Source organism: Rutidosis leptorrhynchoides, chromosome 2, assembly GCF_046630445.1.
Source record: "Rutidosis leptorrhynchoides isolate AG116_Rl617_1_P2 chromosome 2, CSIRO_AGI_Rlap_v1, whole genome shotgun sequence".
In the NCBI taxonomy this organism is placed as follows: Eukaryota; Viridiplantae; Streptophyta; class Magnoliopsida; order Asterales; family Asteraceae; genus Rutidosis; species Rutidosis leptorrhynchoides.
In genome coordinates this window covers 427,859,920-428,004,098 of record NC_092334.1, presented here as the reverse complement: position 1 = coordinate 428,004,098, position 144,179 = coordinate 427,859,920, and the positions used below count along the sequence as shown (strand labels likewise).

At 34.0% G+C, this 144,179-nt stretch overlaps 1 protein-coding gene across 1 annotated transcript; it reads right to left on the bottom strand.

Annotated features, from left to right (window-relative positions):
• Positions 1-48,068: 48,068 nt before the first annotated feature.
• Positions 48,069-49,109, bottom strand: LOC139889211 (uncharacterized). The gene is made up of 3 exons (XM_071872175.1): positions 48,890-49,109; positions 48,434-48,769; positions 48,069-48,130 (listed from the first exon to the last, which is right to left on the bottom strand). Exons 1-3 carry the CDS (start codon positions 49,107-49,109, stop codon positions 48,069-48,071), a joined length of 618 nt encoding a protein of 205 aa, XP_071728276.1.
• Positions 49,110-144,179: the final 95,070 nt, after the last annotated feature.

Below are 144,179 nucleotides of genomic sequence, written 5' to 3'. Positions count from 1 at the left end.
TAATAAGATTAAAGTATTGATTATGTTTATGATTAAAAGGTTAAAGATAAAAGTTATGATTTTATGTGGTGTAATAATGTTAAGTAGGGTTAATAAAAGTCGGTTAGTAAAGCAATAACGGTTATGATCAAAGTAAAAGTATAATTAAAAGATGATAACGAGTATGATTATGATTGTTATGATTAAGGGTTAATGAATGAACTAGTAATTATGAAGAAAAGATATGATTTTATGTGAGAAGTTATTATACTAGTTAGTAAAGATAAAGATTATGGATTGATAAAAAGGTTACAAGTTAGTATGTTAAAAACTTATGATTTTATGTTTAGTAAAGAGTAATGATAATAAAGGATGTACATGCATGCATGCATGCATACGTACGTATGTGCATGTATACACTGTATGTATATGTGTGTGTGTATATGTAAATATATGTATACGTGTATATGTATGTGTATATGTGTATGTATATGTACTTGTGTATGTATGTAAGAATGTTCATTATGTAAGATACATAAGTTAGTAAACAAAATAATGAAAAGTAATAAGTATATATATATGTATCATCTTACACCTATCTATATGTAACATCTAATGTATATATAAATATATTGTATAGTTATGAACACATACATGAATAATAATGAATAAAGAATATATGTATGTATCACATAGATATAATTATACACGTAACATATTATGATAAGATACATAGTAATTAATTAAAGTAATTAATAATACTATTATTAGTATAACTTATACACTTAATTATATAGTAACACTTAATAACACTAAGTATATTATCATTTATATTAATACAACTTTTCTCAAAAAACAGTCACTGTTAATATAGTTTGCTATATTAATAAACAAACTTTATGTCTATTAGACATTAACTAATCAAACATAATATCTCTAGGTTGAGATCTCCGTGTTCAATACTCCGATCATATAACTTGCGTGGAAAATCTATCTGCTATTAAGGTGAACTTCATAGCCCCTCTTTTTACTATTTCTTAACTGTTTTACAAACTTTGGGGTGAGACACATGCTTGTTTTTAAACTGTTTTTATGATTAGACACAAGTACTCAAATTTTATCCATTACATGTTGTTTGTTAACAATAACGGTCACTGCTAATATAATTCATTATATTAGTAAACATACTTTGTCTGTTGACAATATCGGTCACTGTTAATATATTCGTTATATTAATAAACAAACTTTATCGTCACTGTTAATATATTCGTTATATTAATAAACAAACTTTATCGTCACTGTTAATATATTCGTTATATTAATAAACAAACTTTATCGTCACTGTTAATATATTCGTTATATTAATAAACAAACTTTATCGTCACTGTTAATATATTCGTTATATTAATAAACAAACTTTATCGGTCACTGTTAATATATTCATTATATTAATAAATAAACTTTATCGGTCACTGTTAATATATTCATTATGTTAATAAACACACTTCATTCTATTGATTGATTTTATATCAGTCAACCCTAACTAAATCTTGTGGTCTAAAACTTGTTATAACTATTAAACCTATGTTGTTCACTCACCCATTTTGGTTGACACTTTTAAGAATGTTTTGTCTCAGGTACTTAGATATATTGCTTCCGCTGTAGAACTCTGCTATTACTTAGAGTCAAGCCGAGCACTGGGACCTGAGTTAACATCCGCGTCAATGGCGATTTTGGCGGGGTGTTACAGTTGGTATCAGAGCTCTGGTTATAGGGAACTAGGTTACATTAGTGTGACTAACATGAATAGTTAGGATGCATTAGTGAGTCTAGTCTATAACCGAGTTGTTTATTTGCATTGATTATTTGCATTACATTCTAGATTATGTGCATTAAGTTCACTTATATTTGTTATGCCTAGAACTCCTATACCATTCAAATCTTTAGAAACACTTTGCTATATTTACACGTCTGACTCTTAGAATAAGAGCCATGACTTACTTGTATTCCAACAATAGAATGCCACCATACCTATCTCATTATGTAATTTAGGAGAGCCAAGGCTTTTTATAAAGAACCAGGATTGCATTCTATGTGTGCCTTATGTGGGTTCCTTAGCAATCTTTAGGTCTATAACCTTTCCTGCCTTAGTTTTAAGTGCTTTCCCATAATCTTTATACTACCAATCCATCTTATTACATGTTTTTACCTCTTCTGACATTATGTATCCTTTCCTAAGGTTGTCAAGCCAAAACCCTATCATCTTGCCTGATCCCGACTCTAAAGAATCGGTTAGTATGTGATTGTTATCATATCCATACATATCCTATGACCTAACTTCGCCATTGTGATTCAAAGTATTCTTTGACTCACGCGAAGGGATGTCACTCATGACCCAACATTCACATGTTAACTATCTAAGTTTGATCACGTGTCCAGACCTTTTGGAGTGACCTTGGAATGGAAATATGAATTAGTGAAATATAATGACGCTTGGCCGACGTGATTATATTACGGTAATTCATATAGAAATTCCAATATCGTGACATATGGAATAGAAAGTGAAACAAATAAAAATTTCTTATACATCTCAATGTTATTACATGAAGGGTAATTATCATCTGATTTATATACATACGAAGAGATCGTTACGATCAAACTATCTATATCATACCTATGAGTAGATTAACAAATTCTCCTATGCCATAAAAGTTGTAAAGCTTGGCATTCTTTCTTTCTTAAACAACCTATCTCTAACGCTTAATTATCCCATCCCCGCTGGAAGGAAGGACGCATGTTCTTAAGTGACCTGAAGTGACACCCCCGAAACTTCTTCGAAGCATGCCTCCTGTTATCTGCAATTACGCTCCTGGTATAGATCTTCATAAACCCATTAGGAAACCCGTCGAAGATAAGCAACAACCACTCGCAAGATTTTTATTTGAATATTTAAACGAAGATAAACACCACATTCACTATCACGTTCTCATACTCACCATTCATATCTCACTTGTCAGCAACAGCTTCACACATAAACATTTTGAATTCCGAGAACATATGTCCTAATAATAGTCAACAGCCATATTTAAATACAATAGATTTCGTTACCTCTGCATTAATAATAAAATGCACTACATAGAAGAACCTGTATAAGCTATGGGTCATAAGATTCAAACGCTTAATATAGGGCAATATTCTTATTGTTAAAGTCCGTTGGAATTCGCGTAGAGGCCCCGAGTATACCTGGGAACGTGAAGACCAAATGAAGCGAAAATATCCACATCTATTCTCAACCGTTGATACATCCTAGAAGTCTTCCTGAAACTTCGGGACGAAGTTTAAATTAACGGGGAGGTACTATAACAACCCTCATTTTTCCATTCTGGAATGACTAAAATGCCCTTAGGGTTTCACCATGTTGTTTTGTGTATTTGAGTTAGGGTTGTTATCCGTTTATAATTAATGATCTTAATTAATACTTGAATTATTTAACCTTAAACCCTAACCCTAACACTAATTTAATAAAATAAGCTATATGTGACATTATTTAAACTTTAAAAACTAATCAGGACCAAATTAAAGATTTATAAAAGTTAGAGGCAAGTAAATAAATAAAATGTATTTAAATAAAATGTACCCTTAATAATAATAATAATAATAATAATAATAATAATAATAATAATAATAATAATAATAATAATAATAATAATAATAATAATAATAATAATAATAATAATAATAATAATAATAATAATAATAATAATATAAATAATAATAAAAAAATATATAAATACATGAATGATTAAGTAATGCCGTAAAAAAAATAAGAATACATGTAAAATACAAATCGGCTGTTTATGAAACTTGAACTCCAAGCTTGCATTAATCCTAATCTAATACAAATTGTGTCCTTGATCTACAAGTATTTGAGTGCAACTTGGAAACCAAACTAACCTATAAATACCCTCAAGATTTCCCATACGTACACCACAAAAATAAACCCTACAACCTTGCAATTTAGTCGACTAAAACTACCTGCAGTTTTCCCTCGGTTAGTCGACACATAAATCCCTCCAAAACTACCCTTGCAGTCGACCAAAACAACCCTCAAACACATCCTGTAACTCGCCATATTCCTGCTGTTCCCTGCTGCTGTGTTGTTCAACATTTATACAGCCCATAGTCGACCCTTTTTGCTGCTGCAATTACGCCATCAAACAACCCTTTTAATCGATAACCTGTTTCTATTTTCTTGCTGCAAATCACCACCAAAACAGCCTATTTTTTTCTGCTGCTACAGCCTTCTGTTCAGCCCCGTAAACAGCCCAAGAATCGGGTAAGTATTTTTCTGTTTTATGCTGTTAATTCGATACCCAAACAGCTTTGTTTCTGTTTGTTGTGCTGCTAAACCTGCTGTACTTTCTGTCTTTCTAACGTGATCAAAACAGTCCAAGAAACCATCTGTTTTGGTTCGTCCTTGCTGCTGCTGGCTGCCTGTTTATCTGTCGATCAAACAGACCCAAACAGACCCCTTATTGGGTCGTACTGCTGCTGCTTGTTTTCTGTTTTTTTGTACGTACCAGGCTCATCACCAATCCTTGTCTCAATCTTGCATGAGGTAGTCTATAAACCCTAGTAATCTTGTCCTTGATTCAATTATTTAAAAGTATCATATTAAGTATTATGAAGTAATATGAATAATAAGAAGGTTATGACTTTTCTATGTTAAAAGGTTGTTAATGAATATGAATTATGAAGTGTGATCTTGATTAGTTTATATTGGTATGAAATAAGTATTATTATAGTAATTAAGAGGTATTAAAGGATTATTAATAAGATTAAAGTATTGATTATGTTTATGATTAAAAGGTTAAAGATAAAAGTTATGATTTTATGTGGTGTAATAATGTTAAGTAGGGTTAATAAAAGTCGGTTAGTAAAGCAATAACGGTTATGATCAAAGTAAAAGTATAATTAAAAGATGATAACGAGTATGATTATGATTGTTATGATTAAGGGTTAATGAATGAACTAGTAATTATGAAGAAAAGATATGATTTTATGTGAGAAGTTATTATACTAGTTAGTAAAGATAAAGACTATGGATTGATAAAAAGGTTACAAGTTAGTATGTTAAAAACTTATGATTTTATGTTTAGTAAAGAGTAATGATAATAAAGGATGTACATGCATGCATGCATGCATATGTACGTATGTGCATGTATACACTGTATGTATATGTGTGTGTGTATATGTGTATGCATATGTACTTGTGTATGTATGTAAGAATGTTCATTATGTAAGATACATAAGTTAGGAAACAAAATAATGAAAAGTAATAAGTATATATATATGTATCATCTTACACCTATCTATATGTAACATCTAATGTATATATAAATATATTGTATAGTTATGAACACATACATGAAAAATAATGAATAAAGAATATATGTATGTATCACATAGATATAATTATACACGTAACATATTATGATAAGATACATAGTAATTAATTAAAGTAATTAATAATACTATTATTAGTATAACTTATACACTTAATTATATAGTAACACTTAATAACACTAAGTATATTATCATTTATATTAATACAACTTTTCTCGAAAACAGTCACTGTTAATATAGTTTGCTATATTAATAAACAAACTTTATGTCTATTAGACATTAACTAATCAAACATAATATCTCTAGGTTGAGATCTCCGTGTTCAATACACCGATCATATAACTTGCGTGGAAAATCTATCTGCTATTAAGGTGAACTTCATGGCCCCTCTTTTTACTATTTCTTAACAGTTTTATAAACTTTGGGGTGAGACACATGCTTGTTTTTAAACTGTTTTTATGATTAGACACAAGTACTCAAATTTTATCCATTACATGTTGTTTGTTAACAATAACGGTCACTGCTAATATAATTTATTATATTAGTAAACATACTTTGTCTGTTGACAATATCGGTCACTGTTAATATATTCGTTATATTAATAAACAAACTTTATCGTCACTGTTAATATATTCGTTATATTAATAAACAAACTTTATCGTCACTGTTAATATATTCGTTATATTAATAAACAAACTTTATCGTCACTGTTAATATATTCGTTATATTAATAAACAAACTTTATCGGTCACTGTTAATATATTCATTATATTAATAAACAAACTTTATCGGTCACTGTTAATATATTCATTATGTTAATAAACACACTTCATTCTATTGATTGATTTTATATCAGTCAACCCTAACTAAATCTTGTGGTCTAAAACTTGTTATAACTATTAAACCTATGTTGTTCACTCACCCATTTTGGTTGACACTTTTAAGAATGTTTTGTCTCAGGTACTTAGATATATTGCTTCCGCTGTAGAACTCTGCTATTACTTAGAGTCAAGCCGAGCACTGGGACCTGAGTTAACATCCGCGTCAATGGCGATTTTGGTGGGGTGTTACAAGTTGAGGGTGAAGGAAAGTGACGTGATGAAAACTGCATTCAGAACCCGTTATGGTCATTATGAGTTTCTCGTGATGCCATTCGGATTAACCAACGCACCTGCCGTGTTCATGAATCTTATGAATCGTGTCTGCAAACCGTACTTGGATAAGTTTGTTATCGTCTTCATAGATGATATCCTCATCTACTCTAAGAGCGAAGAAGAGCATGAGCAATACCTCCGACTAGTACTTGAACTCTTGAGACAAGAGCAACTTTACGCCAAATTCTCCAAGTGTGAATTTTGGTTGAAGGAAGTCCAGTTTCTGGGTCATGTTGTGAGCGACCAGGGTATCAAAGTTGATCCCGCCAAGATTGAAGCTATCAGCAAGTGGGAGACCCCCACTACTCCAACTCACATCCGCCAATTCCTAGGTCTCACCGGTTATTACTGAAGGTTTATCGAAGGTTTCTCTCTGGTTGCGCGTCCTTTGACCGCACTGACTCACAAGTGCAAGAAGTTTATTTGGGAACCGGCGCACGAATTAGCATTTCAGACTTTGAAGAAGAAGTTAACCACTGTACCTATCTTATCTCTTCCTGAAGGCAGTGACGATTTCGTTGTTTATTGCGATGCTTCGAAAAGTGGTTTTGGTTGCGTGTTGATGCAACGATCAACGGTTATCGCTTATACCTCCCAACAACTGAAGATCCACGAGCAGAACTACACTACTCACGATCTTGAACTTGGAGCCGTTGTCTTTGCGCTCAAATTGTGGAGTCATTATTTGTACGGAACTAAGAGCACTATTTTCACCGATCACAAGAGTCTCCAGCACATCTTCGATTAGAAACAACTGAATATGAGACAGTGTCGATGGATCAAGATGCTCAACGACTACGATTGTGAACTTCGTTATCATCCTGGCAAGGCCAATGTTGTAGCTGACGCTTTAAGCTAAAAGGAGAGGACGGCACCTCTTCGTGTTAGGGCTCTGAACATCACCATTCATTCGAACCTCAACAGCCAGATCAGAGTAGCCCAGGATGAGGCTCTCAAGGAGGAGAATATATCTCATGAACATTTGAACATACTTGTCTCTCGATTCGAGGTTAGGGAGTCTGGACTCCGATGTTATGCCGGAAGAATTTGGTGGCCGAATCTTAAGAAGGACGTTGCGACTTATGTTGGTAAGTGTTTGACTTGCTCGAAGGTTAAAGCCAAGCATCAGAGACCTTCTGGGTTACTTCAGCAACCGAAGATCCCATAATGGAAGTGGGAAAGGATAACGATGGATTTTATCACCAAGCTACAAAAGACGGTGGGCGGATACGATACCATCTGGGTTATCGTTGACCGTCTTACCAAATCTGCACACTTTCTAGCGATGAAGGAAACGGATACAATGGAGAGACTTGCTCAATTATACATCAAAGAGGTTGTATCTCGTCATGGTGTACCTTTATCGATCATCTCGGATCGTAATCCTCGTTTTGCTTCTAGATTCTGGCGTTCTTTGCAAGAAGCCATGGGAACCCGTCTCGACATGAATACTGCATATCACCCACAGACCGATGGGCAAAGTGAACGAACGATTCAGACCTTGGAAGACATGTTGCGTGCATGTGTCATCGATTTTGGAAAGGCCTGGGAAAGGCATTTGCCACTCGCCGAATTTTCTTACAACAACAGTTATCACTCGAGCATTAATACTGCAGCTTTTGAAGCATTGTATGGCCATAAGTGCCGATCTCCTATTTGTTGGGCCGAAGTAGGCGAAAAGCAAATCACCGGACCCGAGGTAGTCCACGAAACAACGGAAAAGATTGCTCAGATTCAAGCTAGACATAAGACTGCCCGTGATTGCCAAAAGAGTTACGCTGATCTTAAATGTAAAGACTTTGAATTCAACATTGGTGACCGTGTAATGTTGAAGGTTGCACCTTGGAAGGGTGTGATTCGCTTTGGAATACGCAGAAAGTTAAACCCTCGATACATTGGTCCTTTTGAAATCTTGGAACGTGTTGGACCCGTTGCATACCGTTTGGATCTACCAGCACAATTGAGCTCAGTTCATCCTACCTTCCACGTGTCAAACTTAAAGAAGTGTCTTGCTGCACCCGAACTTATCATACCACTGGAAGAACTTACAATTGATGACAAACTCCACTTTGTGGAAGAACCAGTTGAGATTATGGACCGTGAGGTCAAGACTTTGAAACGCAACAAGATTTCGATCGTCCGAGTACGATGGAATGCCAAACGAGGACCTGAGTTTACTTGGGAACGAGAGGATCAAATGATGCGGAAGTATCCTCACCTTTTCCCGACTCCTCCATCTACCTCAGCTTAAATTTCGGGACGAAATTTTCTTTAACAGGTGGGTAATGTAACGACCCTGGATTTTCCAACGTTATTTTATTAATAATTTTTATTATTAAAGCGTGTGATTAAACGAATGTATGTTATTACATTTACTTGTTGCCATGATTGCCCGTACTTGACTTTAATTGCCCGAAACGTCTTTGTGACACACGAAACTTTCACGAATAATATTTTTAGAATATTATTTACATTCATGATTAAGTTTTATTAATCATTTTGATTAACTATGGTTACTAGTTAATTACTTGGGCTTTATTGGACTTAACTTGTTAATTACTTGAAATTGGGCCTTTATTAGTATTAATGGACCTATGAAGCCCACCCTACTTCTTTAGTGGACTTATTAGCCCATACTTACATGTAAGTAACCCATTTAATTGTAACTAGTTAGTTTAAGAGCAATTGGAATCTAGTTGCACATCATTCCCATAAACAACCACCTAATAACCAACTTTTATGAACCTTTACATGCATGAAACTAGTGGGCAAATCTCTTCCCCCTTTTCTATCCTAAACCGTCGGCCAAGAGTACACAAGGGGAGGGTTTTTCATTTTTTTTTGACTACTTGTTCACTAGTATCTTTCACTTATTTCTCATTCTCAAAACACACACTTCAAACTCACTTTCAAATCTCTCTCAAACTTTTCTCTCTTTTCTCTCTAAACTTTGTAAGTTACAAGACTTCTTTTCTCTTCTTTTTCTCCCTAAAAACCGAAACATAAGGCACCCATATCATCATCATTGCTTGTTGTTTACTTATTCTTTGTTGTTGTTTAAGTTACTTGAAGTTTATTGTTACTTACTTGTTGTTGCTCTTCACTAATTTCAAGAATCAAACTTACTAGTTTCATTCTTCATTTTATCTTGTAATTTCAAGAACACACAAGAACTAAACTTACTAGTTTATGTTCTACATATGTTGTTTCAAAAGATTGTAAGTTCATGGTTGTAAATCATACTTGAAGTTCATGAAGTAAACTTTAAAGTTTACTTTCTAAAGATCAAGACTTAGGCTTGAATCTTTAAAGTATGAACAACCTTGAACTAACTACTTGTTTACTTAGTTATTTTCTTTATATTATGCACTTTAAATTCATGTTTGCTGGTTAAAATTGGTCAAGTGTTACTAGTTAACTTTGATCTCATTTATCTTGAACAAAAGTTAACTTTGAAAGTTCAAGAACACATAAGTAAGCTTTCTTTAATTATAACTTTGTACACTTATGTTAGATCTAGACTTTTGAGTCTTGGATCTTTAAGATCTAACTAAGAACTATGTTCTACAACTTAAGATCTTGATTTCATAAGTTCACTTTCAAGTTTGTAACTTATTATTAGTTTTAAAGTTCATGTATATGTTAGATCTAAGACTTTGATGTAACTTTGGTTCATCAAAACACTTGCAACACTTAAGTGAGTTGTGCTTCATGTCTTAGACTTACACTTGGGTTATGATGGTAAAAACTTGGTTAAAATGATGCAAACACATCAACGAGTTGTACACTTGAAGCTATATGCATCAAGGATGATAACCATGATAAGCATCGAGCACCAAGAACCACTACTGACCCTACTGATTTACTGTTTCTGTGTCTGACCCGTACGACCTGGGCTACTGTAATTATGATTTTCAGATTTCTATGTTCTAGTAGATAACTTTTCATATAGGACTCGTCTTAATCCGAGTTACAGTTTAGGATTTATGGCCCTCCGATCGTCACTATGTCGTTTTAACGTTGTGCTGAAAATTCTGACCTACTCGCACTTAGACCGTCGCCACGGTCAAACGAAGATGAGTTTGCTTCTGGGATTTTTACCACAACTAAAGGACTCATATACGGAGCCATGGCCACTGGTCTCACCTTATTTCAGTAGGTATAGTGGCCGTGGTGACTGACCGAACTCAGCCTTTGTTTTAAACTACTTTCATAAACGAAACCTACTTTACACCTTTTGTTTGATGATGAATGATGATGACCTTTAAGACCTTATTTACATAATTTTAAACCTTTTCGGACGATTTACTGAATTAGTACTATTTTACTTAGGTTGAGGACCCGTTTGGACAACCTTCATTACTTGCTTACTTTCCGAGTCATACTTTACCGCTACATTATCATTGTGAGTTATAGCATTCCCTTTTTACTTTAACTTATTTTGGGAACTGAGAATACATGCGGATTTTATGTTTTACATACTAGGCACGAGTACTTAAACTTATATATGTGTGGGTTATACAACGGCAGAAACATTCTCTTTAGCTCGGTAACGTTTAATCATTGGTTTTTGAACCATGAACGCGAATCTTAGATATAGATCCATAGGGTTTGGCATCCCCACTTGGGCTAGTCGCGCTAGCATTTAACGAGTGTTTAATACTTTGTAAACATACGCACTTGCCAAGTGTACTTTCAGAGGTTATAAACGTTAAGTTAGTTACCAAGTGCCCACGGTTAACATATACTTTATCATACTGTTTTGAAACGCTCTTTGTAGCACTGAAATCTCGTGGCCTACCTTACATACTATTATACTTAAACTATAGCTCACCAACCTTTGTGTTGATGTTTTTAAGCATGTTTTTCTCAGGTGCTTAAGGTTATTTGCTTCCGCTGTCGTGCTAGTCTTGTCGTAGACACCCGCTGCTCTAGTGTTATCACCACATGAACTGTTTATCTTGCATTCAAACTTTAATACATTTGAAACTATATTTTGTAACGACCTAAGGGTCATATACATTTATTCATGCTTGCTATTCGTAGAAGCATACTGTTGGTGTAAAATATTTGATGTCGATTATGACGTCACCTTTCTATCGTGAATGCAACTTCTTTTATTACAGCATATAGTACTTAACCTTGTAATGATCCTGTTGTTGATGATTCGTACACGATGGTTTTGTACGGGGCATCACAAGTTAAATTGTATTAAGTCATGCATGACATATTAAATTAATTAGGTCATGGATGACATATTACACAAATAATTGCATATTTCTATTGGTATATACCAATAGTAAATACTTCTAGAAGTTGTGTATAATACGGGTAAAAATATCGTATGAATGCGAGTAGAATTCTTGAGGAAATTGAACGAAAATACGAGTATAGCTATCCTTTATATGTATTGGTATATTATAAAGTGTATTCAATATTTGTAAGGATGTATTTACACTCGTAATACATTATATGTAAATACATTTTAACATAAGTTAATTACGTCGTTTAAATAGTAACATATATATTGTTTGAAAACTCTTTAAATTAGTAGTATAAAAATATATATATAATACTTTGTTAATATACTTAATGAGATATTTAATTATCATATTTCCAAGTTAAATATATATAAATCCATATATATACACAATAATTAAAAAATTAAACAATTAAATCAAGTTATGACGTTCGTGAATTGACGGAATAAAAGGGTGACCAAAAGCTTGTGTAAAACTCTTTCTGAAGGTTCAAGATTTATTAAAATTCATTGCTTATCAAGTCGGAATTATATAAATATTAAGTTTAAATTTGGTCGGAAATTTACGGGTCGTCACAGTAACCAAAAGACTTATCCGTATCGGCCGCTTGGGCTTAATAACAGAAATCAGAAAGTACCACCTAGGAACTATCAGCAACCTATGCAACCAGTTCAGCAGCCAGTCGATAAGATGCATCCATTGGAAGAATTGTTAAGGGGTTCAATTATGAAAACGGACGAGAGTATTTTTTTTCTTTGAGACATGATGGTGAATCTACAAAGCAGCAAGTTAGAAGTCAGCAGGCCTCAATTCAGAATTTGGAACGAGATGTGGGTCGTGTTGCTCAATATTTATCGAAGAGACCACCGGGTACTCTCCCATCTAATACGCAGTCCAATCCGAACAACAAAGGACCAGTTAGAAATGAGCACGTGAAGGCCATAACCACCCGAAGTGGTTTGGTTATTAATGCGGAGACACCAAAGTCTCCACATGTTGTTTATCCTAATGTTTTGCAGGTACCTACTAATGAGGAGTCAAAGAAGGATGAGCTTAAGGTTGAGGAGCCAAAGGTTCAAGAGCAAAAGAAAGATGATCCACCGAAGATCACAACTAAATCACCGCCGTTGAAGGTGTACAAAGCACCAGTTCCATATCCTAAAGCCTTGAAAAAAGATAAGCTAGCAACTAAATATCAAAGGTTCTTGTATATGATCAATCAAATCAGCGTGAACATGCCATTGACGGAAGTGATAAAAGGAATGCCCAACTACGGGAAGTTTTTAAAGGACCTGATCTCTTTGAAAGGTAAATATCAAGAGGTTTCGGTCACGTTCCTCAATGAGGCATGTTCGGCCATTTTGCAAAAGCAAAAGTTACCTCCTAAATTAGGAGACCCGGGTAGCTTTATCATCCCTTGTTTATTGGGTGATTCAGTAGTGTATGATGTACTAGCCGATTTAGGGGTAAGTGTTAATTTGATGCCCTATTCGCTGTATTTGAAACTTGGCCTAGGAGACCTAAAATCGACTAGGATGGGGATCCGTTTGGCTAACCATTCTTTTGATACTCTCATAGGTATTGTCGAAGACTTGATAATAAAAGTGAACCACCCTTATCCGAATAGGGAACCATTAGTCTTTCCGGACGACTTTGTGATCCTTGAAATGAAAGAGGACACTAAAGTACCAATCATTCTAGGTTGACCTTTCCTAAACACCGCGGATGCTATCATCCATGTCCAACAAAATACTTTAAGCATACGTGTAGGTGACGAAAGAGTGATTTGCCATGTACACGAAGCCATGAAATAACCCAAGTCCACTGATGATACTTGTTTTCAACTTGATGTTATAGACTTGTGTGTTAAGAATGATTTGCAGGAATTGTTGGAGGTTGATACTGCAGGTTTTGTTCCCATGGATAGTAGTGACGATTTTGATTTAGATGTTGAATTCGAGAAATTGTTGGAAGTTAGCACCAAGGGTAATGATGGTAAATAAAATTCCAATGAGGTTAAAACGGTTCATTTTGAGCAAACGGTTCATCAGCTTATGACAATTCGGGTCAATGAACAACATCAGCTTATGACAATTCGGGTCAACGAACAAAAGAAGTGTGAAATTAAGGGGAGCGTTAATGAATGGCTTGATAACAATGTTACTATTAGTCATGTAACTGATCATGAAACTTGGGGTTATGATTGGCGATTTTAATATGCGCCTGATGATGCGGAATCCGAGGTCATTTCGGATTATTATTTTGATGAATTTCACGGAGAGCCGTCTGTGGAAGAAAATGTGAGTGGAAGACCGGTGATTCTTCATCAAGAAGCAGATCTGGGTGAGGTCTTGTTTGAGTTAAGTGTTATCAGGGTCTTGCCTCATTTTGGTAATGATCATCGTGAATTCAAGGTAATAGCCGACTCGGGATCTTCAATTAACATCATGTCCTATGAGAAGTATAAGAGTTTGTTACATGAAGAGTGTTCTTTATGTTCTTTGGGTGAATCTAATTCGGTAATTACATTAGGCAATAACACGGAGTGTAAGGCAGATGGGTTGCTTAGTAATATGATGGTAAGTGTCAAGGGAGTTTTTCTTGAAGTACTATTTACTATCTTCGACATTCCGACGGATGAAGAGGTCTCCTTGTTAGTAGGACGTTGTTTTATCGTGACTGCGGGTGGTAAAATTGACCCTGCGGTGGGGGATATCACATTTGAAGGAGGTAAGGACACTTTCAGATTTTTTAATTCGGAAAATATGTGGTTCCCTTAGGCATATATAGTTGAGAGGGAATTCGAGGATGATTGTTGTGAAAGTGAGGAGGAAGCAAGCAAAGTTGTAACTATTTGTATGAACACGGTAAAAGAGACACCTAAAGTAGAAGAAGAACCGGATGTAGATGTGGAGGAGATTCGAGAAACGCTTGAAAATATGTAGGGTAAGGAACACACGGAAAATTTCATGAAAAACACCAAAACTTCGTTTGTCGATGAAGAAGGATGGACAATCGAAGAGGTTAAATACATTAAGCCCACACCACAATGTAAATAAAAGCCTCGTAGAAGACTTAGAGATCCGGGGGAATTTTTGGTCATATGTTGGTTTCAAAATGAGAAGCTTTACTCAGCGTTACTAGATTCAGGTGCGAGTGTTAATATGATGTCGGTTAAAATTGCAAAGTCGTTTGGTATTCGAGAGTTGGTCCGCACTAATACGAGTATCCGTTTTGGGAATCAAACCGTTGATAACCCAATAGGAATTGCGGTAGATGTTCCTATTGATATTCACAGTGTTAACTATGAGGAAGATTTTTTCATAATGGATTTTGCACCCGACGAGAAAACACGGATAGGGTTAGCTCGGGGGTTCTTGGCAACTGCAAGAATGACATTGGATTTCGACACGGGAACATTGGTGATTCGGGATGAAGACATGATGACTACTCTCAAAGACCGATTTGGGTATGGATTTGACTCTAGCAACATCAGAGTCGAGGATCCCGACGATTGCTAAGTATGGAAGAGGAGTCGAGTGCGCGACTCCGGATTAAACATCGCACAACTGTGTAAAGTTTGTAAGCATGTTCCTTTTATTGCATTTTTAAAACTAAAACCCACAAAAAGTATAAAACCTTAAAAAAAAAAAAATTCAAGTCAGCCTAGTAAAAATCTCGCGACCGTAATTCATTCACAGAAATTGGGCAACGAAAAATCCAAGAAATCGCGGTCGTGATTATGGATAATGCAGCCGTGAGATGCATGATTTTTACCGGGTCCATATTTTTAAAATATAATAGCGGTCACGATTTTGGCCAATGCGGCCGCGATCGGGGCCCGGCCGGGCTGTTTTCTTTTTATTTATTTATTTTTCTTTTTCATAAACCACATACACAAACACTAGCGGCCGCGTTTTTGGCTCTCAAACCAAAACCCTAATCGATTTTTAACCTCTTCTAATCAACACATCTTGCAAGTATTATGGCTCCTAAACTCAAAGTGGTAATCAATTCATCATACTTTCTTCTATTTTCTTTTAATTTTGTTTTTCAAATTGAATGTTCATATGGGTATTTGATGAAGATAAGTGTGGGGGATTAATTACTTGTTTAGGAGCCAATTTTGTTGTTGATTATGTGTTCTTAACATGATTATTGCTTGATGTTCATGCTTTTATGCTTAAAAATTCATTTTTTGATTCTAGGGTTCATAAGCATTGTAGTGACCCGAACTTTTCCATGTTTATATATATTAATTGAGATTGATATTTACATGATTAAATGTTTCAAACATGTTAAGCAATCAAACTTGTTAAGACTTGATTAATTGAAATATGCTTCATATAGACAATTGACCACCCAAGTTGACCGGCGATTCACGAACGTTAAAACTTGTAAAAACGACATGACAATATATATATGGATATACATATGGTTAACATGAGATTATGATAAGTAAGTATCTCCATAAGTATATTAATAATGAGTTATATACATATAAACAAGACTACTAACTTAAGGATTTCGAAACGAGACATATATGTAACGATTATCGTTGTAACGACATTTAAATGTATATATATCATATTAAGATATATTAATATATCATAATATCATGATAATATAATAATTTAACATATCATTAGATATAATAAACAATGGGTTAACAACATTTAACAAGATCGTTAACCTAAAGGTTTCAAAACAACACTTACATGTAACGACTAACGATGACTTAACGACTCAGTTAAAATGTATATACATGTAGTGTTTTAATATGTATTTATACACTTTTGAAAGACTTCAATACACTTATCAAAATACTTCTACTTAACAAAAATGCTTACAATTACATCCTCGTTCAGTTTCATCAACAATTCTACTCGTATGCACCCGTATTCGTACTCGTACAATACACAGCTTTTAGATGTATGTACTATTGGTATATATACTCCAATGATCAGCTCTTAGCAGCCCATGTGAGTCACCTAACACATGTGGGAACCATCATTTGGCAACTAGCATGAAATATCTCATAAAATTACAAAAATATGAGTAATCATTCATGACTTATTTACATGAAAACAAAATTACATATCCTTTATATCTAATCCATACACCAACGACCAAAAACACCTACAAACAATTTCATTCTTCAATTTTCTTCATCTAATTGATCTCTCTCAAGTTCTATCTTTAAGTTCTAAGTGTTCTTCATAAATTCTAAAAGTTCTAGTTTCATAAAATCAAGAATACTTTCAAGTTTGCTAGCTCACTTCCAATCTTGTAAGGTGATCATCCAACCTCAAGAAATCTTTGTTTCTTATAGTAGGTTATCATTCTAATACAAGGTAATAATCATATTCAAACTTTGGTTCAATTTCTATAACTATAACAATCTTATTTCAAGTGATGATCTTACTTGAACTTGTTTTCGTGTCATGATTCTGCTTCAAGAACTTCGAGCCATCCAAGGATCCATTGAAGCTAGATCCATTTTTCTCTTTTCCAGTAGGTTTATCCAAGGAACTTAAGGTAGTAATGATGTTCATAACATCATTCGATTCATACATATAAAGCTATCTTATTCGAAGGTTTAAACTTGTAATCACTAGAACATAGTTTAGTTAATTCTAAACTTGTTCGCAAACAAAAGTTAATCCTTCTAACTTGACTTTTAAAATAAACTAAACACATGTTCTATATCTATATGATATGCTAACTTAATGATTTAAAACCTGAAAACACGAAAAACACCGTAAAACCGGATTTACGCCGTCGTAGTAACACCGCGGGCTGTTTTGGGTTAGTTAATTAAAAACTATGATAAACTTTGATTTAAAAGTTGTTATTCTGAGAAAATGATTTTTATTATGAACATGAAACTATATCCAAAAATTATGGTTAAACTCAAAGTGGAAGTATGTTTTCTAAAATGGTCATCTAGACGTCGTTCTTTCGACTTAAATGACTACCTTTACAAAAACGACTTGTAACTTATTTTTCCGACTATAAACCTATACTTTTTCTGTTTAGATTCATAAAATAGGGTTCAATATGAAATCATAGCAATTTGATTCACTCAAAACGGATTTAAAATGAAGAAGTTATGGGTAAAACAAGATTGGATAATTTTTCTCATTTTAGCTACGTGAAAATTGGTAACAAATCTATTCCAACCATAACTTAATCAACTTGTATTGTATATTATGTAATCTTGAGATACCATAGACACGTACACAATGTTTCGACCTATCATGTCGACACATCTATATATATTTCGGAACAACCATAGACACTCTATATGTGAATGTTGGAGTTAGCTATACAGGGTTGAGGTTGATTCCAAAATATATATAGTTTGAGTTGTGATCAATACTGAGATACGTATACACTGGGTCGTGGATTGATTCAAGATAATATTTATCGATTTATTTCTGTACATCTAACTGTGGACAACTAGTTGTAGGTTACTAACGAGGACAGCTGACTTAATAAACTTAAAACATCAAAATATATTAAAAGTGTTGTAAATATATTTTGAACATACTTTGATATATATGTATATATTGTTATAGGTTCGTGAATCAACCAGTGGCCAAGTCTTACTTCCCGACGAAGTAAAAATCTGTGAAAGTGAGTTATAGTCCCACTTTTAAAATCTAATATTTTTGGGATGAGAATACATGCAGGTTTTATAAATGATTTACAAAATAGACACAAGTACGTGAAACTACATTCTATGGTTGAATTATCGAAATCGAATATGCCCCTTTTTATTAAGTCTGGTAATCTAAGAATTAGGGAACAGACACCCTAATTGACGCGAATCCTAAAGATAGATCTATCGGGCCTAACAAGCCCCATCCAAAGTACCGGATGCTTTAGTACTTCGAAATTTATATCATATTCGAAGGGTGTCCCGGAAGGATGGGGATATTCTTATATATGCATCTTGTTAATGTCGGTTACCAGGTGTTCACCATATGAATGATTTTTATCTCTATGTAGGGGATGTGTATTGAAATATGAAATCTTGTGGTCTATTATTATGATTTGATATTTATAGGTTAAACCTATAACTCACCAACATTTTTGTTGATGTTTTAAGCATGTTTATTCTCAGGTGATTATTAAGAGCTTCCGCTGTCGCATACTTAAATAAGGACGAGATTTGGAGTCCATGCTTGTATGATATTGTGTAAAAACTGCATTCAAGAAACTTATTTTGTTGTAACATATTTGTATTGTAAACCATTATGTAATGGTCGTGTGTAAACAGGATATTTTAGATTATCATTATTTGATAATCTACGTAAAGTTTTTTTAACCTTTATTGATGAAATAAAGGTTATGGTTTGTTTTAAAATAAATGCAGTCTTTGAAAAACGTCTCATATAGAGGTCAAAACCTCGCAACGAAATCAATTAATATGGAACGTTTTTAATCAATAAGAACGGGACATTTCAGTTGGTATCCGAGCGTTGGTCTTAGAGAACCAGAATTTTGCATTAGTGTGTCTTATCTAGTTTGTAAGGATGTATTAGTGAGTCTGGACTTCGACCGTGTTTACTTGAAAAATGATTGCTTAACAAATTTTGTTGGAAACTATATATTTTTAACATGTGAATATTATGTGATATATTAATCTCTTAACGCGTTTGATATTATTTGATAGATGTCTACCTCTAGAACAAGTCCCATTGACTCACCTAATAATAATGAAGAGTCAAATGTAAATTGGAATGATTCGTGGACTGATTCACAAGTTCCCGAAGAGGAACCGGAAGAAGAGTCGGAAACAGAAGAAGAATCGGAACCGGAAGAAGAATCGGAACCGGATGAAGAAATAGAACCGGTGGGGGAAATAATAAAACGGTTAAGTAAAAGAAAATCCTCAACCAACCGACCAAGGTTAATTATGGTCAATGGTGTTTCCGCCAAGGAAGCAAAATATTGGGAGGATTACCAATTCTCCGATGAATCGGATTCCGACGAGAATTCCAATGATGTTATAGAAATTACCCCAACTGAATTTAAAAAAGCAAAAGAAAATAATAAGGGAAAGGGCATAAAAATAGAGAAATCTAATTCCAACCCCGATGAACTTTATATGTATCATCAACCCCCGAAGTCCTTAAGTTGTAACAATGACCCGGGAACCTCTAAACCACCAGGTTTTTCTAAACCAATGTGGATAACGACGGCTCGTATTAGGGGAACATCATATATCCCTAGAAACTTGGCAAAACGAACCAAAACCGAAGAAGAAGAAACAAGCGAGTCGGAATAAGATAGTTGTATTCGTGTGGTGTAATATAAGTAATATAGTGTGCTTATGCTTTATGATATATGTAAAAATTGCTTGTATTAATAAGTATTTTTTTTTATTATGAATCTAACTCTGGTCTATTTTACAGTATAAAAACACAAAATGGATAGACAACCCAATATTTTAAGAGACCTACCTGGAGACATGATTGATGAAATCTTGTCTAGAGTCGGTCAGAATTCTTCGGCACAACTATTTAAGGCGAGATCAGTTTGTAAGACATTCGAAGAACGTTCCAAGAATGTCTTAGTTTATAAGAGACTTTCGTTTGAAAGATGGGGGATATCACATTGGGAAACCCATAAGTTACGATGTGTTTACTTTGACGCATATATTGCGGGGAACCCAAATGCTATTTTACGCAATGGGTTAAGAAATTATTTTGACTCAATATATCCGAATATTGGACTTCGTGATTTAGAAAAAGCGGCTAACATGCAACATAAAGAAGCATGTTATGCTTACGGATTAGTAATGTTCGCTTCTCACCAAAGTGAGAACAAGAACATCGGGCTACAACTATTAAACAAAACGTTCCCACAAGTGACGGAGTCGGTAATTGGGGTAAGAAATGAGGTTTTTAGATTGTTACGGGACTGTTGGACATTACGTAACCCTCGTCCCTTTGACGACGTTACAACACGCTGTCTTATCAACGGCCATAATGGTTATGTTCCACAAGACCAAGGATGGGAAGTAATCCTAGTAAAACCAGAATGCATGACTTGTTTCTGGACGTATGAATTACGTGTCTTTATTGCCTTTGCTGAACGACTTGTGTACTAGCTAGAATTATCTTCACAACCATCTTGTATCAAATTTATTGTGTGCTATATTTCATGCTATATGTAAAATAAGCGGTATTGTAAGTTTGTAAAATATTGTGTAAAAGTTTGAACGTGAAATATTATTATAATCAGTTTTTCATATAGAATTGTAGTAGTTGAATTGTATATTAGCTACTAAGTATGAACTTAACGGGTAGGTACTACCCGAATTTAAACTTATAAAACGCTAATATGAAGAAAAAGCTTTTATAAATGAGTTCATATTATGCTACGAAATACTATTAACTACTCTTAATATTCTGTATGATTAACTTGTTCCATTGGACTATTTTGAAGGAAATGGCACCGACTACTCGACACACCGTGAATATGAATGAAGAGGAATTCCGTACTTTTCTAGCTTCAAACATAGCCGCAGTACAGGCTGCGCTACATACCAACAATAACCTTGGATCTAGCAGTACAGGAAATCGTGTAGGATGCACCTACAAAGAATTCACTGCCTGCAAACCTTTGGAATTTGATGGAACCGAAGGACCGATCGGATTGAAACGGTGGACCGAGAAGGTCGAATCGGTGTTTGCCATAAGTAAGTGTACTGAAGAGGACAAAGTAAAGTACACTACGCATACCTTCACAGGTTCTGCGTTAACATGGTGGAATACCTATCTAGAGCAAGTGGGACAAGACGATGCGTACGCACTACCGTGGTCAGCATTCAAGCACTTGATGAACGAGAAGTACCGTCCCAGAACCGAGGTCAATAAGCTCAAGACAGAACTTAGAGGGTTACGAACCCAAGGATTTGATATTACCACGTACGAAAGACGATTCACAGAATTGTGCCTATTGTGTCCGGGCGCATTCGAAGATGAGGAAGAGAAGATTGACGCGTTTGTGAAAGGATTACCGGAAAGAATCCAAGAAGATATAAGTTCACACGAGCCCGCCTCCATACAACAGGCATGTAGAATGGCTCACAAACTAGTGAACCAGATTGAAGAAAGAATTAAAGAACAGACTGCTGAAGAGGCCAATGTGAAGCAAGTCAAAAAAAAGTGGGAGGAAAACGGTGATAAGAATCACCAATACAACAACAACAGCAATTACAACAATAAGCGCAACAATTATCCCAACAATCGCAACATCAATCGCAACTACAACAAACGGCCCAACAACAACAACAACAACAACAGCAACTACAACAATCATCCCAACAACAATAATAACCGCAACAACAACAACAATCAGAAGCAGCTATGCCAAAGGTGTGAAAAGTATCACTCGGGGTTCTGCACCAAATTTTGCAACAAGTGTAAAAGAAATGGTCATAGCGCGGCGAAGTGTGAAGTCTATGGACCAGGAGTTAATAGAACGAAAGGAACAAATGGTATCGGAACGAGTAATGGCGAAGCAAGTAGTGTCGGAGCAAGTTATGCCAATGTAGTTTGTTATAAATGTGGAAAACCGGGCCACATTATTAGAAATTGCCCGAACCAGGAGAACACGAATGGACAAGGCCGCGGAAGAGTTTTCAATATTAATGCGGCAGAGGCACAGGAAGACCCGGAGCTTGTTACGGGTACGTTTCTTATTGACAATAAATCTGCTTACGTTTTATTTGATTCGGGTGCGGATAGAAGCTATATGAGTAGAGATTTTTGTGCTAAATTAAGTTGTCCATTGACGCCTTTGGATAGTAAATTTTTACTCGAATTAGCAAATGGTAAATTAATTTCAGCAGATAATATATGTCGGAATCGAGAAATTAAACTGGTTAACGAAACATTTAAGATTGACTTGATACCAGTAGAGTTAGGGAGTTTTGATGTGATAATCGGTATGGACTGGTTGAAAGAAGTGAAAGCAGAGATCGTTTGTTACAAAAATGCAATTCGCATTATACGAGAAAAAGGAAAACCCTTAATGGTGTACGGAGAAAAGGGCAACATGAAGCTACATCTTATTAGTAATTTGAAGGCATAAAAACTAATAAGAAAAGGTTGCTATGCTGTTCTAGCACACGTCGAGAAAGTACAAACTGAAGAAAAGAGCATCAATGATGTTCCCGTCGCAAAAGAATTTCCCGATGTATTTCCGAAAGAATTACCGGGATTACCCCCACATCGATCCGTTGAATTTCAAATAGATCTTGTACCAGGAGCTACACCAATAGCTCGTGCTCCTTACAGACTCGCACCCAGTGAGATGAAAGAACTGCAATGCCAATTACAAGAACTTTTAGAGCGTGGTTTCATTCGACCAAGCACATCACCGTGGGGAGCTCCTGTTTTGTTTGTCAAGAAGAAAGATGGTACATTCAGGTTGTGTATCGACTACCGAGAGTTGAACAAACTTACCATCAAGAACCTCTACCCACTACCGAGAATCGACGACTTATTTGATCAACTACAAGGCTCGTCTGTTATTTCAAAGATTGACTTACGTTCCGGGTATCATCAAATGCGGGTGAAAGAAGATGATATTCCAAAGACTGCTTTCAGAACACGTTACGGTCATTACGAGTTTATGGTCATGCCATTTGGTTTAACTAATGCACCAGCTGTGTTCATGGACCTTATGAACCGAGTGTGTGGACCATACCTTGACAAGTTTGTCATTGTTTTCATTGATGACATACTTATTTACTCAAAGAATGACCAAGAACACGGTGAACATTTGAGAAAGGTGTTAGAAGTATTGAGGAATGAAGAATTGTACGCTAAGTTTTCAAAGTGTGCATTTTGGTTGGAAGAAGTTCAATTCCTCGGTCACATAGTGAACAAAGAAGGTATTAAGGTGGATCCGGCAAAGATAGAAACTGTTGAAAAGTGGGAAACCCCGAAAACTCCGAAACACGTACGCCAGTTTTAAGGACTAGCTGGTTACTACAGAAGGTTCATCCAAGACTTTTCCAGAATAGCAAAACCCTTGACTGCATTAACGCATAAAGGGAAGAAATTTGAATGGAATGATGAACAAGAGAAAGCGTTTCAGTTATTGAACAAAAAGCTAACTACGGCACCTATATTGTCATTGCCTGAAGGGAATGATGATTTTGTGATTTATTGTGACGCATCAAAGCAAGGTCTTGGTTGTGTATTAATGCAATGAACGAAGGTGATTGCTTATGCGTCTAGACAATTGAAGATTCACGAACAAAATTATACGACGCATGATTTGGAATTAGGCGCGGTTGTTTTTGCATTAAAGACTTGGAGGCACTACTTATATGGGGTCAAAAGTATTATATATACCGACCACAAAAGTCTTCAACACATATTTAATCAGAAACAACTGAATATGAGGCAGCGTAGGTGGATTGAATTATTGAATGATTACGACTTTGAGATGCGTTACCACCCGGGGAAGGCAAATGTGGTAGCCGATGCCTTGAGCAGGAAGGACAGAGAACCCATTCGAGAAAAATCTATGAATATAATGATTCATAATAACCTTACTACTCAAATAAAGGAGGCGCAACAAGGAGTTTTAAAAGAGGGAAATTTAAAGGATGAAATACCCAAAGGATCGGAGAAGCATCTTAATATTCGGGAAGACGGAACCCGGTATAGGGCTGAAAGGATTTGGGTACCAAAATTTGGAGATATGAGAGAAATGGTACTTAGAGAAGCTCATAAAACCAGATACTCAATACATCCTGGAACGGGGAAGATGTACAAGGATCTCAAGAAATATTTTTGGTGGCCGGGTATCAAAGCCGATGTTGCTAAATACGTAGGAGAATGTTTGACGTGTTCTAAGGTCAAAGCTGAGCATCAGAAACCATCAGGTCTACTTCAACAACCCGAAATCCCGGAATGGAAATGGGAAAACATTACCATGGATTTCATCACTAAATTGCCAAGGACTGCAAGTGGTTTTGATACTATTTGGGTAATAGTTGATCGTCTCACCAAATCAGCACACTTCCTGCCAATAAGAGAAGATGACAAGATGGAGAAGTTAGCACGACTGTATTTGAAGGAAGTCATCTCCAGACATGGAATACCAATCTCTATTATCTCTGATAGGGATGGCAGATTTATTTCAAGATTCTAGCAGACATTACAGCAAGCATTAGGAACTCGTCTATACATGAGTACTGCCTATCATCCACAAACTGATGGGCAGAGCGAAAGGACGATACAAACGCTTGAAGACATGCTACAAGCATGTGTTATTGATTTCGGAAACAGTTGGGATCGACATCTACCGTTAGCAGAATTTTCCTACAACAACAGCTACCATTCAAGCATTGAAATGGCGCCGTTTGAAGCACTTTATGGTAGAAAGTTCAGGTCTCCGATTTGTTGGAGTGAAGTGGGGGATAGACATATTACGGGTCCGGAGATTATACAAGAAACTACCGAGAAGATCATCCAAATTCAACAACGGTTGAAAACCGCCCAAAGTCGACAAAAGAGCTACGCTGACATTAAAAGAAAAGATATAGAATTTGAAATTGGAGAGATTGTCATGCTTAAAGTTGCACCTTGGAAAGGCGTTGTTCGATTTGGTAAACGAGGGAAATTAAATCCAAGGTATATTGGACCATTCAAGATTATTGATCGTGTCGGACCAGTAGCTTACCGACTTGAGTTACCTCAACAACTCGCGGCTGTACATAACACTTTCCACGTCTCGAATTTGAAGAAATGTTTTGCTAAAGAAGATCTCACTATTCCGTTAGATGAAATCCAAATCAACGAAAAACTCCAATTCATCGAAGAACCCGTCGAAATAATGGATCGTGAGGTTAAAAGACTTAAGCAAAACAAGATACCAATTGTTAAGGTTCGATGGAATGCTCGTAGAGGACCCGAGTTCACCTGGGAGCGTGAAGATCAGATGAAGAAGAAATACCCGCATCTATTTCCAGAAGATTCGTCAACACCTTCAACAGATTAAAATTTCGGGACGAAATTTATTTAACGGGTAGGTACTGTAGTGACCCGAACTTTTCCATGTTTATATATATTAATTGAGATTGATATTTACATGATTAAATGTTTCAAACATGTTAAGCAATCAAACTTGTTAAGACTTGATTAATTGAAATATGCTTCATATAGACAATTGACCACCCAAGTTGACCGGCGATTCACGAACGTTAAAACTTGTAAAAACGACATGACAATATATATATGGATATACATATGGTTAACATGAGATTATGATATGTAAGTATCTCCATAAGTATATTAATAATGAGTTATATACATATAAACAAGACTACTAACTTAAGGATTTCGAAACGAGACATATATGTAACGATTATCGTTGTAACGACATTTAAATGTATATATATCATATTAAGATATATTAATATATCATAATATCATGATAATATAATAATTTAACATATCATTAGATATAATAAACAATGGGTTAACAACATTTAACAAGATCGTTAACCTAAAGGTTTCAAAACAACACTTACATGTAACGACTAACGATGACTTAACGACTCAGTTAAAATGTATATACATGTAGTGTTTTAATATGTATTTATACACTTTTGAAAGACTTCAATACACTTATCAAAATACTTCTACTTAACAAAAATACTTACAATTACATCCTTGTTCAGTTTCATCAACAATTCTACTCGTATGCACCCGTATTCGTACTCGTACAATACACAGCTTTTAGATGTATGTACTATTTGTATATACACTCCAATGATCAGCTCTTAGCAGCCCATGTGAGTCACCTAACACATGTGGGAACCATCATTTGGCAACTAGCATGAAATATCTCATAAAATTACAAAAATATGAGTAATCATTCATGACTTATTTACATGAAAACAAAATTACATATCCTTTATATCTAATCCATACACCAACGACCAAAAACACCTACAAACACTTTAATTCTTCAATTTTATTCATCTAATTGATCTCTCTCAAGTTCTATCTTCAAGTTCTAAGTGTTCTTCATAAATTCCAAAAGTTCTAGTTTCATAAAATCAAGAATACTTTCAAGTTTGCTAGCTCACTTCCAATCTTGTAAGGTGATCATCCAACCTCAAGAAATCTTTGTTTCTTACAGTAGGTTATCATTCTAATACAAGGTAATAATCATATTCAAACTTTGGTTCAATTTCTATAACTATAACAATCTTATTTCAAGTGATGATCTTACTTGAACTTGTTTTCGTGTCATGATTCTGCTTCAAGAACTTCGAGCCATCCAAGGATCCATTGAAGCTAGATCCATTTTTCTTTTTTCCAGTAGGTTTATCCAAGGAACTTAAGGTAGTAATGATGTTCATAACATCATTCAATTCATACATATAAAGCTATCTTATTCGAAGGTTTAAACTTGTAATCACTAGAACATAGTTTAGTTAATTCTAAACTTGTTCGCAAACAAAAGTTAATCCTTCTAACTTGACTTTTAAAATAAACTAAACACATGTTCTATATCTATATGATATGCTAACTTAATGATTTAAAACCTGGAAACACGAAAAACACCGTAAAACCGGATTTACGCCGTCGTAGTAACACCGCGGGCTGTTTTGGGTTAGTTAATTAAAAACTATGATAAACTTTGATTTAAAAGTTGTTATTCTGAGAAAATGATTTTTATTATGAACATGAAACTATATCCAAAAATTATGGTTAAACTCAAAGTGGAAGTATGTTTTCTAAAATGGTCATCTAGACGTCGTTCTTTCGACTGAAATGACTACCTTTACAAAAACGACTTGTAACTTATTTGTCCGACAATAAACCTATACTTTTTCTGTTTAGATTCATAAAATAGGGTTCAATATGAAACCATAGCAATTTGATTCACTCAAAACGGATTTAAAATGAAGAAGTTATGGGTAAAACAAGATTGGATAATTTTTCTCATTTTAGCTACGTGAAAATTGGTAACAAATCTATTCCAACCATAACTTAATCAACTTGTATTGTATATTATGTAATCTTGAGATACCATAGACACGTATACAATGTTTCGACCTATCATGTCGACACATCTATATATATTTCGGAACAACCATAGACACTCTATATGTGAATGTTGGAGTTAGCTATACAGGGTTGAGGTTGATTCCAAAATATATATAGTTTGAGTTGTGATCAATACTGAGATACGTATACATTGGGTCGTGGATTGATTCAAGATAATATTTATCTATTTATTTCTGTACATCTAACTGTGGACAACTAGTTGTAGGTTACTAACGAGGACAGCTGACTTAATAAACTTAAAACATCAAAATATATTAAAAGTGTTGTAAATATATTTTGAACATACTTTGATATATATGTATATATTGTTATAGGTTCGTGAATCAACCAGTGGCCAAGTCTTACTTCCCGACGAAGTAAAAATCTGTGAAAGTGAGTTATAGTCCCACTTTTAAAATCTAATATTTTTGGGATGAGAATACATGCAGGTTTTATAAATGATTTACAAAATAGACACAAGTACGTGAAACTACATTCTATGGTTGAATTATCGAAATCGAATATGCCCCTTTTTATTAAGTCTGGTAATCTAAGAATTAGGGAACAGACACCCTAATTGACGCGAATCCTAAAGATAGATCTATCGGGCCTAACAAGCCCCATCCAAAGTACCGGATGCTTTAGTACTTCAAAATTTATATCATATCCGAAGGGTGTCCCGGAATGATGGGGATATTCTTATATATGCATCTTGTTAATGTCGGTTACCAGGTGTTCACCATATGAATGATTTTTATCTCTATGTATGGGATGTGTATTGAAATATGAAATCTTGTGGTCTATTATTATGATTTGATATTTATAGGTTAAACCTATAACTCACCAACATTTTTGTTGACGTTTTAAGCATGTTTATTCTCAGGTGATTATTAAGAGCTTCCGCTGTCGCATACTTAAATAAGGACGAGATTTGGAGTCCATGCTTGTATGATATTGTGTAAAAACTGCATTCAAGAAACTTATTTTGTTGTAACATATTTGTATTGTAAACCATTATGTAATGGTCGTGTGTAAACAGGATATTTTAGATTATCATTATTTGATAATCTACGTAAAGTTTTTTTAAACCTTTATTGATGAAATAAAGGTTATGGTTTATTTTAAAATGAATGCAGTCTTTGAAAAACGTCTCATATAGAGGTCAAAATCTCGCAACAAAATCAATTAATATGGAACATTTTTAATCAATAAGAACGGGACATTTCAAGCATGATTTGGGTTTTGATGTTTGATTGATGGAATTGATGTGATAATAGTGATTGTATGCTTTTTTAGGTTGTAGAAATTACCATGAATTAATGAATTGCTTAATTTTTAATTTTAGGGTTAATGAGAAATTTAGGGTTTTTGATGTGTTGACTGAGTTTGACTTCTTGTTTATGATTGATGATGGTGATGAGTGCATATGCTGTGATATCATGCTCGATTTGTTTTCTCATATGATTGACATGTATGATGTTTTTAGAAAATGTTAAGTATCTCTTATGCGATTTTGTTGAAGATTATTCATGCAAGCTAGAGTTACTTTTTTACTTTGATGATTAAGTTTGTTATTTTGGATTGAATCTTTGTTTGAAATTAATTGGTTAGTGAAGGTGTGAATTGTTTGAAGGTCACTTGTATGCTAAAGTTCATGACTAATTGTTTTGCATACTTAGTGATAGTTTAAGTTGGAGGAAGTTGCCATAGAGTTTATAAGTTTCACTAACGCTAATGGTTTTTGTGCAACTTTGTTTTGTGATTGATTATTGTATTATAGGGATCGAAAAGAAGCAAGCCTTCCGCTTCTAATGCAGTGGATGAAAATGTACAACTCCCTCCTCATCCATTCGAGTGCCAAATCACCGACCGAATGCACCCATTATTAAGATGGAAACGCCGGGTGCCTAATTATCATCATCGAATGAACCTCTTACAAATGCTTCATGAGCATGAGTGTATTGCACCCCGATATCCTGATTGGGCCCCTGTTGAAACATCCCAACCCGTATTTAACACGACAATTTTTTTTTAAATAATAAATCATTAACACGTCCCTTCGTTTAGTTATAAGATGTAAACCATTCCATACAACCCGTTTAAACCAATACAACAAGTTTAATGTTTACAAAGAAGGCACGAAGGCCCTTAATCAAATGTAATACAAGTTCGACCCGTTAAAATGATAGTTTTAATCCAAACAACACTTGAGCATGGTTTGGGGCTAAACTACCCAAAACACTAGGCCGACTTCCAAAAGCTTCAACTAGCAATCATCACGGGAAATCTAATGCCCAAGAACCCCTTTCCCCTTCTCCGCACCTGCATCTAAAAAGTAAACAACGAGAGGGGTAAGCTAACGCTTAGTGAGTGCAAAAATTATACATATACATATATAATCTATCTACTTGCAATCACTTACACAATACCGCATACAAGCTAGCAATTCAATTCGCACACCAATCACAAGTATAACGCCACTAACCTCCTACCACACAAGCTAGCATAACAATGGCATATAACACGAACGATATAATATGCTACACTACAACACACACCTATGGTTAACCAATCGTACGAAGGAATGGTACTCGAATTTCCCATCGGTGTTCATAACAACCGTTAGTGTACAACAACATATATCACTAACCCTTTGGCGAAACGACAACACATATCCGTTCACAAAACAGTTAGTGCACAACAACATATATCACTAACTTGGACAACACATATCCGTTCATAAACCCATTAGTGTACAACAACATATATCACTAACTCGGACAACACATATCCATTCCTAAAAACCGTTAGTGTACAACGACATATATCACTAACTCGGACAACACATATCCGTTCATATAAATAAATACATTATATATATGCATGTATACTTATCTCACTCACCTTATCACGCCGGTGGTGATTAAACACTTCCGTGAGCTTCATGCGAAGTACCTAACACATTAAGTACCCAAATCAACATACAAACTAGTGGAACTTAACCACCAATACTTAACTCTTGAGTATTTAATGACCCAAATGCATTAAATGACTCACTTACACCAAAACCTCTCATTAATGGCCAAGACTCATCACACATCACTAAAAGCTAGTGATTAAAGTCTACTAACACCAACTAACATAATTTATGGGTATTTCATGCCCATCTTACCCAATTAGGTCAACCATTAACCATTTGACCCATTTTAGCACTTAGACTTACAATTTTGGTCAAACTTAAATCCATTCACAATCTTTCATCATTTTACAAGTGTAATAGTGACTAACAACACAATTTACACTTACAACCTCAATTTACATGACCAAACCCTAGATTTCAACCATTAGGGTTTCCTTACATCAATTTAACCCAATTTCACCCATTTAACTCCCAAATGGGTCTTACAAGTCTCAAATGAACAAACCCTAACCATAAATCAACTAAAACTCAAAACACGGAGTTAAGACTTGCCAACACTATCAAGTCGTAGCTAAGAACGAGGAGAACAAATTTAATTCTTGCTCCAAGGACCGAATCACAATTCTTCACCTTCAAATCTCAATTTATATCTAAGTGGGTTTTGTGTTTTGGAAGAGAAAATGGAAAGAAAAAGAAAAAAAATGAAATGAGAGGATAAGGTTTAGGGTATAAAAGCTGGTCACATGAAAAATTACCAAACTACCCCTAAAACCCCTTAAAATAAGCTAAAAATCAGATCAGGCCCGCAGGCAGGTCGCGGCGCGACCTCAATTTCCGCGGCACGGCAATACACTAGTTTTTCGAGCTATTTTAATCCACTCCTGATCTTGGTTTGCGTTCAATGTCGCGGCACGGAGGTGCCCGTAGTGGCTCGACCCCACGTCCACTTTTGTCCAGTTTTTGGTTTACAAACCCATGGGTCATAACCCAACTCGTACACCCCATTCTTGCTTCGTATATACACTTAGACTACGTCACAAAGTCTCACACGACTTAATACCTTCCTAACCCAAACGTATATACTTATACATGCATACATTCTCGTGTATATATATATATATAGATATATCTCGTGTGCGTAAAACTAAAACTTAAACTCATTTAAGCACATATACAATGAAATATAAACGTTCTAACGACTAAATGTGTACCTTAAATCATATACGATGAAAACGAGATGTTACACCTTTTGTCGAAGTTGGTGTGGAAGATGAAGTAAGAGCTAAGTTGGTGCAAACTTATGTAGATGATTAGGGGAATGAGTTTCAGTACAATGATTAGGTGAAGTTTTTCCATTTGGATCGTCCGATTTACAAAGTTTGGTGCTTGGAGTTCTTTATCACTTGTTCTTACATTGAAGGAAACTGTGATATTGATATTAAAGATTTCTTTACTTTTCAACTTGTTAAAAGTTTCATTCTATGACTTTGCGTGAGGTTGCTGCGGCTTTGGGTATTTACACTGATCTTGAGATGAGAGCTCCTCATTTCAAAAGTTATTTGGAATCGGGTGAAATTTATACAGGTAAAGGTGAAAAGAATGCTGATTAGAAGTTGATTTCAAACAAAGATAGGTTGGTGGCAAGTGTTAGCTCGTACACTCAAATCAAAGATTTTTTTCTTCGTGTTATTCAGCGGTTCATCTCTCATACCATTTCTCAGCGTGGACATAATACTGAGAAAGTCAGCATTCCGGATCTCTTCTACCTTATGTGTATTCGTGACCCAGAGCGTTATGTCTACATTCCCTACTGTGTCATAAAGTTTCTTTGCATGCAGAGTTCGGGTCTTCGTCCGAACAGTCCGATGTATGGGGGTGTTTACGTTACTTTGTTGGCTGAGCATTTGGGTGTATCTCCTACAGCTAAGAGGACAAGGAGAGTATATCCGAAGGACATCACCACAAATATTAAGAAGAGGACAGTTGGTGCACAGTTGTACGAAGGGTGTAAGGTATTGGTCCGAGAGCGTAACAGGTGTGTTAGGTATATGGGAACTCACGAGCAGGAGGAGGGTGATTTGACATATCCGAAAGCGGAAGACCTCCTGCGGCAGATGTGGAGATGCCTCAAGCTGAGTGTTTTAATGCTGCTGGTTTAACTTGTGACTTCAATACAAACTAGTTTAGTGGGTTGCGAGTTTATCATGATGAACAATACGGGGATATGCGGAGTTATATTGATGATCGTAGTCGGGAAGATCGAGCTTATTATGATGAGCAAAACCGTTTACTTCGTTAGCATGTTGATGAGGGTAATGATCAGACTTGGTACAACCAGGCAGGTATTCGGGCGAATATGCAGTGGTATAAGCATTCTTTTGATCTCTACCGTCAGGATCCGCAGAACTTCATATGCCCGGTTGGTCCTGGTTGGACTGATTGGGTTCGTCCAGGGATGCCTCAGCCTTCTTATGACTATGATTCAGCTCTTGCCCAACCCCAACCCGCTCACCAGCTGCGATGCAGCAATAGTCCCAGTATCCACAGCAACAGAACCAGGATCAGCAAAACCCCGGACCAAGTGATGGGTCCTTCTGGGGTTCTTTTGAGCAGCATTTATAATGGTGGCTAGTGTGTATGTGTGTGTGTGTTTGGTTTAAGACTATTTCCTTTGTTTGTTTGTATTTTGGATGACTGTATTAGATATTTTTAAAACCTTGTACTTGGATAATTTGTGATGGGGCACTTTGGTACCTCGATGGTACCACCTCATCCCTTGCATGCCTATTTTGTATAATATTTGCAGGTTATGATGATTGGCATGCTGTTTATTTTCAAAGACTTACGTTAAGTTCAGCAACTTATATTGCATTTGATGATTATTGTGTGATTGATGTTCGAGTGGATGCCGATGTTCTTATGCTGGCAGTAAGTTCAGCGGCATCGTGCACCGTCTCCATGATCTCCGAATCTAAAAATTCGGATTTTCTTTTTCTTTTTACCTTTTCACTATTGTCCTCTCGAATTTATCTTTAATTATAAGATTTCATGTAAATGAAGGCATTACATGATCTTAAGTGTGTGTGTGGGGGGGATAAATCCTCACGAACATTTGTTACCAATTTGAAAATTTTTATAAACTTTTTGAATGATTTTTGTTAAAAATAAGGAAGCAAAGTCTTCCAGGATTTTCAAAAATCCAAATTGTAGGATGATTCAACTGCATCCACAAAGGAAGTCAAGTCTTCCGAATGCCCGTTTTACTTGGTGTAGGATGAAATGTCCCGTTCTTATTGATTAAAAACGTTCCATATTAATTGATTTCGTTGCGAGGTTTTGACCTCTATATGAGACATTTTTCAAAGACTGCATTCATTTTAAAACAAACCATAACCTTTATTTCATCAATAAAGGTTTAAAAAGCTTTACGTAGATTATCAAATAATGATAATCTAAAATATCCTGTTTACACACGACCATTACATAATGGTTTACAATACAAATATGTTACAACAAAATAAGTTTCTTGAATGCAGTTTTTACACAATATCATACAAGCATGGACTCCAAATCTCGTCCTTATTTAAGTATGCGATAGCGGAAGCTCTTAATAATCACCTGAGAATAAACATGCTTAAAACGTCAACAAAAATGTTGGTGAGTTATAGGTTTAACCTATATATCAAATCATAATAATAGACCACAAGATTTCATATTTCAATACACATCCCATACATAGAGATAAAAGTCATTCATATGGTGAACACCTGGTAACCGACATTAACAAGATGCATATATAAGAATATCCCCATCATTCCGGGACACCCTTCGGATATGATATAAATTTCGAAGTACTAAAGCATCCGGTACTTTGGATGGGGTTTGTTAGGCCCAATAGATCTATCTTTAGGATTCGCGTCAATTAGGGTGTCTGTTCCCTAATTCTTAGATTACCAGACTTAATAAAAAGGGGCATATTCGATTTCGATAATTCAACCATAGAATGTAGTTTCACATACTTGTGTCTATTTTGTAAATCATTTATAAAACCTGCATGTATTCTCATCCCAAAAATATTAGATTTTAAAAGTGGGACTATAACTCACTTTCACAGATTTTTACTTCGTCGAGAAGTAAGACTTGGCCACTGGTTGATTCACGAACCTATAACAATATATACATATATATCAAAGTATGTTCAAAATATATTTACAACACTTTTAATATATTTTGATGTTTTAAGTTTATTAAGTCAGCTGTCCTCGTTAGTAACCTACAACTAGTTGTCCACAGTTAGATGTACAGAAATAAATCGATAAATATTATCTTGAATCAATCCACGACCCAGTGTATACGTATCTCAGTATTGATCACAACTCAAACTATATATAATTTGGAATCAACCTCAACCCTGTATAGCTAGCTCCAACATTCACATATAGAGTGTCTATGGTTGTTCCGAAATATATATAGATGTGTCGACATGATAGGTCGAAACATTGTATACGTGTCTATGGTATCTCAAGATTACATAATATACAATACAAGTTGATTAAGTTATGGTTGGAATAGATTTGTTACCAATTTTCACGTAGCTAAAATGAGAAAAATTATCCAATCTTGTTTTACCCATAACTTCTTCATTTTAAATCCGTTTTGAGTGAATCAAATTGCTATGGTTTTATATTGAACTCTATTTTATGAATCTAAACAGAAAAAGTATAGGTTTATAGTCGAAAAAATAAGTTACAAGTCGTTTTTGTAAAGGTAGTCATTTCAGTCGAAAGAACGACGTCTAGATGACCATTTTAGAAAACATACTTCCACTTTGAGTTTAACCATAATTTTTGGATATAGTTTCATGTTCATAATAAAAATCATTTTCTCAGAATAACAACTTTTAAATCAAAGTTTATCATAGTTTTTAATTAACTAACCTAAAACAGTCCGCGGTGTTACTACGACGGCGTAAATCCGGTTTTACGGTGTTTTTCGTGTTTCCAGGTTTTAAATCATTAAGTTAGCATATCATATAGATATAGAACATGTGTTTAGTTGATTTTAAAAGTTAAGTTAGAAGGATTAACTTTTGTTTGCGAACAAGTTTAGAATTAACTAAACTATGTTCTAGTGATTACAAGTTTAAACCTTCGAATAAGATAGCTTTATATGTATGAATTGAATGATGTTATGAATATCATTACTACCTTAAGTTCCTTGGATAAACCTACTGGAAAAGAGAAAAATGGATCTAGCTTCAACGGATCCTTGGATGGCTCGAAGTTCTTGAAGCAGAATCATGACACGAAAACAAGTTCAAGTAAGATCATCACTTGAAATAAGATTGTTATAGTTATAGAAATTGAACCAAAGTTTGAATATGATTATTACCTTGTATTAGAATGATAACCTACTGTAAGAAACAAAGATTTCTTGAGGTTGGATGATCACCTTACAAGATTGGAAGTGAGCTAGCAAACTTGAAAGTATTCTTGATTTTTATGTAACTAGAACTTGTAGAATTTATGAAGAATACTTAGAACTTGAAGATAGAACTTGAGAGAGATCAATTAGATGAAGAAAATTGAAGAATGAAAGTGTTTGTAGGTGTTTTTGGTCGTTGGTGTATGGATTAGATATAAAGGATATGTAATTTTGTTTTCATGTAAATAAGTCATGAATGATTACTTATATTTTTGTAATTTTATGAGATATTTCATGCTAGTTACCAAATGATGGTTCCCACATGTGTTAGGTGACTCACATGAGCTGCTAAGAGCTGATCATTGGAGTGTATATACCAATAGTACATACATCTAAAAGCTGTGTATTGTACGAGTACGAATACGGGTGCATACGAGTAGAATTGTTGATGAAACTGAACGAGGATGTAATTGTAAGCATTTTTGTTAAGTAGAAGTATTTTGATAAGTGTCTTGAAGTCTTTCAAAAGTTTATAAATACATATTAAAACACTACATGTATATACATTTTAACTGAGTCGTTAAGTCATCGTTAGTCGTTACATGTAAGTGTTGTTTTGAAACCTTTAGGTTAACGATCTTGTTAAATGTTGTTAACCCAATGTTTATAATATCAAATGAGATTTTAAATTATTATATTATCATGATATTATCATGTATGAATATCTCTTAATATGATATATATACATTAAATGTCTTTACAACGATAATCGTTACATATATGTCTCGTTTAAAAATTATTAAGTTAGTAGTCTTGTTTTTACATATGTAGTTCATTGTTAATATACTTAATGATATGTTTACTTATCATAGTATCATGTTAACTATATATATATCCATATATATGTCATCATATAGTTTTTACAAGTTTTAACGTTCGTGAATCACCGGTCAACTTGGGTGGTCAATTGTCTATATGAAACATAATTCAATTAATCAAGTCTTAATAAGTTTGATTGCTTAACATGTTGGAAACATTTAATCATGTAAATATCAATCTCAATTAATATATATAAACATGGAAAAGTTCGGGTCACTACATAGGAGACTTCCTAATCTACATCATTTTATACTGATATTGGTTAATACTTCATTTCACGATGTGTTACACCGATGTATCGTACTATGGAAAGAGGAGCCTTGAGCTTCAACCTGTGTTGTCTTCTTAATAAAGAGCAATGGCTTCGTGCTAGTATTGCTAGACAACACACGCCATGCTCAAAAGCCATGGTACCCCTTTTAAAATACGAAAATGTAGTATTTGTTTCCTACATTTTCTCAAAACTAGCATAAAAGCTAGATACGTGAGAAGTGGGGTCCAAGGACCTTAAATAACTCAAACAAGTGTTTAAACACTTCCGGGAGAATCGAGTCCTCCCATCTTGTTTTTAGGAATTAAAGTCTTCCGAAACTTGTAAGTAAAGTCTTGCAAGTTACGTGAGTTTCAAAAGACCATTGCTTGAAAGTAAAGTCTTTCGGGTTTTGTGTACTAGACCCCCTGAAGTAATTACACCCAAGGTAGTTGCTTTCTCATCGCCTTCGAACCGGGAGGTAGTTCACTTCGGTGATATACCGGGTTGGCAACTACCCGTGCGGCTGTCCCACAACCGGGAAGGCATGTATGCACACCGCCTTTTGATCCCAAGACAATTGTTATCTCATCGCTTTCGAACCAGGAAGTAGTTTATCCTAGATAATATACCAGGGTAACGATTGTCCGTGCGGCTGTCTCAAAACCGGGATGGCTTCGAAAGCGCATAACCTTAAAACCCCAAAATTTCTGGAAAATTGGTTTGGTGTAAAAACTCAACTAGTTTTCTCGTTCTTAAAAAGCAAAATGGTTTTCTTAAGGTCTTGTTTTCCCTAAGGCCAAATTTTTCTTGGTTCCGCACAAAGTGTTCTTGATTCGGGGTGATGAAGCTTTTGAGTGATCATGAGTTCGATTTTGAAGATTATATTTGATTGAAGGCTTAAACCTTGCACTTGTTTTGTTGAAGACTACACGATATGGATTTAATGATTTTGAAGACGATATCGGAATCAAATCGGAATGTTTTGATTCTATTATTATTGAAGAATTGTTCGAGTATTTTTATCTTTGGTAGAGTTGATATTATTTGAAGATAGACTTGCTTGAGGACAAGCAAGGTTCAAGCGTGGGGGATTTTGATATTGCCTCATTTATACAAATTTTTACTCGCAATATCAGTTCGTTTCTACTTGGTTTTTGGATATAAGTTGAAGAAATGGTGAAGAAATTATCGAAGTTTGAGTTTTTACGTTCCTAGGAGGTGGTTTGAAGAGTTATATTGTTTTGGAAGATATTTTGGTGAAAGTTTCACTGTTTTCAAGAAGGAAATCGAAAGTCGAAGCAAAGCAGCAAAGTATAAAAATGAAACAGAAAAATACTGTTCGAAATAGAACATCTCGCGACCGCAATACCACTTGATGCGGTCACAATTTTGTTATTTGCCCGTGATTAAATTCTCGCAGTCGCATTGCATTAACAGAAATTCGGAAACAAAGATCAAGTGAAATCGCGGTCGCGATTCTAAGCAATGCGGGCGCGATTCTTGTGAAGACTCGCGGTCGCGATTTCCTTAATGCGGCCGCGAGATTTGCCAGCCGACTTCAGTTTTGTTTAACTATAAATACGCGTTTTTACACCCTTTTTAGGGTAATCGGTTTTCTAAGACGAATTTTGGTGCTCCAGCAGCTAGGTTATGAATTTTATAGCTTTTCTTCATACTTTTCATTGGTTTTACATTATTGCAACAATTTTGGTTAGTATTAATCTTGCAATTACTTTTATTTACATTCAGTTTAATGATTTCAATGATTTATCTTTTATTTTCTTGTGTTCTTTGCTTTAATATGAGTAGCTAAATTAATTGTATCTACTTAGATGATTGAACTAAGGTGAAGGATTGCTATCTTTATGATTTAAACGATTAGATCTTATTATTCATATATTGTTTGGCTAAGAACGATTGTTATTAAGGTTAATCAATTAGTTAAAGTTGCGGAGATTATTAACTAGTCAACGAGAGTTGAATAAGTGGTGATCTTTACTAGGTTATTGAACATGAATAACTTAGGCTTTTGGTTAATTATATAAGGGAGACCGGTATAACTAATTGATTAGTAATTAAACTGTGAGAAACCTGGATAATTGTGGAATTATTAGGGAGACTTAAACAATCCAAGCTAGATTAATATATTGATTAATACCTTGGTAACTAGATTAGAGAATTAGGATCAACGAGAGTTGAGCTAAGGATTTAGTCAATAATATGTGAGAATCGAGAGATAATCATAGTGTTACCACCATTATAATTGTTTAAAGTGAACTTAACAGCAATCCTGATCCGAGGGAATTGATTCTAAGTGGATACCTTTGTCTTTATTGATTCAATTTAATTTTATTACGCAATTGTTTTCTAAACAAAACATCCCCATTTTTACTAGAATAATTACAAGTTAAAGTTTCTGATAAAACTGCTCTCTGTGGACGAACTGGTCAACATTACTTATAAATTACTGCACGATCGGAATTAGTTGCATGTATTGTGTGATAATGATTGGGTAGTATTTGCTAGTATTTTTAGAGTATAAAATTTCACATCACTTCCTGATTGTCATGGGGTTTAGATTGTGAGGAAGCAATCCAATTTAAGTGGGGGAGAGTTGTAAGACCCTGAGTTCAGTTTCAGTGTATCTGCATGTCGCGCAAATACATGTGCACCGCACATAACGAGCTAGCAGATTGGTTAATTATTTTGGTGTTTTAAAAGGGGTATATGGGTCTTTTTACTAGGGTGCCGATTTTTAGGCCACAAAACCGTCCCAACATTATCCCTTACCTCATCTTATCCTCATTTCTTCATCTTTACATCTTATCACTTAGAGAGAGAGAGAAAGGGTTCTTGAGAGAGAAAGCTTGAAAGCTTGAAGAAGAAGCTTGATTCTCAACAAAGTCCAAGCATTAAAGTTGTTCATCTCGTCCCTAGCTACATTTTGGTAGTGGTGGTAAGTCCTAACCCCGAATTTCATATATTTTAATGTTAGGGTTTGAACTTGCATGTTCTTGAGAAACCTCATCTAGCTCACAAATGGGTGTTTGAAGCTAGTTGTGGGAGTTGTTGACCCTTGTTGGTGGGTTTTGGGTTGGAAGACTACTTGGCCATGTTAGGGCTTGTAATTTGGGACTAACGTGTGTTGCTTTAGAAGACTTTATTTTTGGATTTGACTTAGGATTGGGCAGTGCAATCCCAATCGCCATGCTCGGTCTTTTGTTGGAGTTAAAGGAAATGGGTCGAAATTCTCACGTCCTTGTATTTAAGGGTCGTTGGAGTCCCGAGGGTCGTAATACTCTTTTTGTCGCTTAAAACCCGTTTACTTATTGTTTGAAACTGGTTAAATTTGTTTTGGGCTAATGAAACTTGGTTTGCTTGAAAATGGGTTGCCTTGTGATAAAAATGGATTGATCTTATTTCATGTTATAGAGCGCGACGCGCTGTGCCTTGCACTCCGCGTTGTGCCTTGCGCGCCTCGAAAATGCTCGAGAACTGGGGGTCGGGTCTGGGTCTTGAGTTCTGTTTTGAAATCATGTTATAAGCCGCGCCACGCAGCCATTTGCGCGTAAATGGGTCAGGTCTGTAACTGTTTTTTAAATAGAGAATTTAACTTTTATACCCCTGAAGAGACCGTGTTTTCTCGTAAAGTGTTTTGGGTCGTTACAAAAACCTAGTGTATATATATATATATATATATATATATATATATATATATATATATATATATATATATATATATATATATATACGACATTCCTTTTTATTTTTATTTTTTTGTCTTTTTCTTTAAATATACAATTAATCCCCTTCACACTTGGGTACTAATTATAATTTATTACGTGTATAAAAGATAACTTCAGGGGTATAAAAGTTGAATTCTCTATTTAATATGAATCCACCAAACAAAACCCACCAAATTTTTTTAACGAATTTATCTTTGTGTTCGCCGCGGTTAGGTTCCACCACCATCATATTTCAACTCGAAATAATTTTACGAACAAAACGCAATAAATTGTTTTCGAAACGGAGTTTCGATGCACTACCAACGGAGCATTTCTTTTTTATCAATAAATATGAAAGTGATTTGAATTTACAGTTTAAGTCTTTAAAATATTTATGAACACACAAATATAATTATTATAATATTAATTATATACATGACGACTTCCCAAGTACCATTATTTTGCTGAGATGACTAACAAGTTTTCTAAAATTAAACTATCGGGTTACATTTTTATTCAAAAAATAATTGTATATAATAATTCTAAAATAATATAACTTATACTTTACTAATGTTACGTTCCATGACAAATTTTTAATGTACTATAAATATTACGTAGTATATAATTTATATATTAAAAAGATATTAATGGTTTAAAAAAAATTATAGACATTTAGTTACTAACACCACACAAAACCACTTTTAAAATGTGTCAACACCACGGGCTCTTAAACTCAAAAGAACTTTTAAAATTCGTCAACACCAAGGGCTCAGAAACTCAAAAAGAATTTTAAAATTTGTCAATAGCACGGGCTCTTAAACTCAAAAGAATTTTTAAAATTTGTTAACACTACGGGATCTTAAATAATACTTATACTTTTTCTGTTTTTTAATATCGTTATTTACATATCAATATGAACTGTAAGTTACATTTTTTGCACGGTTTTTTACACACGCGTGCAATGCACAGACTCAAAAACCTAGTGTATATATATATATATATATATATATATATATATATATATATATATATATATATATATATATATATATACCTCTTAAATTATAAAATGTTAATTTTTCATACTATAATCTACTTTTCATACTTAAATATAGAAGTCCAAGTTACTAATAAGAATAATAAGTTTTATCTAAAATATTTTTAAAATTAGAAGGCTTAATCATTACCCTAAAACACTATAGTTATCATTTATTTTAATTATATTACTCCATTCTACCTAGTATAAATTTTAATTAATTTAAGATGTGTATTATAAAAGTCAACCTTGCTTTATATTTATCGAGTGATTGTCCTTTAAAAAAGTCAATTTTTCTTTTATTTAAAGTAATTTTAACTGAAATTTTTTAAATATGAGTAACTAAGAATAATAAACAAAGATAAATTGACAAGTTTAATGATGTTTGATACTCATTTCGTCTGAAAATAACTGTTTTAATTTGTCTTTAGAAAGTTTATTGATTGTGTAATATAATATTATTCGAAAGTTGTACAAATGAAGACACATAAACATCAAGGTGTTGGTGAATTGGTATGACATGATTTCCTATAAGAAAGGTCGAGGGATTCGATCCCCATTAACTACAAAATATTTTCCTTTAAATTTCATTTCTGGTTCTCGGAAGTTGCGGACGTCTTGTAACCGAGCCTCACTCTAGGGGGTATTTGCATTAAAGTTTCAAAATTTGAATTGGTTTTCAATTCCTCAGTTTTACTTTTGCGAATTTGGTTTAACCGAAAATCGAATTTAAAATTGAATTCAATTAATAATATATTAATAGTTAATAATATATTATTAATAAATAATTAATATATGAAGACGAAAAATTTGATTTTACAATCAAAAGTCGCATTATTATTTTTTGGCTTATCGGATTTAATCGAAACCGAACCGAATTCAATTTTGATTTTCATTTCAGGTTTTAGTTTTGAAATTGAACTCAATTTCAGTTTTAAAACTAAATTTGGTTTCCATTTAGAGTTTTTCCTTCAACATCTTCATAAGCTACTAAAATGGACCGAATAAACGGGAAAAAATTAAAACCGAAGTGACTAATATCTATAGCATGCCATTTGAATTAATTATACTACATTAATGCCATTAATTTAATTTTGTTTATAATATCAATCAATCACATCAGTCGGTTGATAGTTTTGATTGGTTCTTGTAGTTCTTTTTTTCGTTGGACAAAATTGCATGGTATACCCTTTTCTTTTTTTTCGACCTAGATGACTCTCAACTATCAACTTTCGACAAGGATGACCCAATCACTAACACCCGTTAATTTATGAACGCTAAGTACGCTCACGCAGTTTCGTCTACACACTTTAATAAATATAAATATATAAGTATATAAATATATAAATATAAATAAACGTTTTATTATCTTGATGCTAACAAGTGTATGAATATCATCAAAGATATTGAAGTTTTTTGCTGTGCAATTAATTTAATCCTATCAACGATACATAATCGTTAATCAAGTGATGAACAATAATTATGATGCAGTAATAATTTTTCGGACATGATACACAGTCCACAAAACTAAAATTAACAACTAAAACCATTTACTTTTACAATTAATTGATTCAATAACCATTGATCTTTAATATACAAACATAGATAACTAAGTTTTAAAGTAAAAACTTGTGATTCACAGTTTTAAACTAACTGATGCACATTGAGAACTAATTGGTACACACCCATCCCTTGATACACAAATACAATACAAATTTAAAGACCCATGAAGCAACATCGATGTATTGATCAACATTATTAACATCATTGATGATCTATTCTTTACTCAATAAATCACCAAATGAATCTTGTAAGCATCCACCATAACCCACAAGTGTTACAAATTTCAATACCCATCACCGTAACCGTCGCCGGCCTGAGCTCGATGCATCGAAAAACTCCGTCGTAGCAGGAAAAACCCTCCTGCCGCAAGCCGTCTTTATCGAAAAACCTCTTCGCCGCCTATGGATCATACAAACGACATGTCATATTTTGCAGATATGAGGGCGAGGATGTCGAAATTGTCTTTGCGATTTTGATTTGGGTGTGAGAGATGAGGTTCTTGTTGCTTAAAATGTTGATATTGAAGATGGTAATAAACCAATAATATGAAAGTATCCAGGTTTATGAATATGATAATAAACTGAAAATAAAATCACTTGTGGATTTGTATATATGATTTTGAATTTATGGTTACTGTTTCCAATCCTCTTTGATGTGGGGATTTCACGAAGATTGAACTGACTTTTGATTTTAGTAAATATTTGGATATTTGGTTTCGTTGGAAAAATTATTGATATTGTTTGTTGTGAAGTAGGCCCCATATAAAATTATCTTTTTCGTCACAAATTTGTTGTTTTATGTAGATAACAGAACGGTTGGATCAAACTTATGCATTTGGTTTAAAATAACAATGGAAAGAAGTCTCCAATATGCTCGAACAAAATGGTGTCAGGGAAAGAATGAAGTTCGTTTGGAGTTTTCTTTTAATTTGATTAGGGTTTATAAATTTGGGATAGAGATGAAGATGAGGAAAGATTATGGAAAATGAAAAGAAAAAGTGTGTGAACGAAACTGCCCCCACGTGCTTGGCATGTGAGCGTACTTAACGTCCAAAAACTAACGGATGTTAGTGGTAGGGTCATCCGTGTCAAAAGTTGATAGTTGAGGGTCATCTAGGTCGGAAAAAAAAAGGCTTACCATGCAATTTAATACAAACATGAAGGACCATCGACGCAATTTTCTCGTTTCGTTGCTTCTCAATTGAACTTTTCAATATATTAAGTGGTCGTGAAAACACTGAGCTACAAATACTTTTTAGGGTTTTAGGTTGACAAGCACATGATAAAAGCCCAACCTAGTGCATAAAAAAAAACCTCAACCTTATGCACCTTATTATAACGCTTCTTTCTTCTCTCATTTAACACAACTGTCAACATCTGTGATTAATTCTTGGACTTTAAGAAGCAACTAGTTTTAATTGGTGATATTAATAACTGGTCCTTTCAACGTATTTAAGAATTTAGAGGAATAATTATAATTTTAGTTGATGGTATCAATTGATTATACGGAGTATTAATTTTAATTGATGATATGAATTAATTTTAGTTGACATTGTGTGTATCTACGGATACTGATGACAAAAAATATCCGTACTCGATGATTTTTGATCCGGATACGAATCAGGTCTATGGGTTAGGTCCGAGTATTTGGATGATTTCAATTTTTTATGAGGGTGCGGATCTTTGGACGATTTTAGATGTAGACTCGATTAACCAACTCATATAGTCATATATTCAAAAAAAGACAGAATTCATATACCCTATATGTTAAATTATAGATAACATACGTATAGTGGACAAAATTGCTTAAATCATTTTTGTGTTATTCTTTTTTTGCTTTTTCCATCCCTCACAATTTATAACTCCATTAGTAATTCATAAAAACATTATTTATTCTCATTTACATTCTGGTTCTAACGAAAGTTAACTGCCCCGTTAAATTTAACTTATGTGCATATCAACAATTTAAGAGATATAGCAGACGAGACCAGTCATCCTCTTAGTAACTTGTTGCGCTTATATCGAGATTGTAATATATGTATGAATATATATGTATGAATATATATGTATACGTGTTTATGTGCATATTCTGTTGACTTATATGTTCTTGCTCTTACATTATCATGTGTACTTAATTTCACTCTGAATCCATCAATTAAGACCGTTATAAATTTGTGAGGGATGAAAAGGCAAAAAAAAAAAAAAATAACACAAAGATGATTTAAGCAATTTTGTCGATAATAATATACGTATGTTATCTATAATTTAACATGTAGGGTATATGGATTCGGTCTTTTTCGAGCATACAAGTTGGGTAATCGAGTCTACATCTAAAATCATCCTCAGACCCGAACCTGCATAAAAATTTGAAATCATCCATTTTATACCGTCAATTATCCATCAATCAAGATCGTCAATACCGATTCAAGGACTAGTCTTCTCTCCATCGTGGTAGCAACTTTGTGGATGTTATGGTGATTATGGATTGTTCGTTGTTCAATGAAAATTCTATTAAAAAATCTTGTATTTTTTATTCTATTAGATTTTCTCCGTTTGTATGGATTAAATGTAGAGGAAGACATGTTTCTAATTGGAACAATTGACTTCTTCATCCTTTGTAATGCTCTTCTAGTGCCTTTCTTGAGAGTTCCTTTAATAAAAAAATTTCGTTCCAAAAAAAGTGTTCTTGTAAAAAGTAAAACAGAGTAATACTTAACGGAATACTGTAAGTTGATTTTTATATATGTTTATACACTTTCTGGCGAGCCCCATCGAAGAGACAAAGCTAGGTAATCCTAATCACGAAGGTGGATGAGAAAGGTGAATGTAAAAGAGTTTACACTTTTGTTGGCGGTTCCCCGAAGGTAGTAAGGTCAGTCCTTACTTTACACCACCAATACATAAAAGAGAGTATATGTGTGCATCATGTATGTAGATGAGAGCATGTCATTTCTAGAGTTTATGCCTCTCTATTTGTAGTAGGGCAATGGCTCCTTTTAGGGTTTAGCTATTTCTCAATGCAACTTTAGAAGGATTAGTTGACTTTTCTAAAATGCCTACTTACACCTTTGAATGCAAAGTTTTCCCTCATTAGTTAGATATATGGCCGGTAAATTTGAGAGAGGTTTTCCTGCCTTTGACTTTTATTTGACCGAGGTCTGTGAGGCACTAGGTTTAATGTTATTGGGATTTTTGAGGTATGATCTCTTCATTACCCAATGTTCAATATTTTCCTCGTAAGTGATTGTTCATGAAGTGGTGATTATGTCTTTAAAGTGAGGTACACTATCAAGCCCGCCAGGTTTGAAATGACCCAAACCCGATACCGAAAATGACTCACATTTTTTTTATAAAAGCTACCATCGCGTTGCGGGCCAAAATGGTCGTGGAGCGATCCCACGTATACTTTCAATGCCGAATGTAATAACCAGTCCAGACCATCTTTTCCATTACCAATCCGCATCGCGACCTCCCACTATGCCAGATGGTCTGATCCTTAAATTAAGGTCGACTTTCAATTTACACTGCAAGTCGTGTCGTGATTGTGGAGGGTCGCGGCGCGACCTCATGCTTGGTCAAATTCCTGTTTGCAACAATTTCAAACACAAGTATTTTCCAACATCACAAGTCTTAATTCATGACAACCTGCTTAAAAGCTGAGTATGGTTCAAAATATAACATGTTACAAGTTTACACCACTGGGAACTCAATCCCCACAATTTAACAAAGTGTATATTACGACCCAATACACCAAAATGACCCAAAATAGAGCATGACCGTCGGGACCTTTACCAAAATCGTTTCTTCCCAAAACCACCAACACGGAAGCTAAGCCAAGCCCTTACCCTTATCCTCCGAAATGCAAGAATCTATAAAAAGAGTAGAGCAACGAGGGTAAGCAATGCTTTGTGAGAAGAATAAATATACATATATACATACAACTTTCCGAATCGATTTACCACAACAAATCAATACGTATGTATATACACTTAGCACCACATCCACATAGCACAAGTAATCCAAATTAGCATGCTAAACACAATATTATAATCCAACACTTCATGGTTAACCATTAGCATAAGGGAGTGGTTTTTCAAAAGACCACCGATTGTTCACAACAACCATTGGTGACACGAACACACGATATTCACCAACCCTATGGTAATCTGAACACACGATATACACCATTCAACCCATGGTGACACGAACACATGATATACACCATATAACCCATGTGGTATCGAACACACGAACTTGAGTGAAACCGACACACTTGGAAATCACTCTAGTGAAACTGACAAACTTGGATTCACTAAACCACATCAAACTCAAGAAAGTAAACCATATACATAAATGCATAAGTATTCCACTCATTTTAATCAACTTGATGAGTTACAATCAAAGCTTGAGCTTCACAATCAACCAACTTCGAGTCACCTAAATCAAATTACACATAACAAGCCATAATCAACTATACTTTGGGTTGGATTGAGCTTCTTCTTCACAAGAACTAAACTTTCTCTCACTAGGACTTTCTCACACTAACTTTGGGAGTGTTTTGGTGAAGGTGAAAATGACTAAGTGAGCTCAACAATCTGATTTAGAACAGTCCCATTTGGCCATACAAAATTGATATCTAGTCCGCAAACTTATTTAAATTATTTACAAAATAGTCCCACCAGAATAAGGCTGAAGTCGCGACGCGACATGTGACCAGTTCTGGTGGTTACAAGCTGTTACAATCTCCCCCACTTGGACCTGATCGCGTTCCCACTATCCAAACGGCATGTAACGATGGAAGATGTTCTAGCACAAGATCCTCAGATTCCCAAATACACTCGGACCCCTTTCGGTGACGCCATTGCACCTTATAAGTCCGAATTCTCTTATTCCGAATCTCTTTAACCTTTTCGTCAAGAATCACAATCGGCTCTTCCACATACTCTAGTTTGTTGTTTAGAGTAATCTTATTTAGCGGTACCCACATCGAGTCATCCGGAAGGTACTTGCGAAGATAGAAAACATGAAATGTGTTATGGATCCCCGCAAGCTCTTCGAGTAACTCTAACCGATAGGCTACTTCACCAACACGTGCCAACACTTTAAATGGCCCAATAAACCGAGGAGCAAGCTTCCCCAGCTTTCATAACCGAATTACACTCTTCCATGGCGACATCTTAAGCATCACCATATCACCTTCTGGGAACTCAATCGATCGCCTACATTTATCCACATACGACTTTTGTCGATCTTGTGATGCTTTGAGGCGATCACGATTCATCTCTATCTTTTGGTTTGTCTCAAGAACCACCTTAGTACCACCAACTTCCTTTTGACCCACCTCGCCCCAACAAATCGGGGTTCGGCATTTCCTTCCATAAAGGTATTTTGTATGGTGCCATTCCAATACAAGCATGGTAATATACGAAAATTCCACCAATGGAAAATGCTCATCCCAACTTCCACCAAAATCAATTACACATAATCGAAGCATATCCTCCAACGTTTTGATGGTTCTTTCACTTTGACCATCCGTTTGAGTATGATATGCGGTGCTTAAATTCACTTGAGTACCCATCTCTTCATGAAACTTACCCCAAAATCGAGAAGTGAAACGCGTATCTCGATCTGAAACAATCAACACCGGAACCCGGTGTGTCGATACCACCTCCTTAATGAACAACCTTGCCAAAGTTCCAACGAAATTGCCTCTCGTATGGGAAGAAACAAGGAAATTTTCGTCAATATATTGACGATCACCCAAATTGTATCATATTGAGTTTTCGCTGTTTTCGGCAATTTAGTGATAAAATCCATGGTAACATGCTCCCACTTCCATTTCGAAATTTCCAACGGTTGCACCATACCATAAGGCTTTTGGTGCTCAGCCTTAACTTGCAAACAAGTAACACATTGCTCAACATGCTTAACAACGTCTCGCTTCATACCAGGCCACCAATACACTTTCTTCAAATCAAGATACATTTTTGTCGCACCCGGATGAATAGAATATTTCGATTTATGCACCTCATCGAGTAGCACCTCTTGATGACCACCCAATTTTGGCACCCACACCCGACCTTTGAAAGACAACAACCCATGTGGGCCTAAAACGATCTACTCCGTTTGCCCTTGAATCTGCTCATCACGCTTAAAATTAACAAACGCCTCAATTTGAACCTCCCCAAGTTTCTCAAAAAAATCATTCAAAAGGACCGTTCGCAACGACTTTATTTGCTTACTCGGAATTTGGTTCTTTCGACTCAATGCATCCTCGACCACATTAGCCTTACCCGAATGGTACAGTATTTTGCAATCATAGTCCTTCAATAAATCCAACCATCGACGTTGAGGGTTGTTTAAGTCATGTTGAACAAAGAAATATTTTAAGTTCTTATGATCCAAATAAATCGTACATTTAACACCAAATAGGTAATGGCACCAAATTCTCAACGCTTGAACCACCGCTGCCAACTCAAGATCATGAGTCAGGTAGTTCTTTTCGTGCTCTTTTAGTTATCTTAAGGCGTAGGCAATCACCTTAACCCTTTGCATAAGAACACATATGAGCCCACTAATTGAGGCATCACAATACACCGTCAGATCTTCAACCCCTTCCGGTAACACCAACACCGGAGCTTGAGATAGTTTGCTCTTCAATAATTGGAAAGCAATTTCCTGCTGGTTTCCCCATTCAAACTTTACATTCTTCCGAGTTAGCTTCGTTAAGGATGAAGCAATCTTGGAAAAATCTTGAATAAACCGACGATAATAACTGGCTAATCTGAGGAAACTTCGGACTTTCGTAGGTGTAGTCGGTCATTCCCAATTCTTAACCGCATCAATATTCCCCAGATCCACTTTAATTTCCTCTTGATTAACAATGTGGCCAAGGAATAGCACCTCACTTAGCCAAAATTCACATTTGGAGAATTTTGCATACAACTTCTCCTTCCTCAAAGTCTTTAACAACTCGCGCAAATGATCTTCATGTTCTTTCATACTCTTAGAATAAACAAGTATGTCGTTAATGAACACGATTATCGACTTGTCCAACATAGGTTGGCACATTCGGTTCATAAGGTTCATGAATACCGCGGGCGCATTCGTAAGACCAAAAGGCATTACAACAAACTCAAATGCCTGTATCACATCTGAAATGTCGTTTTCTCGATATCTTCTTCCCGGATCCGCATTTGATGATCACCGGACCGCAAATCGATCTTTAAAAAGTAACACGCACATTGTAGTAGATCAAATAAGTCGTCAATCCTAGACAACAGATAAAGATTTTTGATCATCACTTTATTCAACTCACGGTAATCAATGCACATACGCATACTACCGTCTTTCTTTTTCACAAACAAGACTGGAGCACCCCATGGCGAGATACTCGGTCGGTTAAAACCCTTTTCTAACAATTCTTGGGTTTAATTCAATAATTCTTGCATTTCAGTCAGTGCCAAATGATAAGGTGTTTTAGCAATGGGGTTAGTCCCCGGAACCAACTCAATGCGAAACTCCACTTGCCTTACCGGTGGAACACCCGGTAATTCTTCGGGAAAAACATCTTCAAATTCATTAACAACCGGAATAGTCCTAATGGGTGGCTCATCACGAGTGTCAACCACGTGGGCTAGATAAGCCATACCTCCACTATTAATGAGTCGACTCACCTGAGCATACCTACAAATAGGCACGGGTCGTCTTCGAGCTTCACCGTACACGATTAGCTCTCCCCCACTTGGGTTTCTTACCCTCACGAATTTCTCATGGCATGCAACATTAGCTCTATAACGATCGAGCCAATCCATACCAATAACAACATCGAACTCACCCAAGGTAATAGGAACCAAGTCAATATCAAATTTCTCGGTCCTAAAATCAATAACACAATTTTATAAACCCCCACCGCAACTTAGAACCTTCCATCCGCTATCTCTACTTGCAACGGTGAGTCAAGATCACTTAAAGGACAATCTAACTTAGCTGCATATTTTAACGAAACATACAACATGTTGGTACCACTATCAAATAGTACTTTTGCGGGTTTAGAGTTAACCATAAAAGTACCTGAAACAACTTCATTGGATTTCTTGGCATTTTCACTTGTCATCAAATAGTTCCGGCCCCTAGCGGGCCCAGCCGCCTTCTCTAACCTTTTGGTGTTGTCATTACTCTTTTCACCTGTCACCAAGTCGGGACACTCGGACTTCTAGTGACCCTCTTTGTGGCGATTAAAACATGTAATCTTGTTAGTAGAGGGATTTGTACAATCCCGGGATAAATGACCTCGTTGCCCACAAGTATAGCACCTTGGGCCGCTATCCCACGAACCACCCTTTTTCACACTCCCGAAACTTTTGGTCACACTCTTCGCTTTCTTGCTAGGAGCGCTACTTGATTCAAACTTCCTCTTACTTGTAATAAAATCATTCTCCTTCGGGGCGTGAGATTTAAAGCCTTTAGCCAGATCAAACAACTTTGCAAACATGTCAACATGGCCAAGACTAATCTTCGCACGAAAATTATCATTCAAGGTATCATAAAAATCTTCCATCAACAAACGGTCATTCCTGACGTGCTCAGGATAAAACTGTGCTTTTGCTAGAAAAGTAGTCGTGAGTGTGTTTATGTCCATAGACCATTGTAGCAAGTTTCACAACTCATTCCGTAACCGTGTGAGGTCGGCTTGAGTGTGGTACTATTTGAAGAACTCCACCTTAAAATCACCCCAAGACATCCCCACAAATTGCTCCTCACCCACCAAAAGAATTTTATCGTCTAACCAAGTCTTGGCGGCACCCCTCAAGAGACTTGTTGCAAGCCTTCTTCTTGTCGGGAGGGCACTCGCTTGTTCAAAAGCACCCCTCGACATTCGATATCCATCTTGTGCTCTTTAGAGGGTCGGGATCCCCTTCATAGGTAGACGGTTTAGTTAACCGGAAGTCTTTATAACTAAACTCCTTCCTATTCGTATTGTCGAGAACCCCATGATCATGTGGACCCTTTTCGGCATCACCCTCACCTTGAGGCTTTGGGAACCTCTTTTCGAACTCCTCCTTGACCGCCTCACTTACACGTTCCCGTATAAGTTCGGTGATTTGCTCATCCACCGTTTATTGGAACACTTCCTTAACCTTCCCGATGAAAACCGCATAATAGCTTTCTAGTGCGGCCTCTATCTTGGCCGTTAGCTCATAACTCGGACCTTCATGATTTGGTCCATTTCTCATCTTCATTTTAAAGAATAAAGTAGATTAGATAACATAACGAAATTAAACCACATTGTGACGATCGCTCCAAATCCATATGGACGAACCCGTCATTCATCGATTTCATTGCGAGGTATTTACCTATATATGATACGTTTTGTAAACATTGCATTCTTTTGAAAAGGCACACCATAAATGAATATTTAAATCAAAGGTTCTCGACATCTGTTGATTTCTACATATAGACAATCACCATAAATAATAGTTTACAACAGTACTTCCGTTGACAATGCAGTCAAAATAGGATACATGGTGATGATTTGGTGAATGCAACGTTTCCTTGAAAAATATGTCATGTAAGACTCCATGCACATAGCTTGTCTAACATATAAGCAAATAGCGAAAGACTTCTAGGGAACTTGAGAATAAACATGCTAACAAGTGTCAACACAAAGGTTGGTGAGTTCATAGTTTTAATGTTTTGCATAATCTGTACATAAAGGTGGATCACAAGATTTCAGTTGTTTCATCCGAAACGTTTATCAAAATATTCTACAAGATTGAGCACCCTGGTAACTAAACTTTAACGTTTATATAATAAGTACCCCTGTTTTAACATACATGCAACCAACATGTACAATACACGTAAACCAACGTGTCATAAACTCAAATACCATACGTCCGTTAAAAGGCTAGCGCTCTAGCTCGGACGGGGATGTCAAGCCCTATGGATCCATTTACTATTATTCGCGCCCACCAGTCCATATCCTATGTACTGGCAGCTACTAGTTACCAAAGCTAAGGGATTTTCGGTTCAAAATCAGTGTAGAATTAAGTATGTACTTGTATCCATTGCGTTTAAATATATTGCATGTATTCTCAACTCAAAAATATATATTGCAAAAGCAATTAAAAAGGGATCTATAAACTCACCATAGCAGCACATAAAGTTGTTCACCGAAATGTGATCGAAACTCGGAATACCAAATAACCGTAGATCTCAAACTAAAGAGCATATGTTGGTCAATAAATGTCTATCAAGCTAGGTCTGGTCATAGTGTATCATAATCCTAATGCTCGAGATCAACATACAAAAGTTTATCAAAAGTCATTTCAAAAATTCATTCTGACTTAATACTATAGTTGAATGATCATGGCAATCGAAACATTTTAACATTTCACATAGTTTCCCAATTCTTGTAAAATTAGACTATAGTTTTTATAAGGCTTTAAAACATGATAAAACAGTCAATTTTGACAATTGTTCAACAAAACGAGACGTGCCTTATATAAGGATTCATTTATGTAACACCCCGCCAAAATCGCCATTGACGCGGATGTTAACTCTGGTCCCAGTGCTTGGCTTGACTTCTAAGTAACAGCAGAGTTCTACAGCGGAAGCAATATAACTAAGTACCTGAGACAAAACATGCTTAAAGTGTCAACCAAAAAGGTTGAGTGAACAACATAGGTTTAATATATATAGTTTTAGACCACAAAATTTAGTTATCAAAAGTAAATGTTGAAGTTATGATAACGAGACATAAACAAAGTTACCCCTGGACACCTTGAACTGTTAGTGTCGTTTAATCATTATTATGTAACCAAAGACCAACGATCAAATGGTTAGAGACATCACTCTCAATAGCGCTATTCACAATAACTAAGCTTACCAAAATTTCAGTAATTAACGATATCATGGTAGGGATTTAGCATGAATCAAAGCATGTCAGCACAGTTAAACAGTTTTCGGATACTTGTGTCTAAGTGTAAAACAGTTTGAAAGCAAGCATGTGTCTCACCCAAAAGTTTAAAATAAATGATAGAGAAAGTTAAAAAGTGGGGCTATGAAGTTCACCTTAATAGCAAGCAAGAAATTCCATGTAAGTAGTATGAATGGATTGTGTAAGCGGAGATTCTCAACCTAGAGATATAATGTTCGATTAATTAATGTCTAATAGACATAAAGCTTGTTTATTAATATAGCAAACTATATTAACAGTTACCGTTCTCGAGAAAGGTTATATTTATATAGGTGATAATATACTTAGTGTACTTAAGTGTTACTATATAGATAAGTGTATGAGTTATAATAATAATAGTAGTATTATTCTTTAATTAATCAAGTATTAAGTAGTCTCATTAATACAAGTGTTATATATATCCATACCTACATGTTACATATACATATAATCTTTATTATTATATTATGTATATATTTATAGCCATACTATGTATGTATATCTTTTATGTATGTGTTACATATATATTAGTGTAAAGGTGATACATATATATACATATAACTACTTATCATCTTTGTAATTTCTTATAATATTTACCTAATACATATACACACTCATACATACACACATACATATACATACATATATACTTATACATATACACCCACACATATATCTACAATGTATACATGTACATAAGTACGTATGCATGCATGCATGTGTATCATTATTATTATTACTTACTAACTTAACTCATGCACATGAAATCATAATCTAATTCATGATCATACTCTTCATCCATTATTATTACTAACTTATTAACTTTACACATAAAATCATAACTGCTTATTCATATTCATAACCTAAACTTTTTATTCAAAATCTTTATCTATTTAATGATCATATCTAAACCTAATAATCATAATCAACTCATTAATCTCCTAACTTTCACTTACATAAAATCATAATCATAATCTTATAATTATTCTTCTAATTTTGATCATAACCATACTTACTCGTTATCAAATTATTTATACTTCATAATCATACTTTTAGATTCCACATGAATTCATAACTTTTAATCATTATTATCTCATTCATAATACTTTTAACTATTATTATCTAGTTTCATGATCACTCTATAATCATATTCATATTCTTTTATCTTTTAACTTATTCATTCATAATTAAAACATTATAACTAGAACCATAATATAAGTATGATTAACTTTAGAGTTTAGGGATACCTTAAGATTTTAAGATAAATAAAAAGATGATGATTGTGAGTCAAACTGAAATAGAATTCTAGCAGCAAGGCACGAGCCAACAAGGGTTTTTCTTGGGTCTGTTTGGGTTATGTAGCACCAGCAGGAAATCAAGCAAAAAACGCAGCAACTTAAGTGGCAACAACAATCGACTTTAGAGGCTGTCTTGATCACGAATTCACAGCAGGAAAAGGCTATTTTGAGTGTCGAAAAGCTGCAGCAAAAGGGCTGTGATGTGGCGGTTTATGGCTGCACCTGGGCAGCCTATTGTGACTCAATTATGGCAGCAAAAAAAGCTGCCGTTTGTGGCAATATGGGGCTGCAGAAACAGCAGCGATGATGGCTGCAATTTGCAGCAGGAAAGTGACGATGGAGGGACTGTTTTGGTGGTCAAGCACAACAACAAAAGCTGTGGTTTTGGGGTTGTTGTGGGCTGCAATTACAGCAGCATAAGTGGTGGTAAAGGCTGCCAAAAACTACAGACCAAGTGGTGGTTTGAGTGCCGATGCAGGTGAGGTTAGTTGAGGGCCGTTTTTGGTTCGCAACAAGCAGGAAACACAGCAGGTTTGATGGCAGTTTGGAGGCTGGGTTGGGTGGCGATTAAGGGCTGTTTTGATGGTGCAGGAACAGCAGCTAAGCTGCAGAAGAATGGTGGATAAAGGGGACTGTTTTGGGGCGTTTTGGTGATCGAAAGAGAGTATTATGGTGCGGCTAGAGTGGTGGTGATTGGGAGTCGTCGAACATCAGCAAAATTAAAGAGTTTTGGTTTCGTACTCGAGTAACAAGAACCGAAGTGGTTTGCTTTAGTTATAGTCGACTATAGTGACTTGTTTTTGGGTTTGGAAGTCGACTGAAAAACAGAAGCCGGGAATTTAATTGTGGTGAATACCTTGTGAGGTTTTGAGGGTGTGTATATATAGATTAGAAGTTATAGTTAAGCTAGGACTTAAATACCTTCTAGGTTGGGTTGGAGATTAAGATTGAACAAGGTTGGTATTCCATAATATTTGGGATAGACACAAATTATTTAAAGTTTATTTAGGATTACACCACTTAACATGGCCGATTATTTTTATTTACTCCGTACTATTATATTTATACTCGGCATATTATCTAATTTATATATTTTATATATGTATATTTTTTTTTAAGTTACATTAAGATACATTTTGTTTAATCATTTATTTATTAGTCATGTCTTTTATTTATATTTTTACTTAGTTCTTTTTAGTTAAATGTTATAAATTGTCACTATTTAATTATTAATTTAGTATTAGGGTTAGGGTTTAAGGTTAATAAATTCAAGTATTAATTAAGGTCATTAATTATGAATGGATAACAACCCTAACTCAAATACACAAAACAACCTGGTGAAACCCTAATGGAAATTTGGTAAATTTGGAAGGGAAAAGTGAGGGTTGTTATAGTACCTCCCCGTTAATTTAAACTTCGTCTCGAAGTTTTAGGAAGACTTATCGGATGCATCAACGTTTGAGAAAATATGAGGATATTTCAGCTTCATCGGGTCTTCACGTTCCTAGGTATACTCGGGGCCTATTCGTGAATTCCAACGAATCTTAACAAAACAGGAATAGAGCTTTGTTTCAAACGTTTAACCTCATGATCCAGAACTTCTATAGGTTTTCCTATGAAGTGCATTTTATTATCAATGCGGAGGTAATTTCAAAGGAATAATATGAGTGTCACCTGACTAGGTTTTCTCAAAAGAGACTGTGATGTTACAAGCATTTCAGTAAATCAGATACCTGAAATGTGCCATGAACATTACTAAGCTTATTTAAAACCATCGTACACTTATGTCGCCATACTAGGGTAGACAATCAGAGAGAAGTACTTGGAGATCACAGCCATGTAGTTGATGCATGGCTTGTGTTTGTTAGATATGTTACCGTCTTCGAATTTCGGAAGATCACCATAGACATGATACCTTTAGTTTTTAAGAAATATCTAATGTGAATAGACGAAACAAGATTCCAGCTGAGGAGTCACTAATCAGGCTTATATGCAAAGTAAGCCATAATTACTAGGATGCCCTTAGAATGGTATGAGTAATTAATGAAAGATATCGTTCAGTGTATTATAATACATGCGAACTTATCCTTGGAAATAGTTCTTTTTTTTTTACAGCACGTTGTAGAATATAACTTTATGATCATGATTTTAGTTACATGTCAAATCAGGGATCGAAACTTGACTAGGATAACGTCCAGTTGCAATCCCACGAAGGAAGAAATGTTTAGAGTAAACACATAAACACCATAATTGTTTAAGGTAACTCCTTTAGAGAGGATAGCGAGGATCATAAATTATATTTCTAATAGGAAAACTGCACGAAGGGTGTGATATTTTAACGAGAAAGACGTTCTCGCACAGATGGCAAGTCGATCTAGGATTCACTTATGAGTTTAAGTGCGGATGAGAAGAAATGTGAATCGTTGGCTACAAAGAATAGTTTACACCGGGTAAGGAAATATTCGAGAAATGCTTTCTTGTGCCAAAAAGATATTAAATCATAGAATTGAAGTTTTACGAGGTTGCTGTGGTTCAGCCGTGAGATATCAGAAGTAAAATCTTCTCAACGGTCAACCTTACAAGGGAAAAGTTACTGAGAACATAGAGTTTCGAATGATGAACTCAATGGTAAGTTTCAAAGGGCAAGAGGAATTGTGATTACTACATGGTGTAGAATAATACGAAAATTTTTATATAAACAAGCAATGAAAATTTTATAGAAGTTCGAGTCGTTTAAGGTGACAATTTAAAAAGGAAACGAAGTTCTTAGTAAAACTAGAGTTATGTACAACATGTACTATTTTAAGTAAAATATCTTTTAAATAAAAGAATTGATTTATAAAAGTCAAAGTATAATTTTATATGTACTAGTCAAAAATACGTAAGGGTAAATTACTTTATTATATACGATTTATAAAATTTGCACGAATGGTAGTAAATAAATTTATTTTATAGAATTTCGAGAGGATCGCACAGTAAATAGTGTATGTAAAATTTTGGTAACAGAATTTTCGTATTTCGAAGGTTACGAGTTGGAAACAGATCGATGAAAATCGGGTGAAGGTATTTTGAAAATTTCGAATTATTTTTAAGCAAAAATGTTGTGTGGTAATGAAATCGATTGTATTTAAATGCGGTTGTTGGCATAAGGTTTTTTTTTTTTTTGGAATTCAAAATGTTTATGTGTGAAGCTGTTGCTGTCAAGTGAGATATGAATGGTAGAGTATGAGAACGTGATAGTGAACGTGGTGTTTATAATATCTTTGTTTGAATATTCAAATGAAAATCCTTGCGAGTGGTTGTCACTTTCCTTCAACGGGTTTCCTAATGGGTTTATGAAAATCTACACTAGGAGCGTAATTGCAGATAACAGGAGGCATGCTTCGAAGAAGTTTCGGGGGTGTCACTTCATATCACTTAAGAACATGAATCCTTTCCTCCAGTGGGGATGTGATAATTAAACGTCAAAGAGATAAGTTGTTTAAGAAAGAAAGAATGCTAAGCATTACAAGTTTTATGGCACAGGAGAATTTGTTAGTCTACTCATGGGTATGAGATAGATAGTTTGGTTGAAACGAGCTATTCGTATATCTACAAATCAGATGTTGATTAACCTTCATGTAACAACATGAATGGCTTGGAAATTTTTCTTTGATTCAATTTCTATTCCATATGTCATGATATTGGAATCTCTATATGAATTACCATAATATAATCACGTCGGCCAAGCGTCATTATATTTCACTAATTCATATTTCCATTCCAAGGTCACTCCATAAGGTCAGGACACGTGATCAAACTTAGATAGTTTACGTGGGAATGTTGAGTCATGAGTGACATCCCTTTGTGTGAGTCAAAGAATACTTTGAATCACAATGGCGAAGTCAGGTCATAGGATATGTATGGATATGATAACAATCATGTACCAACCGATCCTTTAGAGTCGGGGTCAGGTAAGATGATAGGGTTTTGGCTTGATATCCTTAGGAAATGATGCAGAATATCAACAGAGGTAAAAGCGGGAAGTAAGATGGAGTAGCAGCATACAGATCAAAGGAAAAGCGCTTAAAACTAAATTACATAATGAGATAGGTATGGTGGCGTTCTACTGTTGGATTACAAGTAAGTTACGGCCCTTATTCTAAGAGTCAGACGTGTAAGTATAGTTCCTATAGCAAAGTTTTTTCTAAAGAATTGAATGGTATAGGAATTCTAGGCATAACAAATATAAGTGAACTTAATGCATATAATCTAGAATGTAATGCAAATAATCAATGCCAATGAACAACTCGGTTATAGACTAGACTCACTAACGCATCCTAACTATTCATGTTAGTCACACTAATGTAACCTAGTTCCCTATAACCAGAGCTCTGATACCAATTGTAACACCCCGCCAAAATCGCCATTGACGCGGATGTTAACTCTGGTCCCAGTGCTTGGCTTGACTTCTAAGTAACAGCAGAGTTCTACAGCGGAAGCAATATAACTAAGTACCTGAGACAAAACATGCTTAAAGTGTCAACCAAAAAGGTTGAGTGAACAACATAGGTTTAATATATACAGTTTTAGACCACAAGATTTAGTTATCAAAAGTAAATGCTGAAGTTATGATATCGAGACATAAACAAAGTTACCCCTGGACACCTTGAACTGTCAGTGTCGTTTAATCATTATTATGTAACCAAAGACCAACGGTCAAATGCTTAGAGACGTCACTCTCAATAGCGCTATTCACAATAACTAAGCTTACCAAAATTCCAGTAATTAACGATATCATGGTAGGGATTTAGCATGAATCAAAGCATGTCAGCACAGTTAAACAGTTTTCGGGTACTTGTGTCTAAGTGTAAAACAGTTTGAAAGCAAGCATGTGTCTCATCCCAAAAGTTTAAAATAAATGATAGTGAAAGTTAAAAAGTGGGGCTATGAAGTTCACCTTAATAGTAAGCAAGAAATTCCACGTAAGTAGTATGAATGGATTGTGTAAGCGGAGATTCTCAACCTAGAGATATAATGTTCGATTAATTAATGTCTAATAGACATAAAGCTTGTTTATTAATATAGCAAACTATATTAACAGTTACCGTTCTCGAGAAAGGTTATATTTATATAGGTGATAATATACTTAGTGTACTTAAGTGTTACTATATAGATAAGTGTATGAGTTATAATAATAATAGTAGTATTATTCTTTAATTAATCAAGTATTAAGTAGTCTCATTAATACAAGTGTTATATATATCCATACCTACATGTTACATATACATATAATCTTTATTATTATATTATGTATATATTTATAGCCATACTATGTATGTATATCTTTTATGTATGTGTTACATATATATTAGTGTAAAGGTGATACATATATATACATATAACTACTTATCATCTTTGTAATTTCTTATAATATTTACCTAATACATATACACACTCATACATACACACATACATATACATACATATATACTTATACATATACACCCACACATATATCTACAATGTATACATGTACATAAGTACGTATGCATGCATGCATGTGTATCATTATTATTATTACTTACTAACTTAACTCATGCACATGAAATCATAATCTAATTCATGATCATACTCTTCATCCATTATTATTACTAACTTATTAACTTTACACATAAAATCATAACTCCTTATTCATATTCATAACCTAAACTTTTTATTCAAAATCTTTATCTATTTAATGATCATATCTAAACCTAATAATCATAATCAACTCATTAATCTCCTAACTTTCACTTACATAAAATCATAATCATAATCTTATAATTATTCTTCTAATTTTGATCATAACCATACTTACTAGTTATCAAATTATTTATAGTTCATAATCATACTTTTAGATTCCACGTGAATTCATAACTTTTAATCATTATTATATCATTCATAATACTTTTAACTATTATTATCTAGTTTCATGATCACTCTATAATCATATTCATATTCTTTTATCTTTTAACTTATTCATTCATAATTAAAACATAATAACTAGAACCATAATATAAGTATGATTAACTTTAGAGTTTAGGGATACCTTAAGATTTTAAGATAAATAAAAAGATGATGATTGTGAGTCAAACTGAAATAGAATTCTAGCAGCAAGGCACGAGCCAACAAGGGTTTTTCTTGGGTCTGTTTGTGTCACGTAGCACCAGCAGGAAATCAAGCAAAAAATGCAGCAACTTAAGCGACAACAACAATCGACTTTAGAGGCTGTCTTGATCACGAATTCACAGCAGGAAAAAGGCTGTTTTGAGTGGCGAAAAGCTGCAGAAAAAGGGCTGTGTTGTGGCGGTTTATGGTTGCGCCTCGGCAGCCTATTGTGGTTCGATTATGGCAGCAAAAAAAGCTGCCTTTTGTGGCGATATGGGGCTGCAGAAACAGCAGCGATGGTGGCTGCTGATGTTATGCGAGGCATACTAGGAAATATTGTATATTTTACTAAGAAAAACTATTAAATACGATACAATTTTACACAAGATATTTATTTATTTACAGATGGGATATACCTAAACCTTGCTACAACACTATAGGCAGTGTACCTAATTGTAGAGTAGTATAGTTTTTAGTAAGTCCGGTTCGTTCCACAGGGAGACGACTTATTTTACACTATATTTTTAAACAATTATATTTGTACAAAATATATTATATATATATATATATATATATATATATATATATTAATAATATATAAAAGGGGGTTTACCGTTTAATGACCGGTTTGTCGATTTTAAAAACTTTAGTTGCAGTTAAAATTTAATGTAAAATATTAAATAAATAAAAGACTTAATTTAAAGCGTAAAGTAAATAACGATAATGAAATTGCGATAAATAAAAGTGCGATAATTAAAAAGTACGATAATTAAAAGTGCAATTAAATACAATGACAATAAATAAAAGTGCGATAATTAGAAATGCAATTAAATATGAAAATAAAGGAATTATGCTTATTTAAACTTCCGTAATCATGATGTTTGACGTGTTGATTTTAATTTATTCCCATGGGTTAATTGTCCTTTGTCCTGGATTATTTAATATGCCCGTCTGGTTTTTGTCCATAACAGTCCATCGGTCATAAATTTAAAGTGCGAGTATCCTCATCAAATTATCCTTATATCCGAAGTCAAATATTCCAACTAATTGGGGACTTAAACTGTAACAAGGTCTTAATACTATGTTTAATAATTACACCAGGATATCGACTGCGTGTAACCCAAGGTTTTAATACTTTGTTATCAATTATGCCAAGTGTCCTTGTAGATAATTTCACCCCTGTTTTAATAATTACATAGACTATTAATCCATTCCCGTGTCCGGTTAAATGAACAATTATTCGTACATATAAATATCCCGCCCATCGTGTCCGATCGAGTGTATATGGTTATTTATAGGTACGTCCAATTGTAAATCTTTATATTAAAATTAACAAACTATCATTTAGTTAAACAAATATAAAGCCCATTAATAGCCCATAGTCTAATTTCCACAAGTGTTGTTCTTTTGTCCAAACCCCAATTATGGTACAAAGCCCAATTACCCATTTTTAGTAATTATTTTTAGTCCAACATCATGATTACTTCGTCTTAAATAAGCATAATAATAACTTAAGTACGAGACATTAATTTAAAAAGAATAACATAGCTTACATTGATTATTTATCGCGTAGTGTTACACGGACAGAGCTCCGACTTTAAAACCCGTAAAATAACCTTTGCATAACCCAAAACTAATCTAATATAAAACTACACTATACATATATATATATATATATATATATATATATATATATATATATATATATACATATATATATATATATATACATATATATATATATACATATATATATATATATACATATATATATATATATACATATATATACATATATATATATATATTTATTATTATTATTACAGAGGAGTATTATTATTATGTGTAAAACTCGTCGCCCAAACTTGCAATTTATAGGAATGTGGCCTGACTTTTCGGCTCATGCGATCGCATGAGATTATAACTACCAGGCTATGCGATCGCATGGCCACCTGGATCCAGCCAAGTTGCCTTGTTTTCTAGCTTGCCGACGTTTTTATTTAATAATATAATATATAATAAATAAATAATTTATATAATTATTTAAATATTATATTATATTCTTGTGCATAGTAGACTCATATTTTTGTCCGTTGCGTCGGGCGTTGATAGTTGGCTCAGGTCCCGGTTTCGGATTTTCGAACGTCCTTTCGTATAATTTAATATCTTGTACTTTGCGTTCCACAACTTGTACTTTTGTCATTTTTAGACGTTTCTCATCAATAAATTGAACCACTTGGATTGTATCTTGTACATTTGATCTTTTTGGTCTTTTGCGTCTTCAAATCGTCATTTTCGCACTTATTTAATATAAACGATTACAACTTAAAATAGGACAATTATAACTAAATAATTTATATATTGGGAGGATATTGCTACTAAATATATGTTCATTAGGAGCACTATCAAATATCCCCACACTTGAACGTTGCTTGTCCTCAAGCAATACATAACTTGAAATAAAATCACACTTCACTCGAATCACTTTTTTTATTCTCACACTTTATACATCAGTGATTTTAATACAGTGGTATAAAAATGATAGTAACGACGTGGTTTACAGTCCCACATGACTATGAAAATTTAGATCCTTTAAGGAAATTGGATCTTTATGAAAACATTTGATCTTTTGAAAATTCAATCTAGCTTTTACCCTAGATAAGTTTTCCGGAATAACCCTTCACCGGTGTTTGCAATACATAACTTGAAACATTTTTGTGGGTTTGGTGGTTTTCAGATTTGAAAATTTTAGCTCAAAACTTGCGGTTTTGTGTCACCCACTTGCTAACCTTGTATTGGAAAAGCAACACGTCCAGTATACTTGCTCCGAATATTACCTTTCGGTAAACTACCGTCCGGTTGTAAAGGAAAGCGTTGAACAAGCAATTGTTAAGGCAATGTCCCATGACATGCTTTTAATTATGGTCTATAACGTGTCGGATGAAATTACTATCCTTGGTAGGAGCAATAGTAAAGCTCACCCTATAGTTTTTCGGTCTGGCACAAGGTCCTGTCTTTGACCATGCTATGCAACCACCGTTCTTACGGTTGACACCCGATTTGGTTCAGGTGACCTAATGAATTCTAGGTGAATTCCTAGGATTTTACGTTCAATGGTAATGAACGCATTAAAAATGGGTTTTCAAAAAACAAATCGGTTTTAATTTGATCAAAATATTTTCTCGTTCAAGCTCGAGTTTAGATATCATCGAATTCCATGAGTTTGTAATTCTCAATCTTTAAGGTCAATCTCTAGGATTGAGTAATATCAGTCTTAAAAGCTGATTTTTAATCTTTAAGGAGATTATCCTTTCTGGGGATCTGATTCATTAGTCTTATCAAGCTAATTTGCACGGCGTCCTCCCCATTTTACGAGACAGATCCTCTCATGGTTAGGATAAGTCTGACCACTTGGCGACCCTGTTTGATGCTGAGGTCTGTGGATTTTCTGCTGATTTTAGAGATGACTTTTCTAGATTTTTCGTCAACCTACAGCTGGTCTAGACGACAACTTCTTGACCTAAATCAAGAAGCGCGTGTCTTTTTCGGAAGACTTTACTTCCTTTTAATGATTGAATTGATTCATCGTGTAGATCCATCTTTTCTTTTATTTTTATTATAATATTGCGGGTAAAACAGTCAATTTAGTCCAAAACAAAAGCACCTGCAATAAACTTTACAGAAACATGTGATAGATAGTTTTTAATTTAATAACTTGGTACATTCTCCCCACACTTGGATTTTTTCATGCGTCTTTTTATATCTTAATAAATAAATTCAAGCGTTTTAGTTGTTTCTCAATTTATGTCCTTTCCGAGGCAACGATAATTTCGGTATTAACACCTAGTTTTCATCGTTCATAAATATGTATAAACATGATTTTGAATTCATTTAGTTGAAATTTTTTTTAAAAATTTTCACAAAATTTAGAAAATAAACCAAGTATAAACCCGAGAGAATTTATAACTCTTCCCCACACTTGAGATCATGCAATGCCCTCATTTGCATGAAATCAGACTCTAATTATAAATTCATGAGGGTGATTAGTGTAGTAAAGTGATTGAAAATACCCAGTTTGTAATTACAAAGCTCGTCGAATGATAGATGGTGCGCCTCATCGTTCATCCCTTCTTGTTTTATCACACATGTTTTTTTTCTTCAAAAACGGTTGATTTTCTGAGCTGTTTGTTAATATTTGAAAATGCGTCTTTTACCCTTACTTATTATGCATGTTTATTAACGAGTTATGCACTAACCCGAACCCCTAATTTAACGTTAAGTGGGGTTAGACTTCCCCACACTTAGCTGACGATATGTGAAGTCGGTAGAATAAGTTTCACGAATTAGAATAGTGAGCCAGTTATTTACATCTCGGGTGGTGTATAATATATCAATGGGTTTAAAGTTTAGAACCACCCGATCGTCACTACTTAATTCTTTTTTAAGTGTAGCTTTTAGTAAATGGATACGTCTCTTTTCTGGTTCTTAGTCAAATGGATCGATATACACCGACATACATATTTCTATAGGGTGGACAATTCCTAACATTTCCTTTCGTTTATTCTCGGGATTAAAGTTTTCACCTCTATTACCCAATTGGGTGAAATTCAAGGTGTCAATATCTATTACAGCTTGTAGTTCATCTTTGGTAGATGACTCGTCTATTGAGAATATTGGGTTGGAAGGTTGTGGAATGATGAATTTCGGGATCGAAGCAAATTCTTCTTCATTAATGGTACTTATTGGTCTCACCATTTTGGTCTCGGGGGTAAAATTTTCAACGTTATCGTTTTCCCAAGAGTACCAATTTGTCACCCTTACTTCTTCTTCATTCATTGATGGATCGATGATTTTGTCGGTAGAGGCTAATGTGTCGATATGTTGTGAAATTGGTAAAACTGAATAAAAAGTATCATCGGGATAATTGGTGATTTCGGAGCTCTCGAATTCATCAAAATTCGATGATATGAGATTTTCTTGTACATGACTCCTCAGATCAACAGGTGCGTAATCTGATAGAGTTTCAGCGTTCCGATTTACAAACTCTCTCATTTGTTCATTTTTAGCATCAAGTTCTTCGAGTTTGATTTTCATATAATCTAAAGAATTTTCAGGCACATAATTTTCCTCGCCTTCTGGTTGTTGAGTTTGGATATATTCTTGGGAATAATCCCAATTTAAATTGTATTCTTCATAATCGTTCCATTCAGGTTCCGTGGGTGCGTAATTTTCCATAGGAACGTAATAATAACATTCCCATGTTGAGTGATAATCTCCACAGATTTCACAACCAGTTATTGTTTCATCATTCGTGATCCAAGATTGACCGAACGAATTGTCATCAACATCCGTTTGAGAGTATTGATTAAATTGATTTCGGATGTCATAAAGAGTTTCCAAAATATTCTCGAGATTTTCCATAATGCGCTTATTACCAAATTTTAGCTACAATGTGGTGCATTTACTTAATTATCCTATTAGTTATAAAAATAAAAATTATATAAGTTATCAAATTAATAAACTTTTCTACTTTTGCCCACGTTTCGAATAGCCAATAGATGCAGCAGGGAGCCAGAACCCTTTAAATCGGAAGCTCACAACTCAGCCACTAACAAATCCAACTATTACTACGAAGCAGAAAATTTGGATGTCTATCAATTTAACCGCTTAAAATAATTTTTCGTTTTTGAAATTTTAGAGAAGAAATAGAAAATTCAATGTCCTAAAAACTAGATCGTCGAGAAATAAGAAAGAAAAAGAAGTGCGTCGAAAAACGTCAAAAAATAAATGGCGGAAAACAAAAATAAGAAAGTAACGTGTCGAAACTTAAAAGGAACTAAAAACTAAGAATTAAAAGTTGCGTCAAAAAATATAAAAGCTTAAAAGAAATACAATATCCCAAAATGGCAATAATTTAAAAAGGTACTAAAAAACGGCGTCGCAAAACTCTAAAGCACATAAATCTTAGTCTAAAGAAAAAGCACTTAAGGGATTTTACGGCAAAGCCTAAAAATCTAGAAATAAAAATAACTATGGCGAAAACTAAGTTTAAAACTAAGTACGAGCGATAAAATACAAATATTACGCTAAAACAAATAAAAAGTTACAAAATATAAAAATAATCTTAAAGTTGTAAAAAGTACAATTTTTATAAAAATATTATTTTTATATTATTTATTTTATAAAAGTATTAATTTTATAATTTATTAAAACTAAATAAACTAAATATACAAATTAATTAATATCTAAAATTAATTAATATAATAACTAACCCTAATTAGGGTTTAATATTAATAATAATTAATAATAATTCGTAATTAATGTTGTCGGCAGGTTCAGTAGGGCGTGTCAGGTCAGGCCATACGATCGCATGGTTTTACAACACCCGGCTCATGCGATCGCATGGGCCTGGGTTCCAGTTTTTTTTTTTTTTTTTTTTAAGAATTTTATATGGTTTTTCTAAAAAATAATATACAAATATATTTTAAAAATATAGCTACTTATGTATGTATATCTTTTATGTATGTGTTACATATATATTAGTGTAAAGGTGATACATATATATACATATAACTACTTATCATCTTTGTAATTTCTTTTAATATTTACCTAATACATATACACACTCATACATACACACGTACAAATACATACATATATACATATACATATACACCCACACATATATCTACAATGTATACATGTACATACGTACGTATGCTTGCATGCATGCATGCATGTGTATCATTATTATTATTACTTACTAACTTAACTCATGCACATGAAATCATAATCTAATTCATGATCATACTCTTCATCCATTATTATTACTAACTTATTAACTTTACACATAAAATCATAACTCCTTATTCATATTCATAACCTAAACTTTTTAATCAAAATCTTTATCTATTTAATGATCATATCTAAACCTAATAATCATAATCAACTCATTAATCTCCTAACTTTCACTTACATAAAATCATAATCATAATCTTATAATTATTCTTCTAATTTTGATCATAACCATACGTACTAGTTATCAAATTATTTATACTTCATAATCATACTTTTAGATTCCACATGAATTCATAACTTTTAATCATTATTATCTCATTCATAATACTTTTAACTATTATTATCTAGTTTCATGATCACTCTATAATCATATTCATATTCTTTTATCTTTTAACTTATTCATTCATAATTAAAACATAATAGCTAGAACCATAATATAAGTATGATTAACTTTAGAGTTTAGGGATACCTTAAGATTTTAAGATAAATAAAAAGATGATGATTGTGAGTCAAACTGAAATAGAATTCTAGCAGCAAGGCACGAGCTAACAAGGATTTTTCTTGGGTCTGTTTGGGTCACGTAGCACCAGCAGGAAATCAAGCAAAAAATGCAGCAACTTAAGCGGCAACAACAATCGACTTTAGAGGGTGTCTTGATCACGAATTCACAGTAGGAAAAAGGCTGCTTTGAGTGGCGAAAAGCTGCAGAAAAAGGGCTGGGATGTGGCGGTTTATGGCTGCACCTGGGCAGCCTATTGTGGCTCGATTATGGCAGCAAAAAAAGCTGCCGTTTGTGGCGATATGAGTCTGCAGAAACAACAGCGATGGTGGCTGCTGATGTTATGCGAGGCGTACTAGGAAATAGTGTATATTTTACTAGGAAAAACTATTAAATACGATACAATTTTACACAAGATATTTATTTATTTACAGATGGGATATACCTAAACATTGCTACAACACTATAGGCAGTGTAACTAATCGTAGAGTCGTATAGTTTTTAGTAAGTCCGGTTCGTTCCACAGGGAGATGACTTATTTTACACTATATTTTTAAACAATTATATTTGTACAAAATATATTATATATATTAATAATATATAAAAGGGGGTTTACCGTTTAATGACCGATTTGTCGATTTTAAAAACTTTAGTTGCAGTTAAAATTTAATGTAAAATATTAAATAAATAAAAGACTTAATTTAAAGCGTAAAGTAAATAACGCTAATGAAATTGCGATAAATAAAAGTGCGATAATTAAAAAGTACGATAATTAAAAGTGCAATTAAATACAATGACAATAAATAAAAGTGCGATAATTAGAAATGCAATTAAATATGAAAATAAAGGAATTATGCTTATTTAAACTTCCGTAATCATGATGTTTGACGTGTTGATTTTAATTTATTCCCATGGGTTAATTGTCCTTTGTCCGGGATTATTTAATATGTTCGTCTGGTTTTTGTCCATAACAGTCCATCGGTCATAAATTTAAAGTGCGAGTATCCTCGTCAAATTATCCTTATATCCGAAGTCAAATATTCCAACTAATTGTGGACTTAAACTGTAACAAGGTCTTAATACTATGTTTAATAATTACACCAGGATATCGACTGCTTGTAACCCAAGGTTTTAATACTTTGTTATCAATTATGCCAAGTGTCCTTGCACATAATTTCACCCCTGTTTTAATAATTCATAGACTATTAATCCATTCCCGTGTCCGGTTAAATGAACGATTATTCGTACATATAAATATCCCGCCCATCGTGTCAGATCGAGTGTATATGGTTATTTATAGGTACGTTCAATTGTAAATCTTTATATTAAAATTAACAAACTATCATTTAGTTAAACAAATATAAAGCCCATTAATAGCCCATAGTCTAATTTCCACAAGTGTCGTTCTTTTGTCCAAACCCCAATTATGGTACAAAGCCCAATTACCCATTTTTAGTAATTATTTTTAGTCCAACATCATGATTACTTCGTCTTAAATAAGCATAATAATAACTTAAGTACGAGACATTAATTTAAAAATAAGAACATAGCTTACATTGATTATTTATCGCGTAGTGTTACACGGACAGAGCTCCGACTTTAAAACCCGTAAAATAACCTTTGCATAACCCAAAACTAATCTAATATAAAACTACACTATACTATATATATATATATATATATATATATATATATATATATATATATATATACATATATATATATATATATATATATACATATATATATATATATTTATTATTATTATTACAGAGGAGTATTATTATTATGTGTAAAACTCGTCGCCCAAACTTGCAATTTATAGGAATGTGGCCTGACTTTTCGGCTCATGCGATCGCATGAGATTATAACTACCAGGCTATGCGATCGCATGGCCACCTGGATCCAGCCAAGTTGCCTTGTTTTCTAGCTTGCCGACGTTTTTATTTAATAATATAATATATAATAAATAATTAATTTATATAATTATTTAAATATTATATTATATTCTTGTGCATAGTAGACTCATAATTTTTGGTCCGTTGCGTCGGGCGTTGATAGTTGGCTCAGGTCCCAGTTCCGGATTTTCGAACGTCCTTTCGTATAATTTAGTATCTTGTACTTTGCATTCCGTAACTTGTACTTTTGTCATTTTTAGACGTTTCTCATCAATAAATTAAACCACTTGGATTGTATCTTGTACATTTGATCTTTTTGGTCATTTGCGTCTTCAAATTGTCGTTTTCACCTTTTGTCTTCGCACTTATTTAATATAAACGATTACAACTTAAAATAGGACAATTATAACTAAATAATTTACATATTGGGAGGATATTGCTACTAAATATATGTTCATTTGGAGCACTATCAGCTGCAATTTGCAGCAGGAAAGTGACGATGGAGGGACTGTTTTAGTGGTCAAGCACAGCAACAAAAGCTGTGGTTTTGGGGTTTTTGTGGGCTGCAATTACAGCAGCATAAGTGGTGGTAAAGGCTGCCAAAAACTGCAGACCAAGTGGTGGTTTGAATGCCGATGCAGGTGATGTTTGTTGAGGGCTGTTTTTGGCTCACAACGAGCAGGAAACACAGAAGGTTTGATGGCGGTTTGGAGGCTGGGTTGGGTGACGATTAAGGGCTGTTTTTATGGTGCAGGAACAGCAGCTAAGCTGCAGAAGAATGGCTAATAAAGGAGACTATTTTTGGGCATTTTGGTGATCGAACGAGAGTATTATGGTCCGGCTAGAGTAGTGGTGATTGGGAGTCATCGAACATCAGCAAAATCAAAGAGTTTTGGTTTCGTACTCGAGTAACAAGAACCGAAGTTGTTTGCTTTAGTTATAGTCGACTATAGTGACTTGTTTTTGGGTTTGGAAGTCTACTGAAAAACAGAAGTCGGGAATTTAATTGTGGTGAATACCTTGTGAGGTTTTAAGGGTGTGTATATATAGATTAGAAGTTAGAGTTAAGCTAGGACTTAAATACCTTCTAGGTTGGGTTGGAGATTAAGATTGAACAAGGTTGGTATTCCATAATATTTGGGATAGACACAAATTATTTAAAGTTTATTTTGGATTACACCACTTAACATGGCCGATTATTTTTATTTACTCCGTACTATTATATTTATACTCGACATATTATCTAATTTATATATTTTATATATGTATATTTTTTTTAAAAGTTACATTAAGATACATTTTGTTTAATCATTTATTTATTAGTCATGTCTTTTATTTATATTTTTACTTAGTTCTTTTTAGTTAAATGTTATAAATTGTCACCATTTAATTATTAATTTAGTATTAGGGTTAGGGTTTAAGGTTAATAAATTCAAGTATTAATTAAGGTCATTAATTTTGAATGGATAACAACCCTAACTCAAATACACAAAACAACCTGGTGAAACCCTAAGGGAAATTTGGTAAATTCAGAAGGGAAAAGTGAGGGTTGTTATAATTTACTCGGCTGGTAATATTCAAAAATCCAATTTATCAGTCTTACAAACAAGTTGTTTAAATATCAATTGCAGATTCAAAAGCAATTTCAATTAATGTCAATCATAATTTAGTTGATCATATCTTTTCATTCGTTCATCGAATTTACGCGATTTCTAAATGAAAAGTTATTGATTTTTCACCAGCTTTCCAAAAACATGCATATCATATACCTTTTATCAGTAATATATGTATTTAATTCGTGATTCGTCATAAACTGTCTAACGATAAAAATTAGCATACAAGCATGCATAAATATATATACTCGAGCACTAGACATGGATACACAATTAATATATAAAAGATAAGATATGAATGCTCACGTATCAATATTGTGATTCAATATTGCAGGAAAGTACGTAGACACAACAGAGATGATAAACACTAGGTTTGATTTTCCAATAATACCCACGTACATTACCCATAACCTCCATAGCTATAACCCATCATTTCCTTAGCTCTATCCCGCTTGAAACCCATTTTGAAAGTGACACGCTCATGACTTCGTCGTAGTATTTTATGTATAATAATACTACTAATAATAATAATTAATAATAATAATATTAATCTTAATAATAATAATAATAATAATAATAATAATAATAATAATAATAATAATAATATATAATTGAGAGATGAGATCGAGAGAGATTAGTAAATGAAACTGGTACCAGACTTCGCGTTTTATAGCATCTGAATTGTCCAGCCTTCCCATGCGATCGCATGGGACTCAAGGCATTCGCATGGCTCTGTTTTCCAGCCCACATTCTTTTGTTTTGTAGTTCATCGACGTATTAAATAAATATATAATTTATATAATTTATATTAATTAATTATATATTATATTATATTCTTGTGCCTAGTTAACTTGAAATTTTGTTCCGATAAGTCGTACGTTGCCACTCGACTTATGTCCCGGTTCCGGTTTCTCGAACGCATTTTCGTACGCTTATAAAACTTGCATTTTACGTTTCGTGACACGTACCTTTGTCAAAATATAGCCTTAAATTATCCATAAACTACACCACTCAAAGTATATCTTAAACTTTCGAGTGTTTTGGTCATTTACTTCTATAAATCATCGTCTCGTAGTATATACATATACATATATACATTTTCATTCTGAAATAGTGTTTACTGTAGCAAAGTTACTGTAGCAAATAGTGATTTTTGAAAACACTGTAGCTTTTCGGGTACTGTAGTAATTCAAAAATACTGTAGCAAATTATTGTTTTACTGGTTCATCTTAAACGTTTTAGTTAACTTATCTAAATATCAATCGAATCAATAATCGAATGTCACCATCGTTTACGAAATAACTTGAAATCATATATATTTAAATAGATATATAAACCAATAAGTTTAATGTACGGTATCATGCAATTAAAACTTTGTTACGTTTTCAAGTTATAGTATATATATGTATCTATTTACATATAATGGTTCCCAAATCGTTGAGAACAACCGAAGGGTACTTGAATAGTTCAAAAATTTTGAGATTCGGTTTTACAGACTTTGATTATCGTGTCGGAAACGTTAAATCATTTAAAGATAAAGTTTAAATTTGGTCAAAAATTTCCGGGTTGTCACAGTACCTACCCGTTAAAGAAATTTCATCCCGAAATTTGAGTGAGGTCGTCATGGCTAACAATAAAAATGTTTTCATGACGAATATGAGTTGGTAAATAGAATTTTATCACCATTGAATAATACGGATATAACAATCCAATTACTCGAAGCGTATGAGAGAAGTTATCGTAATAGAGTGAAATGGAGAATAGAGATTTGTCTTATCTCTTGATGTAGTAACGATTGATTTCCAAAATTTAAGGAATAGAAAATCTTCATAATTTAAATAAGATTTGATTCTTTGGAATTTAAGGAAATTAGGATTTTCTTTGATTAAATGTGTAATCTGCCTCGATTGCTATGTCTGATATTTTGCTATAAATTGACTTCTTCCGTTTCATTTATTTTAACCACTCCTATAATCTTCTTTCTTATTTCATACTTATAAAAGATTTGTGAAAATGCTTCATCCAGTTTTGATTCTTGATATTTTCTTGACAATCATATCATTCATTCTTCTTTTTCATCTGCCACCGGAGGAGGTTATTTTCTTCTACTATTACCTTGGGGTTATATTGTTTTTCATTCTCCCGTGTCTTTATATTACTATACGCATTGATATACACGGTTTGTAATTTCGAAGTTGTCTTCGGGCTTTATATTTTCCATTATATTTCGGAGCTTCATGCTTTCGTTTTCTCTTCCCGACTTTAAGTCAAGCGATAATGGTCCAGAATTCGTAGGTATGAATTTCGAAATGAACATAATTAATGTTCTAAGAAAGAAACGGTAATGGCACAATCTGACTTGTCAAATTACCAGAATACCTCGAAAAAGACCGAATCATCAAGAAAAATATTTTCTTGATATGTTTAGAGGTTAAATAGAATGAAAGAGTTATGTAACATGGTTCATGATGAGGGTATGATCTGTGAACCTTTATCACGTTCCATTAGAAACTCATCATGACTTACTGTAATATAATCATGTTGATCAAGTGTCATTATATTATACTAACTCATGCTTCAATTCCCAACACTACTTCAAAAACATCCATTTTTTGAAAATTTCAGAAATTAGAAACTAAAATAGTTTCTTTTATGATGTAACACAGATAGCATGAAGAGATAAATAATTTCGGATGATAATAGTTATGAAGATATCTTTAGAAATATCGAAGATATTTATAATGAAAGATATGATAATATCTTAGAATTTCTAATATCGAAGGATGATGAAGAAGATTTGTTCGTAACGGATTTTGAGTCAGGAGCAAGGTATTTGTTAATGACTTCAGCAGATACTGAATCATTTGTATTCTTTGAAGGCAGGTTTAGTCTTTGTGATTTGTCCACGGCCTCCTTCATGGTCTGCTCAATCCTTTTTTAGTTCCAAACCTTCTCTTTTTCTCAGCTTTACCACCATACTATTCTTTATCATCAAACTTTTGACTGTTAAGGTCGTTTACAGTTTTTGCTGCTTCATCAGCACTTTTCCAAAAGTCGGAGAACTAGTTTCACAGTTTGGGTGTTTTTCAGAAACTTCACCTTCGAAGTAAATAAGTCTATTAGATAGACATTATATGTATATATATATATATATCTGTTGGCGTAGAATTGCTACGAAATTCGAAATACTGATTGCTAATTCCTGATAGTTGGTACGGCAATTACCGTTACAAGATGTGGATGAGTACATGATAGGGTTTCAATGAACAATTATAATGGTTTTTCGGAGAGACTTTAAGTCACAGATTAATGAATTTGCTGGTACATTTACCGTTAATGTGGTGGAACATGAAAGGTTCCCTAGTAACAAAAACGTATATGCCAAAGTTACAAGTCTGAAAGGTCGTCATTGACTGGTTGAACGGTTGATAATACTGGATACTTTTGAAAAGGAATTGCAAGGTTATTTTCGGTAAAAACAATGCTAATGGATCTTGCACAGATTTAAAGTCAAAGTATAGCTTTGAAAGATGTAGAGATCTAAGAATGATGTCACCGGTTCAGAGTTATGACTTGGATTCTGATATGTCAATATCAGAATATGTAATTGAATTTGTATGAAAACGATTGTATATCGTTGTGAGCATTGTTAATAATTTTTGAATCAAAGTTGAAGAATGTACAGTGTAACATATTAATTGTGAACTTATATATTTCCTGGGTATTACCTACCCGTTAAAGATTTGACAATTAATACTTTGTACAAAAGAATTTTTATTACCGTCTTTATGATAATATATGTATGTATATTTTCTTCAGATGTAACACAGATTTAATGAGTTAATATCATATTAAGCTCATTTAATTTTCGGCTTGACTTAGAAATAATTAATCTCTAAAACATTAAAGATTACATAATCTTTGCGGAGTATTTCGCTAATGTAATTGATACTTCATTATTTATTCTTATTCCTCGGTAAAGGATGTTGATGCTCGTGAAATTTTTGTGAACCTTACAAGGCACAGATGATGTTTTCTGGAAAGTTTCGAGTACATCGAAAATGAAAATGTAAAATCAATTATGTAAATGAATAATACACTTGGTTTATTATGAAATGGAATTCATTAAATTGAAACAGAGATTGTAGTTAACAATGGTTAAGTTGTTAAGGAAGGATGTACATCATTTTATATTAGTAATTTGAACTATCCGAGTAGTACCTACCAGTTAAGATTCACACGTAATAGCTTAGTACGAAAAGATTTATTTTGATTTCAAAATTCATATATATTAAATATACATAAAATTTCTTCAAGGGAAATGAGACAATACTTCATCGGTTATTGTTGCTGGTATTTCTTGGTAACTACGATGCGTATGACGTTGATGTTCAAGGTACATATTGTGATGTTGAGGCTTGCGGTGCGGATGTTGTTGGTGGTGGTAATGGTACTGCTGGTGTTGTTGTCGGTGGTACTGTTGATGCCGGTGATTCTGCTGTTGCTTGATGTTATGCGAGGTGTATACGAAATACTTATATTTTTTATTGCGAAATACTATTAAAAATTACACAAGTTTTAATTATTTATTTATAAATAGGAAATACCTAAACCTTGCTACAACACTATAGGCAGCGTACCTAATCGTAGAGTAGTATAGTTTTTAGTAAGTCTGGTTCGTTCCACAGGGAGACGACTTATTTTACATTATATTTTTAAACGATTATATCTGTACAAAATATATTATATTAATAATATATAAAAGAGGGTTTACCATTTAATGACTGGTTTGTCGATTTTATATTTTAAGTCACAATTAAAACCTAATGCAAAATATAAATGACGATAATTAAAGTAGCGAAAAATAAATGACAATAAATAAATGACGTTAAATAAAATAGTGAGTAAATAAAAGTACGATGAAAAATACAATTAAACAATTATGCTTATTTAAACTTCCGTAATCATGATGTTTGACGTTTTGATTTTAATTTATTACCCTGGGTTAGTTGTCCTTTGTCCTGGATTATTCGATAAGTCCATCTGGTTTTATCCATAATAGTCCATCGGTCATAATTATAAAGTGCGAGGGTCTTTGTGAAGACCCGTCCTAATCCATCCGGACGAAGTCCATATCGATCATAAACGATTCACAACAGTTGAATACATCGCGAGGTACTTGACCTCTATATGATACATTTTACAAACATTGCATTCGTTTTTGAAAAGACAATCTTTCATTACATCGAAAGTTGACAGGCATGCATACCATTTCATAATATATCCAACTATAATTGACTTAATAATAATCTTGATGAACTCAGCGACTCGAATGCAACATCTTTTTGAAATATGTCATGAATGACTCCAAGTAATATATTTAAAATGAGCAATTGCACAGTGGAAGACTTCTTTCATACCAGAGAATAAACATGCTTTCAAGTGTCAACCAAAAGGTTGGTGAGTTCATTAGTTTAACATAAATAATCATTTCTATCATTTTAATAGACCACAAGATTTTCATTTCCAGTTCTCATAAATATACGTCCCACACATGGAGACGAAAATCATTCATATGGATTGAACACCTGGTAACCGACATTCACAATATGCATACAAGAATATCCCCATCATTCCGGGATCCTCCTTAGGACATGGTATAAATTTCAAAATACTAAAGCATCCGGTACTTTGGATGGGGCTTGTTGGGCCCGATAGATCTATCTTTAGAGTTCGCGTCAATTAGGGTGTCTGTTCCCTAATTCTTAGATTACTAGACTTAATAAAAAGGGCATATTCGGTTTAATAATTCAACCATAGAATGTAGTTTCAATTACTTGTGTCCATTTCGTAAAACAGTTATAAAAGTTGCGCATGTATTCTCAGCCCAAAAATATAAAAGGTAAAAAGGCAAATGAAACTCACCTAATGTATTTTGTAGTAAAAATACATATAACAATACTGAACAATTGAACAATGCACGGTTGGCCTCAGATTCACGAACCTATATCATTTGTATATATATTAAAATATATAATCGTAATCGGACAAGTTTATATATTATATTTTAAATTATATATTATACTTATTTAGTTTGCATATATCTTTAAAATGTTTAATATTTATATATTTAGTTATATATATATATATATATATATATATATATATATATATATATATATATATATATATATTTATATATATATATATATCATTAATTTGTTAAATATAAGTATTTATTTAAATATTGTTATTATGTTTGATATGTTGGTATATAAACTATTAATATAATTACAATATATGTATTAAGTATATTTTTAGGTACAAAATATTTATCCGTAACAAAAATGATAATTTCAAAAATAATGGTTCTTTTAATAATGGTAGTAATAATAATAATAATAATAATAATAATAATAATAATAATAATAATAATAATAATAATAATAATAATAATAACTATAATAATAATAATAATAACAATATTAATAATAATATTAATAAAATAAAAATAATAAAACTAATAAAACTACCTTTAAAGTGTCTCCAAAAAAAGAATGCCCCAGACCGGGCTCGAACCCACGACCTCTCATTCAAGTCAACACAGCCTTAACCATTGATCTACCTCTTAATTTCTGTTTTAAATTCCTAACTCGAATCTATTTAACCTTAACCGAAATATGCTTGTGTCCATTTAAGAATCCATTTAACTCTTATATGGCCCAACAAGGTGAATAAGAATTCGGCCCAGTAGAATAAACAAGATTACGGGCCCAACAGAAACAGCCCAGCACTAGCAATCTGAAGAACCCGTTCACAAGTAGCACATGACGGGTTTCGTTCTTCATGCTTTATTCAATTAGGGGTTTTTTTTAAAAAAAAAAATTACAACGAACGTAGCTTCATCATCTTCTGTATCGCCATCATCATTATAACTACTATACTACACTGTTCATCGTCTTCTTCTTCTTCACTCGATCATCATCTCAGAACATTCATATCATCATCAAGTTACCATTCTCCATCATCATCGTTATCATTACTTCATCATTCCTCCATAAAACAAGAAATACAACAGTAGCAGTTTGTATGTGGTTATGGTGATGATGATTTGATCATATGGAAATAGAAAACAAGTTTCAGAAGCAACAATGGTGGGCGTCGAATGGTTGTAGCAATGATAGTGGTATTCAAGTGTGTTAGTTTGGTGATCTTAAGATTACGCGAATCATGTAAGGTGTCACGCGAAACACTTACTTGGTTACACGAAACGCGTAGTGTTTCATTCATCTCATCGATGGTAAAACAAAACAAGTTGCAGGTATATCTGTTAGTTTATAGTTAGAGGATAGAAATAGGAAACGGAAGTTAACGAGTGATTTTGGTTGTGGTTTTCAAACTGAACAAAATATAAAATAGTTAAGTAATAAACAAGAAATGATTGCTGTGGGAATACGAGTATGATGGTATTCGATGGTGTTCTTGGCTTGTTCGAACGTACAGGAACAATGATATGCAGTTGCAGTTTAGAACGAAATAGAAAAATAGAAGTATTGGACTGCAGTAGTTTCTTCGACATTAGAAGGTTGCAGGCTACTCGTGACAGTAACTTTGATACAGCAGTAGTTCACGATGACACAAAATGTAACATAGTTGCAGTCGGGTAATTTATGGTGGTTTTTTCTTGGTGATGGTTTGTATGACAACGAGAATGGGTGGTGTAGGGTGGTATTCGGACAGCATAGAAACAGGAATCAACGAGTAGAGCAAAGCAGTATCACACTTACTGTATACAAGGAACGCGTAATATTTTTCTTGTATCATCATTCTATTGTTGCAGATTTATGATCATCGAATCATAAGTGGGTTTCATGGATGACGGTTTTAGAGGAAACAGAAACGAAAGCTGCTAAAGTAGCAGTGAACAATAATGAAATTAATAAGTGGGTGTTTGTGGATTTGGGTTTTAGCAGGAAACAAAACTTGGTTGGTGATGATTGATATTAGTGAGCTGTAAAGAGTCACTTTATCTATCACATATCACATACATATACATATAACTATATCTTAGATCATTTAATTAATAATAACAATATAATAGTAATTAATTATTAATTATAATATTAGAAGGACAGTTTAGCAAGTCAAAAGTATATATGTGAGCTTTCTGTCCGAATTGCGCTTTGTTACATACTCCAAAAACAATTCCAAAAAGACAGCTCATAAGTCATAACCAGTGGGATTTATATTATCCAAAGTAGATACAGCAAGAATAAGTAGTAAAGGATTGTTAGGTGGTTTTAAATTAAAGATAGTCTATATATATATATATATATATATATATATATATATATATATATATATATATATATATATATATATATATATCGTCTAAATATATATGTAATATGTAACTGTGATAATAAAATTTATAATAGTATTTTCTAGTTCTAAAGTAAAACATGAGTGCACAGAATAGCCATCTCAAATTTTGGACTCTTTCTACCGACGATTTTAATTAGAATAGTATCTCGTATTCCGTTGTTATTTAGTGGCGAATAAAAGTGTTCAGAAAAATTCCATATTTTTAAATTGACTATATCTATTTATTTTAGTCATTATGGTATAAAATTTATTCATTAACTATTTAAATAAAAATTTTATCACTGTCCGTGTTCGATTTCAGGTAAAATATGAAAAGTGTTCAAATTTAACAGTTAGCTCATAAATACATTTTTAATAAGCATATAATATATATAACTCATTTTCGGATCACCCTTTATTTTAAAATTACATAAGTTCCTTTTTAACTCGTTTAATATCGATCGAATAACAATTGAGTGTTACAATCGATTACAAAATAAATTCGAGATCATATATATATTTAATATCCTTCAATTATATATATTGATATATTTTATATAATAATTATTATAATATCATATTTTTATTTTCTTTTACATAATTAATTTTAATAACAACAACATACAATATTGAAAAATTATATTTCCAATTATTATGTATATATGTATATACACATATCAAGTTACAATTAATTGTTCGTGAATCATCGGAACTGGTCGAAGGTCAAATGATTTCATAAAGTAGTTCAAAAATTTTGAAATTCAATTTACTAGACTTTTGCTTATCATGTCGAATCCATATAAAGATTAAGTTTAAATTTGGTCGAAAATTCCCGGGTCGTCACAGTACCTACCCGTTAAAGAAATTTCGTCCCGAAATTTGAGTGAGGTGGTCATGGCTAATAATAGAAATGTTTTCATGACGAATATGAGTTGAATAATAGAGTTTTATCACTATAGAGTAATAATGATAAATAATTCAATTCTTCAAAACGTATGAATGAAGCTATCACAAACAAATGAAAATGAGTAAATGCAGCTTTGAATTAACCAATGACGTAGTCCTGGTTGAATTTAGAAAATAAGGTTCGTCTTAACTTTTGACGTCGTCTCAGTTGAATTCCGGAATTCAAGGGATTTAAAGAAAATCTTCGAAATCTAAAAGATTTGATTCTTCAGCGAGTAAGGAAATTAAGATCTCTTTAATTAAATGCGGTTATCTGCTTAGATTACTTTGTATGATAATTCCATTATAAATTAAACTCTTCCGTTCCATTATTCTCACCATTCCTATACTTTCCTTCTTAGTTCATTCATCCAAAAGATTGTGAAAATGCTTAATCCGGTTCTAATCCTTGATATTTTCCTAATTATCATTTTTGTCATCCTTCTTTTTAATCTTAGTTCATACATCCAAAAGATTGTGAAAATGCTTAATCCGGTTCTAATCCTTGATATTTTCCTAATTATCATTTCTGTCATTCTTCTTTTCAATCTTCCACCAGAAGAATCTGTTTACTTTTACTATTACCTTGGGGTGATACTATTCTTAATTCTACCGTGTCTTTATATTGCTATTCGTATTAATATCCACAGTTTGTAACCTCCGTGTTGTTATTGGGCTTTATAATTTCTCTTATATTTTGGAGCTCTTTGCCTTTTTATTCTCTTCTCGGCCTCTAGTAAAGCGAGTAACGGTCCATAATTCGTAAGTATGGAGTTTCGAATGAACATCATGTCCTAAACAAGAAAGAACGTATTAGCACGATTTGATTTGTCAACTTACCAGAATCACTAAGAATAGAACTATCAAGAATATATTTTCTTGATATGTTCAGAAGTTAAGCAGAATGAAAGAGTTATGTAACGTGGCACATGATGACGTTATAATCTGTGAATCGTCACGTTCCATTAGAAACTCAGCATGACTTACTGTAATATAATCACGTTGATCAAGTGTCATTATATTATACTAACTCATGCATCAGTTCCCAATATTACTTCAATAACATTCGTATTTTAAGCTAGAAAGTTTACAGAATATAGAAACTAACAGTTTCTATATGATGTAACACTGATAGCACGAAGAGATTAATGATTTTAGATAAGAATAGTTATGAAAACATCTTCAGAAATATGGAGGATATTTATAAAGAAAGATACGATGATATCTTGGAATTTACAAGTTCGAAGGTTGATGAAGAAAAATTTTCTGCAAGATTTTAACATGACTTTGGAGCAAGATATCCTCTAAGGATTTCTAAAGATCCAGAATTACTTGGATTCTTTGAATATAGTGTAGTGACCCGAACTTTTCCATGTTTATATATATTAATTGAGATTGATATTTACATAATTAAATGTTTCCAACATGTTAAGCAATAAAACTTGTTAAGACTTGATTAATTGAAATATGTTTCATATAGACAATTGACCACCCAAGTTGACCGGTGATTCACGAACGTTAAAACTTTTAAAAACTATATGATGACATATATATGGATATATATATATAGTTAACATGATACTATGATAAGTAAACATATCATTAAGTATATTAACAATGAACTACATATGTAAAAACAAGACTACTAACTTAATGATTTTTAAATGAGACATATATGTAACGATTATCGTTGTAAAGACATTTAATGTATATATATCATATTAAGAGATATTCATAAATGATAATATCATGATAATATAATAATTTAAAATCTCATTTGATATTATAAACATTAGGTTAACAACATTTAACAAGATCGTTAACCTAAAGGTTTCAAAACAACACTTACATGTAACGACTAACGATGACTTAACGACTCAGGTAAAATGTATATACATGTAGTGTTTTAATATGTATTTATACTCTTTTGAAAGACTTCAATACACTTATCAAAATACTTCTACTTAACAAAAATGCTTACAATTACATCCTCGTTCAGTTTCATCAACAATTCTACTCGTATGCACCCGTATTCGTACTCGTACAATACATAGCTTTTAGATGTATGTACTATTGGTATATACACTCCAATGATCAGCTCTTAGCAGCCCATGTGATTCACCTAACACATGTGGGAACCATCATTTGGCAACTAGCATGAAATATCTCATAAAATTACAAAAATATGAGTAATCATTCATGACTTATTTACATGAAAACAAAATTACATATCCTTTATATCTAATCCATACACCAACGACCAAAAACACCTACAAACACTTTCATTGTTCAATTTTCTTCATCTAATTGATCTCTCTCAAGTTCTATCTTCAAGTTCTAAGTGTTCTTCATATATTCTACAAGTTCTAGTTACATAAAATCAAGAATACTTTCAAGTTTGCTAGCTCACTTCCAATCTTGTAAGGTGATCATCCAACCTCAAGAAATCTTTGTTTCTTACAGTAGGTTATCATTCTAATACAAGGTAATAATCATATTCAAACTTTGGTTCAATTTCTATAACTATAACAATCTTATTTCAAGTGATGATCTTACTTGAACTTGTTTTCGTGTCATGATTCTGCTTCAAGAACTTCGAGCCATCCAAGGATCCGTTGAAGCTAGATCCATTTTTCTCTTTTCCAGTAGGTTTATCCAAGGAACTTAAGGTAGTAATGATGTTCATAACATCATTCGATTCATACATATAAAGCTATCTTATTCGAAGGTTTAAACTTGTAATCACTAGAACATAGTTTAGTTAATTCTAAACTTGTTCGCAAACAAAAGTTAATCCTTCTAACTTGACTTTTAAAATCAACTAAACACATGTCCTATATCTATATGATATGCTAACTTAATGATTTAAAACCTGGAAACACGAAAAACATCGTAAAACCGGATTTACGCCGTCGTAGTAACACTGCTGGCTGTTTTGGGTTAGTTAATTAAAAACTATGATAAACTTTGATTTAAAAGTTGTTATTCTGAGAAAATGATTTTTATTATGAACATGAAGCTATATCCAAAAATTATGGTTAAACTCAAAGTGGAAGTATGTTTTCTAAAATGGTCATCTAGACGTCGTTCTTTCGACTGAAATGACTACCTTTACAAAAACGACTTGTAACTTATTTTTCAGACTATAAACCTATACTTTTTCTGTTTAGATTCATAAAATAGAGTTCAATATGAAACCATAGCAATTTGATTCACTCAAAACGGATTTAAAATGAAGAAGTTATGGGTAAAACAAGATTGGATAATTTTTCTCATTTTAGCTACGTGAAAATTGGTAACAAATCTATTCCAACCATAACTTAATCAACTTGTATTGTATATTATGTAATCTTGAGATACCATAGACACGTATACAATGTTTCGACCTATCATGTCGACACATCTATATATATTTCGGAACAACCATAGACACTCTATATGTGAATGTTGGAGTTAGCTATACAGGGTTGAGGTTGATTCCAAAATATATATAGTTTGAGTTGTGATCAATACTGAGATACGTATACACTGGGTCGTGGATTGATTCAAGATAATATTTATCGATTTATTTCTGTACATCTAACTGTGGACAACTAGTTGTAGGTTACTAACGAGGACAGCTGACTTAATAAACTTAAAACATCAAAATATATTAAAAGTGTTGTAAATATATTTTGAACATACTTTGATATATATGTATATATTGTTATAGGTTCGTGAATCAACCAGTGGCCAAGTCTTACTTCCCGACGAAGTAAAAAAATCTGTGAAAGTGAGTTATAGTCCCACTTTTAAAATCTAATATTTTTGGGATGAGAATACATGCAGGTTTTATAAATGATTTACAAAATAGACACAAGTACGTGAAACTACATTCTATGGTTGAATTATCGAAATCGAATATGCCTTTTTTATTAAGTCTGGTAATCTAAGAATTAGGGAACAGACACCCTAATTGACGCGAATCCTAAAGATAGATCTATTGAGCCTAACAAACCCCATCCAAAGTACCGAATGCTTTAGTACTTCGAGATTTATATCATATCCTAAGGGTGTCCCGGAATGATGGGGATATTCTTATATATGCATCTTGTTAATGTCGGTTACCAGGTGTTCACCATATGAATGATTTTTATCTCTATGTATGGGATGTGTATTGAAATATGAAATCTTGTGGTCTATTATTATGATTTGATATATATAGGTTAAACCTATAACTCACCAACATTTTTGTTGACGTTTTAAGCATGTTTATTCTCAGGTGATTATTAAGAGCTTCCACTGTCGCATACTTAAATAAGGACCAGATTTGGAGTCCATGCTTGTATGATATTGTGTAAAAACTGCATTCAAGAAACTTATTTTGTTGTAACATATTTGTATTGTAAACCATTATGTAATGGTCGTGGGTAAACAGGATATTTTAGATAATCATTATTTGATAATCTACGTAAAGCTTTTTAAACCTTTATTGATGAAATAAAGGTTATGGTTTGTTTTAAAATGAATGCAGTCTTTGAAAAACGTCTCATATAGAGGTCAAAACCTCGCAACGAAATCAATTAATATGGAACGTTTTTAATCAATAAGAACGGGACATTTCAGTTGGTATCAGAGCGTTGGTCTTAGAGAACCAGAATTTTGCATTAGTGTGTCTTATCGAGTTTGTTAGGATGCATTAGTGAGTCTGGACTTCGACCGTGTTTACTTGAAAAATGATTGCTTAACAAATTTTGTTGGAAACTATATATTTTTAACATGTGAATATTATGTGATATATTAATCTCTTAACGCGTTTGATATTATGTGATAGATGTCTACCTCTAGAACAAGTCCCAATGACTCACCTAATAATAATGAAGAGTAAAATGTAAATTGGAATGATTCGTGGACTGATTCACAAGTTCCCGAAGAGGAACCGGAAGAAGAGTCGGAACCGGAAGAAGAATCGGAACCGGAAGAAGAATCGGAATCGGATGAAGAAATAGAACCGGTGGGGGAAATAATAAAACGGTTAAGTAAAAGAAAATCCTCAACCAACCGACCAAGGTTAATTATGGTCAATGGTGTTTCCGCCAAGGAAGCAAAATATTGGGAGGATTACCAATTCTCCGATGAATCGGATTCCGACGAGAATTCCGATGATGTTATAGAAATTACCCCAACTGAATTTAAAAAGGAAAAAGAAAATAATAAGGGAAAGGGCATAAAAATAGAGAAATCTAATTCCAACCCCGATGAACTTTATATATATCGTCAACCCCCAAAGTCCTTAAGTTGTAACAATGACCCGGGAACCTCTAAACCACCAGGTTTTTCTAAACCAATGTGGAAAACGACGGCTCGTATTTGGGGAACATCATATATCCCTAGAAACTTGGCAAAACGAACCAAAACCGAAGAAGAAGAAACAAGCGAGTCGGAATAAGATAGTTGTATTCGTGTGGTGTAATATATGTAATATAGTGTGCTTATGCTTTATGATATATGTAAAAATTACTTGTATTAATAAGTATTTTTTTTATGAATCTAACTCTTGTCTATTTTACAGTATAAAAACACAAAATGGATAGACAACCCAATATTTTAAGAGACCTACCCGGAGACATGATTGATGAAATCTTGTCTAGAGTCGGTCAGAATTCTTCGGCACAACTATTTAAGGCGAGATCAGTTTGTAAGACATTCGAAGAACGTTCCAAGAATGCCTTGGTTTATAAAAGGCTTTCGTTCGAAAGATGGGGGATATCACATTGGAAAATCCATAAGTTACGATGTGTTTACTTTGACGCATATATTGCGGGGAACCCAAATGCTATTTTACGCAATGGGTTAAGAAATTATTTTGACTCAATATATCCGAATATTGGACTTCGTGATTTAGAAAAAGCGGCTAACATGCAACATAAAGAAGCATGTTATGCTTACGGATTAGTAATGTTCGCTTCTCACCAAAGTGAGAACAAGAACATCGGGCTACAACTATTAAACAAAACGTTTCCACAAGTGACGGAGTCGGTAATTGGGGTAAGAAATGAGGTTTTTAGATTGTTACGGGACTGTTGGACATTACGTAACCCTCGTCCCTTTGACGGCGTTACAACACGCTGTCTTATCAACGGTCATAACGGTTATGTTCCACAAGACCAAGGATGGGAAGTAATCCTAGTAAAACCAGAATGCATGACTTGTTTCTGGACGTATGAATTACATGTCTTTATTGCCTTTGCTGAACGACTTGTGTACTAGCTAGAATTATCTTCACAACCATCTTGTATCAAATTTATTCTGTGCTATATTTCATGCTATATGTAAAATAAGTGGTATTGTAAGTTTGTAAAATATTGTGTAAAAGTTTGAAGGCGAAATATTATTATAATCCATTTTTCATATAGAATTGTAGTAGTTGAATTGTATATTAGCTACCAAGTATGAACTTAACGGGTAGGTACTACCCGAATTTAAACTTATAAAACGCTAATATGAAGAAAAAGCTTTTATAAATGAGTTCATATTATGCTACGAAATACTATTAACTACTCTTAATATTCTGTATGATTAACTTGTTCCATTTGACTATTTTGAAGGAAATGGCACCGACTACTCGACACACTGTGAATATGAATGAAGAGGAATTCCGTACTTTTCTAGCTTCAAACATAGCCGCAGTACAGGCTGCGCTACATACCAACAATAACCTTGGATCTAGCAGTACATGAAATCGTGTAGGATGCACCTACAAAGAATTCACTGCCTGCAAACCTTTAGAATTTGATGGAACCGAAGGACCGATCGGATTGAAACGGTGGACCGAGAAGGTCGAATCGGTGTTTGCCATAAGTAAGTGTACTGAAGAGGACAAAGTGAAGTACGCTACGCATACCTTCACAGGTTCTGCGTTAACATGGTGGAATACCTATCTAGAGCAAGTGGGACAAGATGATGCGTACGCACTACCGTGGTCAGCATTCAAGCACTTGATGAACGAGAAGTACCGTCCCAGAACCGAGGTCAATAAGCTCAAGACAGAACTTAGAGGGTTACAAACCCAAGGATTTGATATTACTACGTACGAAAGACGATTCACAAAACTGTGCCTATTGTGTCTGTAACACCGGCCATTTTTTTTTTTTTAAACACAGCGGAAGACTTTATTAGCAAACACAATATAAGTCACGTCATTACCTTAATCTGAGTAATTAAGTTTAAGTTTACACAACGGTGTTACGTTATTACAAAACATTATTTATACAAAAGTCCACATCAGAGTTGGGTTGTCAAACATGTCTCCTGCAACAACACCCATCCCGACTAGCAGTACCTAAACCTGCAAGGGGAGAATATGTGGGGGATTAGCGCACCGCTAAGTGAATGGAATCTATCTAACAGATACAGCTTAAGTCACACACAAGCTATATACTAACAACAACACATGCTAACTACCAACTAGCATACAATAAGGCAATACGAGGATCGGCGGCTTGTACGAGCACACGACTCCCAGCTGATCGGGCCTGAGTCTACCGATAGTCCCTGCTACTCAATCACAGTATAGATATCCAGATGCAGGGGGTGCATCGTTCACACTATACTCACAATCAGTAGCCTATGGACCCAACCTCACCTAAGCACGGTTGACCTCATACGAACTCTGACCTCTCCTAAGCACGGTCTAGAGTCCCCAGTCTCCCTAAGCACGACTGGTGCCATTCACACAGTGTACACATAATTCACAAACAGCAATAGGCATACAATATAATCTAACATGGCAACTTTATACTATGCATGGTAAAAGAGTATAACACAGTAGCATGATATGCTACTTAAACTCTATCCGGAGATAGTCCCACTCACCGATTACCAGCTACAGCTCAGTTATCTTACTTCTGAGCTTCTTCCTTGTTCTTATCACCTGAGAACAACACAACGAAGTCAATATACATATCTCAATCAATAGTATAATCAAATCATACTATAAACTAGGTCATAACACCATATATTCATAATTTTATGAGTCTACATCATGACTCCATTCAATAATGGCATACAGGTGCGTGCAAAACACGACATACACACTAAAACTCCTTTTTTGACCCAAAAACAGTTTAATCTATGTTCTTAAAAGTTCACCATTGAAAAGTATTCTTTATTACGATTCTAACGATAGTTTATTCATCAAAAACGGAGTTACGTTTTGAAAGTTACGCCCGTTTCAATTTCATAAAAGTACTGTAGCAAATAGTGACACTGTAGCAAATAGTGACACTGTAGTAACTCGGTACTGTAGCAACTCGAGTACTGTAGCAACTCGGGTACTGTAGCAACTCGGTACTGTAGCAAATAGTGACACTGTAGCGAATAGTGACACTGTAGCAAATAGTGACACTGTAGCAACTCGGTACTGTAGCAACTCGGGTACTGTAGCAACTCGGGTACTGTAGCAACTGGGTTTCGAACCAATTTCGCTGATTTTGATGATTTTTTGCCCAAAACTCAATTTTTAAGCGATTTTGAACAAATTTTAAGCATAAGGAAGCTACTAAACATATATACAACCTATTTCTAACATCTATTAAGCATATCTAACATATTTCATGAAGATTCAAGCTCAAAAACCACACTTTTATTCAAGAACACAAAAAATCCATTTATTCAAGAATCAAAGCAAGGATTCAAGTAAACAAACCTGAGATGATGCTCACAATGATGCTAGAAATCAGTTTCTAAAGTCTCTTAATCCAATTTCAAGTTTAGATCAATTAAAGTTTCAAGAGGAGAAAGAGTTAGGTACGGGAGGTTTTTAGAAGATTCAAGAAAAATGAGATAAATGATTGATTTCTTGCTTTTATATATAGGTTAAATACAATACCCCATCACACACGGGTATTTACCAGTTATCTGATATCCTTTCGTATCTCCTTAGGCGGTCCTAACGGAGTCCAAATTAAATAAACCAACCTGTTCTGGGACCCTTGTCACAAACTGGTCTTTACCCCATATTCAATTAATAATAAACATATTATTAAAATAAAAGCATAATTTAAACACAATTATGAACCTAAGGGCAATTAAGTAATCTTACTTCTAACCCCGGTTTCAGTCTGTTACAAATCCACCCCCCTTAAAGAGATTCCGTCCTCGGAATCTGGTCTTGCTCAAACAGATGAGGGTAACGGGTCTTCATCAACTCTTCTGTCTCCCACGTCAAGTTAGACCCTAAGCTGTGTTTCCATTCTACTAAAACCATCGGGATCGTTTTCTTTCTTAACTCATTAACCTTTCTGTCGACCACTCGAATAGGTTCCTCAACCAACTTGTTACTCAAATCAACTTTCAAATCTACCAGCGGTACGATTTGTGTCTCGTCATCTACTTTACACTTACGCAAATAACACACGTTGAATGTATTATGAATACCGGCTAATTCTGGCGGAAGATCTAACACCACAGTCTGATCATTCAACACTTCACTGATCGAAAACGGACCAATAAATCTCGGTGCTAACTTACCACGTTTACCGAATCTGATAACCCCTTTCCACGGTGAAACTTTCAGATACACTCGTTCACCCACATTAAAGGTTACCGGACGTCTACGTGGATCAGCATACATTTTCTGCCTATCTCTAGCGGCTTTCAACTTTTCTCTCGCAATTGCAACTTTTTCGGCTGTCATTTGAACAATTTCGGGACCTGAAAACTGTTTCTCCCCAGCTTCTAACCAACAAGTCGGAGTTCTGCAACGACGACCGTACAACATTTCATAGGGCGGCATTCCTATGCTCGAATGATATGAATTATTATACGCGAATTCGACCAACGGCAAATGTGTATCCCACGAACCACCGTATTCTAACACACAAGCCCTTAACATATCCTCCAAAGTCTGTATCGTTCTTTCACTCTGTCCGTCTGTCTGAGGATGATAAGCTGTACTTAAATTCACACGTGTACCCAGATTCTGTTGAAGACTATTCCAAAATTTTGACACAAATCTGGAATCTCTATCTGAAACGATCGATAACGGCACACCATGACGACTAACTATTTCTTTCACATACAAATCGGCTAACTCACTTAACGAAGCTGTTTCACGAGTAGCAATAAAATGAGCACTTTTAGTTAGACGATCCACTATTACCCAAATCATATCATGTCTTTTCTGAGTTCGAGGTAATTTGGTCACAAAATCCATCGTTATATGTTCCCATTTCCACTCTGGAATCTGTAACTGACGTAACGAACCATAAGGTTTCTGATGTTCTGCCTTCACTTGAGCACATATATGACACTTTTCGACATAACGGGCGATATCCGATTTCATTGTTGGCCACCAATACATTGTTTTCAAATCATGATACATCTTATTACTACCCGGATGTACTGTCAATCTGGATTTGTGAGCTTCCGTCATGATTAAATCCCTCAAATCTCCAAGCTTAGGCACCCAAACACGATTGTTTAAGGTCTTTAGTCCACGTGAGTCATCAATTAAGTCCACTTTTCGTTTGGTCATTTGTTCAGATTTAATATGTTCGTCCTCTAAAGCACGGGCCTGAATGGTTCTTAAACTGTTAATCAAATCTGAAGTTATATTCAAACGAAGAAATTTCACATTTTCACTTGACTTTTTACGACTTAGCGCATCTGCAACCACATTTGCCTTACCCGGATGGTATTTAATTTCACAATCGTAATCATTGATCAACTCTTGCCATCGTCTCTGACGCATATTCAATTCTTTCTGTGAGAAGATATACTGCAAACTCTTGTGATCTGTACATATAACACAATGGGTTCCATACAAATAGTGTCTCCACAGTTTCAAAGCAAACACTACTGCAGCCATCTCAAGATCATGCACTGGATAATTCTTCTCATGAACTTTCAACTGTCGTGAGGCGTAGGCGATTACTTTATCTTTTTGCATTAATACACAACCCAACCCAGCATATGATGCATCACAGTATACCACGAAGTTGTCTGAACCTTCTGGTAAAGCTAACACTGGTGCCTGACACAGTAGCTGTTTCAAAATCTGAAAAGCCTTTTCCTGTTCATCAGTCCATCGAAAGGCTACATCTTTACGAGTCAACTTAGTCAACGGACCCGCTATTTTCGAGAAATCCTTGATAAATCTGCGATAATAACCGGCTAATCCCAGAAAACTCTTAATCTCAGTCGGAGTCTTCGGAGAATTCCAATTCATTACCGCTTCTATCTTTGTCGGATCAACTTTTATACCCTCGGCACAAATCACATGACCTAAAAACTGCACTTCACGTAACCAAAATTCACACTTTGAAAATTTTGCAAATAGTTGTTCACGTTTCAACAAGTTCAAAACCTGTCTCAGATGTTCAGCATGTTCACTTTCGGTCTTTGAATACACTAGTATATCGTCTATAAACACAATCACAAACTTATCTAAGAACGGACGACACACTCTATTCATTAGATCCATGAAGATTGCTGGCGCATTCGTCAACCCAAACGGCATGACAAGAAATTCATAATGACCATACCTTGTTCTGAACGCTGTTTTCGGTATATCTGATTCCGCAACACGAACCTGATGATATCCGGATCGTAAGTCTATCTTAGAAAAGAATGAAGCACCCTGTAACTGATCGAACAAATCGTCTATTCGAGGTAATGGATACTTATTTTTCACTGTTCTTTTATTCAATTCACGATAATCAATACACATACGCATTGACCCATCTTTCTTTTTAACAAACAATACCGGAGCACCCCACGGTGAGGAACTCGGTCGGATAAACCCACGATCTAATAACTCTTGAATCTGTGACATCATTTCACGGACTTCAGATGGCGCTAGTCGGTACGGAGCTTTTGCAACTGGAGTTGTTCCAGGAACCAACTCAATCTTATATTCGACTTCCCTTACCGGCGGCAGACCTGGTAACTCATCTGGGAACACTTCGGGAAATTCTGATACTATCGGAATATCGGCCACTGTTTTCTTTTCTTTCTTCGCATCAATCACATATGCAAGAAATGATTCACAACCCGTTGCCATCGACTTTTTCGCTTTCATCATGGTTATCAACGGAAAATTATACCCTCCCCGCTCCCCTCGGGCCACAACACGGGTTCCATCGGTCGAACGAAAGGTAATCATTTTCCTATCACACTTAATATTAGCCCTAAGCGAGCTCAACCAATCCATTCCTAGTACTACATCAAAGCTAGGAATAGGTAACACTAAACAAGTCACCGGGAAAGACTTCCCTTCGATTTCTATACAAACCCCAGACACATATGTTGTGATGGGTATGATCTTACCATCGGCTACTTCTACACTAACCGGCTTGGGTAACACAGTAACTGGTGATTTCAACTTAGCACAGAAATCTAGGGACATAAAACACCTATTGGCACCACAATCAAACAATACACGAGCAGGTATTGAGTTGATTAGAAACATACCGGTTATCACTTCGTCGGCTGCCACAGCATTCTCAACCGACATCTGAAAAGCTCTAGCCTCTGTTGTTGGAGGGTTCTTCCTCTTTTGCCCACTCGAGGCAGTTGACCCTATGGCTGATGCTGAACGCGCCCCTGACCCTACCCCGAAACTACCACTCTTCGACGGACAATTAACTGCACGATGCCCTGGTTTGTGACAAGTCCAACACACACTATTCGGATACGGACATGCTGAAGACTCATGTCCAACAACACCACACTTTAAGCATCTTCTTGTAGCCTCAGAACATTGACCACTGTGAGAAGATCGACACGTGTGACACCAATTCCTATTACCTGCTCCAGATAAAAAACTACTCTGACCACTTTTACCCTTCAATTTAAACCCACTAGACTTCTTGGGTTTAGATCCTGATTGACCAGATACTTGCCCACCTCGTTGTAGCACATTACCAAACATTCTGTTTCTGGCGGCCTGAACATCACTTTCTACCATCTTAGCCATCACAACAGCTTGAGACAACGATGTAGCTGTTCTAACAAAAGTTCGGTACTCTGGCAAAATGATATTAACAAAATGCTGGATACGAGACGCTTCGTCTGGCACCCATTGTTGTACAAACCTCAGTTTATCCATATACTTCTCTACTACCTCATCGATCGTCATTTGAGGTGTCATCTTCATTTCAAGAAACTCAGTCTTGATTCGATTCATATCAAACGGATTACAATACTGTTCACACACCTTTCCATAAAACTGCTCCCACGTGATCATACTCACTTGCTCCTTTGGTATACTGGAAATCACAGAATCCCACCAAATCATAGCCCTACCTTTCAACATTCGACTAGCATATGTTACTTTTAGCTCAGGTTCACACTGACACGCTTCAAATACCCTTTCAACTTCTCGCAACCAATTGAGAGTTACAGTCGGATCAGTACTTCCAGAGAACTCGGAGGGTTTGCAATCACGGAAGTTCTTATACGTACATCTTTTGGGTGGTTGCATGTAAGGTTGATGGAACATTTGCATTTGGTATGGATTCATCATCATGGGATTTTGGTAAGTAAAGGTGTTTTGTGGTGGCGTATAATATTGGTTAGGTATTTGATTCTGAAGCTGGTTCTGGGGCACATTAGGTATCGTTTGGGATTGCACAGTTGGAAATCCAGGTGGTGTATCATCATTTCCAGAATGTCTCGCCAATTCAAGCTCATTAATTTTGTCTTCAGCCTCCTTTAGTTTGCTCTCTAACTGAAGAATGTAACTATTCTGATCATCATCAGACTCAATACCCTCTTCTGGTGCTCTGAATGTTCCGGGGTTGGATGGGCCAGTTGCGTTTCTATCAGCCATACCTGTGCTACAAAACAGCTCACACAAAAGCTTAGTGGATAACAGTTAGTTCAATCACAACTAACACACGTATATCCTATTTTCACTTAGCCCCCCACTCCCACAGACATGTTTGACTTGCCTCAGGGTTTGGGAACAAAATACGCGCACGTATTTGCTGCCAAACCATGCTCTGATACCAACTTGTAACACCGGCCATTTTTTTTTTTTTAAACACAGCGGAAGACTTTATTAGCAAACACAATATAAGTCACGTCATTACCTTAATCTGAGTAATTAAGTTTAAGTTTACACAACGGTGTTACGTTATTACAAAACATTATTTATACAAAAGTCCACATCAGAGTTGGGTTGTCAAACATGTCTCCTGCAACAACACCCATCCCGACTAGCAGTACCTAAACCTGCAAGGGGAGAATATGTGGGGGATTAGCGCACCGCTAAGTGAATGGAATCTATCTAACAGATACAGCTTAAGTCACACACAAGCTATATACTAACAACAACACATGCTAACTACCAACTAGCATACAATAAGGCAATACGAGGATCGGCGGCTTGTACGAGCACACGACTCCCAGCTGATCGGGCCTGAGTCTACCGATAGTCCCTGCTACTCAATCACAGTATAGATATCCAGATGCAGGGGGTGCATCGTTCACACTATACTCACAATCAGTAGCCTATGGACCCAACCTCACCTAAGCACGGTTGACCTCATACGAACTCTGACCTCTCCTAAGCACGGTCTAGAGTCCCCAGTCTCCCTAAGCACGACTGGTGCCATTCACACAGTGTACACATAATTCACAAACAGCAATAGGCATACAATATAATCTAACATGGCAACTTTATACTATGCATGGTAAAAGAGTATAACACAGTAGCATGATATGCTACTTAAACTCTATCCGGAGATAGTCCCACTCACCGATTACCAGCTACAGCTCAGTTATCTTACTTCTGAGCTTCTTCCTTGTTCTTATCACCTGAGAACAACACAACGAAGTCAATATACATATCTCAATCAATAGTATAATCAAATCATACTATAAACTAGGTCATAACACCATATATTCATAATTTTATGAGTCTACATCATGACTCCATTCAATAATGGCATACAGGTGCGTGCAAAACACGACATACACACTAAAACTCCTTTTTTGACCCAAAAACAGTTTAATCTATGTTCTTAAAAGTTCACCATTGAAAAGTATTCTTTATTACGATTCTAACGATAGTTTATTCATCAAAAACGGAGTTACGTTTTGAAAGTTACGCCCGTTTCAATTTCATAAAAGTACTGTAGCAAATAGTGACACTGTAGCAAATAGTGACACTGTAGTAACTCGGTACTGTAGCAACTCGAGTACTGTAGCAACTCGGGTACTGTAGCAACTCGGTACTGTAGCAAATAGTGACACTGTAGCGAATAGTGACACTGTAGCAAATAGTGACACTGTAGCAACTCGGTACTGTAGCAACTCGGGTACTGTAGCAACTCGGGTACTGTAGCAACTGGGTTTCGAACCAATTTCGCTGATTTTGATGATTTTTTGCCCAAAACTCAATTTTTAAGCGATTTTGAACAAATTTTAAGCATAAGGAAGCTACTAAACATATATACAACCTATTTCTAACATCTATTAAGCATATCTAACATATTTCATGAAGATTCAAGCTCAAAAACCACACTTTTATTCAAGAACACAAAAAATCCATTTATTCAAGAATCAAAGCAAGGATTCAAGTAAACAAACCTGAGATGATGCTCACAATGATGCTAGAAATCAGTTTCTAAAGTCTCTTAATCCAATTTCAAGTTTAGATCAATTAAAGTTTCAAGAGGAGAAAGAGTTAGGTACGGGAGGTTTTTAGAAGATTCAAGAAAAATGAGATAAATGATTGATTTCTTGCTTTTATATATAGGTTAAATACAATACCCCATCACACACGGGTATTTACCAGTTATCTGATATCCTTTCGTATCTCCTTAGGCAGTCCTAACGGAGTCCAAATTAAATAAACCAACCTGTTCTGGGACCCTTGTCACAAACTGGTCTTTACCCCATATTCAATTAATAATAAACATATTATTAAAATAAAAGCATAATTTAAACACAATTATGAACCTAAGGGCAATTAAGTAATCTTACTTCTAACCCCGGTTTCAGTCTGTTACAGTGTCCGGGAGCATTCGAAGATGAGGAAGAGAAGATCGACGCGTTTGTGAAAGGATTACCGGAAAGAATCCAAGAAGATATAATTTCACACGAGCCCGCCTCCATACAACAGGCATGTAGAATGGCTCACAAACTAGTGAACCAGATTGAAGAAAGAATTAAAGAATAGACTACTGAAGAGGCCAATGTGAAGCAAGTCAAAAGAAAGTGGGAGGAAAACAGTGATAAGAATCACCAATACAACAACAACAGCAATTACAACAATAATCGCAACAATTATCCCAACAATCGCAACATCAATCGCAACTACAACAAACGGCCCAACAACAACAACAACAACAACAACAACAACAACAACAACAACAACAACAACAACAACAGCAACTACAACAGCAACTACAACAATCATCCCAACAACAATAATAACCGCAACAACAACAATAATCAGAAGAAGATATGCCAAAGGTGTGAAAAGTATCACTCGGGGTTCTGCACCAAATTTTGCAACAAGTGTAAAAGAAATGGTCATAGCGCGGCGAAGTGTGAGGTCTACGGACCAGGGGTGTATAGAACGAAAGGAACAAATGGTGTCGGAACGAGTAATGGCGGAGCAAGTAGTGTCGGAGCAAGTTATGCCAATGTAGTTTGTTATAAATGTGGAAAACTGGGCCAAATTATTAGAAATTGCCCGAACCAGGAGAACACGAATGGACAAGGCCGCGGAAGAGTTTTCAATATTAATGCGGCAGAGGCACTGGAAGACCCGGAGCTTGTTACGGGTACGTTTCTTATTGACAATAAATCTGCTTACGTTTTATTTGATTCGGGTGTGGATAGAAGCTATATGAGTAGAGATTTTTGTGCTAAATTAAGTTGTCCATTGACGCCTTTGGATAGTAAATTTTTACTCGAATTAGCAAATGGTAAATTAATTTCAGCAGATAATATATGTCGGAATCGAGAAATTAAACTGGTTAGCGAAACATTTAAGATTGATTTGATACCAGTAGAGTTAGGGAGTTTTGATGTGATAATCGGTATGGACTGGTTGAAAGAAGTGAAAACAGAGATCGTTTGTTACAAAAATGCAATTCGCATTATACGAGAAAAAGGAAAACCCTTAATGGTGTACGGAGAAAAGGGCAACACGAAGCTACATATTATTAGTAATTTGAAGGCACAAAAACTAATAAGCAAAGGTTGCTATGCTGTTCTAGCACACGTCGAGAAAGTACAAACTGAAGAAAAGAGCATCAATGATGTTCCCATTGCAAAAGAATTTCCCGATGTATTTCCGAAAGAATTACCGGGATTACCCCCACAGCGATCCGTTGAATTTCAAATAGATCTTGTACCAGGAGCTGCACCAATAGCTCGTGCTCCTTACAGACTCGCACCCAGCGAGATGAAAGAACTGCAAAGCCAATTACAAGAACTTTTAGAGCGTGGTTTCATTCGACCAAGCACATCACCGTGGGGAGCTCCTGTTTTGTTTGTCAAGAAGAAAGATGGTACATTCAGGTTGTGTATCGACTACCGAGAGTTGAACAAACTTACCATCAAGAACCGCTACCCACTACCGAGAATCGATGACTTATTTGATCAACTACAAGGCTCGTCTGTTTATTCAAAGATTGACTTACGTTCCGGGTATCATCAAATGCGGGTGAAAGAAGATGATATTCTAAAGACTGCTTTCAGAACACGTTACGGTCATTACGAGTTTATGGTCATGCCGTTTGGTTTAACTAATGCACCAGGTGTGTTCATGGACCTTATGAACCGAGTGTGTGGACCATACCTTGACAAGTTTGTCATTGTTTTCATTGATGACATACTTATTTACTCAAAGAATGACCAAGAACACGGTGAACATTTGAGAAAGGTGTTAGAAGTATTGAGGAAGGAAGAATTGTATGCTAAGTTTTCAAAGTGTGCATTTTGGTTGGAAGAAGTTCAATTCCTCGGTCACATAGTGAACAAAGAAAGTATTAAGGTGGATCCGGCAAAGATAGAAACTGTTGAAAAGTGGGAAACCCCGAAAACTCCGAAACACATACGCCAGTTTTTAGGACTAGCTGGTTACTACAGAAGGTTCATCCAAGACTTTTCCAGAATAGCAAAACCCTTGACTGCATTAACGCATAAAGGGAAGAAATTTGAATGGAATGATGAACAAGAGAAAGCGTTTCAGTTATTGAAGAAAAAGCTAACTACGGCACCTATATTGTCATTGTCTGAAGGGAATGATGATTTTGTGATTTATTGTGACGCATCAAAGCAAGGTCTCGGTTGTGTATTAATGCAACGAACGAAGGTGATTGCTTATGTGTGACGATCGCTCCAAATCCATATGGACGAACACGTCATTCATTGATTTCATTGCGAGGTATTTGACCTCTATGTGATACATTTTGTAACATTGTATTCGTTTGAAAAGGTATTTCATAAATGAATATATAAATTCCAGGTTTTTAACATCTGATGATTTCTACGTATAGACAATCACCATTTAAATGGTTTACAATAATACATCTGTTGACAATACAGTCAAAATAAGATACATGGTAATGGTTTGGTGAATGCAAGTTTCTTGTATATAGCATGTATGACTCCAAGCACATATCTTGTATCACGTATAAGCAAACAGCGGAAGACTTCTAGAATCCTGAGAATAAACATGCTTCAAGTGTCAACACAAAGGTTGGTGAGTTCATAGTTTTAATATTACACATAATCCGTATATCAATGTGGATTACAAAAGTTCAGTTGTTTTATTCAAAACGTTTATCAATAGGTTTTACATAAAAGGTGGATCACAAGATTTCAGTTGTTTCATCCGAAACGTTTATCAATCGGTTCTACAAAATTGAGCACCCTGGTAACTAAACTTTAATGCTTATATTATTTGTACCCTTTGTATAATCATCTTAATAATACACGCAAACCAACGTGTACGTTTCTCAAATAGCATACGTCCGTTAAAAGGCTAGCGCTCTAGCTCGGACGGGGATATCAAGCCCTATGGATCCATATACTACTACTCGCGCCCACCAGTTCTTATAACCGGCAGTTACTAGTTACCAAAGCTAAGGGATTTTCGGTTCAAACTCGGTGTAGAATTTAGTATGTACTTGTATCCATTGCGTTTAAAATAAAGTGCATATATTCTCAGCCCAAAAATATAGATTGCAAAAGCAATTAAAAAGGGAGCAAATGAAACTCACACATATAAATATTGTATATCGGTTAATAAAACATTTGCATGTATTCTCAGCCCAAAAACGTAGAGAGTAAAAGGGATCTCATGAAACTCACAGTTAAATATTGATATACAATATTGTAGGAAAGCACGTAGACGCATCGGAGATGATAAACACGAGGTTTGCTTCACAAAAATACCCCCGAACATTACCCATAACCTCCTTGGTAATAACCCATATTTTCCTTAGCTCTAGCTCGCTCGGAAACTCGTTTTGAAAGTGACACGCTCAAGACCTCGTCGTAGTATTTTATGTATAATATTAATACTACTAATAATAATAATAAGATTAATAATAATATTAATCTTAATAATAATAATAATAATAATAATAATAATAATAATAATAATAATAATAATAATAAGAATAATAATAATAATAATATAAATACGGAGTAATATATGTGTAAAAAAAATTGGAAGAATTCGACTGAATTTATAGAGGTTGCCTGCCCAGCCTTCCCATGCGATCACATGGGTCTGAGGCACAATGGCCATGCGATCGCATGGCCTCTTTTTCCAGCTCACAATCGTTTTGTATTTTAGTTTGTCGACATATTTAAATATAATATATTATATTTAATTTATATAATTATTTATATATTATATTATATTTACGTGCATAGTTAACTTGTAACTTTTGTTCCGATAAGTCGTACGTTGTTACTTGACTTATGTCCCGGTTCCGGTTTCTCGAATGTCCTTTCGTACGCTGAGAAAACTTGCATTTTACATTTCGTGACTCGTACCTTTGTTAAAATATAGCCTTAAATTATTCCTAAACTATACCACTCAAAGTATATGTTAAACTTTCGAGTATTTTGGTCATTTACTTCTATAAATCATCGTCTCGCTATTTGTTAAAATACATTTTTAAAATAGTGTTTTACTGTAGCAAAGTTACTGTAGCAATTCACTGTAGCAAAGTCAATTTTACTGTAGCAAATAGTGATTTTCGAAAACACTGTAGCATTTTGGGTACTGTAGCAATTTGAAAATACTTTATCAAATTAGTGTTTTACTGGTTCATCTTAAACGTTTTAGTTAACTTATCTAAATATCAATCAAATCAATAATCGAATGTTACTATCGTTTACTAAATAACTTGAAATCATATATATTTAATTAGATATATAAACCAATAAGTTTAATGTACGGTATTATGCAATTAAAACTTTGTTACGTTTTCAAGTTATAGTATATATATGTATCTATTTACATATAATTTTTCGCGAATCGTTGAGAAAATCGAAGGGTACTTGAATAGTTCAAAAATTTTGAGATTCAGTTTTACAGACTTTGTTTATCGTGTCGAAATCATTAATCCTTTAAAGATTAAGTTTAAATTTAGTCGCAAATTTTCGGGTCATTACAGTACCTACCCGTTAAAGAAATTTCGTCCCGAAATTTGGTGAAGGAAAGTTTAATAACGTAGATCAGGATATTCTTGTATCAAAGAATATGATATAGTTTGAATTCTCATCATGAATTCGTTTGTTCATAAAATCCTCATCAAAAGGATATAATAGAATGAAATGTTTTGTATACCTTAAATTAGTCGAGTTTCGTTTATGAATAGCGTGAGTTAAATAAATAACAAGTTTTTCACCTATGTGTAAATATGGATAAAACAATTCGATTACACGGATAGTATGAGTGAAGTTATCACAAAATAGTGAAATGAGGTAATTAAAGCTTCGTCTTATCGTTTGACGTAGTCAGAGTTGATTTCCGGAATTTAGGGAATAGAAAATCTTCATAATCTAAATAAGATTTTATTCTTCGGAATTTGCGGAAATTAGGATTTTCTTTGATTAAATGTGTAATCTGCCTCGATTGCTATGTTAGATATTTCGCTATAAATTTGTAGTGACCCGAACTTTTCCATGTTTATATATATTAATTGAGATTGATATTTACATGATTAAATGTTTCCAACATATTAAGCAATCAAACTTGTTAAGACTTGATTAATTGAAATAGGTTTCATATAGACAATTGACCACCCAAGTTGACCGGTGATTCACGAACGTTAAAACTTGTAAAAAACTATATGATGACATATATATGGTTATATATATAGTTAACATGATATTATGATAAGTAAACATATCATTAATTATATTAACAATGAACTACATATGTAAAAACAAGACTACTAACTTAATGATTTTGAAACGAGACATATATGTAACGTTTATCGTTGTAACGACATTTAATGTATATATATCATATTAAGAGATATTCGTACATCATAATATCATGATAATATAATAATTTAAAATCTCTTTTGATATTATAAACATTGGGTTAACAACATTTAACAAGATCGTTAACCTAAAGGTTTCAAAACAACACTTACATGTAACGACTAACGATGACTTAACGACTCAGTTAAAATGTATATACATGTAGTGTTTTAATATGTATTTATACACTTTTGAAAGACTTTAATACACTTATCAAAATACTTCTACTTAACAAAAATGCTTACAATTACATTCTCGTTCAGTTTCATCAACAATTCTACTCGTATGCACCCGTATTCGTACTCGTACAATACACAGCTTTTAGATGTATGTACTATTGGTATATACACTCCAATGATCAGCTCTTAGCAGCCCATGTGAGTCACCTAACACATGTGGGAACCATCATTTGGCAACTAGCATGAAATATCTCATAAGATTACAAAAATATGAGTAATCATTCATGACTTATTTACATGAAAACAAAATTACATATCCTTTATATCTAATCCATACACCAACGACCAAAAACACCTACAAACACTTTCATTCTTCAATTTTCTTCATCTAATTGAACTCTCTCAAGTTCTATCTTCAAGTTCTAAGTGTTCTTCATAAATTCCAAAAGTTCTAGTTTCATAAAATCAAGAATACTTTCAAGTTTGCTAGCTCACTTCCAATCTTGTAAGGTGATCATCCAACCTCAAGAAATCTTTGTTTCTTACAGTAGGTTATCATTCTAATACAAGGTAATAATCATATTCAAACTTTGGTTCAATTTCTATAACTATAACAATCTTATTTCAAGTGATGATCTTACTTGAACTTGTTTTCGTGTGATGATTTTGCTTCAAGAACTTTGAGCCATCCAAGGATCCATTGAAGCTAGATCCATTTTTCTCTTTTCCAGTAGGTTCATCCAAGGAACTTAAGGTAGTAATGATGTTCATAACATCATTCGATTCATACATATAAAGCTATCTTATTCGAAGGTTTAAACTTGTAATCACTAGAACATAGTTTAGTTAATTCTAAACTTGTTCGCAAACAAAAGTTAATCCTTCTAACTTGACTTTTAAAATCAACTAAACACATGTTCTATATCTATATGATATGCTAACTTAATGATTTAAAACCTGGAAACACGAAAAACACCGTAAAACCGGATTTACGCCGTCGTAGTAACACCGCGGGCTGTTTTGGGTTAGTTAATTAAAAACTATGATAAACTTTGATTTAAAAGTTGTTATTCTGAGAAAATGATTTTTATTATGAACATGAAACTATATCCAAAAATTATGGTTAAACTCAAAGTGGAAGTATGTTTTCTAAAATGGTCATCTAGACGTCGTTCTTTCGACTGAAATGACTACCTTTACAAAAACGACTTGTAACTTATTTTTACGACTAGAAACCTATACTTTTTTTGTTTAGATTCATAAAATAGAGTTCAATATGAAACCATAGCAATTTGATTCACTCAAAACGGATTTAAAATGAAGAAGTTATGGGTAAAACAAGATTGGATAATTTTTCTCATTTTAGCTACGTGAAAATTGGTAACAAATCTATTCCAACCATAACTTAATCAACTTGTATTATATATTATGTAATCTTGAGATACCATAGACACGTATACAATGTTTCGACCTATCATTTCGACACATCTATATATATTTCGGAACAACCATAGACACTCTATATGTGAATGTTGGAGTTAGCTATACAGGGTTGAGGTTGATTCCAAAATATATATAGTTTGAGTTGTGATCAATACTGAGATACGTATACACTGGGTCGTGGATTGATTCAAGATAATATTTATCGATTTATTTCTGTACATCTAACTGTGGACAACTAGTTGTAGGTTACTAACGAGGACAGCTGACTTAATAAACTTAAAACATCAAAATATATTAAAAGTGTTGTAAATATATTTTGAACATACTTTGATATATATGTATATATTGTTATAGGTTCGTGAATCAACCAGTGGCCAAGTCTTACTTCCCGACGAAGTAAAAATCTGTGAATGTGAGTTATAGTCCCACTTTTAAAATCTAATATTTTTGGGATGAGAATACATGCAGGTTTTATAAATGATTTACAAAATAGACACAAGTACGTGAAACTACATTCTATGGTTGAATTATCGAAATTGAATATGCCCCTTTTTATTAAGTCTGGTAATCTAAGAATTAGGGAACAGACACCCTAATTGACGCGAATCCTAAAGATAGATCTATTGGGCCTAACAAACCCCATCCAAAGTACCGGATGCTTTAGTACTTCGAAATTTATATCATATCCGAAGGGTGTCCCGGAATGATGGGGATATTCTTATATATGCATCTTGTTATTGTCGGTTACCAGGTGTTCACCATATGAATGATTTTTATCTCTATGTATGGGATGTGTATTGAAATATGAAATCTTGTGGTCTATTGTTACGATTTGATATATATAGGTTAAACCTATAACTCACCAACATTTTTGTTGACGTTTTAAGCATGTTTATTCTCAGGTGATTATTAAGAGCTTCCGCTGTCACATACTTAAATAAGGACAAGATTTGGAGTCCATGCTTGTATGATATTGTGTAAAAACTGCATTCAAGAAACTTATTTTGTTCTAACATATTTGTATTGTAAACTATTATGTAATGGTCGTGTGTAAACAGGATATTTTAGATTATCATTATTTGATAATCTACGTAAAGCTTTTTAAACCTTTATTGATGAAATAAAGGTTATGGTTTGTTTAAAAATGAATGCAGTCTTTGAAAAACGTCTCATATAGAGGTCAAAACCTCGCAACGAAATCAATTAATATGGAACGTTTTTAATCAATAAGAACGGGACATTTCAGTTGGTATCAGAGCGTTGGTCTTAGAGAACCAGAAAATTTGCATTAGTGTGTCTTATCGAGTTTGTTAGGATGCATTAGTGAGTCTGGACTTCGACTGTGTTTTCTTTAAAAATGATTGCTTAACATTTTTGTTGGAAACTATATATTTTTAACATATGAATATTATGTGATATATTAATCTCTTAACGTGTTTGATATTATGTGATAGATGTCTACCTCTAGAACAAGTCCCATTGACTCACCTAATAATAATGAAGAGTCAAATGTAAATTGGAATGATTTGTGGACTAATTCACAAGTTCCCGAAGAGGAACCGGAAGAAGAGTCGGAACCGGAAGAAGAATCGGAACCGGAAGAAGAATCGGAACCGGATGAAGAAATAGAACCGGTGGGGGAAATAATAAAACGGTTAAGTAAAAGAAAATCCTCAACCAACCGACCAAAGTTAATTATGGTCAATGGTGTTTCCGCCAAGGAAGCAAAATATTGGGAGGATTACCAATTCTCCGATGAATCGGATTCCGACGAGAATTCCGATGATGTTATAGAAATTACCCCAACTGAATTTAAAAAGGCAAAAGAAAATAATAAGGGAAAGGGCATAAAAATAGAGAAATCTAATTCCAACCCCGATGAACTTTATATGTATCGTCAACCCCCGAAGTCCTTAAGTTGTAACAATGACCCGGGAACCTCTAAACCACCAGGTTTTTCTAAACCAATGTGGACAACGACGGCTCGTATTAGGGGAACATCATATATCCCTAGAAACTTGGCAAAACGAACCAAAACCGAAGAAGAAGAAACGAGCGAGTCGGAATAAGATAGTTGTATTCGTGTGGTGTAATATATGGAATATAGTGTTCTTATGCTTTATGATATATGTAAAAATTGCTTGTATTAATAAGTATTTTTTTTATGAATCTAACTCTTGTCTATTTTACAGTTTAAAAACACAAAATGGATAGACAACCCAATATTTTAAGAGACCTACCCGGAGACATGATGATGAAATCTTGTCTAGAGTCGGCCAGAATTCTTCGGTACAACTATTTAAGGCGAGATCAGTTTGTAAGACATTCGAAGAACGTTCCAAGAATGTCTTGGTTTATAAGAGACTTTCGTTTGAAAGATGGGGGATATCACATTGGGAAACCCATAAGTTACGATGTGTTTACTTTGACGCATATATTGCGGGGAACCCAAATGCTATTTTACGCAACGGGTTAAGAAATTATTTTGACTCAATATATCCGAATATTGGACTTCGTGATTTAGAAAAAGCGGCTAACATGCAACATAAAGAAGCATGTTATGCTTACGGATTAGTAATGTTCGCTTCTCACCAAAGTGAGAACAAGAACATCGGGCTACAACTATTAAACAAAACGTTTCCACAAGTGACGGAGTCGGTAATTGGGGTAAGAAATGAGGTTTTTAGATTATTACGGGACTGTTGGACATTACGTAACCCTCGTCCCTTTGATGACGTTACAACACGCTGTCTTATCAACGGCCATAACGGTTATGTTGCACAAGACCAAGGATGGGAAGTAGTCCTAGTAAAACCAGAATGCATGACTTGTTTCTGGACGTATGAATTACGTGTCTTTATTGCCTTTGCCGAACGACTTGTGTACTAGCTAGAATTGTCTTCACAACTATCTTGTATCAAAGTTATTGTGTGCTATATTTCATGCTTTATGTAAAATAAGCGGTATTGTAAGTTTGTAAAATATTGTATAAAAGTTTGAACGCGAAATATTATTACAATCAGTTTTTCATATAGAATTGTAGTAGTTGAATTGTATATTAGCTACTAAGTATGAACTTAACGGGTAGGTACTACCCGAATTTAAACTTATAAAACGCTAATATGAAGAAAAAGCTTTTATAAATGAGTTCATATTATGCTACGAAATACTATTAACTACTCTTAAGATTCTGTATGATTAACTTGTTCCATTTAACTATTTTGAAGGAAATGGCACCGACTACTCGACACACCGTGAATATGAATGAAGAGGAATTTCGTACTTTTCTAGCTTCAAACATAGCCGCAGTACAGGCTGCGCTACATACCAATAATAACCTTGGATCTAGCAGTACAGGAAATCGTGTAGGATGCACTTACAAAGAATTCACTGCCTGCAAACCTTTGGAATTTGATGGAACCGAAGGACCGATCGGATTGAAACGGTGGACCGAGAAGGTTGAATCGGTGTTTGCCATAAGTAAGTGTACTGAAGAGGACAAAGTGAAGTACGCTACGCATACCTTCACAGGTTCTGCGTTAACATGGTGGAATACCTATCTAGAGCAAGTGGGACAAGATGATGCGTATGCACTACCGTGGTCAGCATTCAAGCACTTGATGAACGAGAAGTACCGTCCCAGAACCGAGGTCAATAAGCTCAAGACAGAACTTAGAGGGTTACGAACCCAAGGATTTGATATTACCACGTACGAAAGACGATTCACAGAATTGTGCCTATTGTGTCCGGGAGCATTCGAAGATGAGAAAGAGAAGATCGACGCGTTTGTGAAAGGATTACCGGAAAGAATCCAAGAAGATATAAGTTCACACGAGCCCGCCTCCATACAACAGGCATGTAGAATGGCTCACAAACTAGTGAACCAGATTGAAGAAAGAATTAAAGAACAGACTGCTGAAGAGGCCAATGTGAAGCAAGTCAAAAGAAAGTGGGAGGAAAACGGTGATAAGAATCACCAATACAACAACAACAGCAATTACAACAATAATCGCAACAATTATCCCAACAATCGCAACATCAATCGCAACTACAACAAACGGCCCAACAACAACAACAACAACAACAACAGCAACTACAACAATCATCCCAACAACAATAATAACCGCAACAACAACAACAATCAGAAGCAACTATGCCAAAGGTGTGAAAAGAATCACTCGGGGTTCTGCACCAAATTTTGCAACAAGTGTAAAAGAAATGGTCATAGCGCGGCGAAGTGTGAGGTCTACGGACCAGGGGTTAATAGAACGAAAGGAACAAATGGTGTCGGAACGAGTAATGGCGGAGCAAGTAGTGTCGGAGCAAGTTATGCCAATGTAGTTTGTTATAAATGTGGAAAACCAGGCCACATTATTAGAAATTGCCCGAACCAGGAGAACACGAATGGACAAGGCCGTGGAAGAGTTTTCAATATTAATGCGGTAGAGGCACAGGAAGACCCGGAGCTTGTTACGGGTACGTTTCTTATTGACAATAAATCTGCTTACGTTTTATTTGATTCGGGTGCGGATAGAAGCTATATGAGTAGAGATTTTTGTGCTAAATTAAGTTGTCCATTGACGCCTTTGGATAGTAAATTTTTACTCGAATTAGCAAATGGTAAATTAATTTCAGCAGATAATATATGTCGGAATCGAGAAATTAAACTGGTTAGCGAAACATTTAAGATTGATTTGATACCAGTAGAGTTAGGGAGTTTTGATGTGATAATCGGTATGGACTGGTTGAAAGAAGTGAAAGCGGAGATCGTTTGTTACAAAAATGCAATTCGCATTATACGAGAAAAAGGAAAACCCTTAATGGTGTACGGAGAAAAGGGCAACACGAAGCTACATCTTATTAGTAATTTGAAGGCACAAAAACTAATAAGAAAAGGTTGCTATGCTGTTCTAGCACACGTCGAGAAAGTACAAACTGAAGAAAAGAGCATCAATGATGTTCCCATTGCAAAAGAATTTCCCGATGTATTTCCGAAAGAATTACCGGGATTACCCCCACATCGATCCGTTGAATTTCAAATAGATCTTGTACCAGGAGCTGCACCAATAGCTCGTGCTCCTTACAGACTCGCACCCAGCGAGATGAAAGAACTGCAAAGCCAATTACAAGAACTTTTAGAGCGTGGTTTCATTCGACCAAGCACATCACCGTGGGGAGCTCCTGTTTTGTTTGTCAAGAAGAAAGATGGTACATTCAGGTTGTGTATCGACTACCGAGAGTTGAACAAACTTACCATCAAGAACCGCTACCCACTACCGAGAATCGACGACTTATTTGATCAACTACAAGGCTCGTCTGTTTATTCAAAGATTGACTTACGTTCCGGGTATCATCAAATGCGGGTGAAAGAAGATGATATTCCAAAGACTGCTTTCAGAACACGTTACGGTCATTACGAGTTTATGGTCATGCCGTTTGGTTTAACTAATGCACCAGCTGTGTTCATGGACCTTATGAACCGAGTGTGTGGACCATACCTTGACAAGTTTGTCATTGTTTTCATTGATGACATACTTATTTACTCAAAGAATGACCAAGAACACGGTGAACATTTGAGAAAGGTGTTAGAAGTATTGAGGAAGGAAGAATTGTACGCTAAGTTTTCAAAGTGTGCATTTTGGTTGGAAGAAGTTCAATTCCTCGGTCACATAGTGAACAAAGAAGGTATTAAGGTGGATCCGGCAAAGATAGAAACTGTTGAAAAGTGGGAAACCCCGAAAACTCCGAAACACATATGCCAGTTTTTAGGACTAGCTGGTTACTACAGAAGGTTCATCCAAGACTTTTCCAGAATAGCAAAACCCTTGACTGCATTAACGCATAAAGGGAAGAAATTTGAATGGAATGATGAACAAGAGAAAGCGTTTCAGTTATTGAAGAAAAAGCTAACTACGGCACCTATATTGTCATTGCCTGAAGGGAATGATGATTTTGTGATTTATTGTGATGCATCAAAGCAAGGTCTCGGTTGTGTATTAATGCAACGAACGAAGGTGATTGCTTATGCGTCTAGACAATTGAAGATTCACGAACAAAATTATACGACGCATGATTTGGAATTAGGAGCGGTTGTTTTTGCGTTAAAGACTTGGAGGCACTACTTATATGGGGTCAAAAGTATTATATATACCGACCAAAAAAGTCTTCAACACATATTTAATCAGAAACAACTGAATATGAGGCAGCGTAGGTGGATTGAATTATTGAATGATTACGATTTTGAGATTCGTTACCACCCGGGGAAGGCAAATGTGGTAGCCGATGCCTTGAGCAGGAAGGATAGAGAACCCATTCGAGTAAAATCTATGAATATAATGATTCATAATAACATTACTACTCAAATAAAGGAGGCGCAACAAGGAGTTTTAAAAGAGGGAAATTTAAAGGATGAAATACCCAAAGGATCGGAGAAGCATCTTAATATTCGGGAAGACGGAACCCGGTATAGGGCTGAAAGAATTTGGGTACCAAAATTTGGAGATATGAGAGAAATGGTACTTAGAGAAGCTCATAAAACCAGATACTCAATACATCCTGGAACGGGGAAGATGTACAAGGATCTCAAGAAACATTTTTGGTGGCCGGGTATGAAAGCCGATGTTGCTAAATACGTAGGAGAATGTTTGACGTGTTCTAAGGTCAAAGCTGAGCATCAGAAACCATCAGGTCTACTTCAACAACCCGAAATCCCGGAATGGAAATGGGAAAACATTACCATGGATTTCATCACTAAATTGCCAAGGACTGCAAGTGGTTTTGATACTATTTGGGTAATAGTTGATCGTCTCACCAAATCAGCACACTTCCTACCAATAAGAGAAGATGACAAGATGGAGAAGTTAGCACGACTGTATTTGAAGGAAGTCGTCTCCAGACATGGAATACCAATCTCTATTATCTCTGATAGGGATGGCAGATTTATTTCAAGATTCTGGCAGACATTACAGCAAGCATTAGGAACTTTTCTAGACATGAGTACTGCCTATCATCCACAAACTGATGGGCAGAGCGAAAGGACGATACAAACGCTTGAAGACATGCTACGAGCATGTGTTATTGATTTCGGAAACAGTTGGGATCGACATCTACCGTTAGCAGAATTTTCCTACAACAACAGCTACCATTCAAGCATTGAGATGGCGCCGTTTGAAGCACTTTATGGTAGAAAGTGCTGGTCTCCGATTTGTTGGAGTGAAGTGGGGGATAGACAGATTACGGGTCCGGAGATTATACAAGAAACTACCGAGAAGATCATCCAAATTCAACAACGGTTGAAAACCGCCCAAAGTCGACAAAAGAGCTACGCTGACATTAAAAGAAAAGATATAGAATTTGAAATTGGAGAGATGGTCATGCTTAAAGTTGCACCTTGGAAAGGCGTTGTTCGATTTGGTAAACGAGGGAAATTAAATCCAAGGTATATTGGACCATTCAAGATTATTGATCGTGTCGGACCAGTAGCTTACCGACTAGAGTTACCTCAACAACTCGCGGCTGTACATAACACTTTCCACGTCTCGAATTTAAAGAAATGTTTTGCTAAAGAAGATCTCACTATTCCGTTAGATGAAATCCAAATCAACGAAAAACTTCAATTCATCGAAGAACCCGTCGAAATAATGGATCGTGAGGTTAAAAGACTTAAGCAAAACAAGATACCAATTGTTAAGGTTCGATGGAATGCTCGTAGAGGACCCGAGTTCACCTGGGAGCGTGAAGATCAGATGAAGAAGAAATACCCGCATCTATTTCCAGAAGATTCGTCAACACCTTCAACAGCTTAAAATTTCGGGACGAAATTTATTTAACGGGTAGGTATTGTAGTGACCCGAACTTTTCCATGTTTATATATATTAATTGAGATTGATATTTACATGATTAAATGTTTCCAACATATTAAGCAATCAAACTTGTTAAGACTTGATTAATTGAAATAGGTTTCATATAGACAATTGACCACCCAAGTTGACCGGTGATTCACGAACGTTAAAACTTGTAAAAAACTATATGATGACATATATATGGTTATATATATAGTTAACATGATATTATGATAAGTAAACATATCATTAATTATATTAACAATGAACTACATATGTAAAAACAAGACTACTAACTTAATGATTTTGAAACGAGACATATATGTAACGTTTATCGTTGTAACGACATTTAATGTATATATATCATATTAAGAGATATTCGTACATCATAATATCATGATAATATAATAATTTAAAATCTCTTTTGATATTATAAACATTGGGTTAACAACATTTAACAAGATCGTTAACCTAAAGGTTTCAAAACAACACTTACATGTAACGACTAACGATGACTTAACGACTCAGTTAAAATGTATATACATGTAGTGTTTTAATATGTATTTATACACTTTTGAAAGACTTCAATACACTTATCAAAATACTTCTACTTAACAAAAATGCTTACAATTACATTCTCGTTCAGTTTCATCAACAATTCTACTCGTATGCACCCGTATTCGTACTCGTACAATACACAGCTTTTAGATGTATGTACTATTGGTATATACACTCCAATGATCAGCTCTTAGCAGCCCATGTGAGTCACCTAACACATGTGGGAACCATCATTTGGCAACTAGCATGAAATATCTCATAAGATTACAAAAATATGAGTAATCATTCATGACTTATTTACATGAAAACAAAATTACATATCCTTTATATCTAATCCATACACCAACGACCAAAAACACCTACAAACACTTTCATTCTTCAATTTTCTTCATCTAATTGAACTCTCTCAAGTTCTATCTTCAAGTTCTAAGTGTTCTTCATAAATTCCAAAAGTTCTAGTTTCATAAAATCAAGAATACTTTCAAGTTTGCTAGCTCACTTCCAATCTTGTAAGGTGATCATCCAACCTCAAGAAATCTTTGTTTCTTACAGTAGGTTATCATTCTAATACAAGGTAATAATCATATTCAAACTTTGGTTCAATTTCTATAACTATAACAATCTTATTTCAAGTGATGATCTTACTTGAACTTGTTTTCGTGTCATGATTTTGCTTCAAGAACTTTGAGCCATCCAAGGATCCATTGAAGCTAGATCCATTTTTCTCTTTTCCAGTAGGTTCATCCAAGGAACTTAAGATAGTAATGATGTTCATAACATCATTCGATTCATACATATAAAGCTATCTTATTCGAAGGTTTAAACTTGTAATCACTAGAACATAGTTTAGTTAATTCTAAACTTGTTCGCAAACAAAAGTTAATCCTTCTAACTTGACTTTTAAAATCAACTAAACACATGTTCTATATCTATATGATATGCTAACTTAATGATTTAAAACCTGGAAACACGAAAAACACCGTAAAACCGGATTTACGCCGTCGTAGTAACACCGCGGGCTGTTTTGGGTTAGTTAATTAAAAACTATGATAAACTTTGATTTAAAAGTTGTTATTCTGAGAAAATGATTTTTATTATGAACATGAAACTATATCCAAAAATTATGGTTAAACTCAAAGTGGAAGTATGTTTTCTAAAATGGTCATCTAGACGTCGTTCTTTCGACTGAAATGACTACCTTTACAAAAACGACTTGTAACTTATTTTTCCGACTAGAAACCTATACTTTTTTTGTTTAGATTCATAAAATAGAGTTCAATATGAAACCATAGCAATTTGATTCACTCAAAACGGATTTAAAATGAAGAAGTTATGGGTAAAACAAGATTGGATAATTTTTCTCATTTTAGCTACGTGAAAATTGGTAACAAATCTATTCCAACCATAACTTAATCAACTTGTATTATATATTATGTAATCTTGAGATACCATAGACACGTATACAATGTTTCGACCTATCATTTCGACACATCTATATATATTTCGGAACAACCATAGACACTCTATATGTGAATGTTGGAGTTAGCTATACAGGGTTGAGGTTGATTCCAAAATATATATAGTTTGAGTTGTGATCAATACTGAGATACGTATACACTGGGTCGTGGATTGATTCAAGATAATATTTATCGATTTATTTCTGTACATCTAACTGTGGACAACTAGTTGTAGGTTACTAACGAGGACAGCTGACTTAATAAACTTAAAACATCAAAATATATTAAAAGTGTTGTAAATATATTTTGAACATACTTTGATATATATGTATATATTGTTATAGGTTCGTGAATCAACCAGTGGCCAAGTCTTACTTCCCGACGAAGTAAAAATCTGTGAATGTGAGTTATAGTCCCACTTTTAAAATCTAATATTTTTGGGATGAGAATACATGCAGGTTTTATAAATGATTTACAAAATAGACACAAGTACGTGAAACTACATTCTATGGTTGAATTATCGAAATCGAATATGCCCCTTTTTATTAAGTCTGGTAATCTAAGAATTAGGGAACAGACACCCTAATTGACGCGAATCCTAAAGATAGATCTATTGGGCCTAACAAACCCCATCCAAAGTACCGGATGCTTTAGTACTTCGAAATTTATATCATATCCGAAGGGTGTCCCGGAATGATGGGGATATTCTTATATATGCATCTTGTTATTGTCGGTTACCAGGTGTTCACCATATGAATGATTTTTATCTCTATGTATGGGATGTGTATTGAAATATGAAATCTTGTGGTCTATTGTTACGATTTGATATATATAGGTTAAACCTATAACTCACCAACATTTTTGTTGACGTTTTAAGCATGTTTATTCTCAGGTGATTATTAAGAGCTTCCGCTGTCACATACTTAAATAAGGACAAGATTTGGAGTCCATGCTTGTATGATATTGTGTAAAAACTGCATTCAAGAAACTTATTTTGTTGTAACATATTTGTATTGTAAACTATTATGTAATGGTCGTGTGTAAACAGGATATTTTAGATTATCATTATTTGATAATCTACGTAAAGCTTTTTAAACCTTTATTGATGAAATAAAGGTTATGGTTTGTTTAAAAATGAATGCAGTCTTTGAAAAACGTCTCATATAGAGGTCAAAACCTCGCAACGAAATCAATTAATATGGAACGTTTTTAATCAATAAGAACGGGACATTTCAAAATTGACCTCTTCCGTCTCATTATTTTCACCATCCCTACTTTCTTCCCCAATTAATACATTCAAAAGATTGTGAAAATGCTCAATCCAGTTCTGGTTCTTGACCTAATATTGACGTTTGCCACAATCATCCTTCTTTTCCAGCTCCCACCAGAAGAATCTGTTTATTTCTATTATGCTCTAGGGATTGTTGTATTTATCATTCTCCCGTGTCTTTATCTTGCTATTCGCATAGACATACATGGTTTATGATCTTTCTTGTTTGCTGTGATGTATACTCCTGTTCATATTCCGAAGTTCCAGGTTTTTGTTTTCTCTTCCCGACCTCAAGTCAAGCGAATAATGGTCCAGAATTCGTAGATATGGAGTTTTGGATGAACATAGTTAATGTTCTGAGAAGGTAATCGTAATGGCACGATCTTGATTTGTCAAATTACCAGAATATTCGGAAAAGACCGAATCATCAAGAAAAATATTTTCTTGATATGTTTAGAGTTTAAATAGAATAAAAGAGTTATGTAACATGGTTCATGATGAGGGTGTGATATGTGAACCTTTATCAAGTTCCATTAGAAACTCAGCATGACTTACTGTAATATAATCACGTTGATCAAGTGTCATTATATTATACTAATTCATGCTTCAGTTCCCAACACTACTTCAAAACATTCAAATTTTAAACTTGAAGGTTTCAGAATTTAGAAACTAAAATAGTTTCTTTTATGATGTAATACAGATAGCGCGAAGAGATGAATGATTTCAGATAAGAATGCTTATGAAAATATCTTCAGAAATATCGAGGATATTTATAATAAAAGATACGATGATATCTTAGAATTTCTAATATCGAAGAATGATGAAGAAGATTTGTTCGTAACGGATTTTGAGTTAGTAGCAAGGTATTCGTTAATGACTTCAGCAGATACTGAATCATTTGTATTCTTTGAAGGCAGGTTTAGTCTTTGTGATTTATCCACAGCCCTCCTTCATACTTTGCTCAATCCGTTTTCCAGTTTCAAACCTTCTTTTTTTCTCAGCTTTACCACCATACTATTCTGTAGCAATTTTACTGTAGCAATTTGAAAACAGTGATTTTCGAAAACACTGTAGCATTTTGGGTACTGTAGCAATTTGAAAATACTTTATCAAATTAGTGTTTTACTGGTTCATCTTAAACGTTTTAGTTAACTTATCTAAATATCAATCAAATCAATAATCGAATGTTACTATCGTTTACTAAATAACTTGAAATCATATATATTTAATTAGATATATAAACCAATAAGTTTAATGTACGGTATTATGCAATTAAAACTTTGTTACGTTTTCAAGTTATAGTATATATATGTATCTATTTACATATAATTGTTCGCGAATCGTTGAGAAAATCGAAGGGTACTTGAATAGTTCAAAAATTTTGAGATTCAGTTTTACAGACTTTGTTTATCGTGTCGAAATCATTAATCCTTTAAAGATTAAGTTTAAATTTAGTCGCAAATTTTCGGGTCATTACATTATGCGTCTAGACAATTGAAGATTCACGAACAAAATTATACGACGCATGATTTGGAATTAGGCGCGGTTGTTTTTGCATTAAAGACTTGGAGGCACTACTTATATGGGGTCAAAAGTATTATATATACTGACCACAAAAGTCTTCAACACATATTTAATCAGAAACAACTGAATATGAGGCAGCGTAGGTGGATTGAATTATTGAATGATTACGACTTTGAGATTCGTTACCACTCGGGGAAGGCAAATGTGGTAGCCGATGCCTTGAGCAGGAAGGACAGAGAACCCATTCGAGTAAAATCTATGAATATAATGATTCATAATAACCTTAATACTCAAATAAAGGAGGCGCAACAAGGAGTTTTAAAAGAGGGAAATTTAAAGGATGAAATACCCAAAGGATCGGAGAAGCATCTTAATATTCAGGAAGACGGAACCCGGTATAGGGCTGAAAGGATTTGGGTACCAAAATTTGGAGATATGAGAGAAATGGTACTTAGAGAAGCTCATAAAACCAGATACTCAATACATCCTGGAACGGGGAAGATGTACAAGGATCTCAAGAAACATTTTTGGTGGCCGGGTATGAAAGCCGATGTTGCTAAATACGTAGGAGAATGTTTGACATGTTCTAAGGTCAAAGCTGAGCATCAGAAACCATCAGGTCTACTACAACAACCTGAAATCCCAGAATGGAAATGGGAAAACATTACCATGGACTTCATCACTAAATTGCCAAGGACTGCAAGTGGTTTTGATACTATTTGGGTAATAGTTGATCGTCTCACCAAATCAGCACACTTCCTGCCAATAAGAGAAGATGACAAGATGGAGAAGTTAGGACGACTGTATTTGAAGGAAGTTGTCTCCAGACATGGAATACCAATCTCTATTATCTCTGATAGGGATGGTAGATTTATTTCAAGATTCTGGCAGACATTACAGCAAGCATTAGAAACTCGTCTAGACATGAGTACTGCCTATCATCTACAAACTGATGGGCAGAGCGAAAGGACGATACAAACGCTTGAAGACATGCTACGAGCATGTGTTATTGATTTCGGAAATAGTTGGGATCGACATCTACCATTAGCAGAATTTTCCTACAACAACAGCTACCATTCAAGCATTGAGATGGTGCCGTTTGAAGCACTTTATGGTAGAAAGTGCAGGTCTCCGATTTGTTGGAGTGAAGTGGGGGATAGACAGATTACGGGTCCGGAGATTATACAAGAAACTACCGAGAAGATCATCCAAATTCAACAACGGTTGAAAACCGCCCAAAGTCGACAAAAGAGCTACGCTGACATTAAAAGAAAAGATATAGAATTTGAAATTGGAGAGATGGTCATGCTTAAAGTTGCACCTTGGAAAGGCGTTGTTCGATTTGGTAAACGAGGGAAATTAAATCCAAGGTATATTGAACCATTCAAGATTATTGATCGTGTCGGACCAGTAGCTTACCGACTTGAGTTACCTCAACAACTCGCGGCTGTACATAACACTTTGCACGTCTCGAATTTGAAGAAATGTTTTGCTAAAGAAGATCTCACTATTTCGTTAGATGAAATCCAAATCAACGAAAAACTTCAATTCATCGAAGAACCCGTCGAAATAATGGATCGTGAGGTTAAAAGACTTAAGCAAAACAAGATACCAATTGTTAAGGTTTGATGGAATGCTCGTAGAGGACCCGAGTTCACCTGGGAGCGTGAAGATCAAATGAAGAAGAAATACCCGCATCTATTTCCAGAAGATTCGTCAACACCTTCAACAGCTTAAAATTTCGGGACGAAATTTATTTAACGGGTAGGTACTGTAGTGACCCGAACTTTTCCATGTTTATATATATTAATTGAGATTGATATTTACATGATTAAATGTTTCCAACATGTTAAGCAATCAAACTTGTTAAGACTTGATTAATTGAAAATGTTTCATATAGACAGTTGACCACCCAAGTTGACCGGTGATTCACGAACGTTAAAACTTGTAAAAACTATATGATGACATATATATGGATATATATATATATATATAGTTAACATGATACTATGATAAGTAAACATATCATTAAGTATATTAACAATGAACTACATATGTAAAAACAAGACTACTAACTTAATGATTTTTAAACGAGACATATATGTAACGATTATCGTTGTAAAGACATTTAATGTATATATATCATATTAAGAGATATTCATACATGATAATATCATGATAATATAATAATTTAAAATCTCATTTGATATTATAAACATTGGGTTAACAACATTTAACAAGATCGTTAACCTAAAGGTTTCAAAACAACACTTACATGTAACGACTAACGATGACTTAACGACTCAGTTAAAATGTATATACATGTAGTGTTTTAATATGTATTTATACACTTTTGAAAGACTTCAATACACTTATCAAAATACTTCTACTTAACAAAAATGCTTACAATTACATCCTCGTTCAGTTTCATCAACAATTCTACTCGTATGCACCCGTATTCGTACTCGTACAATACACAGCTTTTAGATGTATGTACTATTGGTATATACACTCCAATGATCAGCTCTTAGCAGCCCATGTGAGTCACCTAACACATGTGGGAACCATCATTTGGCAACTAGCATGAAATATCTCATAAAATTACAAAAATATGAGTAATCATTCATGACTTATTTACATGAAAACAAAATTACATATCCTTTATATCTAATCCATACACCAACGACCAAAAACACCTACAAACACTTTCATTCTTCAATTTTCTTCATCTAATTGATCTCTCTCAAGTTCTATCTTCAAGTTCTAAGTGTTCTTCATATATTCTACAAGTTCTAGTTACATAAAATCAAGAATACTTTCAAGTTTGCTAGCTCACTTCCAATCTTGTAAGGTGATCATCCAACCTCAAGAAATCTTTGTTTCTTACAGTAGGTTATCATTCTAATACAAGGTAATAATCATATTCAAACTTTGGTTCAATTTCTATAACTATAACAATCTTATTTTAAGTGATGATCTTACTTGAACTTGTTTTCGTGTCATGATTCTGCTTCAAGAACTTCGAGCCATCCAAGGATCCGTTGAAGCTAGATCCATTTTTTTCTTTTCCAGTAGGTTTATCCAAGGAACTTAAGGTAGTAATGATGTTCATAACATCATTCGATTCATACATATAAAGCTATCTTATTCGAAGGTTTAAACTTGTAATCACTAGAACATAGTTTAGTTAATTCTAAACTTGTTCGCAAACAAAAGTTAATCCTTCTAACTTGACTTTTAAAATCAACTAAACACATGTCCTATATCTATATGATATGCTAACTTAATGATTTAAAACATGGAAATACGAAAAACATCGTAAAACCGGATTTACGCCGTCGTAGTAACACCGCGGGCTGTTTTGGGTTAGTTAATTAAAAACTATGATAAACTTTGATTTAAAAGTTGTTATCCTGAGAAAATGATTTTTATTATGAACATGAAACTATATCCAAAAATTATGGTTAAACTCAAAGTGGAAGTATGTTTTCTAAAATGGTCATCTAGACGTCGTTCTTTCGACTTAAATGACTACCTTTACAAAAACGACTTGTAACTTATTTTTCCTACTATAAACCTATACTTTTTCTGTTTAGATTCATAAAATAGAGTTCAATATGAAACCATAGTAATTTGATTCACTCAAAACGGATTTAAAATGAAGAAGTTATGGGTAAAACAAGATTGGATAATTTTTCTCATTTTAGCTACGTGAAAATTGGTAACAAATCTATTCCAACCATAACTTAATCAACTTGTATTGTATATTATGTAATCTTGAGATACCATAGACACGTATACAATGTTTCGACCTATCATGTCGACACATCTATATATATTTCGGAACAACCATAGACACTCTATATGTGAATGTTGGAGTTAGCTATACATGGTTGAGGTTGATTCCAAAATATATATAGTTTGAGTTGTGATCAATACTGAGATACGTATACACTGGGTCTTGGATTGATTCAAGATAATATTTATCGATTTATTTCTGTACATCTAACTGTGGACAACTAGTTGTAGGTTACTAACGAGGACAGCTGACTTAATAAACTTAAAACATCAAAATATATTAAAAGTGTTGTAAATATATTTTGAACATACTTTGATATATATGTATATATTGTTATAGGTTCGTGAATCAACCAGTGGCCAAGTCTTACTTCCCGACGAAGTAAAAAAATCTGTGAAAGTGAGTTATAGTCCCACTTTTAAAATCTAATATTTTTGGGATGAGAATACATGCAGGTTTTATAAATGATTTACAAAATAGACACAAGTACGTGAAACTACATTCTATGGTTGAATTATCGAAATCGAATATGCCCTTTTTATTAAGTCTGGTAATCTAAGAATTAGGGAACAGACACCCTAATTGACGCGAATCCTAAAGATAGATCTATTGGGCCTAACAAACCCCATCCAAAGTACCGGATGCTTTAGTACTTCGAAATTTATATCATATCCGAAGGGTGTCCCGGAATGATGGGGATATTCTTATATATGCATCTTGTTAATGTCGGTTACCAGGTGTTCACCATATGAATGATTTTTATCTCTATGTATGGGATGTGTATTGAAATATGAAATCTTGTGGTCTATTATTATGATTTGATATATATAGGTTAAACCTATAACTCACCAACATTTTTGTTGACGTTTTAAGCATGTTTATTCTCAGGTGATTATTAAGAGCTTCCGCTGTCGCATACTTAAATAAGGACCAGATTTGGAGTCCATGCTTGTATGATATTGTGTAAAAATTGCATTCAAGAAACTTATTTTGTTGTAACATATTTGTATTGTAAACCATTATGTAATGGTCGTGTGTAAACAGGATATTTTAGATTATCATTATTTGATAATCTACGTAAAGCTTTTTAAACCTTTATTGATGAAATAAAGGTAATGGTTTGTTTTAAAATGAATGCAGTCTTTGAAAAACGTCTCATATAGAGGTCAAAACCTCGCAACGAAATCAATTAATATGGAACGTTTTTAATCAATAAGAACGGGACATTTCATATAGGGTATGGCCCATGTATTTGTCCTTGGTCTCCTTCGTGGTTAGCTCAATCCGTTTTCCAGTTCCAACCTTTCTGAGCTTTTCCAACATACTATTCTTTATCATAAAACTTCCGATGATTAGTGTCGTCTTACGGTTTTTGCTAATTCATCAGCATTTCGATGACTAGTTCGTAGTTCGGGGTATTTTTCAGAAACTTCACATTCAAGCATGTAAGTCCAGATGATAGAGGTTATATGTACACATATAACTGTTGGCATAGGCATGCTGCGAGATATTAAAAATACTAATTGCTAATTCCCGATGATTCGTATGGCAATTCTTGTTAAAAAATGCGGATGAGTACTTGATGAGACTTCAATAGATAATTATAGTGATTTGTCAGAGATATTTAAACCAAGGAGCGACGAGGTTACTGGTACATCTGCTGGTAATATGGTGGAATATAAAAGGTTCCCTGGTAACAATAAAAGAGCACGCGTATATATCAACGTTATAATAAGGTTGTTTCGTACGAAAAGTCGAAGTTGTCTTGCTGGAGCTGTGACAAAACTGGCTATCTCGAACAGCAGATGCAAAGTTATTTTCGATAATAATAATGCTAAAGGAATTAGCACAGCTACGTGTTAAACGTTTACTCAGGTTCCGAGTGTTTTTAGGTGCATAACTATATGCATCAATCTTTTCTCCCGTAAATGAAGTGCGGTTGGTTTATCCTCTCGATTGAGGTGTTTTCAAGAATCATGAAAGGTTTGAACGCAGAATGTAATCGTGAAGATACAAATGATGTTTAAGACGAAATCAAGTGGCAACTTGAAGAATTGTTTAGTTTCATATGTTATAATCAATATTTTAATTCATTTTAATTGTCCAATGTTATTAGTCCACAGTCGATAGTCCACAGTTGACAGTCCAATAATTCATATATAGTTTAATATATAATATTCGAATTAATTAATACGTGTCGTGACCCGTATACGTCTCAGACTCTATCACAACTCAAACTATATATATTATTGTAGAATCAACCTCAACCCTGTATAGAGAACTCGATCATTACTGCATATAGAGTGTCTATGGTAATTCTAAATAATATATATAGATGCGTTGATATGATATGTCAAAACCTTGTATACGTGTCCCGATATTTAAAGTGCGTAAAATAAATAACAGAAATTTAAATAACGATAAATAAAGTACGTAAAGTAAATAACAGAAATTTAATGACGATAAATAAAATTGCGAGAATGTAAATTGTGATAAAATAAATTGCGATAAATAAAATGTAATTAGTTAGCTAGGAACAGTTAGCTAGGATTTTGTTAGCGTGGATTCTTAACAAAATTTCTCATAGTTAATTTGTTTGTTTCTAGCAAATTTTATTTTGTCCAATGTTTTCTTCATTATGCCACTTGTCGGATTCTGATAGGTCAAAATCCAAATATGAAATTGAATGAAAATGGTTGTTCTGTGATGAACGGATTCGGATAGATGTGGTTGCAAGTAGGATAGTAAATGACTATTAAATCAGATTCGAAGAATGTACAGTGTAACTTATTAATGCGAAATCTAAATATTCCTCGGGTATTACCTACCCGTTAAAATATTTTCACCATTAACAGTTTGTACAATAAAAATTTTAATTACAATCTTTATGAAAACATATATACATATATATTTTCTTCAGACGAAATTATGGATTTAATGAGTCAATGTGATATTAAACTCATCAGATTTACGGCTAGAACTAGAGTACATAATCTCTAAAATATTAGAGATTACATAATCACCATGAAGGACGAAGATAGTTTATGTAGATCGATTCGTAAAATGATTCGTAGAACGATGATTATGCTTGAGGTATAGATTGCAAGGTTGAGACATGTGATGATGTTGTTGTTGTTGGTACTCCTTGGTATCCATGGTGCGTATGACGTTGATGTTCGAGGTATAGATTAAGGTGTGGAGGTGTGGGATGCGGATGTTGATGTTGGTGGTGGTGATGGTACTGTTGACATTGGTGGTGGTGCTGGTTATACTGCTGGTGCTGCTGCTGGTGTTTGTAACCTTCGCACCATATTCTCTAAAGCCACTACCCGAGCGCGAAGCTCGTTGATTTCTTCTATTACACCGGGGTGATTTTTGGTTCGGACTAGCGGATAAATATAATCTAGAATTTGGTATAGTATATAATCGTGGCGAGATACTCTGGAAATGAGAGAAAAGATGGTGTTTCGAACAGGTTCACCGGTAAGTACTTCAGGTTCTTCGCCAATAGGGCTATGTAGCGGATGGAAAGGATCACCTTCTTCTTGTCTCCAATGATTGAGGAGGCTACGAACCCATCCCCAATTCATCCAGAATAGATGATGACTGATTGGTTGATCCATTCCGGTCACACTGCTTCCGGAGCTTGAGTGGGATTCCATTTTGGAATCTGAGTGACTTGAACTAATGACGAATTCCATTTCGTACGATTGAATAAAGAATTTTTAAATATGAAATGATTTTCTGGCTAACGGACGGTATTCTTAATTACATAGAATATCCATATATATAGAACAAAAGGTTTCGTAGATTACGGAGGAATTTACGGGAGACACCAGGTAAGGTTTACAGTAACAGATACGCTAAGATATGAATCTTGCCTATACACTATTCATGCAATCAATGCAGCAAGACGTGTCTAGACTAAGAATGATAAGCAGATAATTTTCGACACAAAATGATAAGCAAAACTTTTTGACATGCAGACCAGGTCGAAGTCCAGACTCACTAATGCATCCTAACGACTACTAGTTAGACACACTAATGCAAGACCTGGTTCGCTACGACCACCGCTCTGATACCAACTGTGAAGACCCGTCCTAATCCATCCAGACGAAGTCCATATCGATCATAAACAATTAACAACAGTTGATTATATCGCGAGGTACTTGACCTCTATATGATACATTTTACAAACATTGCATTCGTTTTTGAAAAGACAATCTTTCATTACATCGAAAGTTGACAGGCATGCATACCATTTCATAATATATCCAACTATAATTGACTTAATAATAATCTTGATGAACTCAACGACTCGAATGCAACGTCTTTTTGAAATATGTCATGAATGACTCCAAGTAATATCTTTAAAATGAGCAATTGCACAGCGAAAGACTTCTTTCATACCTGAGAATAAATATGCTTTCAAGTGTCAACCAAAAGGTTGGTGAGTTCATTAGTTTAACATAAGTAATCATTTCTATCATTTTAATAGACCACAAGATTTTCATTTCCAGTTCTCATAAATATACGTCCCACACATGGAGACGAAAATCATTCATATGGATTGAACACCTGGTAACCGACATTCACAATATGCATACAAGAATATCCCCATCATTCCGGGATCCTCCTTCGAACATGATATAAATTTCGAAATACTAAAACATCCGGTACTTTGGATGGGGCTTGTTGGGCCCGATAGATCTATCTTTAGAGTTCGCGTCAATTAGGGTGTCTGTTCCCTAACTCTTAGATTACCAGACTTAATAAAAAGGGCATATTCGGTTTAATAATTCAACCATAGAATGTAGTTTCAATTACTTGTGTCCATTTCGTAAAATAGTTATAAAAGTTGCGCATGTATTCTCAGCCCAAAAATATAAAGGGTAAAAAGGCAAATGAAACTCACCTAATGTATTTTGTAGTAAAAATACATATAACAATATTGAACAATTGAACAATGCAGGGTTGGCCTCAGATTCACGAACCTATATCATTTGTATATATATTAAAATATATAATAGTAATCAGACAAGTTTATATATTATATTTTAAATTATATATTATACTTATTTAGTTTGCATATATCTTTAAAATGTTTAATATTTATATATTTAGTTATATTAATATATATATATATATATATATATATATATATATATATATATATATATATATATATATATATATATATATATATATATATATATATATCATTAGTTTGTTAAATATAAGTATTTATTTAAATATTGTTATTATGTTTGATATGTTGGTATATAAACTATTAATAAAATTACAATATATGTATTAAATATATTTTTAGGTACAAAATATTTATCCGTAACAAAAATGATAATTTCAAAAATAATGGTTCCTTTAATAATGGTAGTAATAATAATAATAATAATAATAATAATAATAATAATAATAATAATAATAATAATAATAATAATAATAATAATAATAATAATAATAATAATAACTATAATAATAATAATAATAATAATAATAATAATAATAATAATAATAATAATAATAACAATATTAATAATAATAATAATAATAAAAACAAAAATAATAAAACTAATAAAACTACCTTTAAAGTGTCTCCAAAAAAAGAATGCCCCAGACCGGGCTCGAACCCACGACCTTTCATTTAAGTCAACACAGCCTTAACCATTGATCTACCTCTTAATTTCTGTTTTAAATTCCTAACTCGAATCTATTTAACCTTAACCAAAATATGCTTGTGTTCATTTAAGAATCCATTTAACTCTTATATGGCCCAACAAGGTGAATAAGAATTCGGCCCAGTAGAATAAACAGGATTACGGCCCAACAGAAACAGCCCAGCACTAGCAATCTGAAGAACCCGTTCACAAGCAGCACATGACGGGTTTCGTTCTTCATGCTTTATTCAATTAGGTTTTTTTTTTTTTAAAATATACAACGAACGTAGCTTCATCATCTTCTGTATCGCCATCATCATTATAACTACTGTACTACACTATTCATCGTCTTCTTCTTCTTCACTCGATCATCATCTCAGAACATTCATATCATCATTAAGTTACCGTTCTCCATCATCATCGTTATCATTACTTCATCATTCCTCCATAAAACAAGAAATATAACAGTAGCAGTTTGTATGTGGTTATGGTGATGATGATTTGATCATATGGAAATAGAAAACAAGTTTCAGAAGCAACAATGGTGGGCATCGAATGGTTGTAGCAACGATAGTGGTATTCGAGTGTGTTAGTTTGGTGATCTTAAGATTACGCGAATCATGTAAGTTGTCACGCGAAACACTTACTTGGTTACACGAAACGCGTATTGTTTCATTCATCTCATCGATGGTAAAACAAAACAAGTTGCAGGTATATCTGTTAGTTTATAGTTAGAGGATAGAAATAGGAAACGGAAGTTAACGAGTGATTTTGGTTGTGCTTTTCGAACTGAACAAAATATAAAATAGTTAAGTAATAAACAAGAAATGATTGCTGTAGGAAAATGAGTATGATGGTATTTGATGGTGTTCTTGGCTTGTTCGAACGTACAGGAACAATGATATGCAGTTGCAGTTTAGAACGAAACAGAAAAATAGAAGTATTGGACTGCAGCAGTTTCTTCGACATTAGAAGGTTGCAGGCTACTCGTGACAGTAGCTTTGATAAAGCAGTAGTTCACGATGACACAAAATGTAACATAGTTGCAGTCGGTTAATTTATGCGGGTTTTTCTTGGTGATGGTTTGTATGACAACGAGAATGGGTGGTGTAGGGTGGTATTCGGACATCATAGAAACAGGAATCAACGAGTAGAGCAAAGCAGTATCACACTTACTGTATACAAGGCACGCGTAATATTTTTCTTGTATCATCATTCTATTATTGCAGGTTTATGATCATTGAATCATAAGTGGGTTTCATGGATGACGGTTTTAGAGGAAACAGAAATGAAAGCTGCTAAAGTAGCAGTGAACAATAATGAAATTAATAAGTGGGTGTTTGTGGGTTTGGGTTTTAGCAGGAAACAAAACTTGGTTGGTGATGATTGATATTAGTGAGCTGTAAAGAGTCACTTTATCTATCACATATCACATACATATGCATATAACTATATCTTAGATCATTTAATTAATAATATCAATATAATAGTAATTAATTATTAATTATAATATTAGAAGGACAGTTTAGCAAGTCAAAAGTATATATGTGAGCTTTTTGTCCGAATTGCGCTTTGTTACATACTCTAAAAAGAAATTCCAAAAAGACAGCTCATAAGTCATAACCAGTGGGGTTTATATTATCCAAAGTAGATACAGCAAGAATAAGTAGTAAAGGTTTGTTAGGTGGTTTTAAATTAAAGATAGTCTATATATATATATATATATATATATATATATATATATATATATATATATATATATATATATATATATATATATATATATATATATATATATATATATATATATATATATATATATATATATATATATATATCAATATATATCGTCTAATTATATATGTAATATGTAACTGTGATAATAAAATTTATAATAGTATTTTCTAGTTCTAAAGTAAAACATGAGTGCACAGAATAGCCATCTCAAATTTTGGACTCTTTCTACCGACGATTTTAATTAGAATAGTATCTCGTATTCCGTTGTTATTTAGTGGCGAATAAAAGTGTTCAGAAAAATTCCATATTTTTAAATTGACTATATCTATTTATTTTAGTCATTATGGTATAAAATTTATTCATTAACTATTTAAATAAAAATTTTATCACTGTCCGTGTTCGATTTCAGGTAAAATATAAAAAGTGTTCAAATTTAACAGTTAGCTCATAAATACATTTTTAATAAGCATATAATATATATAACTCATTTTTGGATCACCTTTTATTTTAAAATTACATAAGTTCCTTTTTAACTCGTTTAATATCGATCGAATAACAATTGAGTGTTACAATCGATTACAAAATAAATTCGAGATCATATATATATTTAATATCCTTCAATTATATATATTGATATATTTTATTTAATAATTATTATAATATCATATTTTTATTTTCTTTTACATAATTAATTTTAATAAAAACAACATACAATATTGAAAAATTATATTCCCAATTATTATGTATATATGTATATACACATATCAAGTTACAATTAATTGTTCGTGAATCGTCGGAACTGGTCGAAGGTCAAATGATTTCATAAAGTAGTTCAAAAATTTTGAAATTCAATTTACTAGACTTTTACTTATCATGTCGAATCCATATAAAGATTAAGTTTAAATTTGGTCAAAAATTCCCGGGTCGTCACAGTCTTCGCCAAATTAACCTTATACCCGAAGTCAAATATTCCAACTAATTGGGGATTCGAACTGTAACAAGGTCTTAATACTTTGTTTAATGAATACACCAGGTTATCGACTACGTGTAATCCAAGGTTTTAATACTTTGTTAACAATTACACCAATTATCCTTGAATGTAAACCACCCCTGTTTTAATGAGTCCAGTGACTATTAATTCATCCCCGTGTCCGGTCAAATGAACAATAATTTGTATTTAAAAATATCCCGCCTACCGTACCCGATCAAGCGTATGTGGTTATATATAACTACGTCAAATTGTAAATATCTATATTAATCAAATATAAAGTCCATTAAAAACCCATAGTCCCATTTCCACAAGTGTCGTTCTTTTGTCCAAACACCAACTATGGTACAAAGCCCAATTACCCCGTCTTAATATTTTAGCCCAACATCATGATTACTTCAGCTTAAATAAGCATAATAATAACTTAAATACGAGACATTAATTTAAAAAGGAGAACATAGCTTACATTGATTATTTATCGCGTAGTGTTACACAGACAGAGCTTCGACTTCAAAACCCGTAAAATAACCTTTACATTACCCAAACTAACTAATATAAAACTAACCTATACTATATATAATATATATATATTATACTTAAACAGAGGGAGTAATATATATTTTTTTTTTGTTTTTTTCTTGTCGACTAGGGCCTGCTTTTATAGATATGTTGCCAGCTACAGGCTCACACTTGATTGTTTGCTAGCTTGTCGACGTTATATTTAATTAATATATAATATATAAATAATTTATATAATTATTTAAATATTATATTATATTCTTGTGCATAGTTGACTCATAATTTGGGTCCGTTGCGTCACGCATTGATAGTTGGCTCAGGTCCCGGTTCTGGATTTTCGAACGTCCTTTCGTACTATTTAATATCTTGTACTTTGCGTTTCGCAATTTGTAATTTGCACAAAAAAAATATTTTCCTTAACTCCCAAAATCCGTGCAAGTCTTTTAACTCAATTTTTGGGACGCTTTTGAGTGCACTATGGCTTTAAGGACCCTTTTCCAGTTTTAGGACGCCTTTTCTTCAATTCTTTAATCTTCTTGCTTTGTCTTAGCATTTATTTATTTAAACGATTACAACTTAAAAATAGAATAATTACAACTAAAAACTTTACATATTGGGATGATATTGCGACTAAATATATATTCATTTGGAGCACTATCAAATATCCCCACACTTGAACGTTGCTTGTCCTCAAGCAATACAGAACTTGAAATTAAATCACACGAATCACTTCTTTATTCTTCACACTTTATACATCAATAATTTTAATACGGCGGTATAAACAATGATAGTAACGGTGTGGTTTACAGTCCCACATGACTATGAAAATTTAGATCCTTTAGGAAATTGGATCTTTATGAAAACATTTGATCTTTTGAAAATTTATTCTAGCTTTCACCCTAGATAAGTTTTTCAGAATAACCCTTCACCGGTATTTGCAAATTGTTTTTGTAGGTTTTGTGGGTTTCAGATTTTAAAATTTTAGCTCAAAACTTGCTGTTTTGTGTCACTCACTTGCTAACCTTGTATTAGGAAAGCAACACGTCCAGTATACTTGCTCCGTATATTACCTTTCGGTAAACTACCATCCGGTTGTAAAGGAAAGCGTTGAACAAGCAACTGTTAAGGCAATGTCTAATGATATGCAGATGTTCATTGTCTAAAACGTGTCGGATGCAATTACTATCCTTTGTATGAGCAATAGTAAAGATCACCCTATAGTTTTTCGGTCTGGCACAAGGTCCTGTCTTCGACCATGCTATGCAACCACCGTTCTTACGGTTGACACCCGATTTGGTTCAGGTGACCTAATGAATTCCAGGTGAATTCCTAGGATTTTACGTTCAATGGTAATGAACGCATTGAAAATAGGTTTTCAGAAAACAAATCGGTTTTAATTTTGATCAAAATATTTTCTCGTTCAAGCTCGAGTTAGATATCATTGAATTCCATAAGTTTGTAATTCTCAATCTTTAAAGTCAATCTCAAGGATTGAGTAATAGCAGGCTTAAAAGCTGATTTTTAATCTTTAAGGAGATTATTCTTTTTGGGGGTTTGATTCATTAGTCTTATCAAGCTAATTTGCATGGCACCCTCCCCATTTTACGAGACAGATCCTCTCATGGTTAGGATAAGTCTGACCACTTGGCGACCCTGTTTGATGCTGAGGTCCGTGGATTTCCTGCTGATTTTAGAGATAACTTTTCTAGATTTTTCGTCAACCTACAGCTGGTCTGGACGACAACTTCTTGACCTAAATCAAGAAGCGCGTGTCTTTTACGGAAGACTTTACTTCCTTTTAATGATGGAATTGATTCATCGTGTAGATCCATCTTTTCTTTTTATCTTTATTATAATATTGCGGGTAAAACAGTCAATTTAGTCCAAAACAAAAGCACATGCAATAACTTTACAGAAATATGTGATAGATAGTTCTTTAATTGAATAACTTGGTACATTCTCCCCACACTTGGCTTTTTTTCATGCGTCTTTTTATATCCTAATAAATAAATTCAAGCGTTTTAGTTATTTCTCAATTTATGTCCTTTCCGTGGTAACAATAATTTCGGCATTAACACCTAGTTTTATCGTTCATAAATATGTATAAACATGCTTTTGAATTTATTTAGTTGAAAATTTTTAAAATTTTCATAAAATTTAGAAAATAAGCCAAGAATAAACCCGAGAGAATTTATAACCCTTCCCCACACTTGAGATCATGCAATGCCCTCATTTGCATGAAATCAGACTATAATTATAAATTTACGAGGGTGATAAGTGTAGAAAAGTGATTAAAAATACCCAGTTTGTAATTACAAAGCTCGTCGAATGATAGATGGTGCGCCTCATCATTCATTCCTTCTTATTTTATTACACATGTTTTTCTTCAAAAACGGTTGCTTTTCTGAACTGTTTGCTAATCATTGAAAATGTGTCTTTTACCCTAACTCATCATGCATGTTTATTAACGAGTTATGCACTAACCCGAACCCCTAATTTAATGTTAAGTGGGGTTAAACTTGCCCACACTTAGCTGAGTTTCTAATGAAGCATGATGATTCACAGTACCGTCATCATGTGCCATTTACATGACTCCTACATTTTATCTAATCTCTAAACATATCAAGAGAATATTTTTCTGGATGACTCGGTCTTCTCCAGGGTATTCTGGTAATTTAACAAATCAAAATCGTTCTATTACCATTTTCTTCTTAGAGCATTAGCTATGTTCATTCTGAATTTCATATCTACGAATTCCGGACCATTACTCGCTTGACTCGAAGTCGGGAAGAGAAAACGAAAGCATGAAGCTCCAAAAAATAATGAAGAATATAAACTTCGATAATAACCTCGAAATTACAAACCATGTATATCGATGCAGATAGCAATTTAGAGACACGGGAGAATTAGAAACACTATAAACACAAGAGTATAGTAGAAGTAAATAGATTCTTCTGGTGTAGAAGAAAAAGAAGAATGACAGATATAAAAGTTAGGAGTATATCAAGAATCAGGACTGGATGGAGCATATTGATGAATGCTTTAAATTAAGAATCAAGGGAGAAAGAATAGAAGGTGTGAGTCGTGGAAAATAAGGAAACGAAGGGGTGAATTTATAGTGAAATATCCGACAGAACAATTGAAACAGATTATTGCATATAATCAAAGAAGATCCTGATTTCCTTAATCACCAAAGAACTAAATCTTATTACGTAAGATTCTCTTTAAATCCCTTAAATCCCGGAAATCAATCATAACTACGTCATCGGTTAAGACGAATATATTTTACTCATCTCACTCTTTTACGATAGTCTCATTTATATTCTTCGCATAATCGAATCGTTTTATCTACATTACTCAATGATGATAAAACTCCATTATCACCTTATATTTGTCATGAAAACCTTCTTATTGCTATCCATAACAACCTCTATCAAATTTCGGGGACGAAATTTCTTTAACGGGTAGGTACTGTAATGACCCGGAATTTTTCGACCAAATTATACTTATGAGATTAATATTTACATAAATTAAACCATACCAGCATGATAAGCAATCCAAATTGTTGAGACTTGTGTTTTTGAAAAGAGTTTTACACAACGTTTGACCGTCCAATATGACCGATGATATCACGAACTATATAACATACGATAATTATACGTTTGTGTATATATATGTATTTATATATATTTAACATGATCTAAGGATGGTTTAACATCTCATTTTGTACTAATGACAATGAGTTATAAGTATATTTTGAAACTACTAACTTAAGTTTTTAAAACGATAACTATACGTAACATTCTTTGATATATATACTTATAATCTATAATGCTTATACATGTATCGTATATATAATGTATTTAATCACTTTTTAAGGACTTAAATACATAAAACAATATAAGTATATTCACAAAAGATAGCTATATTTGAATTCTCGTTCCGTTTCCTCAAGATTTCTATACGTATATCTAGGGTATATGTACCCGTATCATACCCAGCTTCTATATGTATTTACTATTGGTATATACACATCAAATCAACATCCTAATCAACATTGTTACTGACCTAGATATGAGGTAACTAGAATTTGTCAAGTAGTATGAATTATTAGTAAGAAAACAAAATTAGGAATCCTTTCCTTTCTTTATAAACTAAAAACGTTTTTATAAATGAACACCATTTCTTCACTCCATTTTCTCATACCAACACCCTCATTTCTCTCTCAAAATACTCCTAACTTCATACTTGATCATCTCCAAGCATTTTCTCCATCATTTAGCTTCAATTACAAGCCTTAAACACCATAAGAAACTCTTTCAAGAACATATCAAAATAACCACCCATTTGAAGAAGTTTACTTTCAACCTTTTGATCTAACTCCACCACTCTTTGATTCCAAGATTATTTCTTATCTTTTGCAGTAACTTTGTCCAAGTAACTTGAGGTAGTAACCTTGTTCATAATCTTATTCAATTCATATTCATATAGCTATCTTATTTTGTGGTATAAAATTTTAACAACAAGAACATAGTTTGAATGATTTCAAACTTGTTCGCAAACTAAATAGATCCTTCTAACTTGACTTTTAAAACACTTCAAGATATGTAATATATCATAATGATATGCTAACCTAACAAGATATAACTTGGTTTTACAAAGAACATCTTAAAAACTGAATCTACGTCGTCGGAGTGCAACCGGGGGCTGTTTTGGGTTGAATAATTAAAAACCATCTTGAACTTTGAATTGGAAGTTCATGTTCTGGAAAAATGATATTTATTATGAATATGTTAGCACATAAAAATTTCATGGTTTAACTCAAAGTGTAAGTATTTTTAGAAAAATGATCATTAAATGTTGTTTTTATGATGGAAAATGATCACTTTCATAAGTTTCACCAAAGTTTGACCTATAACCTATGATTTCGAATATGAACTAAGGTATTTTCAGTTCATATTCTTAAAATTTAACTCGATCCAAGGAAGTGGCAAGTTGAACCAACAAAAACGGAGTTGTAATGAAGAAACTACGACTAAAACAAGATTGGGTATCCGAAGCTAGTTTAGCTACGAAAATATTTGGAGAAAAAGTAAATTAATCATATCTTTTCTAATTAATATGATATTTTATATATAATTACTTATGATTTGATTTTATATATTTCAGGACCACCCGTAAACAACACGAGAAGATTAATCATAAGACCTCATGATTGTACGCAACATGTCATTTGACAACACGGTACTTTATGTACGCAACACGTCATTTGACAACATGGTACCATGGGTCGAGATTAATTCTGATCAATACGAATACGATGGGGTCTTTATTTATTTTATTTAAGCAACTAATTGTGGACCACTAACATCGGACTGCTAACTACGGACTAAGAAAATATTAAAAGTATTAAAAGTATATATATATGTAACGATTACTTAAAAAGAAAATATGTTGATATATTATATATATGGTTAGGTCCGTGATATCTATCGGAGACCAAGTCGAAATAAATACCTTCAAGGCAAAAGTGAGTTTCATTTGCTCCCTTTTTAATTGCTTTTGCAATATATATTTTTGGGCTGAGAATACATGCGCTGCTTTTATAAATGTTTACAAAATAGACACAAGTACTTAAAAATATATTCTACGTTGAGTTGTACTACTGGCATATTTCCCTGTAGCTTGGTAACTACTATTTACATGAGTATTGTAAACGCGAATCCTGTTGATAGATCTATCGGGTCTGACAACCCCAACCGGACTGGACGACCAGTATTCAACGGTTGCACAGTACTTCGTTTTGGTGACTACACTTGGTACGGTGTAGTGAGATTTCATAATAAAGGGAATATGCGACGTTGATTAAATGTTAAGTATGGTTACCAAGTGCTCAACCACTTAGAATGCTTTACATACACTTGCGAGTGTATTATGTTTATGATTATGAAATCTTGTGGTCTATTAACATATTGAAATGATTGTTATGATAAACCTATGAACTCACCAACCTTTTGGTTGACACTTTAAAGCATGTTTATTCTCAGGTACGAATTAAGTCTTCCGCTGTGCATTTGCTCAATATAAGGACATTACTTGGAGCCGATCATCGCAATGGGACCAAATGTTGATGACTTCGTCCAGGTGGATTAGGACGGGTCCTTTCAGTTGGTATCAGAGCGGTGGTCGTAGCGAACCAGGTCTTGCATTAGTGTGTCTAACTAGTAGTTGTTAGGATGCATTAATGAGTCTGGACTTCGACCGTGTCTACATGTCAAAAGTTTTGCTTATCATTTCTAGTCGGAAATCATCTGCTTATCATCCTTAGGAAATTACCTGCTTATCTTTCATAAGTGTAGACACGTTTTACTGCATTTACTGCATTGATAGTGTATAGACGAATTCTTATCTTAGCATATCTGTTATTGCGAACTTTGACTGATATCTTTTCAAAGATTCTCCGTAATTTACGGGATTTTGGTATTATATATACATATGTAAATTATGTATTGAAGAGTACCAAATCTAACTCCTATAATCTATTCCATACCAAAAATTCATTTTCCCCATTATACAAGATGGATTCCGCATCTAGTTCAAATTCTTCAGATTCCGACAGTTATGCCGATATGGATTTCCATTCGGGCTCCGAAAGCAGCGTCACCGGAATGGATCAACCAATTTCCCATCATCTATTCTGGATGAATTGTGGATGGGTTCGTAATATACTAAATCACTGGAGACAAGAAGAAGGTGATCCATTCCATCCACCAAATTGCCCTCATGGCGATGAACCTGAAGCACTTACCGGCGAACCTATTCGAAACACCATTTTCTCTCTCATTTCTAGAGTATCTCGTCACGATTATATACTATCCCATATTACAAATCTTGTTCATTCGCTCGCTCCAACCGCCAATCATCCCGGTGTACTAGCAGAAGTTAACGAACTTCGCGCTCGCGTGACGGCTTTGGAGAACATGGTGCGAAGGTTGCAAACACCAGCAGCAGCACCAGCAGCATAATCAGCACCACCATCAATAACATCAACAATACCATCATCACCACTAACAAACAACATCCGCATCACACGTCTCGACATCATAATCTGCCCCACAAACATCAACATCATACGCACCATAGATACCAAGGAGTACCAACAATAATGAACGATGAAGTATTGATCCATAACTTCATTGATATTCTGCAAAGAATATGTGGTTTCAAAAAGTTTTAGAGATTTCTTATTCTAGCTCAAACCGAAAAGCAAATGAGATTAATATCATATTAACTCATTAAATTCATGATTTCATCTGAAGAATATATATATATATATATATATATATATATATATATATATATATATATATATATATATATATATATATATATATATATATATATATGTTTTCATAAATATTGTAATTAAAAGTTCTTTTGTACAAAATATTAATGGTGAAAAAAAATTTTTAACGGGTAGGTAATACCCGAGGAATAATTAGATTTCATCTTAATAAGTTACATTGTACATTCGTCAAAGCTGATTCAACAGTCATTTACTATCCTACTTACAACCACCGATATACGTATCCGTTCACCGCAGAATAACCATTTTTATTCAATTTCATATTTGGATTTTGACTTCCCAGAATCCAACAAGTGGCATAAGAAGAAAACATATGACAAAATAAAATCTGTTAGGAAAAAACAAATTAACTATGAAAAATTTTGTTAAGAATCCACGCTAACTGTTCCAGCTAACTGTTCCTAGCTAACTGATTACATTTTATTTATCGCAATTTATTTATCGCAATTTAATTATCGCACTTTTATTTATCGTCATTTAATTTCTGTAATTATTTTACGCACTTTAAATATCGGGACACGTATACAATGTTTTGACATATCATATCGACGCATCTATATATATTATTTAGAATCACCATAGATACTCTATATGCAGTAATGATCGAGTTCTCTATACAGGGTTGAGATTGATTCTACAATAATATATATAGTTTGAGTTGTGATCGAGTCTGAGAGATATACGGGTCATGACACGTATTAATTAATTCGTATATTATATATTAAACTATATATGAATTATTGGACTGTTACTGTAGACTATCGACTGTGGACTAATGACATTGGACAATTAAAATGAATTAAAATATTGATTATAACATATGAAACTAAACATTTCTTCAAGATTGCCACTTGATTTCATCTTAAACCTCATTGTATCTCGACGATTACAATCAGCGTTCAAATCTATCATGATTCTTAAAAACATCTCAATTGAGAGGATAAACCAACCGCACTTCATCTACGGAAGAAAAGATTGATGCATATAGTTATGCACCTAAAAAAACCCTTGAAAACTGAGTAAACGTTTGACACGTATCTGTTCTAGTTCCTTTGACATTGTTATTACCGAAGATCGTTTTGCAATCCCTTTCCAAAGTAGCTAATTTTGTCACAGCTCCAGCAAGTCAACTCCGACTTTTCATTCGAAACAACTTTATTATAACCGCGATATATATGCGTACTCTTTATTGTTACTGGGGAACCTTTTATATTCCACAATATTACCATCAGCGATTAATCATTCTAAAAACACAATTCTCCTGAAACTACCTCGGTTTGATAACCGATGACCCAGATAAGTTAACTTTGAAAATGCTGACGAAACAGCATGTTGTAGATGATCTTAATGGCCAAAAGTTTGTTGATAAAGAAAGGAGTGTTAGGAACGATCGATAGAAAATTTAGTACCAAAAAGCGGATTATGCGAAACTATGAAGAAAGCCGTGGACAAATCACAAAGAATAAGTTTGCCTTTAAAGAATCCAAATGATTCTGTGCCTGCTGAAATCGTTAGCAAACATCTTATTTCTCATTCTAAACCTTCACAGACAAATCTTCTTCATCATCCATTGATATTAGAAATTCTAAGATATTCTCGTATGTTCTATTATAAATATCCTCCATATTTCTGGCGATATTTTCACAACTATTCTTATCTGAGACCATTTATCTCTCCGTAATATCTGCAACATAAAAGAAACTGTGTTAGTTTCTAAATTCTGAAACCTTCGAGTTTAAAATATGAATGTTTTGAAGTAGTGTTGGGAACTGAAGCATGGATTAGTATAATATAATGACACTTGATCAACGTAATTATATTACAGTAAGTCATGCTGAGTTTCTAATGAAGCATGATGATTCACAGTACCGTCATCATGTGCCATTTACATGACTCCTACATTTTATCTAATCTCTAAACATATCAAGAGAATATTTTTCTGGATGACTCGGTCTTCTCCAGGGTATTCTGGTAATTTAACAAATCAAAATCGTTCTATTACCATTTTCTTCTTAGAGCATTAGCTATGTTCATTCTGAATTTCATATCTACGAATTCCGGACCATTACTCGCTTGACTCGAAGTCGGGAAGAGAAAACGAAAGCATGAAGCTCCGAAAAATAATGAAGAATATAAACTTCGATAATAACCTCGAAATTACAAACCGTGTATATCGATGCAGATAGCAATATAGAGACACGGGAGAATTAGAAACACTATAAACACAAGAGTATAGTAGAAGTAAATAGATTCTTCTGGTGTAGATGAAAAAGAAGAATGACAGATATAAAAGTTAGGAGTATATCAAGAATCAGGACTGGATGGAGCATATTGATGAATGCTTTAAATTAAGAATCAAGGGAGAAAGAATAGAAGGTGTGAGTCGTGGAAAATAAGGAAACGAAGGGGTGAATTTATAGTGAAATATCCGACAGAACAATTGAAACAGATTATTGCATATAATCAAAGAAGATCCTGATTTCCTTAATCACCAAAGAACTAAATCTTATTACGTAAGATTCTCTTTAAATCCCTTAAATCCCGGAAATCAATCATAACTACGTCATCGGTTAAGACGAATATATTTTACTCATCTCACTCTTTTACGATAGTCTCATTTATATTCTTCGCATAATCGAATCGTTTTATCTACATTACTCAATGATGATAAAACTCCATTATCACCTTATATTTGTCATGAAAACCTTCTTATTGTTATCCATAACAACCTCTATCAAATTTCGGGGACGAAATTTCTTTAACGGGTAGGTACTGTAATGACCCGGAATTTTTCGACCAAATTATACTTATGAGATTAATATTTACATAAATTAAACCATACCAGCATGATAAGCAATCCAAATTGTTGAGACTTGTGTTTTTGAAAAGAGTTTTACACAACGTTTGACCGTCCAATATGACTGATGATATCACGAACTATATAACATACGATAATTATACGTTTGTGTATATATATGTATTTATATATATTTAACATGATCTAAGGATGGTTTAACATCTCATTGTGTACTAATGACAATGAGTTATAAGTATATTTTGAAACTACTAACTTAAGTTTTTAAAACGATAACTATACGTAACATTCTTTGATATATATACTTATAATCTATAATGCTTATACATGTATCGTATATATAATGTATTTAATCACTTTTTAAGGACTTAAATACATAAAACAATATAAGTATATTCACAAAAGATAGCTATATTTGAATTCTCGTTCCGTTTCCTCAAGATTTCTATACGTATATCTAGGGTATATGTACCCGTATCATACCCAGCTTCTATATGTATTTACTATTGGTATATACACATCAAATCAACATCCTAATCAACATTGTTACTGACCTAGATATGAGGTAACTAGAATTTGTCAAGTAGTATGAATTATTAGTAAGAAAACAAAATTAGGAATCCTTTTCTTTCTTTATAAACTAAAAACGTTTTTATAAATGAACACCATTTCTTCACTCCATTTTCTCATACCTACACCCTCATTTCTCTCTCAAAATACTCCTAACTTCATACTTGATCATCTCCAAGCATTTTCCCCATCATTTAGCTTCAATTACAAGCCTTAAACACCATAAGAAACTCTTTCAAGAACATATCAAAATAACCACCCATTTGAAGAAGTTTACTTTCAACCTTTTGATCTAACTCCACCACTCTTTGATTCCAAGATTATTTCTTATCTTTTGCAGTAACTTTGTCCAAGTAACTTGAGGTAGTAACCTTGTTCATAATCTTATTCAATTCATATTCATATAGCTATCTTATTTTGTGGTATAAAATTTTAACAACAAGAACATAGTTTGAATGATTTCAAACTTGTTCGCAAACTAAATAGATCCTTCTAACTTGACTTTTAAAACACTTCAAGACCTGTAATATATCATAATGATATGCTAACCTAACAAGATATAACTTGGTTTTACAAAGAACATCTTAAAAACTGAATCTACGTCGTCGGAGTGCAACCGGGGGCTGTTTTGGGTTGAATAATTAAAAACCATCTTGAACTTTGAATTGGAAGTTCATGTTCTGGAAAAATGATATTTATTATGAATATGTTAGCACATAAAAATTTCATGGTTTAACTCAAAGTGTAAGTATGTTTAGAAAAATGATCATTAAATGTTGTTTTTATGATGGAAAATGATCACTTTCATAAGTTTCACCAAAGTTTGACCTATAACCTATGATTTCGAATATGAACTAAGGTATTTTCAGTTCATATTCTTAAAATTTAACTCGATCCAAGGAAGTGGCAAGTTGAACCAACAAAAACGGAGTTGTAATGAAGAAACTACGACTAAAACAAGATTGGGTATCCGAAGCTAGTTTAGCTACGAAAATATTTGGAGAAAAAGTAAATTAATCATATCTTTTCTAATTAATATGATATTTTATATATAATTACTTATGATTTGATTTTATATATTTCAGGACCACCCGTAAACAACACGAGAAGATTAATCATAAGACCTCATGATTGTACGCAACACGTCATTTGACAACACGGTACTTTATGTACGCAACACGTCATTTGACAACATGGTACCATGGGTCGAGATTAATTCTGATCAATACGAATACGATGGGGTCTTTATTTATTTTATTTAAGCAACTAATTGTGGACCACTAACATCGGACTGCTAACTACGGACTAAGAAAATATTAAAAGTATTAAAAGTATATATATATGTAACGATTACTTAAAAAGAAAATATGTTGATATATTATATATATGGTTAGGTCCGTGATATCTATCGGAGACCAAGTCGAATTAAATACCTTCAAGGCAAAAGTGAGTTTCATTTGCTCCCTTTTTAATTGCTTTTGCAATATATATTTTTGGGCTGAGAATACATGCGCTGCTTTTATAAATGTTTACAAAATAGACACAAGTACTTAAAAATATATTCTACGTTGAGTTGTACTACTGGCATATTTCCCTGTAGCTTGGTAACTACTATTTACATGAGTATTGTAAACGCGAATCCTGTTGATAGATCTATCGGGTCTGACAACCCCAACCGGACTGGACGACCAGTATTCAACGGTTGCACAGTACTTCGTTTTGGTGACTACACTTGGTACGGTGTAGTGAGATTTCATAATAAAGGGAATATGCGATGTTGATTAAATGTTAAGTATGGTTACCAAGTGCTCAACCACTTAGAATGCTTTACATACACTTGCGAGTGTATTATGTTTATGATTATGAAATCTTGTGGTCTATTAACATATTGAAATGATTGTTATGATAAACCTATGAACTCACCAACCTTTTGGTTGACACTTTAAAGCATGTTTATTCTCAGGTACGAATTAAGTCTTCCGATGTGCATTTGCTCAATATAAGGACATTACTTGGAGCCGATCATCGCAATGGGACCAAATGTTGATGACTTCGTCCAGGTGGATTAGGACGGGTCCTTTCATACAGCTTGTAGTTCATCTTTGGTAGATGACTCGTCTATTGAGAATATTGGGTTGGAAGGTTGTGGAATGGTGAATTTCGAGATCGAAGCAAATTCTTCTTCATTAATGGTACTTATCGGTCCCACCATTTTGGTCTCGGGGGTAAAATTTTCAACGTTATCGTTTTCCCAAGAGTACCAATTTGTCACCCTTACTTCTTCTTCTTCATCCATTGATGGATCGTTGATTTCGTCGGTAGAGGCTAATGTGTCGATATGTTGTGAAATTGGTAAAGCTGAATAAAAAGTATCATCGGGATAATTGGAGATTTCGGAGCTCTCGAATTCATCAAAATTCGATGATATGAGATTTTCTTGCACAATACTCCTCAGATCAACAGGTGTGTAATCTGATAGAGTTTCAGCTTGCCGATTTACAAACTCTCTCATTTGTTCATTTTGAGCATCAAGTTCTTCGAGTTTGATTTTCATATTGTCTAAAAGATTTTCAGACACATAATGTTCCTCGTCTTCTGGTTGTTGAGTTTGGATATATTCTTGGGAATAATCCCAATTTGAATTGTATTCTTCATAATCATTCCATTCAGGTTCTATGGGTGCATAATTTTTCATAGGAACGTAATAATAACATTCCCATGTTGAGTGATAATC

Excerpts from the sequence above, each read along its gene's own strand:
- LOC139889211 (XM_071872175.1), bottom strand. The coding sequence starts at position 49,109 with ATGCTTGTATTGGAATGGCACCATACAAAATACCTTTATGGAAGGAAA. Across the intron at positions 48,770-48,889 it reads ATCGATTGAGTTCCCAGAAG|CCTATCGGTTAGAGTTACTC; the intron begins GTGATATGGTGA and ends TTGGTGAAGTAG. Across the intron at positions 48,131-48,433 it reads AGGTCCAAGTGGGGGAGATT|GTGACTCGAAGTTGGTTGAT; the intron begins GTAACAGCTTGT and ends AATTTGATTTAG.